Genomic DNA, 131,711 nt, shown 5'->3' with positions numbered 1-131,711 from the left:
AAAGGAGTTGATTGCCCTTTTTAGCAGGTTTACCCATGTTTAAAGAAAGCTATGCATACCCGCTCAATGCGGTGTAAAATATGTATTATTAGAGCCAAACAGAAGCCCTGTCCTATCAGCTCCACCCAAAGTTGCCCCGAGCGGTGAGACCTGGATTTCAGGCGATGTCAGCTCCACTTCATGACTTAATTATGTGTAAATATGTGTCAAAACTGTTTCTTTTTATTACAGAGCTGCTGCAGTTGAGGTTAACTCACTTCTGCCTCATCAGTTGGCCTCAGTGTAACCTTTTGAAGTTAGGATTTACATGCACTTTGAATTATGAAAATTGCTGTGAATACTGAACAAGATATGTATTGAGCCTAGTTCTAGACTTAGTTTACAAAGACTGAATTGATGAGTCCCAAACGAGGCTCCAACCACTGACATTGTATTGAGAGAACACACATGCTTAGATCTACTGTAGCTTTAGAATTGAGTGATAATAATGTTTGTGCTGATGCAACATGTAAGATAACGGTAAAGTCGTAGACTCTCCCCAGTGTGTCCCTGTCTTTAAAGTGTCCCTTTTTTAGAGTAGATGTTATGCAAGTTGAGAACTTTCAGTTTGACTGAGCAGCATGCAAACCTCTGTGGAAGCTCAGGAGACTCTGACGCTACGGTGCACAACTGAAGTTATGTCCCTTACACCTGCTGACAACTTACGGCAGTTAGTAACTTAAATTGTGCAGAAACGTACAAGGAATATTCATCATCTTGTGCTATTTTCTAAAACTATCTGTAATGTCTGTCTGCTGGCTTTCAGACATTTGACTTGATATCAATCACCACAAACTAGCCATATTCATCTATATATAACTGGAAACACTGGATAGTGAAATCCAATCTGTTTCTTTTGCAGCATTCACTACAGGGATAAATCCTATGTTATTAAATATCCTTTCAGGAAAGGATTGAACACATAGTGAGTGTTATTTGATCAAAAGCCCTCCAATCCCAAATGGTTTTACCAGCTGGTGGCAAGCACCTTCGGCCAAGTTTCAGTCAAGAAAATCTATTGAATATTCACGTTACAAATATTAGCAACTGGTTTAAATAAGGAAGCTATTTGACCAAAGCTTAAAATCACAGAGAGCTGTTTGCCTTCTCTTTTAAAGTGATTGTGATGTTTAATTTTGGTGCCCCCTAGAGATAGATTAAAAAAGACCCATTTGGAAACTGTGTAAAGCTCCGGATCTCAACTGGGCACACAAAATGAACTGACTATTATTAGCACACACAGTTTAATAATAATAATATATAGCACCTTTAAAAACAAAGTCAGTAAAAGGTGCTTTGCAAAGAAGACAAATAAAAACAAGAATATAAAAGACAAAAGGCAAAATAAAACATTCAAGCGTAATGCAAAAGAAAAGGATGAAAGAAACAAAGTAATAACAAGCACATGAGTTCAGTGCACAGTGGCTTTAATCAGTCTGTCTCCTCGTCAATATTGATCCACAGAGCAGAGATAAGCTGTCAGTCAGACTGACTGTTATTCAACACCTCTACCACTTCCCCAATTCGCTCAACCATCGTACGACTACTAGGAAATAAAAGCTTCACTAGTCAGCGTCTCAGCTTCAGCCTCGTGCCTCAGCCAACAGGCTTCACTGCCTTAAAGAAACAGAATGTGTGTGTGTGTAGGACATTGATAATCGTTCACTTAATATCCTGAATCTGTGCGTATTCAGAGGATTGTAGATTGTCCTGCAGATTGTGGAATTCTGCTCTAAGTGGGATGATCGCTCCGCTCACATTTTCATTGTGGCTGAAAAGACTTTCAACATTGCCTCCGGCTGCTGAGTGGATGGGATCGCATTTAGACACAATGGAGAGGGCTGCTGATCAACAGGGCACTTCGCTGTGAATCTCTTATCACACAGCAACACACGTCTTCTCTGCAGCTGCTCAAGTAGTTTTTCCCTCCAGGTGTGTGTGTGTGGTAATACGATATGTGACACTCTGTGAAATATGTACTCATGGGACATAAATGCAGGGTCAAAGGTCATGTGTGCCTTTTATTGCACAGACTCCTCCCTCTTAAGAGTGTAAATGTGTCTACAGTTTTTTTTTTATGTATATGACAATGTGCATGCAGCCAAGCCATGTAAAATATGTTTTACCTGTAAATAATGTACATACATATTTAATGAAGGATACGACATTCCTTCAAGAAAATAAATGCTGTAAGTTGAAAATGATTCTCTTATGGTCTTTTATTGTGGAGAATATATATATAAATGCAATAACCCTGCATCCAGATCAGATTTTAGTGCCTCTGCCAAGTTAGGTTATGTCTTCCTCTTGGTTTATTTGTCTGTTAGTAAATAGGATTACACAAAACAGAATTGGTCAGAGACGCAGATGTGACAGAAACCTGAAAGATTTTCACAATAACTAACTAGACATTGTATATATTCACTAAACAAAGATTGTAAAAATATAACCTCTGGCAATAAATATCATCAAAACTTATTTAAGTGCAGAAACCCTCTTGAAATATTTTCATAGGGATATAGGGATCTCTCCATTTTTGCTTGAGAATGTCACTGCCAAGGTTTGCACAGGCCACTGGTGCTCACTAAATGTTATATTTTGGTGTGGATCCAAATGGGAGTTGATATTTATTTATTTATAATTCTTTCTGTGATGCTCGATAGTTTTTCAGAAATTTTTGTTGATATCTCAGGGAATGATTTATGTTGAGGGGAATGATATTCATGCAGGAGTACAGTTTGGTGCAGATCCAAATAAAAATGTGAATTTAAATGTGGTTTCTTTTGGGGAATGTTGGCTCTTGGCAGAGGTGTGTACTCTGCAAAGATTCCACATATTTACTGTTCCAGCCTCTCATATTTGAATATGTGCTATTTTCCTTTGTAATATATATTGTAAACTAAATAATATATTACAAATATATTTTATATATATTTTTTGGTTTTCAAACAACATTAATGATTTTGAAAGTGTAATCTTGGCCTGTAGGAAAGTTTGATGGACATTTTCGTAGCCAAATAACTAACAAAGCGCATTCAGCGCATTAACTGATAATAAAATATATTTAGCCAGTGCAGTCCTTGTTTAACAAACAAAAGCCTTATTTGATTGTTTTACAGATTTTTTAAAACTATGATCGATTGGACTTTTCATATTGTTTACTGAGCTGTCTGCAGATAACAACACTTTTGATGTCCTCTGTCTGACATGAAGACAAAAGAAGTTGAGGATGAAAATGATCTTCTACCCTGCAGATGGACGAGGAGTTTATTGATCATTCGGGATAAACTAACAAACAGGTTGTAAGGGATGGGATGTAGACGTGGAGGGATGATTTTTCATCCAGATGCATTTCCTTCTACTTCAGGGCTGCACATGCAGACTCAAAACTCATACATCTTCATTTCCTTTGCAAACTCCGATCATTAACTTGTGTTGGGCTGCGCTTGTCCCGGCCCCGATGGGAAGCACAAGCAGTGTGATGTATGACGGCCATTAATGCCTCCAAGGATGCAAAAACTATTTGAAGATGCCAGTCACAAACCAATAAAAATCCATTACAAACCCTGTCACGTCCCAGCTGTATGTGCTCCATTGCTTCCTCCATATAATCCTGAAGTTTAATTTGAATGTCTTCATCGGTTTCATTACACCGGCACCGCAGTAAGTCTGTTCTTACTTGCTGATCCATCAGTCTCTGCCTTTCTGAATCAATCACCCTGTAACCAAAAAAAAATCTATTTGAAATTCAGCCAAGTTTCCCAAGAGAATAGTAAATGCTTTTATTTTCACTGGGCTTACTGGTGAGTAAACACAAATTACTTTTCATCTTGCGCCAAAATCAAGTCCAATTTTCCCGTCGGCCTCAGCTGTTTGACTTTCATGCTTAGTAGCAGAAGCTTGCGCGAATATGGTAAACATGAACTACTAAATATCAGGGTGTGTTAGCATTGTCATTGTGAGAATGTCAAACTGATATTAAAATCTCATAACGTCAGAGAGGGGTTAGCAAGGTCTAACTCTCACATTCAGGGACTTAAAGGCTGCTCTAACCACAGCTCCAGCACCGGGTCTCCACCTTTTGTCCATCTCTAACAGCTCAGTTCACAGAGCTCCACCTTTAAACCCAGTGACACTGCTTCCATAAGTTGATATGGATAATGAGTTGCTTAAACACATGATTGTGGAGTTTTGATTGACACTTCAACTCCCGGAGGACTGATTTAAATCAAACCCTATTCAAGACTATGACGTTGTTTCCTTTTGTGATGGTTCAGGGAGGAGACCCAACGCACACACTTGAGCACTCACTCCAGAGTGCAGTACATGAGACACATGCACAAAACATAGAATCTAAAGCATTCCTGCAGAGGCGGTCAGACCTCTCAGGTCAGCCATCTTGGAACATAATCAGGTTAGGCATTATTTAAGTCATACACAATTTTGATGGAATGAAAATGTGTATAAGTAATTAATTCCCTGACACTCACTCCCACACAGCAAATTAGGTTGGGCCCAGATGTGGCCTACATACCCAGTGGAATGTTGGAGCTCCTGTTTGCCAGATCTGGGCCACAAGTAAGCCAAAGCAATACCACATGTATTATACAAATGTGTAGTGTGCTGTTTGGATCATATTCATCATTTACCACAGGGGCCACTTTAGCCTCACGTCCAGGTTACTCCTTGCATGGAGCAATGCATGTTTGCCATAAAAGGCCCACATTTGTTTTGGGATATTTGGATATTTGCTACTTTGCAAGCAGGCCACTTCGGGCTCACATTCATTTGGCCCGGGCCACAAGAAGACCAGGAATGCAGTATCATCGCCTGAAGTGGCCCACATCCGTATGCTCTCTTAATTGGAAGTGAAGTTATTTGAAGCTACTTTAATCCCTACTTTGAACAACAAATGAAATGTGTCAATGTGTATGTGACTGGTGACACTTGAAGTGATGAAATCAAAGATGCTCAGCTGTACAGAGCATTTGACTGTCTGTCAGCTCATTGTTTGGATTTTCCAGCTTGATGCTGTTAGACTCACCGTTCTCATGAGGGTTACCACACAGGCATCTGTTTTTAAAAACTCTAATAAATCAAATCTGCCAAGCTTCAAAAGCTTACAGTCAGTTAGCAACTGGTGAACATAGTGTAGTTGTTAGGCAACTAAAAAGGTAGATATTTTCTTCAGGAGTAAGTGGAGAGTTGATTGATAAAAAACTTGAAAGGATTTAGATCATGGGTAGGGAACCTTTTCCTTTCAACAGCCATTTAAATTTTAAATTTTTATTACATCTCTCAAGGGCCATACTAAATCATTAAACAGAGATCACACTGACCTCTCTAGTGCGATGGCTTGTGAAACATTTGATGTCAGATGGTAGTGATGACTATTTGAGTGACTGAGTTAACCTTTGCAGGATTTCTGCATGTTTCCATGTAGTGACGCTCAAGATGGACCTTTATCATCAATCCCCTTAAACTTGACACCCTGGCTTATCCTTTACCTCCTCAGGATGAAACTAGAATGTCACTCTATAGTACCTCAGGCTGAACAGTCCTCTTATGAAACAAAATTTAAATTCTCTAGATCTGGAGTTATAGTTGGATCTGCACCAAATTAAAGACACTGATAAATATCAGTCCTCTTAACATGTGATTTTCTTCATCGAGATCCAGGAATTATTCTGTGACAAATCAAGGAAAATGAAAAACACACTATCTTGAATGTTAAGAAAAGTAGAAAGAAATTCCAGGATCTGCCCCCTGATCTAGATTTCTCCTGGAACATTCATCATCCGCAACACTGTATAGCTGTGCATGAGTTTCCTTTACCCTGTCTGTGATCTGACAGGCATACAGCCAGAAGGCACCACAGTTAATGACATGTTAGTGTACTATTTTGTTACAGAAATTAAAAAAAATTAAAGATTTTCTTGTATTGTATTTCTTATAAGAACTATCTTTTTTCATTGCCTATTTTTTCTATTTTAATATATTTTGTTTTGCTGTCAGATTAAATAATCTCACAGGCCGTATACATGAGGTTCCCCATCCCTAATTTCGATGGATAGATGAAGGACAATTATTGGAAGTACTTCAGCTAAAACGAGATGCTTCTGCCGAGAGCAGAAGCCTGTAGAAAAAATCTAAAAAAGAACATGGACATTCAGGAAGGGCAGACTACTCAAGATGATTTAAATAATAGAGTATACAGAAAACATCTACGCTTATGTAACATACAATGCATTCATGTTTATGCAGGATATGGTGGAAACGTGTAGAGAGCAAAACTAAACCGTCTTGAAAGAAGATGTGGTGAAAAGTGGAACATTGGTAATACAACCTTTATGACACTCGAGGTTATCCCTTACATAAATTCACCCTTAGAGGAAGAGAGATAAAGAAGAAGCGCTGTGAGAGACGGAGACACATTCAGAGCCCTGGAAAATGACTTCATGCAACACCAGCTCAAAGAGGATTTTAATGCTCAGGAAAGTAATAAACATCACCAAAAAATCCCCCCTGTTCCTCAGATGTACATAATGAGCATCAGCAAGACGGCTGAACAAAGCCACGGACTATCAACCAAATGGCACGGTCTTATCCCATTGTACTCGCTCTCTTTGAATCCGGTTTTAGACATCACACACACTACACGCTACCAGGCTTAACCACATCAGAGGGACACACAGTCCTTCATGAACATGGCTGCATAATTGAAAATTCTGTGTGTGTGTGTGTGTGTGCCTGCGTGTGTGTGTGTGCGCGTGCAGGTTGACAGCATTCATTAATGTTTATAACATGTTGAATGTTTCATTCATTTAAAGATGGGTCACAGTGGGGTTCAGTGAGCTATCCACAGAGCTGTTATCATGTTTAGACTCTATTGAAACGCAAAGTGCAACACATGCAGTTGTCCACTGTAAAGTCAAAGATGAGAAGAGGCAGTTACTTCTTTCTCTTCCTTCACTGAATAACTTCACATGCTCAAGAGCAATATTCTTTCATATGAAAACCCAGAATGTATTCACAATTCCGTGTGTAGGAGGTCGGTGGTTCAATTCCCAATCCGCATTTTCAGGCATGATACTGAGCTCCTAATTACCCCTGATGGCTGTGCTGGTAGTGTATGAGTGTATGATAGAGAGAATGCTGCACAAAGGTACACTTGGACATCAACACTAGAAAAGCTCTATAGAAATACAGACAGTTAACCATTTAGTAATGGAAAATGAATCCAACTCTAGAGGTCAGGTTTTGAGATTATTGGCCATCATGGATTATTCTTTTTTTTAAAGATTTGTCTTTTAATGACATCTCTCTGTATAGGCCTATATTCAGCACTGTTCTGTTTGTCAGTTCAGCCATGCTGGCTAATTGTCTTGGATGAAAGCTTCCACCTTTTTTGCTGCATGAGGAATCAGAAAATGAGTCACTTCCTTTGCAAAGGACTAAATGTTCCTTTATAAAGTACTTTCTCACAGGTGCATACAATTGCAGATGATTTATGGAAACAAGTTAAATGACAATGAAATATATGGTTTAGCAACGCATTCACTTATTTACACGATTACAATTAAATGTCCTCTTTTACAGAAGTCTCTCTAAATCTCCACACAGTGCCCGTTCCTTTTTCTCACTTTGTCTTCTTCGTTGATTCTTTTCTCTTTGCGAGCTCTTTCATCGTCCTCCAAGGCAGGAAGTTGTAGGAGACCAGAGCTGTGAGAAGGTACGTGGCCATGCCCGTGTATCCTCCCAGCACCAGACACAGTGGCTGCCCCAGCACGAACAGACAGAACACGTTCATCGACGCCCGGTCGTCCAGCTCCACCCGGTCGTCCTGCGTCGCTTTCATCACTCCGAAAAAATACATCAGAGCCACCGCTGGGTAGAAAGCCAGCTCCGCCATCTTGCCAAAGACGAGGCCGCTCCCTGCACACACCGTAAAGCCTTGGGATTTAACATGTGCACGCGTGTTGGACAGTGGATTGTGAGAGATCCACTGAAGTCATGATTGAGGGAATTTTCAGAAACACGCTCACCCAAATCAGATTCACACTCAGTCCCACACAGAAATCCCTCTGAAGTGTGAAGTCGGCTCCAACCAGGAAAACAGACTTGGACCTTTGATCCGTCATCACCACAGTCCTGTCAAACATTATCCACCCAGCGCTTCCTTATCAGGACACAGTTAGTCCCTTCAAAACACAAAGTGGTGTCTTTTAATGAGTCATTTCATATACTCTACCTAACAACACCCATTTAACTGTGTGTCCTATAGTTACCAAAGACAGCATTCCTTATTATAACCTTAATTTTGTCTGGATATGGGTGAGTTTGCCAATGTCATTTAACAAAAATTAAAGCCGGCAATAAAAAAAAGGAAAAAAGGCCCTTATCTGTGGCCTTGACAGGACTGTAATAAAGATTACCAATCATTTCATTGGGACTGAATGAAATGATTGGTTGGCATACCTGTCTATCTCTGACCAACATGCCTGCCTGTGTGCACACTATCACACACTAGCACACACTGATGGTACAATACTCTGGGGCAATTTGGGGTTCAGTATATTTGCCCATAGGAGCCAAGGATTGAACCACCAACCTTCTAGTACTGAATGACCTGCTCAGCTTAATGTTTTGGTCTGAAACAAGGGAAGAAAACTTTCTGTTTCACACTAGAGGTTGGAGACATTAGCATCAGTGGGAGGATCAACGGGTGCAGGCGTTCATCGAGCAGTAGGTATCCAGAGAGTTGCACAGCTGATTTATTCATCAATGCTTTACTTTGAGCAAGACACACAAATATAAAAAAGTTTACAAAACACAATGCAGTATAATTGCATCTTTTTAATAATGGAAGATCTTCTTTATTGTTCAGTCATACATTCACTGTTTTGCTTGGGGTTAGTGTTCCAGTGACATTTGCCTTTTTATATCATACGCACTGTCTGCAGCAACCAATTCTAACTGCTTATTTGCTTTCTTCTTGGGTTTAGAGTTAGATGAGGAAATCGATTTTCCACTCTCCGGTCGGGGGACGATTAGCCTGACATGAACTAAAGACAGGAAGCAAATGGAAGCTGGGAGCGAGGCTCTGCTAAAGAAGCTGCTCACCAGCACCTCTACACTGCACTTAACTTAACTCATTATATGTATCAGAGTACATGCTGGAACTCAAAACAATACAGTGTTATTATTGTCTGTTACATACTTGACCAGGAGTCACTGCCCTCAGCCAAGTAAGACGTGTTTTTGTGTTTTATTTCAGGGACTGCAGATAAACACTTAAATCTGACAATTTACATGTTGAATTTATAAATGCATGTGAATTGTCTAAATACATAAACCTGAATATTAGAACAATCAGGTAACTCATTACAGGTTTCTTGAAGAGAATTGTACTTTCTTGATTCTTGTTGTTCTGGGTTTGTACCCTCATGGTTGAATGCACTTATTGTAAGTCACTCTTCACACCTCTTTTGGTCGAACTTAGTTTTGGTTTGTAGGTCTGGACTCTGGTGCAAGGCACCTTTCGAATCTTTTGTTATTTCAGACTAAACTGAAAAGTCTGAAAGTCCGGACTAAACATTTTTTTTAGACTTTGGACAGAGCCAGACAATCTGTTTGCCCTTTCCTCCAGGATTTATGCTAAGCTAATATATCCATCTCCATGGCTATAGCTTCAGCAAATAGACAAAAGAGTTTTACTAGTCTTCTTACCCAGCTCTCTGTGAGAAAACAAACACGTCTATTTCGTCAAAAATGTTTAATTACTGTTGAATGTGAATAATAGAGGTGCAATTTCAATCACAAAAAAGCCTCAAAGACTTAAATCAAATCCTGCATAATATTATTTTAGCATCATGTGTTATAAGTGTCTTTAAGTGTATTTCTAAACGAAAACTGTGAGCATGAAGCTGAATGTTAGCAGTCTAGACTGGCTGTCTACAACTTTTATCACAAATGTAACAGTAGTATTGTTTTTACTTACAAAACGTCTGATCATTAAATTAAAATGCCAGTGAATTAAACACATTTAGAAAAACGCATTACTTTGTTTTATTTAATTAAGGTCTTAAACATCGTCTCAGTGGGTTTTCAGAGGCAGAAATAATTTAATAATGTCATGTGTAATTGAGTCATCAGCCAGAGTGGTGACATTGAGCAGCAGAGAGCAGAATGTTCCCTCAGGCTGTTTTTAAACAGTCTCTGGTGGAAACTCTGCCTGCAGGGATTTCTTAACTTATCACTGGTTTCATTTTCACTTCATTTTAATTTTTTTCCTGAACAGCTTATCCTGAAGAAATGCTTCTTGAGCAGAAGGAAAACTGCGACGCTGAGCCTCCAGGCAGCCTCGGAGGAGGACTCTGTGGTGAACTTTCACCTCAGCCCCAAAACGAAGGCACCAAAGAAACTTTTGGATTAAATTAGAAATGCAGCGCCTCTTCTCAACCTGCCTGTTCTCTTGTCCTGTGTATACGCTCCAGAGCTACTGCAGAATTATTCCTTGTCATTAATGAGTCCTCCTCAAACAGTGCATCAATATGCTGTCCCTTTTGTATTGCTTGTGTTCTGGACATTGTGTGCAGAGTAAGATTAGAAAACTGTGCATTCATCCATCCTAACTGGTTTATCTGCATTAAAACCGTTAAAACCTTTTTTTAGTGTTTGCCGTCTAGGCTCGGATTTCATCACTTCCCTGGAAATTGTAACATAGACATGATGGGAGTAATATCCACCTGTAGGCCCCTGTCTGAGCCTACAGGTGGATGCTAGGGTGGTGGAGGGGCTGAAGCGACTACTGAGACAGGTGCGGGTTGAGCAAAGGGTGTGATGGGGATTTTTCTCTGCTTAAATAGACCACCTTATAAGGTGGGTGTGTATTATAGATGATTGTGGAGAGTGAGGCATGTCATAGGATGTGTGTCACATGATTGGAGAGGCACATCTCGATTCTGGGCCTGAACTTGCTCGCAAAGATTTACTTCACTGTTGTTATTTTTTCATAGATTGCATGTTCACACAATAAAATCTCTGTTATTCAGCTCAATATGAAGTATTGTAGCAACAAAACAAAACGCTGAAGACTTATTGCTGAAGAGTAAGTGATTCTATGAATGTTGCACCTGAGACAGTACGATACTGTGAATTAAAATGAAATTGATAAGATATGTGAGGTATGCGTTCCCCATAAAGACAATTTCAGACGAAGGCAGCTGCAAGTCATGATGACCAAAGACATTTATAAAGAAATGACCGTGTCTCTATTATAGATCAGCTCATTGAAAAGTGTTTATTTTTATTATCATATAAGATGTAGCTCCAGTTTTTTTAATCCACTCTGCTGCAGTCTGAGGGGAAGCTGGGCCGTGAGCCAGCCGATCATCAGGCTGCTGTGGTCCACTATGAACACTCTGTGTGTGAGTGTCTGTCCATGGGTCCTTCTCTTTGTTGGTCAATCTGAGACCAATCCCGACGGTGTCTCTGTGATGTTTGCCACCTCAGGAGGGGTTTGATTCTGGATGGAATCCTGGGGCCACTGAGCAGGATTACACACTGGGAGGGAACATGTGGCCGTTTTGAATTGGGGTTTATCAGAACACTGGCTTCTCTTCGGGGTACGTGAGATGCCCGGTGAGAAACACAAAGCCTCAGTGGCCATTAAAACCCAGCTCGGTCATAAAGCTTAGTTGTGTTTTTGCCTAAGCTGTACCAAACTTGTCTTATACTGTAAGAATAAAAAACTCCCTGAGAGTCACTGCATTAGGAAATCTGCTCCATGTGGCTTTTCTCTGAGCACACTGCTGTTAGTCAGGCTTTCTGTGGAGAGTCGTTTGTGGTGATAACAGTATTTTGTTCTGGGAGCTTTCAGCCCATCGTCTACCTTTTGAAGGATGTTTTTGATTCCCAAATCTCTGTGTCCTACAAATGAAACTGTGGATTTACTGTTTGAGTTTTGGGTAAAATTTCTGGACGAAATCTTATAAACACAAGAAGAGAGAGAGTGTTTGAGAAAAAAGAAATTCTTGAATTTTTTTCTTCTCACTCCTAAAACCAGTCTGTTTTAATGCATTCTCTCTTAGGTCCTTCTTTTCAATAAAAAAGTTGTTACAGTTTTCATTTAAACATTAACATACCACATTACAATACTGTTACATTGCATTCTGGTTTTTGGGCATTATTGAAGAAATTAGCATTTTCTTCTTGTATGCTGTTTCTTTCTCTCTATAGGCTCATTAATGACTAAAATACCTTTGCTCCTTGTGAAATAGTGACACATAAATTTGATATTTTAGATGAATACTAAAACGAATAAGCTTTTTAATTGATCTGCATTCATATGCAAATAGCTGTTGATAGAGATGAGCCAAAATATCGTGTTGACCTTCAAAAAGTATCACTGTTTCTGGGGAGAAATGTTCGACACTTGCAATAAAAGAAACTTTTCAGATTGTAAACAGTGCGCGTTGAACATAAGACAGATTCCTGGCCCAGATTTCCTCTGTCTACACCGGCCGTTGCCCCCAGAGGCTAATTTCCCATCAGACAATAGTGGATGGGCTTTCGTTTGGCCATATTGATAATACGATGGAAATAATCTACATTTGGTCTTTTACAAATGAGAATAACAAAAGGTTCTTCACTAAACCCCAAATTGCATGGGCACCATTAGTGAATATGATTTACTTTTTCTGAATGTTTCTCCTTAAAAAATAAAATACGACTTCCTAAACAGTAGAAGGAGAAGGAAACTGCACCCCCATCAGCCGCGGATCCTTTTGATTACCTCCACCAGCAGCTGCAATATTAAGTTTAACAAAGGCATAGTGAGCCGAGAGTAATTGTGAAGGAAACTGCTTTTTAAAAGTGCATCATTGGCTTTCTGTAAATACCAATACTGTTCCTAATTATGTCACTCGATTACTACTACTTTCCGTAGCCTATGTCAAAACATTTTGATTAGTGGATTTAAAATAAAATACACCTGTGTATCGATTTTTGTGAAGACCGGTCAATGTGAACACGTTCCAGGGGTCTCGGGGGGCACCATTGAGCCATTTTGTGACGCCCATTGAAAATTCCTCCAAAGTACGTACATTTTCACCACTTTCTTACTTTCTGCAAATTTTGGGCATTGGTAAAGTCCTCAAAATAGGGCCTCACCTGACCTTTGGTCAGTGTTCGGGCCCTAATAATAACAAGATGTCTTTGGCTGTCCCAGCTGCAACTCCACTCAGTGCGGCTACTTCTGCTGAACCAATGACTTCTGCAGCCCTATCTGCCCTATGAAGAAACGAGGAATCAATAACTTCATCTCATATCTGCTCATTTGTGGGTTAAGTCTAATTCATGTGTTTGTGTGTGCTTGTTTGTGTGTGTGGTCCTTTCACATTATCTGGACTTGTCTTTCTCATGAGGACAAAAAACAAGTCCTCGCAATAATTAATTGAATTGTTTTAAGGTTAAGTTAAATTTAGATTTAGGGTGTGGTTAGTAATAACAATGGTTGAAGTTCGAGAATGTCTCCAGGAAATTCATTCCAGTAAAAGGTATGTCCTCGGATGTAACAATAACTGGGTGTGTGTGGGTGTGTGTGCGTACGTGTGTGCGTAGGTGTGTGAAAACCAACACTTTTGTCTTAGTTATGTTGTGAGTATTTGAAGAAGGCTACATTTGTCTATTTGTGAAATTGATTATGTATTTTCTTTCTTCTTCTTATAATTATTATTATTAATAATAATAATAATAATAATAATAATAATAATAATAATAATAATAATTAAATAGTGTTTCCTCACATTGTGACTGTGGCAGCTAATCCAGTCAACCTAACACACCATAAGTGACAGAAAACAAAAATAATGAAAAGCCTTTGAAGCAAATTCTTCTACTGACATTTTTGCCTCAGGACGGACTTCAGAGGATGAGATAATAGATCTTATTCCAGGTCCCTCTCAAAATTAACAAGATTATATGGTTATTAAAGAGATTTGCAAACTTTCAAAGTTTAAAATCTAATTTACAACCAGAATTGCTCAACCCTGGAAATTACCAACTATAAAATACAATTTCTAAAATTTCTAGGACTGCAAAGCAGCACTGGGCGGGCCCGAGCACATGCATTTTGAAGAGTTGCGTGCGTTTTGCCTGAAAAAAATAAATAATGACTGAGGAAATTTGGACACATAGAGCTGTTCAGGCTTTGACTCTGATCATGCGACAGAAGTTTGGTGGTGATAGGACAGGATAATAGACCTGGAGACATTGTGACATTAAATGGTCAAACAGACATTTCAATTCGCAAAGGTCTTGTTCTACAGAGACTTAATGTGACTCCAGGTCAAGATGGCTGCTGTGAATTAGTTCAGGCTCAGATTCAAAATTTTTATTTTGGCTGTTGACCTCAAAATCGTGTCAGTGAGGAAGTTGCTTAGAAAAATAAACGTGTTGTTCTCTTTAGTGTGTTGTTCTGTATTGTTGATGTTCTTTAGCAACATTACCACACCTCCTGTTGTTGAATTGTTGGCACACCCTCTTTATTTATATCTCTGGCCTTTAGTCAAAAGTATGTTCTTCTTCAGGTAGGTCACACAGCTTCTCCCACAGATGCTTCAGATGTTTGTTTGGGTGGGAACTGTTTCTGTGTGAGGACGCCAACAACGCCTAAACAATGGGAAATAATCAATTTAACTTTTGGAGACTGAATTGGAAGTCTTCCTCATCTGAATGCCGAAGTGTCCTTGGGCAAGATACTGAACCCCGAATTGCCCCTGATAGAAAAGTGCTGCCCATAGATGCACCTTCATTTTACCCCTTGCTCCTATATTCACTCATGCGGAAAAAGTATTACAGCAGGATGAACAATAACCTGCAAAACCTCAGCTGCTGCCGATTTAATTATTCGAAACTACAAAACAGTACCTTAAAATAAAATTAAGGTTTGTGGTGTTTTTTCAAAACTGCTTCATGTTTCATATACTGTCTTTAATGTTCTTTTATCTCCTTTCCTGCACAGGTTGACAGCAGACTAGTTGCTGCTGTGAGGACACTGGCAAAATAAAAAAACACTGGATTTACAGACAGCATGGATGGAGAGGGGGAGGGGGGACCCTGGTCCAGAACCTCTGTGTCAAGTGAGTGTTTTTCTTCTTGTAAAGTCAAGCAAACGACAACAAAGAGACAAAAAACGACCAAAAAGGCTGAAAGATACGCAAAGTACTTTAAAGTGATGCAAATAGGACACAACCAGAAAGAGACAAAACAAGTATGAATATACAAATAAGACACTTCAGGGACGGGTTGATAAATATGATTCAAGGTTCGTGAGAAGCTGCCACAACTTTTTTATTATTATCCTTATGTAAGATTCACAAATAGATTCAACATGATTTTCTTGCTAAACCAGTCTTGGCAATTAGAGCGCTTCTAACATAGCCAATAAAAGAGCGTCATTAAATTCATCTCTAAATACTTGTGCCCTTTCAACACAGGAGATCACACCTTGACCTCACATTCACTAGTTATGTCAGAAAAATATGACAGAACTAAAATAGTTAGAGGATAACTTCAGTGACAGCACAGAGTCGACACTCATAACACAAGCCGGACATTAGACTGGAAGGTCACTGGTTCGAGGACTGACACAAACATACATGGATGTGGACCAGACCTGGATCTGTTTAAGTCCAAGAGACTCTCCCTACCCCCACTGTCTAAGTGCCCTTGGACCAATAAAGGAATCTTGAATGTGAATTTAGGGACACTGGTATGTTAATCACAGTTTGAACTTTTAATGGTCGATAAAGTGAGTAGGTGGATCCAAACAAAAAACAGAATTAATTGAAAAATAAATCAAACTAAAAATGTGAAATATGGCCAAAATGGCCACTAAATGCAAAATAGCAGGCTTCTTTTGGCGTTTTTCCAATTGCACTTGAGACTTTTTTGTTTGTCTGGTCATGATACACATGTGTATCGATTTTTGTGAAGATCGGTCAATGTGAACACGTTCCGGGGGTCTCCGGGGGCAATGTTGAGCCATTTTGCGACGCCCATTGAAAATTCCTCCAGAATGCGTAAATTTTCACAACTAACTTTCTGCAAATTTTGGAAAGAATTTGAGCATGGTAAAGCCCTCAAAAAGCCAATTCATTTGCCTTAATAATAATAATAATAATAATGAAAATTTCTATGGCTGCAAAGCCCAAGCACATACATTTTGAAGCATTGCATCCTTTTTGCCTGAAAAAAATAAATAATGACTGAGGAAATATATACACATAGAGCTGTTCAGGCTTGGACTCTGATCATGAGACAGAAGTTTGGTGGTGATAGGACAATGCACAGTGGAGTTATGCCAACATCATCTCCTTTGGCGAAGGATGAACCTTCGCCGTTGACACGGTTTGAAGAAAAGGCCCAGTTCTGAGAGAGAAAGAGACGTGACCTTTGCAAGACAGAAAGTTTCCTTTGATCTAGGAAGACTGACACTGCAGGAGTGGAGTTGTTTGTTTACGGCTCAGCATCAAAGGATTCATGGTCCATGTATCAAACTTTGACGCCACGCCACGTTCACACCGAGTGACGAAAAATCTATCCCTCGGTCAGTTTTTATCTCCATCTTGTTGTGATGACACTCATCTCAATTTGATGTTGATCCGATGAAAGCCCTGGTACAAGTACATCAAGTCAAAATGTGGAATATGGCCAAAATGGCCATATTCCACATCAATATGTGGAATATGTGGAATATATGGTCATGATACACCTGTATATTGATTTTTGTGAAGACCGGTCAATGTGAACACGTTCCAGGGGTCTCGGGGGGCACCGTTGAGCCATTTTGCGATGCCCATTGAAAATTCCTCCAGAATACATACATTTTTTCCACTTTCTAACTTTCTGCAAATTTTGGAAAGAATTTGAGCATGGTAAAGCCCTCAAACAGCCAATTAATTTGCCTGAATAATAATAATAAATACATGGTATGGTTATGAAGATATCCTGAGGAGCAAATAAATAATGTGTATAAAGAACATCCACGTATCCTTTCCGTACCTTAACATTCTCGTCGGGCGGCGGCTGCTGCTCCATCTGGAATTACATTAAAAAAACTGGGAAAAACACGCAAACCCGGGAACCGCTTTAGCTTAGGGATAGCAGGCTAGCAACATAAGCAAACTAGCCCTTAGCTAAAGCTCCTAATTCAAACTGTGACCGAATTCGCCCGGACAGATATATTCACAGGTTGCTTTTGTTTGTCCGGTTCTTTCTCCTCATTCAATTACCCCCCCGCCCCCAAGAACCTTTTAACGCACTAGAATAAGCTAACTCACATGTGGCGAACACCATTGCTGCCATTAGCTTGGTGGCCATTTGCCTCACACACACGAAATACATGTATTTATAGAACATTTCCTTGCAAAAATAATCTGACAGTATATTGGAAAATTGCTTGCATGTTCATTATATTGCACAAAATGATACGCATATTGGTAATGCCTGCTCCTCAAATGCTGTTCCGTGGCCACGACACTAGCCCCGGAGTAGGTCCACCTTGGAAAATATGACTTTACCAGCCAGACGGGCAGAAAAGTCCTGGATGTGCAGGACAGGATAATGATCGGGTGTCGTTGAGTCATTGAGCCGGCAGGAATCGCAGCACGGGCGCCATCCACAGCCTTGCTTTGCCACAATATGCAGTGAAGACCATGGGCTACATGAACGCTGAATAATTCCAAGGCGCTCCCTGTTCTCAAGCTTAGCCTTAGCAATAACCAGCTTTACCGGGTCACGGCGCCGGCTACGGGCAATTGCGTTTGGCCCGCAGCTCGAGAAGGTTGTCCTTTGAGGTAAAGAGACTCTGTATGTCTGGGAAAAAAAGATTACATGTACTACACATTTCCCTGGTGTCTTCTATTTTTTTCAAAGCGAGTCATCTCCTCTATAAAACGGTCCAGCTCTGTCTGAAGGTCTTTGAGCTTGGACTGCTGCTCTTTCTCCTGGAATTACACACAAAACCAGTGAAATCGCTAGTGCCTGTTATAAGAGAAGAAGCTTCAACAAGTTTAAAGAGAGAACTATATCCCCAAATCAGTTTTCAGTGTATTATTACACCCTTATTACAAATTATATTTCATTATAGACAGCCAAGGAGACTGTACAAGCAACTATAAATCATCTATAAATAATTAAAAAACACAATCACACACAACACAAAATAGGTTACTCTAACCAAAACAATGAGGGATGGACTACAGTGAGATACGGGAGGCGACAAGGTTGTCCCCGTCAGCGGAACATTCGCACCCGTCTGTGCAAATATTTTCATCACAGATTGGAAAGAAAAAGGCCACTCCATTATTTTAGATATTAAGATTACATTTGGGGGATTTAGACCCACCCTAAGGAGGAGTTTGATTAATGTAATGAACACACACAATGCTTCCATCACTCTGAAGTACACTTCAAATGAACAGTCTGTGGACTTTCTGGACACCACGGTATTCAAGGTACCGACATTCACACAATCGCATAAATTGGACATCAGTGTTTATTAACTAATAAATTCACAGCTGGTGAGTTTACGCAGAATATCTAAACGTAATTCAGATTTCACAGCAGCAGTCAAAATACTGTTTAGTGCTCTACGAAATAGGGAATTTTCAAGATCTATCACTTTTTAGAAGACTATAAAGAACAAAAACCACAACTACATAGAGAAATTATTCATCTTATTACAACATTCTCTACTATAAGTGGAGTAATGCATCACAAGAAACACAAAATACTCCTTTAGTCAAACACTTCATATTACATGGACCACAATCACTTAGAGTAGCAGGCCTCCAATACAATTTGTCTTGGACCGATATTAAACGAAAGAAAATGGAGAGAAGATGGACCTTCCTTCTAAACACGAAAGAACCAATTGGTTATTCAGATATTCTGTACAACACATTCTCCAAATTACACTAATAAAGAAGAATAAATACACAACTAAATATATATATTGATTTACTCACAAGAACAAGAAAGAAACTCATAAATCACAAAGACTATTGAAAAAAAGACATTTGGAGGATGTTGCGAAGTAGTAATAACAACATGGATCACGAAAAGACTGCATGGATATACACAACTCAAATAAACACTAAGGAAATAAATAATATGTAAGTTAAAACAATAAGAGTTTATTTATACGAAATTCATTTAAAAATAAAACTCTGATGACTTAGGGTCGGGATAAAGTAGAAGGGGAAGAGTAAACTCACTTCTCCAGGGCTGGATTGTTCTCCAGGTGGCCACGGATGGCTTTTCGCATCATGGTGTTTTGCCCATCAGCACCACAGCCTTGCTGCGAAGGGACAAGCGGATGGTCTGCATCTGCTTGGACCCCACATTGTCTGCCCCCACGATGAAGCATTTTGGATAGTCATCCAGAAGTTGCTACAAATCGAGGTCACAGCACGTCAGCAATGAAATCTAAACAAGACATTTGCATAAACAGTTTCAGATCGTACTTACGATGATTTTAAGGAAGTAGTTGGACTTCCACGTGGCCCTGTCTTCCCTGGGCATCTTTGCAGTGCTTCTAAGGATCGCTAACAGCTGGTTTAAAGACAAGGAAGTATCTGTAGAAAGGGAAATGAGAATTAGTCAGAATCTCAAGGGTAAGGGTAACATGAGACGATACACTGTGTATTACAGATCCTGACACGCAGTCGGCAGCTCACGTTAGCAGGCTATTAGCTAGCTAACAATGCTACAACAGGCCGCACTCGGTTAAGTCGCACATCCGCACTCTAACTAGACACATAACACACTTCAATATGTGCCTTACATGTTAGTGTAATGAGTATAATAATCAAAGATTACATTACATTACATTACATTTCATTTAGCTGACGCTTTTATCCAAAGCGACTTACAATAAGTGCATTCAACCCCGAGGGTACAAACCAAGAACAACAAGAATCAAGACAGTACAATTTCTTCAAAATAAAGCAAAACTACAAAGTGCTATAAGTAAGTGCCATTTCAAAAAGTGGTTAGTTTTTATTTATTTATTTTTTTTTAATTCAAGGTACAGTCGGAAGAGGTGTGTTTTTAGATTTCGGCGGAAGATGTGTAAACTTTCAGATGTCCGGATGTCGAGTGGGAGCTCATTCCACCATTTAGGAGCTAGGACAGCAAACAGTCGTGATTTTGATGAGTGTTTAGCTCGCAGTGAAGGAGCAACGAGCCGTTTAGCTGAAGCAGAGCGGAGTGAACGTGCTGGTGTGTAATGTTTGACCATGTCCTGGATGCAAACTGGACCTGATCTGTTTACAGCATGGTATGCGAGTACTAGTGTTTTGAACCGGATGTGGGCAGCCACTGGTAGCCAGTGTAGGGAGCGGAGGAGCGGAGTAGTGCGAGTGAATTTAGGTTGGTTAAAAATCAGTTGAGCTGCTGCATTCTGGATGAGCTGCAGAGGTCGGATGGCAGTAGCAGGTAGACCTGCCAGGAGGGAGTTACAGTAGTCGAGGCGTGAGATGACCAGGGCCTGGACCAGAACCTGCAGCGCCTTCTGAGTGAGAAGGGGGCGTATCCTCCGGATGTTGTAAAGCATGAATCTACAGGACCGCGTTGTTGCAGTAATGTTGATGATGTAATTGAAGTAAAGATAAATATTTTCGCTATACAAGACTACGAGGTAGGCCTTACCGAGCTCGAGGGTCGCGTGGAAGTAAGAGAAAGATGATGGACGCCGGGCCCATATATATACAAAATGAGTGACCAATCACAGTGGAGCTGTGGGCGGCAGCTTCACAACTATTGAATGGTTTCAGTGTCAATCAAAAGCGAGGCAAGGCTGCACCGGATGTGAGGAAATAGGAGGACAGTCAGGATAATAAGCGAATCAGATGGCAAGGTGGTAGTTTGGACTGAAGCAATAGAGGGGGGGTGACTTTAGCGTCACACTCTGAATTCACCTTCTACATATTATTTCCCTTACTTATTTTTCTACTTTTAATCTAGCTCAGATTTTACCAACTATTATTATAAGTAAAAGTACATCAAAGTAAAAATGTGGAATATGGCCAAAATGGCCACTAAATGCAAAATAGCAGGCTTCCTGTTGTTTTTTTCCAATTGCACCGAAATACTTTTTTGTTTGTCTGGTCATGATACACCTGTATATCGATTTTTGTGAAGACCGGTCAATGTGAACACATTCCAGGGGTCTCGGGGGGCACCGTTGAGCCATTTTGCGACGCCCATTGAAAATTCCTTCAGAATACGTAAATTTTCACCACTTTCTAACTTTCTGCAAATTTTGGTAAGAAGTTGAGCATGGTAGAGCCCTCAAAAAGCCAATTCGTTTGCCTGAATAATAATAAAAATAAATAATAATAATAGATAGATAGATAGATTACTTTATTCATCCCCGAAGGGAAATTAAGTCGTCATAGCAGCCGGTATATTTGAATACAATAAAATACAATACAATAGAATAAAATAAAAATATTGAGGTAGAAAGAATAAAAACAGAAACACACGATAAATATGTAGATAAGGTGCAGTGGCAAGATGATGGTAATAGTACTGATGATATGATGGTAATGTTATTGTTAGACAGTATATAAAAATAGTAGAGGATATATAGTATATAATATAACATAATATATATTTATATATGAAAGTAATTATACCAATATAATAGCAGTATTTAGTAATAATGGCAGCAACAGTATATATAATAATAATAGTAAATATAATAATAACTAACTTTCTGCAAATTTTGGTAAGAAGTTGAGCATGTTAAAGCCCTCAAAAAGCCAATTAATTTGCCTGAATAATAATAATAATAATAAATACAGATATAATCTGACATTATGTGTTATCAAAGGCACGATGACACCGAAGACAAGTACAAAAATAAAATTTCTAGGGCTGCAAAGCAGCACTGGGCGGGCCCGAGCACATGCATTTTGAAGCGTTGCATGCGTTTTGCCTGAAAATAATAATAAAAACAAAGATTCCTTTGATATTTGACCGGCTCAGCATCAAAGGATTCATGGTCGATGTAAGTACAGAACATTGTGTTTTAATGGCCAGAACATCGTGTTTTCATGGCGTGTAATCAAACTTTGACGCCACGCCATGGTCACACCGTGTGACTAAAAAAAAATGTGTCAGTCAGTTTTTATCTCCATCTTGTTGTGATGACACTCATCTCAATTTGACGTTGATCCGATGAAAACCCTGGTACAAGTACATCAAAGTAAAAATGTGGAATATGGCCAAAATGGCCACTAAATGCAAGATAGCAGGCTTCCTGTTGTGTTTTTCCAATTGCACCTAAAGACTTTTTTGTTTGTCAGGTCATGATACACCTGTATATCGATTTTTGTGAAGACCGGTCAATGTGAACACGTTCCAGGGGTCTCAGGGGCACCGTTGAGCCATTTTGCGACGCCCATTGAAAAGTCCTTCAGAATACGTAAATTTTCACCACTTTCTAACTTTCTGCAAATTTTGGTAAGAAGTTGAGCATGTTAAAGCCCTCAAAAAGCCAATAAATTTGCCTGAAGAAGAAGAAGAAGAAGAAGAAGAAGAAGAAGAAGAAGAAGAAGAAGAAGAAGAAGAAGAAGAAGAAGAAGAAGAAGAAGAAGAAGAAGAAGAAGAAGAAGAAGAAGAAGAAAAAAAAAAAAAATTCTTACAATAACAATAGGGTCCTCCCTGACCTTTGATCAGTGCTCGGGCCCTAATAATCCTTACAATTTCAATAGGGCCTCACCTGACCTTTGATCAGTGCTCGGGCCCTAATAATCCTTACAATTTCAATAGGGCCTCACCTGTCAGGTCAGTGCTCGGGTCCTAATTAAGTATTTCCAACTTACTGGAAAACCATCACATATATTGCCCTGTCACCTGCCTGACGGGACATTTGTCTCTTTTTGCATAATTGCTTCCAGAAAGGCGATATTTTTGGACAGCATGACGCAAGTAAACACAAACACAGTAATTAGTGCTTAAAAAAACTGCAGGAAGCCAAGAGAAAAGGACAGAGAAGGAGGAAAAGGGACATTTGAATCCCCTATGGTGTTATTAATGTCACCGGCTGCACAAAGCATTGACCACCTCCAGGTCCATTGCAATCAGATGGCAATAGCATTTAAAGGAGATATCCAGTGTTTTGCAGGCCTTTATTATTGATCACTCACACAAAAATCTAAGCTAAGCTTAGATGTTCAGAATAAAGCCTGACAGTTTGTGTTTCTTGGGAACTTCCACCAGATTTGGGGTATTTTACCGTTCTCTACATCTCCTCCCAACAATGTTGTTAGTGTTTGTTTAAATAATTTCTCTGTGTTCATTATTTAGAATTTTCACCTGATGATCAGAGTTTTGTTTGTTGTAAAAACGATTTGTGATTGAGTGCTCAAATGTAAAATGTCGTTAACCCTGATGGATAAAATAGCACTTAAACCATTAGGGTTAAAAGCACAGAAAAGCACAAGGAAAAAGAACACTACAAAGAAATCATAATCAAAGGGCAAAATATTACTTCATTAGTCCCCCTACACTGCTCTTATACTTGATACTGTATGTGGAATATGTGTAAAACACTTTTTATTGCATACTTATATTTTTATACTGCAGGTACTCAAGGTAAAATAGCTCCTCTGGGTCTTCTTCCTCTCTTTCCTGTGTTTATTCTTTTTCATCCTCTGGCCCTGATCCTGATAACCCACTCCCTGGAACATCTGCAATAACGTGCTCACCCACACTAAACAGCAAGCTCCTAAAATACATGAATCATCCCGGAAAGGACATGGGCGTGCATGTAGATGTGTGTGTGTGTGTCTTTATCTCTGTTTATTGGTTGTTCAGTGACATATGAGAAAATAATTTGTTTTTATATGGGCCTGTTGGTGTGTAAGAATTTGAGCGTCTCAGCGAAAGATTGTGTTAGTGAGCGTGTGTGTGTGTGTGTGTGTGTGTGTGTGTGTGTGTGTGTGTTTGTGTGTGTGTGTGTGTGTGTGTGTGTGTTTGTGTGTGTCTGTAATCATGAGCTGCAGGGCTGTGTGGGCAGAAGCATCCTGTGCCCGGATAAATTGATTTCCAGAATCCAGATGCTAGGTGTGCGCTGCATGCCGGCGCACACTGCATCCATTTATGAACGGAGGTAAAATGGTTTATAGCTGTGTGTGTGATGTGTATGAGGGAGAGTGAGTGAGAGGGAAAGAGAGAGACAGGGAATATGACAGACAATGTCCAGTGATACTGGAAAAACGGATGTCTCTGTTTCCAAGCATTTCATTTGTGTCTACGTGCTATTAGGTCCCTTGTTTATCCATAAAAATGAACGGGAGTAAGAGAACACACACATACACACACATACACAAACACAAACACAAACACACACACACACACACACACACACACACACACACACACACACACAAACATTCCAGTGCTGACATGTGTAAGCATCCCACACACACACACACACACACACACACACACACACACACACACACACACACACACACACACACACACACACACACACACACACACACACACAAACTTTGGGAATCATACTTATCCAAAAATGACAAACCCATCCCCTTCTTGGCAGGCAGCTGCACCAGTTTAGCATATTTATTACAATGGGGTTTACAGAGCAGGTCTTAGCTGCATACAACAGGCTAATGATGGATGGTGGCCATTAAATCTGCATGTAACCCCCTCCCTGTAATTAATATTGATTTTAAATCAGCCTGCATGAATACATTTTAATTGGTAACTGCGTTTCTGTTTCTTAAAATGTCATGTGCATTCTCATTTCACGACACAAAACCACCCGATTCCAGACAATGGGAAGGAAACATTTACAGGTTTTTACATATTTACAACTTCAACTCCAGATCCATTTGGATTTAATACATGTGGTAGAATGTGCAATTACAGCTAAGTGAGTATAAATGGCTCTGGGAGTCTATTTAAACTTGTCTGCACCATTACAGAGCTGAATGGGTTGTTCTGGGCGCTGTCCAGTGCTGTAGTGCTGAAATCCTCTCATTTACTCTCAAAGTCCAGAGTAGCCGTTTCCAACCCTTTTTGGCTTGTGACCCACTGAAACAAAGCTGTATTCACCAGAGACCTTCTTGTCACAGACTCAGAGAATAGTCCAGGCAACTTTTCCCAGTCACATAAACTTGAAGAAAAAGTTTTTAGAATTGCGATGAAGCAAAATCTACTAATAATCTTTGAAAAAAAGGACAACTACAATAAAGTTTGGTTTTACAGTATATATTTCAAATATGTTATTTCATACTTTTATATCATGTCAACCATCTACATGCACCTTAAATCTATTTAAATAAATTACAAACTGGTGACACACAATTTAAGTGCTTTTTAAGTAAGGATACAATTTTTTATCAACTAATAATTCCACACTCCAAATTAAGTCTTAAAATGATATAGCATCCGTGCGTAAATCCCCTTCCACGAGACACACACACACAGAGAGAGAGAGAGAGAGAGAGAGAGAGAGAGAGAGAGAGAGAGAGAGAGAGAGAGAGAGAGAGAGAGAGAGAGAGAGAGAGAGAGAGAGAGAGAGAGAGAGAGAGAGAGAGAGAACCGGGGCAGCAGGGTTGCCAGCACTTGAGAGTATAAGTCCGTGCAGTGGGAGGAGAGTGGGTGGGTTTGATCGTATCTTCTGCTGAAGGCGCACACTGAAGACAAAGCACAGAGCTCAGCCCTCCTCTCCATGTGATGTTCAGCTGAAGGCGCAACATCTTACAAACTGACTCTGTTATTCAGATTTATCTTCATTATATTTACGCTGCATGGGCCGTTAAAGACATCTCCCCTCTGCCTCTCTGCGGGTGTTCACTACCTCAGTGCCTCCCTCCTCACACAGCTTCAACATTTGTGAAGTGGCTGCCTCACCCGGTCGGACCAGAGACCGTCTGGTCTCTGATCTGCTCTGCGGAGACTCGACGCGCTCCGTCGGCGCCAGGCTGTGCGCCTCTCGGATCCGACCCGAGCCGCTGCGCGCTCTCGCCACGGAAATGATGGAGGGGGACGTTATCGACAAGCTGGAGGACATGGCATCGGTGTACGACTTCGATCCGATCACCGGCAACATCCCCGCCACCAAAGTAGAAATCACCGTCTCCTGCAGGTGAGTTGTGTGAGCGCATGAGGAGCTGAGGCAGCGCACCGGGCAGTCAGCAAAGTTCTGTGCGAAGGCTGCGTGCGTGGTGGCAAAGTTGTGGCAGCGCCCCACCCTGTGTGTGGGGTGTTGTGTCAGTGAGAGCGTGATCTAGAATAAACTAAATTTATCAAATAAATGCAAAAAGCATATAATGTAGAAGAAAAGCAGCAAATTTTAGTGATTTCTCTTCATCAAGAAAGTTGTTGAATCAAATTTTCCCAGCAAAATAGAAAGCTTTAGGTTTATTTATGTGCATGATGTGCAGATTCTTACATTGATGCATGTGTGCAGGCGTTTTCTATTGATTCTTGTCAAATATAAATGAAAAAAAAGGCGTGTGTGCACTTTGCAATACGAACTCTTATTAATGGATAAGATCAAACTCATCTATATGGTGAGTCAACGTACATTTAAACCTGAGTGGTTTTTGTGGTGATGTGCATGCTGCTGCTATATGTGAAGCACAATGTAGTGTAACCAGTGTCTGCTCTCAGCACTTTCACAGCACTGAGAGCCTCCTCCCTTCCTCTGCTGAATTCTTTACAAAGTGCTGCATGTTAAAGATTCAAAGGTTTGCATCATATTTACACAGTGGGCTGCGTCCCTGGCCTCAATCTTAGTCTCATTCTTTATTATTTTTTCTGCACAAAGGTTCAATAGTTTTTTTTCATTCAAAGAAATCTGCCTTCACCCAATCAATGTCACCACAGAACAGTCACTCCTCTTACCATTGGGGAAGGTTTTGAAGTCAAGGCTTTTCGCATCTCTCCCCCACACACACACACACACACACAAACATTCCAGTGCTGGCATGTGTAAGCATCCCATACACACACAAACGCACACACACACACACACACACACACACACACACACACACATAAACACGTCACTCTGCTCTTTGATGCTGGGTTTTAGGTTGGTGAGCCATCGGAGCAGCTATAACAAGCTGGGTGTGCATTATTGATGGGCTTTCTGACGTTCAGAGAAGCTCGCTGCCACATCTCTCAGATAAATGTTTGATAAAAAAAGGGAAAGGAACCCTGGTAAGAAACGACTGTGTTTCAATTCACTGCATAAACTGCTCGTGTGGGATATGGTGGGCGACAGTGGAGAATCAGTTTAGGTGGAGTGAGGATGGTAATGATGAGCAAAGTGTTGTCCTCAGAACCCTGCATTGTTTGGGATTTTTGCGTTGTCATTTTTATCCAGCTTGTAACGATGAGGAGATTGGGATTATATGCCTCAGTGACATGCAATTAAACACTATTCAGGTAGATGATGAGTCCTATTCTGCGAACACCCAGCATTAATGCAAATTTGTCATCTGACAATGTGTGTGTATCTATCTGTGTGTGTGTGTGTGTGTGTGTGTGTGTGTGTGTGTGTGTGTGTGTGTGTCTGTGTGTCTGTGTGTGTGTGTGTTTGTGCTGAAAAAGTTATTACAATTGCAGATGCCTCCAACCAGAAAGGAGGGGAGTTTAAAGACGGAAACATTGATCACAGGGGAAGGGTCGATGCTTTTCCCTTCTGCTTCTCTGTAGCTTGTGTGTGTGTGTGTGTGTGTGTGTGTGTGTGTGTGTGTGTGTGTGTGTGTGTGTGTGTGTGTGTGTGTGTGTGAGAGAGAGGGAGAGAGAGTGTGCATGAGTTAGGATAGGGAGAAAGAGAGCAAGAGAGGCTGTGAGTCTGTCTTGTAAAAGTATACATTTCGTGAGATTCGCACTTTCAGCTAAATGCAACTGATTATAATTGGATAAGTATGTGACACGCTCTGAACAAGCTTACTGGTAAGAGGGTGTGTTTACTGGAATCATGCTTGACATAGGTTCGCAGCCTGATGAGCCACAAAGACTCCTTAAGTGTGCAAAAGGTTGCTTTAATAACCCTTTACCACAAAACTCATAAATTCACTTAAGTTCCTGTTGTGTTTTAATAAATGTTTAATACTAGGCCACTGGGTCAGTCCCTCCCCAAGCAGAATAAATCAACAGTTAAGTCTGTCTGTCAAATTCAAACACTTCTATTAGCAGTTGAAGGATTCCCAAATCCTCTCAATCCTTTGTACAGATGTTGTGTGAGTCACGTCCCTATTCAAGATAAAGAGGTTCCCCATTGAGATTTCTTTGCTTTTCCTCCCTTTGTCCCCAATGCAGAGCGCATGCACCCTCGAAAAACCTTCAAATCATGGTGATAGCTGTTCCCTCCGGGCTAATACCCCTTATTACAGAATACAACCCCCGTGCTTCTGACAACATGTTATTATCAGAAGAGGGGTGGGTGGGAGCTGGGTCAGTAAAATAGGGGGGAAATGATAGGAATTGGTTTATCTTTGAGTCAGCGAGGGCGACTGAGCGATGCAGTGGCAGGATGTTGCAACCAGTGTTTATCGAAGAATATATTCATATGGAGTTACTCAGAATTTCAGGATTTGTCTCCCCTTCAGTTCCAACATGGGAGGTCACAGATAAGCCTCACAGAGTTTGAGCTGCCTGACCTCAACCATACTGTCTAATATATGAGCAAGCAACAAGAACAAGTCCTTGGGATACGTAATTAACTATGTTCATATTTGTCTTCACCTTAACACTGTTTGTTGCTTGGTTTGTATCTTTGTTTTGAAGTATGCAGCATCGCTCAGGGAAGAACCCATTTAATTTTGGTACAGATTGATTGAATACAAGTGGACTGTTGGGCCTTGGCGGTGGTATGCACTCTACTGAGTGCTCGTTCTTTGCAGCACAATGGTTTTGTTGGAAAGCTTGGCCTTCGGGAGATGTGTCAGAAATAGAAAATCGGGGAAACTGTTTGAAACAAGAGCAAGAAAAGGATTTGCTTTTTTATTTTTAGTCCAAAATCCAACCTGTGGTTTTTCTTAAACTGCTGTTCGTACTCCCACAGGGCTTGTCATTCAATGGTCTTGATCCTGGAAGAGAAATGAAGAAGGGAGGGTATGACTGGCATGTGGACAGGAAAGCGGAGGTGTTAATCCTACAGAAACAATCCCCCCAACCGCGGCATTCCGTTTAAGCGCTTTGTTCAATCCCTCCATTATCATTCAGGAGCGAGTCGAAGTCCGCTCTCCTATTTCTGCCCCTAGTCAATTCAAACAATATAAAGAAGTACTTATGTGTCTAATGTGGTCACCTTCTCCATTCAGCTGCGGCGAGAGTGTCTGGCTTGTGAATTGAAGACTATGGGTCAATGGAGGAGCCCCAGCTGCTGAGAGTGATATTGATAAGCAATCAAATTACCTGGCATTACTGCTTCCTGTGTTTTCTGTAAGCCTGCATAGCCAGTTTCAGAAATCCACAGGCTTTCCCTCAACTACATTTCTACCTCAGTTTCTGTAGTCAGGATTACACTTTCATCCATGACCGCACCTCGCCCCAGTCTGTGCATTTCCTGCTTTATCGTTACATTTGAGTCGCAGAGCAAAGCTTCTGGTTCCCTTAAAAAGAAATCATCTCCGAAGAAAACCAGAAGGACATTTAACAACAGTCGCCATTGTGGTGACATCTTTTTTCAGAATCCAAAAAGACTTCTCCAGCCATCTGGATGTGAATACATTCTGTCTTCTGCATGATGAACAAGCTGTCCAGCTGTTTTTCATTTTGCGATTCCTTTCATATGTCATAGCTTTGTGCGAAACAACGAGAAAATTATCAAACATTATTTTCACATGAAAACTAGAGAAAGTAACAGTCAAATAAAGAGTTATCTCTTATAATAGATGATTATCATTAGCAAGGGAATAAATGTGGTTTTGAGTTGGATCTGATTTTGTGCACAGTTAGGTTCAGGAACATTACCATTAGTCCTGCAGACTGGGAAGTGTAATGTCTCTGCAGAACACAGACCGTGTTCGACACGTGTCCTCAGCTAAATTGAATGAGGTTCATTATTTGTTTTACTGCCCTTTGTATGAGGACATAAGCGATGTTTTTTTTAGTAAAATGTCCTTATTTCTGATTTCTTTTGGCTGGATGATCTTGTGCTTCCGGAAGGAAAGTTTTGTTTTGGCAGATATTACTTGCAAGGCTTGGGAAAGAGGGGCGAAGTTTTTTCGTGCAAGATTAAACTGTAAAATAATTGATGAGCGCTGCAACTCTTCTTTTGGTGTTTTATAAACCCCCAAGGGATGGATGTTTCTGTATGCATGACACAACAATAAAAGAATCAGTCAATCAATCAATCAATCAATCATTCAATAAAAAGGGAGGAAATGCCATAATATGCAAGCTTTTTGTTACAAGGCGAGAGCTGGAAGTGACCAGCAGGGCTCCATACTTGGAACATATCCAGATTGCGTTTGGATGGGGTTCACTTCAAGCAATTATGTGGCACTTCTGGCCTTTTTGTGGCCAAGACTAAATGGATGTGAGCCCAAAATGGTCCACTTGGGAAACAGCCTTTTTTGTAGGCCTTTTTATAATCTCGATGTGGGATTGGCCCAAATAGCACAACATTTATTTGGGCCACCTTTGGCACCTTTGGTTGATATGTGGTATTACTGTGGCTTACTATGGCCCCAGATGGCAAACAGGAGCGAACCGCCCAAGTCCCATCATTCCATGCTATATGTGTGTTAGTGTTATAGTGTGGGTCAAATCTGGGCCAAAGCAATTTTGCTACCATGGTAGCAGTCTTTAGACCAGGTCAATAATAAATCTGACAGGTATTTGGGTGGGAGCTCTTCTAAGGACTTATATATATATGAGCAACAGAGTTTTAAAATCAATAAGAAAATGTCTAGGGGGTCAGTGAAGGGAGGCGAGCACAGAGGTGACGTGGTCAAGCACCTGATCGCACAAAGGTTACAGAGTGATCACATGAGAGACGCGATTCAACTTTGAGTGGATTGTCCTTTTTTTCATACCTCATCTTAGAAATAAGATGAAGATTAAAAAGTCTAGTTGAAAACATATAAAAGAAATAGATCTAACAGTGGTGACATGGGTGTGTCCGCAGTGCAGATATTGCTGTTAGGATTGAATTCCTCATCTGAATGTCTGGATGCTCTGCATTTGCAGACAGATTTGTGCTCAGCGGACTCCTGGTTGCACCATCTGATACAGCTTCCTCTCCAGATCCGGGAGAGATACGACAGCATCTCACCCAGTGTAGAAAAGCCTGAGGGAGATCCGACGCCAACACTTATCTGAGGCTTCCGTCCGTCTCACTCTGTCACATTACGTCTGGGTGCGAGCCCGTTTTGGGGATGTTATGTTCAGCACCACATGCTTCATCACAGCTAATAACCCGTAACCAGAATGTGTTGGATAAAACACAAGCTCTGCTTTGCAAACCACAACATAATGATCCTCCAGATGACCCACCCAACTCAGAAAGAATGATAAACCTCTCTCTGTCTCTCTGCTGACAGTAATTCTGTCACACAACACAATGGGCACGCCGCCTGATATTTCACATCCTTACTGACTTTCCTTGGGTAGGGGAAATTAGGTGTGGAGAGAGATGGAGGCAGGAAGGGAGGGTGCACGGTGAGGGAGCAGATAAACAAAGACAGACTGAGATGAGAAACATATTGAGGTGGTCATGCTCGTTAGTGCACAGCGACTAGAGGCCATGGAAGTGAGTTCATTAAGAACTGCAAATGCGAGCTTCAAGAGAAAGTCGGAATCTACAGACGGAGAGATTTAGTTTAACTATCTCCAGCAGCTCAGAGGCTGCAGGTGTGTCTAAGTCATTAATGTGATGCAACAATCTTAAGTAATGTGAGCAGGGCAGCAAACCAGAGGAAATAAGGAGAATGAGACTTTCAAAATAAACCCAGGTTGCCCAGGGATAGCTCTAATGATGATTGATTTTTTTTGGCCACATGGGGGCAGCGAAAACAAGTTGTGAACACTGCGGATCATCACTTTTTAATTTGCTACAGCGGCCTTGTTTAGCGAATAGTGGCTTACATTTGCAGAAGTTATGCAACAACATGGTCATTCATTTAGGAATGTAAATCAAACATTCACTCTCTTTCAGCTCTGCTCCAATTTGTTTGGCACTTTAGCTGCCAAGTGTTTTTCACCAGTTAGTGTCTAAGTCCATCTGTTTTCTGTTCAGTGGAGGGTGTACAGTGGGTTTTACAGATTTGAGTTGAAAACAGCTGCTTGCTGTAGCAAGACAAAATGATGCTACGAGAAAAACCCACTGTAGAACTCTGTCCAGTCAAGAGGACACAAGCTGCAGACCAGGAAGTTCTCCACCAGGAACGACTTACTTTACGTGGTCATTTAATACATTTTTTTATTATAGTTTTTTCTTTTAGGATCCTTACATATCTGGTGAGCTATAACCACACAAACCCAATACATTCGATAGAGATTCAAACTACCTGGAAGTATAGTTAATCTCCTAAAAACACAAAGATGGCAGAGATATTGGAACTATTTATAACTATAGTAAAACGTGATTAAAGAACTGCTCTTTTATGTGAAAACCATTAAAGAGAAGAATTTAGAAATCAATCTTCACCCGAGCTTTATAGGGGACATCAGAGAAAATATTGGGTTTACCTTTATCTGAATATCTGGCCTGCAAATGCAATAACTTCAGAAGATTTCAAAGCCAATATGGCAGATGATTTCCAATTTAAAGTCCCACTCCAGTAGCTTATTACACCCCCATTCTTTTGTTTCACAAATGATATTTTCTGAAGGTTTGTCATGCAAATCTTCCCCTCATGACCTTAAAATGGTTTAAATGTAACTCTACACCTTCCTTCCTAATTTCAGACTGGGATATGTGAATATGCTAATATGGCCCCCGTGAGCTAGAGTGGGAAACCTGACCCGAGTCCTCTGGTTCTTGTCAGTTCTGGGTCACATCAGCTGGACTATCAACTTGATTTATTTTTGCCCATAATGGGGGGAATCATTTGGCTCAGGTCTGGTTTGGACACAGACTGCCTGTGTCCCGTTCAGGTCAGCTCATTTAGCTTTTTAACAAGCTCGGTTGAGTTCAGACAGAAAATTGCGCTCCGAGCCACAATTTGACCAGACTGGATTCGTAGTAGGTTTGTGACATCAAAAACCCTGGTGGTCTCTATCGTTTTTTTTTTTTTCAGAGATACTCAACCATGGTAGTTATTTTGCCCAGAATTATGTCTTTTATCACATAAAAGACACAAGGGGGACATGTCAATATCTTTAAAATGTTTGATTTTCACCAGAGGGGGACTTTAAAGGAATGACACTTTTGTGTGACCTTGGCCACAAGCCTTTGCTGAAGGAACAAAACTCAAACTAATGCTACACGTTCATATTTTTGTGGTTTATTTCTAGTATTTTCTTGTGAAAAAAAAGGGTTTTAGCTGCTTTAAAGGAAGTTAAACTTCCCACTACAAAACAACTTGACAATAAAACACTACAACTTGTTATTCTTAAAAGAAATGTGAAAAAAAAAAAAAAATATCCAATGGCAATACTACTGATAGTATATAAGAGAGGTATTAGCAGTGTCATCAGTGTAAACGTGCAGCAACAGCACAGGTCCACGGGTCTCAATCCCTGAGAATTGGAATTAATTCCAGCATGGTGCAGCATGTGTGTTTGTGTGTGAAGTCAGCTGTGAGTAAGTTTGGGAGCAGACGGGCAAAAGTTAGCTCCAAAGACCACGGCACATCTGCACCACTGAAGACTTCTCTCTCGCTCTGACCTTCTCCCACACAGAGCCGGCCTCTTGGGGGCCATTACATAAACTCTGGTGGTGGCAGCTCACCACCTTTCTGTTTCAACTCTTCTGCCTCGTTGGCAGGTCTGTTTGGCCGATGACCAGGAGACAGCTTTGTGGGCACTGGTGTGTATGTGTGTGTGTGTGTGTGTGTGTGTGCAGTCAGCTACACCAGTGTGGTGCATTTTTGAGACAAATAAAAATACTTTATGAAGCTTAGAAGTTATTAAAAATGCATGTGTTGCCGTTTCTGCTTAGAATTTTTTTTTTCTCTACAGGAAGCATGTTGTATGTTGGCGTGTCAGTGCTGAGCATTTACAGCATGAAGCACGCTCTCCTCCTGACCTGGCAGAACCAGTCAATTCTCTTCTACCCTTTTACCTGCTCACATCTTGGATGAGTGCACACAGAAAACATACTTTCTCAGCACATTTATTATCTTCCACAGCTCACTGCTGCTTTTTGCCTGAATATAAATTCCTTTATTTCCCTTGCAGTCCATGCACTGATAGACAGACTGTGACTAATGCTTTCTCTAAATCAATAAAGTGGACTCTGGGCATGTTGAAAAGATTAAATGTGCACATGTCAAGCACTCAATTCCGCCTTTCAAAAGCAATATTTTCCTTTTGTGAAATATTTTCCTTCCTTTTTTTTCTGTGGCTACCATGATACTATGCTGAGTTTTATCCGTCACTCCTCACCAACAACACATAATCCTCCACACCCCCGAAAGCAGCACTGTTCAGTCGTCAGCATCTACCCACAGCGATGACTATAATCAGCTCTGTCAGCTCTGCAGCTGAGAACGAACTGTCTCATTCCTGTAGCCATCAGACTTTTCCATCGCTCATTCTGGTATCAAGCTGTTGTCTCATTTAGTTCTTACGCCCGGCAAGGCTGCGGTCGACACCCACTGAACGTAAGTGATGTTAAGTCCAGAGGAAGAAGGGCAACGCTGGCAACAAGTGTTAATGATGGCTCGCTGTCACGCTGTCTGCTGCGGCTGAGAGGCTGGAGAGGAGCTTTGATCTCTGCTCTCTGGCTGACAGGCCGAGTGGCTGATTGGCAACAGCAGAGGAGTCATGGGGAGACAAAGTCAAATTTACCAGTGAAGAAATGCGGCGATGGAGGACGACCTGAACATGCCCTCTCTCTTTCGCCCCTGTCCTCAATAGCTGAAAGGACAGTGAACAGATCAGAAGGCGAGGAATTAATTATCGGTTTCATCTTTGGACAGAGGGCTGTGGCTGCTGTGTGGGGCCATGAAATATAAACTTTGCTTCGAAGCCAAGTCGGGTGAAGTGTTAGCGTCCACATGCCTCCATGCTGCTCCTGTGGTGTCATCCAAGTGTCTGTAAGCCTCAACATTTATATTCGACTCGAAACAAGGTCATTTACACAAAGTTTGAATTGTTAAGGGCCCAAAGAAGTGCATTGTCGAAAAAAAGTGTGATTTGGACACGTAAAACATTGACTATTAATCAAATCTATATAAACAGACCTCCTTGCAATCAGTGGGGGTGTGGCTGCACAGGCAGTCTGTGGAAGCGAGTTGCATCCTTCTTCTTCTACGTCCTCAGATAAACTACATTCGATTATTCAATTTTTTTTTATTTCACCAAATCGAAATGAATCAGGCCTTCAAAGGTGTTGATCTCCGTCATGTCAATAACATTCATACAATCACAATACGTCATTGCTCTTTTCAAGCCCCCACCATCAGGAGTGTAAGAGCCACCTAAGAGTGATTGACATTAAACAACAATGATCTGGTTCTCCTTTTATTAAAGAAAAAAAAAAAAAAAAAACTTAAAAAAGAAAAAATCCCTAAATCTGAAGATTAGAGGAGAACTTCAAAATGCGAGATTATTAACAACCCATATTCTGGTTGGTTAGATGTTTACGTGTCGGAAGCTAAAACCTTGAAAAATCTACCCGAAAAGCCTCAACATCACTCGCTAAATATGAGAATGTGAGAAATCCTGGGTCACCTGAATCCTTTGTCTGACCGGGGTCTGACGTCATTTCTGCAGCTACTTCACAAGCATTTAAAAAAAGTAACAGTGGACTGAGGAACTGCTGTCAGACTAAAGAGTTATTTTTATTTAATTGCATAATTGGATTCATTTGACAGAACAAAGATAAGAGGTCACATCTCTGCAGGCACTCAACAAAACAGAGTACGCCGCAATTACACTTTTCTCTTAAAGGATGAGCAGATGAACAATGAACTGGCAGATTGGAGTTCGCGTCTCTGAATTAACACCAACCAGCTTCCTCATTGTTTGGTTTGCTGTTGTGAAGATTTCACTGCATGTTTCATTTGCATGTGCAAAAAATACATAAACTGTAATGTGAAAAAAATATAAAATATTCTAAATCTCAAAGCTCTATACTTTGTTCTGCATTAACTCACTGTTAGTTGCATATAAAAAACCCTGTCCAGCAGTGGTTGATCACTGGTTGATCATTGTTTCAAGTGTTGAATCTCTCCAAAGTCATCTCGAAACATACACCTGCCAGACATTACCTCTCTTTTCTCAAATATGAAGCATACAGTGCATTAAAACTGAGCATCAGAACCTCCTGATAAACAAGACAGGTGGATGATCGGTCATTTATCTGTGCGAGCTAAACCATTGTGCAGCATTGGAAGCATCTGTCTGCAGCATATGTGAAGCAGTAAAGGGAGCTTAATAGCTTTCAGTCAGAGCTATTCAGGAGAGTGTGTCGCAGGTGTGGACATCCACCATCACCTGGCAATTAGAGCGACAGGTCTTTTCCAGCATCCCCAGGACCCCAGGTCCACGAGGGCGGATGCATCCTGATCGAATGCTGAGATCTAATTTGTTCTGAACGGCTGTGAACACAGGTAATTGGAAACTTCCAGCCGCTGGTGGAGCAACAGCAAGAATGTTTATGAGTAAAAAGACTTTCGAGATAAAGTCTTGTTTTAGGAACACACATCTGTTTCCCCCAAAAAATATCTCGTATTCCAAAATTCACAACATTCTTATTTGCTCAATTGTTTCCTGCATGATGATATTGTGAATCTGTGGTACTTCAAATCATAAATAATATCCGGTGTGTTTCTTTCCTTTTGATGGAGGCAATGAGCGGAAACATCAGGCTCGCTGCACCAAAGCCTCCGAGCTCTTTACCAATAAATCCGTCATGTATCCAATTTAACCACATCAAAGTCGCACAATGATCATTTGAGGAATCACTGGAGCAGCTGTAACTTTATTTGTCTGCATTTAAGTTGAAATGACACCAGATTTTTAAAACTTCCCCTGTAGAACTGTTCAATAAATTCAATACTTTTTATTCTTCAACTGAGAGTGAGAGATGAATGCCACCACTGTTTACAATGACAGTTTCACCGACTGCGGGCCAGTCCGCATCTTGTACTGAGTGACGCGTGATTGAGTTCACTCGTCACAGTGGATGTGATATCCTTTGCTTATTCCGAGCTCATGGTGCTATTTCAGCTTTGGCTCGGAGCCTCTGAGCCACAGGATGGGCCAACTGGGCGAGATGGTCCTGTGTGGTGCGGCAAAGCTGGAAATGAAGAGTGTGTGGGTGATGTGACTGGATTTGATTATGGAGCTACCGACACCCTGAGGGGAAACGGATAATGGATGAGTGAAAAAATGTTGATTTGTGTGTGTGTGTGTGTGTGTGTGTGTGTGTGTGTGTGTGTCAGTGCACAGCTGGTTCTCCTGGCTGGCTTCATAAGGCTGTGATTGCATTTATGATGGTTGAGGACAATTATTGTTGTGGATTTGAATTCAAACAAATGACTATAACGTTACCTGTATATATATTTTTCTGTCAAGTACCAAAACAAATCTTATCCTTGAAATCCCTTTTAATGTGTTTCTTTTTCGCAGTACCAGGAAGTCATTATGAATCTTTCAAATACCACTTGTCTTTATTTAGAGCCTCTGTGGTTTATAGTAATATTGCAGCTATAATTGGAAAGATTGCCATAAGGCTTTTTACATACATTCATGGTTCAAATGGTGGATTAACAAGTGGGAAAAGCAGGCAACTGATCAGGGTCCACAGATACCAAGTCAGATTTACATATAAGATGGATGAGAGAACATCAACAATTATTTTAAACATTTATATGGATAATAATACAGTGTCAATAACATATGCACCTGAGCAATGGAAGAGGAGTTATGTTTTTCTATACACACTTTTAGTCTTTATAAAGACAAACTTATCATCATACAATCCCTTCAAATAGGTGATTAGATTTGAGCAGCATATCAATGATCATTTTACTAGTTTTAGCAGATGAACAAAAATATGTAATAAGATATCAGACACTTTCAGAAGACACTCAAGATAAGACAGTGTATGCTAACTGCTTGGTCCTATGAATACTGTCCAATACTGTCCAACTTATTCAAATAAATTAGGTAAAAGTAGCCCTGCACTGATTTGTGAGTCAGTCTGAATTCGCCAGCCTGACCACTGACACTGCTGTGCATGTTCACACTTCTCTCACACAGGGAAAAAAATATTCTTAACTGATAATGTTGCTGTGTTACAAGAGGACACTGACAACGCCCGAGCACACAAGACGGTAACAGCTGCACCGAGCAGCAGCAGCAGCAGAAAGTTCTTCACTTCATTAAAAGTAAAGTGAAGAATATCCCACATCTGTTTATATTAGATTGGATTCCCACACATGTTGCTCAGAGCAGTCAGCAGCTCCTCTGGCTGCAGCGTCTCAGCCTCTTCTCTCATGCAGTCAGGTGCATTTTACAAAATGTATGTCAAATGTATGTCTAACATTATTTAATCGAATCACTATCAAGTTATTTTCTTTATTCGCATCAACTCAAAATGACAGACAACTCTTTATTAAATCTGACTCTTAGGTTGAACTTATGTCATGAATTTAAATTAACATCTAATATGTTATTCAATTAAATGAAGTGAGTATTTTAGGCAAATCTAGTTTTGCTATAAAAAAAACTGAGTTTCTATGGTTACAGAGACATACTGTCACAAACTTTCTCAACTTAACCCACTTACATGTGTTCGAACAACATTTTTCATTTTTGCATTATAGAGGGTTGCCAAGCCACTCTTGTCTCTTAAATCTCACTGCAGATGAATAAAATAAAATCAAACTTCATTTATGTTATGCCTTTCATACAAAGTTGCAATACAATGTGCTAAACAGCATAATCAAAATACAGCAAAATCATTGGAAATTTAAAAATCATGCGTTGGTGTAATTCACCTCTTATTAATCAGACAGAACTTTGGATTAATATCTGAATTTAGCTGCTAAAGTGTCAGACGATGAAGTGCTTGTTTGACCTTGATGAGGGCTCACTCGCCTGCAGCCTTTATATCACCAATTTGGGCCACATATTTTCTTTATGTCCTCTCATCATTCATCTAGTTTTGTCCTGTCGTTGATATGCACTTGGTTTTAGTAGCACCCCAGACTAACTCTAGACTTAATCCAAGAGGTTTGGTGGTGTAGAAATACGGGAAAACTAAGCCCGTGTCCATGTATCAAAGCACATAAAAAAAAAAAACTTTATTAGTCGAATAATAAGGCAGCCAATAAAAAAGAAATAACAACGACAGTGATAAATGAGAGGAAGTTATTCAGGGCAAATGAAAGTTTTTTGATACATCATAGCTTTCATAAAACTGTGCTGCATTACCCAGCACTCATCTCGCGTTCTCTTATAAACATATTACCTGCTAGTTTCCCCACTGCTTTCTTTATGTCTCCTCTCCTCTCCTCTCCTCTCCTCCCCCCTCCTCACCTCCCCTCCTCATTCCTCATTAACTCCCCCGTCACCATCCACTTGTTCCTTTCATTTCGTCTCACCAGCGATGCTTTTTCATCCAAGAGATGGGAGGAGTGCCTCCATTCTACAATCAATCCTTCCATAAATGTCCTTGAGAAAAACACCTAGCCTCTTTCTCCTTTTTCTTAAGTGACGAATTATCACTGCTCAATGAAAATCTCTTATTTTCAAAATACCAATATTGCAGCAGTTTTTTTTAATCTTCTCAACAAAGTATTTATTATCAAAAGGAACCTGAATAAAGCTCAGTTAACTGCTTTAGGAAAATCAGCAATAGACACAATAAACTTCCTGAAAGAAGAACTACTCTATTGACCTGCATTCGACGGCACAGGGGAGCCTAATACCATGCAGTGGTTCCTTATTGTTTGTGCTGTATGTATAGAAACCAATAATGAAACTCGGTATATACCTGCAAAACACATTTAGCTAAATGTGTTTTGCTCTGTCTCAGTTGGTCTTTTCTATTCTCACCTACTCACTGACTCTGCAGGTGAAAGATATCCAGTTCACTTCTTCCCCCAGTTGAGTTGTGCTTCGTTGGGTGTGAGCAAGAGGTGAAGCACAGAGCCTGGGCTCTATGTATACAGTATATTCTACACCCACAAACTGTCCTCCTCGAACCGGAGAAAGACGCCCTCGATGTCGACCTTTGACCCTTGATGCACATATCATGCATTCCATTGTCTTCTCCGAATGTACATTTCAAGGGAATACTGTGTTGGAAACAGTATTCAAATGGATGGTATAATGTGGTCCTATTGTTTCTTGGCTGCATGCACAACAGTTTCTATAAGACTCTTCCAGCACCAGCCATGGTTGCTTTACAAGACACGATTTCCAAATAGGCATGTCATGTCCCAGCGATGCATAATAGATACAATACAGTGTGTATAAATACCTCAGTCAAGTAAAAAATGGATGAGCTCCCAAAGTTTTACTTATGAGCCCCTGGCTGCTTTTTAATGCTGACGTACTCTTTCCCAAGTAAAGAATCTCATCAGCAGAATTTGCATGTCTTGAAACGCCTCTTCAGAAAGAACCAGTCATCCCCAGATATTTATCATCCTTTTCTCAGCTCGCACTCAGAGAGCTGAGGAGCCTCCTGCAGGTTAGAGGGAATGAGCTAATTATTGTGGTTTGTGTCAGATCTCAAATAAATATGGTCGGTGTGTCTGTCTTACTGGCGCGTGCTGCTTCTGTCTCCCGGTGCGAGAGTAACTCCGTTACACTCTCGTCTATTTCTGATCTAATCTCCGAGGACTTTATCTCCCTCGCTCTCTCTTTCCAACTCCCTCTCTGACACACTTTTTGTTTTTTCTTCCGCTCTTCTTTTCTTCCATTTGATTGTGTCTTACAACCCGGCTCTCTTGATTTCTCAAATCCCCTTGTGCACAGCGGCGGCATACACACCCAAATCCTGCCTCTGCGGGTCTCAGATCTTTTCATAACCTCATTTACATAAGGGAAGTTGTGTTTCAGGAAGTTAGTTTGAAACCCCTTTAGTGTTGCCTCTCCCTTTGAGATGTATTATGTAACACCTAATGCAAATATGGTGACACATTTCAAATATTTAATGTTGTAGCCGTAGTTGTTATAATGCCCTGGTGAAAAGCTGACTCGCATCCTTACAGGGATGTTCAGACGAACTCTCATCTAATTGAAAAAAACTTTTTTTCATCATCCTAGTGACATTTTGGAGCAGTCTTTTTTCATTTATCTAACATGTCTCTCTTTGCTCTGCAAAAAGCATTGACATCAAATTATCAGAGACTTCTCTCAAGCTTTATTCCTGTTCAGCGGTTTGAATGTTAATATAAAAGGATTTTATTTTACAGTAATTACCATTCCTGCAAACCTGCAAAAATACTCTCCTAAAAACCATCTGCTGAGTGAATAAACTTTCCTTCGACTTTCCATGCAAGTTTTGTTGTATTGTAGAGGAGCGCTTCGTTTTGGTTGAGGTTTGTTTCCACATGTAGGGCAGAGCCGTTGGTGTCTTGGGGCTGGTGTGTGGGAAGGCATATGCTGTTGGGGCTGTTTTTGGTACGGGGTAATAAAGCAGTCACTTTGATGAGGTTTTGTTTCAGCAGACCTAGTTTTTAATACACTCAGGTTGAGCGCCTGCTTGCTGCTGGGTTGGTGTTTGAAGCTTCAGATAATGCAGCATTTCGTCCCCACCCATCTCCTATGTCTATACTGTACAGTGAGCTATATGTATGGCTGAGTCTACATTGTGAGTTGACATAGGGAATAAATTGGTACTTTAATGCACTCTGAATTCTTCATAAAAGCCATTATTTAGAAAAATAGCTGGAGGCTTGTGGAGCAAAAACAAATAAAGGTCAGTCAGTAACACAGGCCTGAAAAATAAAGTAATGTTCACTTCCACAGCACTTTATCATTATTGTGTATATACATTATTATTACAGACATCAGATCTGTTATGCTAATCAGTTTCTATCCACCTGAATACGTACATACTCTTATTCATTCCAATCATTCCCTCTTTGCCTGTGACCAAACTCAGTACTAAAGGCCATCTTGTGCATTTGGAGCCAGAGGATATGGATCCCTGGTGTCATAGTCCCATTGACACATGCGCTCGACCACGCCCATGACCCAGAGGTTAACACTGGGAATAAGGGAGAGATCCTGCCTAACCACAACATTCTGTCTCACAAAGTTACTGTAGCAGTTTATTGTGGAAATGATCTTGATATTTAACTACATCACCATAGCAACATAGTTTGCCCATCCATTATCTTCTGAAGAATTTTAAGTTTCCTCAGCAGTTATCTTTCCAAAGAGATAACACCACCACTCTGAGAAAACCTTGAGGGCCAAACTGCAATATTTCACTACACCTCAAGCTGAAAATGTTGTCCTCCCTTGAGATATAAAGAAAATATACTTTATTCGATTCAGATTGAGACACTTGTTATACCCAAAAGAAAACATGATTTATTGTGAGTGGCAGTTTCAATATTCTCTCCATTAGAAGTAATTAGATTAGATGTGTTCTTTTAGAGATAGAGTGTGTGTACTGCTGGTCACAGTCAAGAACTGGGTAACAGAATCATTGCTGCACAACAAGGATCACATTCTTCAGAAAATCTAATAAAACATTGAAAAAAAGTAAAAAGTACAAATATTTGTTTTACTTTCAATAACTGTGCATGAATCAAAATGTTGTTCTTACAAATTTACATTATTTCTTTTTAGATTTGATCGCTGCAATAAGTGTGGACTGGCAAAAAGCGAATTAAACCGGCTGTGGTCTAAAAATACATGTGTTGACTGAGTGAATGTTGGGAAATAAAGAGCAGCGGCACAGGGATGAAAGCAATTCGAGGCTCCGTTTAACATAAGAGATAATGGAGAGACCATTAAGAGGGATAACGCACAGCCGCCAGATAAACAGGAGGTGGAAATGACAGAGACAGAGAGGAGGCAGTGGCGGGTGACATATTTGGGATGATTAATTTTGGCCCGGAAAAAAGCTGAACTAAATTAGGAAACAGAGCATATTGATATAATTGGTTGAGTGCTTGCATGTTCAGGTGGTAATGTTTGCACATAGAGTCCGCATTGACTAAACACACACAGACACACACCCACACACACAATCTGAAAGATAGAAATGTCAAATGTGCAATTGAGAACATTGCTGTTGTTCTATTGAGTGAGGTAACTAAAATGAACCAGGACACTCAAGTGTTCAACCTCAGTGGCATGACTCATTCCAAAGATGCACATGCAGGTTTGGAGGGATCCGGAATAATGTTCAAATTCTCGAAAGTGGGATATTGACTCCCTGAGTGAATCCCGTACAGCCCACAGCCTCATCTTTTTGCAGCTTTACTTTGTGTCATCCAAGAAATCTTTAATTTGCGTCTCCAGCGTGGTGACATACAGGTGGGTGGCTGGTTTTAAAAATGTCTCTGACATTTACCTGTTTGCTTATAAGTGGGTTTTCAAAAGACCCAAGTCAGGCTTGACAGTCGCTCTTTTTGCTCTCTTCTAATTTGTTTGATGAGAAGTGCCGAGCTGGCAGCTCCGAATATAAAAATATAAGCGAGAAAAGGTCAGCTCTCACACTTTCTTTATTAGAATTAATGTGTAATTTTTAGATGACGCGAGAAAAATAGCAACCAACTCTGCAGTTACTGTTTTCTTTATAAAAGAAAGAGGAAAATCAATCTTCCATGTCCTGTGTTCTGGAGAAACTTCCTGCAAGTACATCAGCTCTCACTCATATGTAGCAGTAATAAATGAAACAGTACAAAGAGAGAATTCTCAAAATAACAATGTCCACTTCAATTAGCAATCATTGTTCTATATGACGTTGTGTCCAAGATGTGGTCTCTTAAAGGGCATTTTTTCCTTGGGTCATTATGATTTCCACATTCTAAGACAAATTGCCATCAACTTAATAATTGCAATACGAAAGTGAAGTTCAGATACTGATGTAGCTTAAATTAAATTAATTTCACCAAGTACTGTCAAATCTCACAGCGACCCTACTTGTTTCAAGACTCACCTCTTCTGCTGAGCCGTGACATTTAGCCTGCAAATGTCAAGGGCAGATGGGATATGGTGTTCCTTACAAGCACATAGAAAAAGCTGCAAATTATCAAATATAAAGATAGCGACACGACACACTGTTGAAAATTGCTTTTTCTTCTCGAAATATCAAAATGAAGTATTCGTACTTTGGGGACAATGTCATATGTTTGAGTTTTTTTGTTTGGTTTGCAAAAACATCAGCTCAGGTGAAGGTTGGTACATCTGAAGGCTAGCACCTCCCTCACATTGTGAAGCTGTACATACAATAGAAGATAATTGTGCTACTTTGAACTTCAAAAAGCAAACAACCTCATACTAGTAGAAAAAGAGCTAGACATGTCAGATTGCAGGTTGTCTGTTATTTACTTTACTTACTGATTGAGTTCAGGGAGTTTTGACAAATCTGGACTTGAGTCTTTATACCTGGCAACATTGTTCTCATAGATTTTGGCTGCACAGCAATCTACAACATTTATGATGTGCAATGTGGCCCGAGATGCTTGCTGACTCACATTAAAACAACAAAAATGGAGCAGAAATAAATTGGGCTTTCTGTGTTATATCTGCTAATTCTACCTTTGAGGGCTGTACTTGTGGGTTGGTGAATGGAAAGGGTCCAACGTTGTATTTGAATAAAGACTTAGTAAATAAAACTGAACAAAGCACCCGTAAAAAATACATTCTTGGTACATTTCTGCTCATAAACTCGACAAACTGAAAGATGCAATTGCAAATCCCATTTGCTCTGCCGGAGCTGTGGCAGTGCAATATTTCTGTTTCAGGGCAACATTACTTTTAAAGTCAATGTGCAAGTCACTGCACTCATTTGTTAATTTAATTGTCCTGCTTTCAAACCAGCAATCCAATCATTCTTTTCAATTTAGATCAAACTCATTCGAAAAACACTTCTGCCTGGAGCCGAGGACACTTCAATCACAAGGATTTCAACAATAACAGAACTTGAGCTAGTGCTGTCTGTAACCTGTAAAATACAATGAAAAATACAAAATCTCACTACTGCATGTTTTTCTATTTTTATTAGTGTCTTGTCTTGTTTTTATGATTGCTATAGAAGAGAGACAGAGAGAGAGTGGAACATGGGACAAGAGAATAGATTAAAATAGATTGAGTCTGATGAAAGAACACGGCTCAAGATGTATGTCAGTAGAAACTGCGGAAGAAAATGAAACAAGAAAAGAAACAGAAAGGAGAATCAGAGAAGCCAGCAGACTTTGGTGTCTTGAATCAGGGCTCTCATGTCACTGAAAAAAAAAACAAACACAGGAAAGGTAATTGTGTTTGTTGCACAGTAGCCCCTGGCAGGTTTTCTGAAAATGTCAAGGATGCATGATGGAAGTGTAACACGCACACACACCAAACACAGGTGTCGGTCAGGAGAACAACAGATTTATTGAAAGCGCATTAAAATATTGTCACAGCCCAGGAAGAGAGAAAGAAAGACTGGGTGGGTAAGTCAAGAGGAAAATACAAGAAAGTCAGAAAGAGAAGAAAATCATATTGGAAGGAATTCACAACCTACACACAACCTCATGTGTGATGTCAGTCAGTCAGACAGAGCCAGAGACAGAACATAATTTACATGTGAGCTGAGCCAAGAATCTGAGAGGCTGGAAAGCTCTTTTGGCGTCGGTTTGCGTTAGCTGAGCTCTCATCCACCATATTTTAAATACTGTCAAATGGTAAAATGGTAAAATGGTAGGATAGACCCATGTACACTTGTTTAAACAATACTGCTTGGGCCAGAATGTTTAAATACAAACTGCACCTTATGAAACAACTTACAGATACTATTTCAGACGGTATTCAATGAAAAGTATGAATGAGTCATATAGTTAAAGTCTTCCCCCTTCAGCGTGTCCTTCTTTTCCTGTATGAGCATGTTTCACAGATTGACAGAGTCTGCAGGGCGAAGTGGGACGGGGCGAAGGAAGAGCAGCTAGTGTGAAAGAGATCGTTGATAATGACCTCTTTGGTTTTTTTCCTCCTCACATTACCCAGCCCTACAATGTTCTACCCCCAGCCTTTCATGGAAATCAATACTGCAGCCATCACTCAAACTTCAGGCTCAGAAGATTCCTCCGAAAGTGATCTGTCATATAGGTCACCTACTGAAATGATGGCTGCTGACAATAACTGTCAGAATTGATAGTAGCTTAAAAATCAGTTTGGGAATTAATGATCATATTCCCTAAACAGAGAAATCCACCTTATCATGTAGAGATCAAATCTGACAGAATAAGCTTATACTTCAGTTGTTTTTTTTGCTTTGGTATAAAAAATGTGAGGTTGAACATGTCATCACAAAGCAGGAGGTGTGGCAGGTTTTTAGAGGCTAGAGAGAGATTCAGTAAACACACAGACATGCTTGTAATCAGGCTGCCATTGTTTGAGAGATGAACAATTTTCTGCACTAATATGTCTCCTATAACCAACTGAGGAGCCAAGTGGGACTATGGATTTAAACATCTGTATCAACAGCGCAACGTCTTCATCATAGCACTGTATTCTAGCTAACCCTTTTCCTTTACTGGACTTTATAAAGGTTACGAGTATAAAACTGTGAAGAAACAATACAAGGGTTGCATTGTGGAATATACAGGACTGGGTATAACAATGTTTGTCTTCATCCTTCATTTTTTTATAAAAACTCTTGTTTGGGTGCACTTGTTAGGGTGAGTCAACAAAATCTTTCTTATTAGTATCTTGTTTTTGTTGCCCTCCAACAAAGTGTAGCACCACCTGTGCACCAATTATTGAGCACAGAGGGAGAATCATCTTGGATGCCATTTAGAAAAACACAAGAACAAGTGCAGTTTCTTGGGGACTTTAATATAAAGTCTCTGCGTACCCATGAAACACATCCTAGCCGAGCCGACCACTGTAAGTGCATGATGGACATCTTTCATATCTCCGGTCCAAACTTTGTTGGGTTCTCCGTTTTATTTTGAAAATTCACTACATGTATCTTGCGTTAATTTGACTTCCTGTGTCATTGTAATCACATGCTTACACCTGTGTGTGCACCCTGCCTGTAAACTTCCCATGTGCTCCCTTGTGTCCAACAAACTGCCCGGCGACCCAGAGCCTCCACTGCCCAGCTAGTCCGAACCCCCACTAGGACGTTATTGTGTGCAATTCTAATAACCAATATCATTTTCTTTATTTGAAAAGGCATCTTACTTTAACCCCAACTATGACATTTCCTTGAAACAAAATATCCCTGAAACTAAACATTCAATGACTGTAAGCTGACTTCAGAACAAAACTACTATTATAGACCGATGTTCTCTGTGTAAAGACAGGGTTTTTGTTCCTCCTTTTGTGCTGAATGTAGGATTGCACCTAAGTTAAATTTCCATCTATTAGTGATTTATTTTTTCCCGAGCAACTTGCGAGGTGTCATGCAAGCCTTTGATGGTATGTGCCATGGTGAAAAATCTCTGGAAGAGAGAGAGAGGGGGCTCCACAGTCACTTCAAAGAGTCAAGCTTTGCATGTTTCATGTGAATCTGTGATCAGTGGAGGGAAGGTTGGAGGTTGACAGAGGAAGAAAAATAAATGTAATGCGACAAAAACACAACCTATTAACTTCGTCCTAAATGGTGGAACGAGCTGCCCAATGACATCAGGACAACAGAAAGTCTATGCATGTTCCACCGCAGACTAAAGACACATGTCTTTCGACTATACCTTGGATAAAAGAGTATATATATATTTTTAAAAATTAAATAATAGTAGCACTTAGGAGCACTGAAATGGCACTTACATACAGCACTTTGTAGTTTGGCTTTCTTGAAGAAAATTGTACTTTACCCTCCCCACCCTGGTTAAATGCACTTATTATAAGTCGCTTTGGATAAAAGCAGCAGCTAAATGAAATATATTAATGTTATAATATAGTTACACAATCTTAAACCAGAGTTCTGTGAATATAACAAAATAAAAGTCTGAAAAAGAATCTTAAACAGCTCTGGTGCGTTCAGCATGAAGGCAAGAATTTGATCTTTGAGATTGCGTTTGAACTGTGCAACATATGTATGGACTAAAGTCAAAGTGAAAATTAAATTATTGAGTTTCAAAGTGCAATCACTCCAGGATTTTCTTGGTCTCCTCAGGTCTCTATGATAGTGAAATGTCATCATGTCTAACAATTGTTTCTCTCTTTATTTCCCAGAAAACTGCTGGATAAAGACACATTTTCCAAGTCAGATCCATGTGAGTATGTTGTAGAGGCTGCATGTGTCCTAGTCTGTGCTCTTCTGTCATCTCTCGTCATCTCTCGCCTGATGCTGAACGTTTTTTTCGTTTTTTGTGGATTTTTGTTTTTCTGGCCATGTTGCGCTGCGATTTGGGAAATCTATGTTTTGCTCAGAGGGCTGTGCATGTTTGTTCACTCAACTGAGGCCCTTACACTGATTTCCCATTTGCAATCTTCCTGCTATTCTCTGATCTCTCTCGCTCACTACCCTCTCATTTTCAGATTTTCTGGCAATTCTTTCTCTTTTTTGTAAAACTTTATCTCTGTGTTTCCTGTATTTTTTCACAGTATGCGTGCTCTATACTCAAGGTGTGGAAACCAAACAGTGGAGAGAGGTGAGTGCCCTCTACACGTGCACGCGCACACACACACCCGCACACAGCTACAACGAACACATGGTGAGCACAGCCAGAACTTAATTGGATGTCCTTTCATCTTTTTTTATGCTGTTGCAACTGTGTGAGTGTGAGTGTGTGTGTGTGTGTGTGTGTGTGTGTGTGTGTGTGTGTGTGTGTGTGTGTGTGTGTGTGTGTGTGTGTGTGTGTGTGTGTGTGTGTGTGTTTGTGTGTGTGTGTGTGTGCGTGTGTGTGTGAATGTGTGTGTGTGAATGTATGTGTGTATGGCTGAGCCTCTATTAAGACAAATTTTCACTGCGAACATGCAGTTGTTGGCTTTAAGACTTCATTAAAGCTGTTCAACTATCAGTTGTCTGGAAATGCCAGGAAATATTCACTAATTAGAGACTTCAACCAACAAAGGAAACCCCCCACAGTGTAATGATCAATACCTAGGCTTTTTGGAGCCTAAACGGCTCACAGGGGAGGCAATCCACCAGCTCTTACTGTGCCTTGTTTGGTTTAGTCCATGAAGTCGAAAACTGTCCATGTTCTCTGTCAATAATCTGACCATACTGTTGGTTCATCCATTAGATTTCTCTGAAGGTAAAATAAGCCTTAAATGATTTCATGGGACTTAAGGAACTAATTAAAATACTATAATAGAAGAAATCTATATCGTTTCTTAACATTAATGTCTTTTCCAACTGTGAGTAGTCGTTAAAACAACTTAAAGTGGGTTGGGAGTTAGGGGTTAGGTTTTTAATTAGTTAACATGCCCCCCCTTGTGCCTTTTTATATGACAGGAGACATATTTTGAGAGAAATAAGTATTCAACCTCATGGCTGAGTTTCTCCACCTTAGGGGAACCTTCACACATATGCAAATGCAGGTGAATAATGCAGGTCAAAGTTCACCAAAGCTGAACTTCATGCAGAGCCGATTTGCCTCGCCACAGGTAGGGAATGTTTTATTCGCCTCCTTGCTCGCACAGATTACACGTGAACAGGAGGTGAAGGGTAGCAAATGTTGGTGGGGGGACGGGAAGCGGGGGTAGGGCCATATCAGCATATTGATGTCTATGAAATGAGGAAGGAATGTGTAGTTACATTTAAGCCAAACTTTTCATGACTGACCTTTTGAATATGTAATTTTGAATTAAAATGAACAAATCTTTCCCCATGAGTCATTGCAAATGTGGTCAAACAAGGCACATAATGAAAACCTTTACTCAACCTTCACCTTTAAAGAATACTATTGACGAAAAGACTGTTTTTCTTATTGTCAACAAACTCTTTTATAGACCAAAACCAACCTCTATTATAGAAAAGCCACTTGTAGGTCCCACGATGTAGAATGTGAGACTTCCACGTCTAATTTGGCTCTAAGGCCGGTCTAAGAGATAAATGGATGCCGCGGAAGCATCAAAGCGGTCAATGAAACACAGAAACAAATGCCCACAGCTCGTATTCAGAGACGGAGCTTTTAAAAGAGCCATCATAGAATTGCCCTCCGGGGACAAATCAAGTTATTTTGAATTGAATTGAATCAGCGCTCGTTTGATGTGACAGTCACCACCCACAGCCATGTCCCCAGCACAGCCTCAGTGTTAGATCTCTTGGTTTGTGTAGTCTGCATTTTACTTGATTTTAGTGTCCATGTGGGTGATTGTGTGGATAACTGGAGCTTTGAATACAAACACAAACACAGTCATATGAACACAAACATTTGAAACATCAAACAAGATTCAACACAAACTAGAAAATATCTCACTCTGGGGCTGTGCTGGGGAAATGCATATACTCTGTACATATGCATGAGTAGATGCAGCTTCCCATAACAGAATGGAGACATATCTGGTGTCAGCCCTTATTTTTGGTGCAAAATGTCAGTGCAGGAGAGTCGCCACACATGTTATTTTTAAAGACCTGGTTCACTTTGAATGTGTAGTTGATCATAACTTAATGTAAATCATTATATAGTCATAGTTATATAGATGACCCTCATCTGTTACTTGTGTGTCATTACTACAAAACAGATGACTATGTGGGCTTATATTAAAATGTATCAGAGGGACCACAGTGACTCTGTTGTGATTGGGTTTGTGAGAAACTGTGCATATGTGTATGCGCCTCCTGCCTAGGCGTATGCATATGTAAAGATGATGGTATATATATATAAATACCACTATATATTATGACACCCAATGGTGTGAAGGCAGGCTGTTATTCAAATCAGCATAATGAGTGTCTCACATTTATTCTAAAGCCAATTTTCAATAATTTCCCGCCATATCGACAGATTTCCTTCTAACAAATCATTTAAACTGTCCTCCTCCATCATATTGTTGAGGGGGGATGGATATTGATCTGGCTCCAGGTGACACTGTGGGAGCAGGCCATGCAAAGCCGAGCAGGTGACTCACCAGGGACCTTGAGATTTCAAACAATTTCTTGACAGGAGCACTTAGCACTGCGGTCACGCCTGGGTCACATTAGATGCTGTTTTCCACTTCCTGCCCTTTTTTTGTTGTGGAGGCCATCTTGTCTGTCATGAATGTGTGTAGTTCGTTTTTTTGTCTTTTTTATAATCTGTGTAAGATCATAAACCTTAGTCATAAGTGTGCTCTTCCTCTCCTTGTTATGTGCGCTCACTCTCCCCTGTAAAGTAAAGTGCTGTTTTTCTTCACTTGGTTGGAAAATACTTTGAGGCTGATTTTATGCTTGTGTTGCTTGGATGTTTACTTTCTTTTTTCTAGAAGCCATTTTCCTCCAGTTCTCTAAGTGTGAAAGCTGTTGCATAACCACAGTAAAGTGCCGAAAACATGTGTCAGTCTTTTGTTCTTGTACTTGAACAACTTTTCTCAGCGTCATGTTTAATACTTGATTTCTATATCAGGAAATAACCCACAGTAAAGACTAGGGTGAAAGGGATATAGGGAATTTAACAGGAACTATGTAATTACTGAAATTCCTTGCCATCTTAAACTGGTGCTTTGTAATATGTAATGGACAGAAACTGATTAAAAAATCCTCAACACTCACCATTTTAATTAAAAAGAGTAGCACTAATGAAACCAGGGGAGAAATCGTAACAAAGCCCTGTAATCTTGGAAGTCGGTTACAGCTAATTATTAGCCCGCTTAAAAATAGTAGAGTACAATTTTATCTATATTACCCAATTTCACAATTCACAAGTTTGCCTCAAGGAACTTAATCTTTAGAGCCTTACAACATTGTCCGTCTCCACACCCTCAAATGAGACGAGGTAAAATAACCAAAAGATACAGATTAAGTTTGTAACTGTAGGTTGGTGTAAGAAACATTTGGCAGTCACATCTCAGCATTGAGGATTTTTGTGTGAAGTCCACACCAAATAACAAGTGTGAAGTCCAGGCCAACGGACTAAAAAAAGAATAAGTCATGGTCTGGATCAAAATGAACCATGTTTCAGTTCATTTGCAGTATGAAAGTTTGGACTTTCTGACCAATTGCAGGAAGTCGAGACAGCATCAAACAATAAAAGAAGAAAACAAAATTACCCAGACTCACAGGATCGCCTGTAATCTGACCTCCGACGATAAATGTTTGAACGCAGAGATCGTTCATTTGGTGCATTCCCAAGTGTCTAGTACACTTGGGAGTGTCTCAACACCATAATCCTATCAGAGTGGCAACTTTCTCCATTCAAATAGAAAACAAGTTGACAATGTGCAGACGGCAAAAAAACAACAGTGTTGACAACAGTTGACAATAGTCTTTAGTCTTTTCCCCAAATTTGAATGAGAACTGATCAAATGTATCAAAGACATGAACCCTGGTTTTTAAGACCTTGATCCAGACTTTCTTTCATGGGTCCGTCATTCACCGAGCTGTGTATCAGATAACATTATAATTTGATATCAAATCATAATGTGAGGGATTATTATGGCCTCAGAGCCCAACGCTGGTCCTGGGGACTTAAAACAGACCTCATTCATTTCACCTCCATCTTTAATTGCAGCACAAAGCCGTAGCTCACAGCCAAGGTAAATTTAAAAAAAATACATTTAGGAAAACTGCCACATGACTAGTGCACTGCTGTGGTACAAGAGTGCAGTATTGTTATGAGGAGAGAAAATGGTGAAAAGCTGTGATGAGATATATGATGCTTTAGAGAATGAGAGAGGAAGAGGGCTAATTTACAGTGGCTTGAGGGAGTTTTGACATGGTTGACCTTTTCCCTCTTTCTTCCAATCTTCTTTTAAGTGCATGCTGCTCTCTCTCTCTCTCTATCTCTCTCTCTCTCTCTCTCTCTCTCTCTCTCTCTCTCTCTCTCTCTCTCTCTCTCTCTCTCTCTCTCTCTGGTGCATGAATTTGGTTTCTATGTATCATACATAATGTGTTCACAATCACAACTCTGGCTCAAAGCTCTACCAAACTTTGGGAATAATTGTCCCATGAAGCCACACAACTTGTGTGTGTAAGATAGAGGATTCCAGCTGGTTGTGCGGCTTTCTCTCCTCCAGCAACCCCCACAGTAACCTTAATGCTCTATCAGTCCTGGGGGATATTCAGTGTTCATGTGTGTTTCTCTCTTTTTTTCTCTCATGAAAGCGCCCCACTACTTTTCAATAAAAAAAAAATAACATACTACAAATTCACACAACCATCATATACCTCTCTGTGAGAACACTAGACTCCACCGAGCTCATTATATCGGCACTATGTCACCGTCTACTGAACATGGTGCAAGGAGGATAACACTCCATGTTAACCAGAGAACGATACAGGACACTCAGATGACACAAATCCCCGGCTCTGGTTCACTGATTCTCCAGGGAAGAAGATAATTAAATCTTTTGTCAGGTTTGGAACAAAAAAACCCACAAAGGTAATGAAGGATTAGACTTGTGTGTTGTCATCACTCCCCTATACTCCAGCTTTTATATAACGCCCTGCGCTCCCTGTGTGTGTGTGTGTGTGTGTGTGTGTGTGTGTGTGTGTGTGTGTGTGTGTGTGTGCGTGTGCGTGTGCGTGTGTGTGTATGTGTGTGTGTGTGTGTGTGTGTGTGTGTGTGTGTGTGTGTGTGTGTGTGTGTGTGTGTGTGTGTGTGTAAGTGATTTATTCTGTCTGCGGTTTAAGGATTGGTTCACATTTCAGTATGAGACTCTACTGGTCTCTCTTGTATCTGTTATACGCCTGAAGGGTTCAATTTTTCCATATGTTCAGTGTGTGTGTAGTGGTGTGTGTGTGTGTTCATGTGTGTGTGTTCATGTGTGTGTGCATGTTGAGGGTGGAGGTCAGAGACTTGATGCCAGCTTCTCATTAGCCAGCTCCAGCATCCCAGCAGTATCTAATGAACTCTGCAGCACAGTATTGTCTCTTCCACTCAGCAGGGAAATCACATTATGGAGCTCATCTTTGGCTTCACCCGCCGGGTACTCACAGCTTCATCAACACCTCAGAGTCTTCTCGAAAGCCTGGGTGCATGGCACACAAGCTAACACCAGTGTCTTTATCACCCTGGCTGGGGGTAAATTGAAGAATACAATTTAAATTCTGAGTAAAAGAAGTCTCAGAGAACATGTTCAGATCAGCGAGGTGTTCAACACCATGTAACAGTATGGAAGAGCATCAAGGTTTTGTTTATGTAGCTTTTCTGCACAGATTGAAAAGGTGGGGTTTACTCACACATCCACCTACAGTATCTGCCATACAAATTATGGAAAAACAAGATGGACGCTTGAAATTGGCCTCTGTAGCACTTTATAGTTACACTTAGTATAGAGTGTAGTTTATTAGTATAATATCTGTATCTACCGCACTGGGAGCTATGTTTCTGTGTTACACCAGACCACAATCTTTCCATAACATTAATTTAACTAAGGGCTGTCTGAGTCTAAACAGATATACATTTAAATACCCATGGATTACATGGGAAGGGCAAATAAACCAATCCTGCCTAATTATTGTTTTTATTGTCACTGTTTTTACCATGTTAAGTACCTTTAGGTACCTTTTTAAAAGCACTCTACAAATAAAATGCATTATTTTCATTATATGCCACATATCAAATGTTGACCTTCTCTATTTATTCTCGACCTACTGTCATCTGAAGCCATTCTTTATGCTTGTGTGAAACCAATCTTAATTAGCATCCCTGTACAATAAAAAAGTATAGGATTGAAATCATCTCTATTGAGTTAGATGGAGTATTTGATTAAACAGGGTAATTCCAGGAGGGTTTGAATAATTGATGTATATACTGTATCACACATTTTAAACTCTTGATCAGCTTTTCATACAGTGTATGCATGTGCTGCTGCTGCTGCTGCTGCTGCTGCTGCTGCTGCTGCTGCTGCTGCTGCTGCTGCTGCTGCTGCTGCTGGGTCTCTGCCAGCCTTTTCTCTGGCACATTTCCCTGCATTTGGCACTGTGGGAGCTACAATCCCGCTAATTAGGAGGCCTTAATCACTGCCTTTCTCTTCCTCTCCCTTCCCACTCTTTTCCCACTCCCACTCCCCCGCCTCCCCGCCGTACTCCCCCCTTTCTCTCCCAGCCCTCCACGTAAGATTGGCCCTCTATTTTTTTCACTTCCCCTGCTCTATAGTGTATACCTTCTAAGCCATTTCCCCCCCTTGCTCTTTTCTCTCTCTCTCCGAGTCCACCCATGTTGATTCTTTGAACACATTGTTCTCATCGTGTCTCTCATCTCTCTGTGGGGTTGATGAGTGAGTTATCCTGCTGTAATTAATGTGGGATGGCAGCGAGGATCAAGGAGGAAACACACCTTTCTCTGCACAGCAGCGTGTGAATGTTAATCAGACCTCTGTAACTGTATGTGTTATAAGAGAGCGAATGAAAAAGAGAAAAAACAGACAACTACACACTGCATGTATTTATCTAAAACTGTTTTTGTTATCTTGCTTTTGCTCCCATCATTCCTCTCTGCTCTCCATCTCATTTCTCCCTCCTTCTACAGTTTGGCAGAACGGAGACGATCGACAACACTCTAAATCCAGACTTTGTCAGAAAGTACATCCTGGACTACTTTTTCGAGGAGAAGCAGAACCTTCGCTTTGACTTGTGAGTTGATTTTCTTTGATGTCAGATCATCATAGTATTTTCTCTCCTGCCCTCTGATCTCATTCACTATGATGAGATTTCCTCCTGCTCTGTTCTGTGCTGATCGGCAGCTCCACCGCTACAGTAAGCATATGCTGCGTTCTATTGTATTATAACACAGTTGTATTATAGTCTGTGTTCTAGTACAAGTCAAAAAACCAAGGTGGGTGTCGTCAGGAAAACCTTTGTCTTGCTTGTTGTCTTGCTAGCAATAGCAGTTATGCATACAGTAAGTATGTATGTAGCACATACAAGCACCATAACAACAGGATCACTCAGAAATTCTGACCTCCCAGTTCAAGTGGAACAAATTCTCGACAAGCCTTTCTTATAAAATAATTTGAAAGTGTTCAAAGCTGTAAAGTAGCTGAATTATCTGATCCTAAACACAAATTGTCACAATTAGAACCAAGCGATGACACACACTCATAAATATCATCTGCCTAAACATGCCTGATTTAAAAAATAAAAAAGACCCATGAATTATTTTTGGAGATACCAACGAAAACATCATGAAAGCCCTATCTTGCATTGTTGAAAACATTGGAAAGAAAATCATAGATATACCCTCTGATCCTTTGTTTCCTGACTCACACCACATTCTTCCACTGTCTCTGGTGGTAATCTCTCCAGTAGTTTTTGCTCAATCCAATACTCACAGTGAAACAAAACAAATAACATAACCTACTTGGCCGCTGTTACAAAGTTGCATTCAAATATTTCAGCACCAAGGACAGCGCACAGCACTAGGCACTGATACACAGATACTCATGCTCACTGCTTGCACTGTCGCAGCCTCTTCCCCAAGGTAACTCCACACATGGAGAGAGCGCTTCTGTTTCCTCCTTTGTAAAATCAAAGACTTGTTCCTCAGTGAGGATTTCTCAGTCCTCTCAAAATATGTTAACGTCATCCTTATAGCTATATTGCATTGACCAACTTAAATTAGAAACACTACGAATATTTTCTTCAGCTCTCTCTCCTGGATGCAGTAATTTCCTTTGGACTTTACACAAGCAAACATGGCCTCAAAACACTTTCAGCAGATTGACTCTTAGTGCCGATAACCTCCGTAACTGCACCATAAAATAATATGAACTCAGGCCCGGCTGTTCTCATGTGATCTTTCTTATCAGTTAATAAATGACCTTGAATAAACACAAATGCTTCACTTTGTGCAGAGTTAACACTTTCTCGTGTGTCTTTATTTAGAATACCACCCACTTCCTGTCATGTTCAGACTGATTCATTTTGCGATTACCACGATCAAATATATAATTTAATCTCATTACATTGCTCCGTTTCCATCACTTTCATTTCTTTATTTTCACATGCAAATCAGTGCAGGTTCAACTGTAACTTTATTTTAGAAAAGAATAATTATTGCATATTTTCTTTGATTCTGTTTCTCCTCTGTTGTTATTCCCCCCAGTTCATACTCTGCTCCATTTCCCTGCCCTAGATGTTTGAGTTACAGTCATGAAATTTTAAAAACAAACAAAAGCCTCTGAAAAGTGTATCGTAGTGAGGGTATTTCCTTTCTGCTCCCGCTGATGACAACTCCCCAGGTTCAGTTTTAAATCTCTCATTTAAGAGTGCAACAATCACTTAGACAAGAGTCTCCTTAACTGTTTTTGAATTAAAAGGTCTTTGCTGCTTTCCTTTTGTTTCCTCCCAGGTATGACATGGACTCCAAAAGTCCAGACCTCTCCAAACACGTGAGTGTACACAGTTATTTCCACCTTAAACCACAGATAAAAGGAAGCCAGTCTGGAGTCAGATCTGAATTAGTGGTTTCACTGACTGTGATAATGGAAAAGAAAAACTCCAACATGATTTGAGATTGGCCAGACCCTTTTATCAGTGGTCTAATGTGAGATTCTGTATGTTGTATTTATGTTGCTTGCTGCACGATTTTACCTTGATGAAATAAAGCAAACCCTTTTTATTGCCTGATCACAGAAGTGTCCAAATACTTTTTGTTTTCATTTTTAGACTTAGACTCATCAATGTTGTATGTAATATAAATAGAATTAGTAGTAGTAGTGGCACTGCATTAAGGCATTGTGCAATAAGTTGCTGTATAGTCAACCATGTAGAAACACACAATGCTTTTAACCATTAGTTTCCTCTTCATGCTGTATTAGATTGAACCCAATTTTATTGTTTCACTAGTTAGTTCTTTCCCTCAAGGCTGGAAACTATGGTGACCAAAAGCATTGCCGATAGTTTGTTATGAAAATAATCCGTTCTGGTGATTATTTGACGAACACGTATTTGGACGAGCTGGGTTTGCATTTTTTCATCAATTCTGTGCTTTGGGTTCCCTTTCTGGCAGAGCATGTGTTGTCTTCGCACTCTCATGTTCTCAACTTCAGCAGTGTTAGGAGTGCTAGGTTTTCAGTACAGTGTTGTGTTCTTGGTATATGATGTGCTCTGTTGTTGTCATTGTTATTGTTGTTGCTGCTGCTGCCCAACCTTTCTGGAAGCCTGCAGAACTCAACGTAGGTCCCAGCCTCTCTCTCACTTCTGACACTGCATGGCTGCTGTCTCACGTTAATGATCCTTCTCTCAGGAGGAGGGATGATGTCACTGATCAGAAAATAGCAACTAAGAGACAGGCCAAGCTTTTCTGTGCAGCTCTCAACTATCATTTCAGTAGGAGGTAGTAGGAGGACTAAGTTTGAAACTAGCTAATGCCCCATCTTAAAGAAAGTGGGGAAAAAATCCTGGCTCTGCATCAAAATATAACAGATGCTTCCTTGGGTCATGTCCCAGCCGTTCATAAAATGTCATAGTAATTGAATTAGTCGTTGTTGAGTTATCCTGCTGAAAGTCAGACAGAAGGACAAACAATCAGCAAGAAAACATAATGTCCTTGGCGAGACCTCCTTTAGCTTTTGTCGCATGCACTTGGTCCATGATGGAAATGGTGAGATTTTCCAGGCTCTTGTGTGTAACATGGAGTGGAGTTAGTGGAAATCACACATCAGACACTCACTGAAACGAAAGACACAATAGCCCCATGTTGAATTATTTAGCGCCTGCTGCCTGCCAAAGCTACTTTTGGTTTGGATTGTCCCACATCCTGGCTGAGATTAGTTCAAAAAGAACTAGATCAACACCAAACCTGATTTGCATCAGTTCTGGGTGATACAGAACGATGGTCCACAGTAAAAATCTGGATCATAGATGAAGTGTCTTTCTTTTAAAATGTGTACATTCATGTCCCAAAGGTTGTGAATCATCTTTTGTTATTTTTTCACAATTCTTTAAATCCCTCCATCTTATCACATTTCTGTTTTCCGCCTCAATTCAAACATTCGACTTCAGTTCAACAAACTTGAGTCACAGCAAAACTAGATTAGATTGCTCAGCAGTTCACACTCATTGTGTTTCAAAAAAGAAAAAAGGAGAAAAAGAGATAAGAGCATGATTGCTGTCTAGACGTTGAGTGTTTATGTTTCAGATGCAGCATGCAAGCGCAAAAGAAATGGTGTCTTGTAACACCACTACAATCAATCATCTTTTTCATCAAAGATGTTGCACCAGAAACCACGATTTCTTTTGGCTTCATGTGAGGATGCACAGACTAAATCTATGGAGCATCCGCCAACAAACGTCTTTGGAAGAAACAAATACTTGTAGTGATCGATTGCACAGTTCCTAGTATAGATAGAGTGGAAGGGATATTTGTGAGTTCATTTTTCCAGCCTGACCATAGTCTAACATTGAATTGTTCTCTGTCTACTCTACATTTGCCTTCTTTCTTTCCATCCCTCCTTCTTTCCTTCCAGGACTTTTTGGGTCAACTGTTCTGTACTCTCGGGGAGATTGTTGGATCACCGGCCAGTCGACTAGAGAAACCACTGGGGTAAGTAAGAGCCTCAGCTAATTTCTGCACCGCCCAAAATACCTCTGACTCCAAAAGTGATTGAGGAACACCATTGTGTGCAAAGAGCCGAGCTGAGAGGGGAGAAAATTGCTTTGGAACCAAATAAAATGACCATTTCCAGGTATAATTAATTTGTTCTGATACTTGAATGGAAATGGACAGAAGTAGGTGTTAATTTGTTTGGTAGAGGATGAAAGAGAGGACACAACACAGAGAAGCTAATTTGGGGGAACAGAGAGAGTGTTAGTGTTGAGGAGGAAAAAGAGGAACGGGTGATTTAGAAAAGGAAAAAGAGAAAATACATTGATGGGCAGGAGACTCCTCCTGTTTCTTATTATTGTCCTTCTAGAAAAGGGTAAAGTGCAGAGCAAAATTACCCCAATTACTGCTCGTCTCAAAGGCTTGTGTGCTCACATAATTTCATATTCCAATCTTTCTACAGGGTCTTACAACTCTAAAATGTAATCATTTGAAATGTAGGCCTTTAAAAAGTCTTAAATATGTTATTTAATACCACTTCTATCATGCTTTAGTTTGAGGTCAGGTAGATTGTGATTTTTGAATATGGGCTATAATATAACTCTATTAAAGGATTTTTTGTATTCACCTTATTTAGCTGTTGAGCCCAAAAAAAGGCTCATGGATAACTACAGGACATCAAGGTTTCCAGATGCTTTATGAACCTCCTCATGCATCTCGTACAACCTCAACTGCACTATGTGTGAAAACCAGCTTATCACATGCTAAGAAAAACAGCCTTATTTTCATTTGTCTGACAGTGACTTATTGGCTATTGCAATGTTGATCTATCTTAAGAAATAGGAGAACATTCTCAGGGTCTTAGTTTTTGAGAAAGTTTCTGAAACACTGATATTTGTGGTTAGTAAAACATTTAGCAGTAGCAGTGGGATTGTACGAAAACACACACTTTTTCATTCTGTTGTTGGGTTGCAACACGTTTCCTCTTCCTAGCTTTTCCTCAGTATTTACTATTTGCTGACAACACTCATATTAACAGTGAGTTAACAGACACCTGCATCACATCTATTTTTGGCCATTAGTGAGTTAGGTGCTCTTTAGACAGAAAGACATCATAGATGAACATAGATTTGTCTGTTCAGATTATAACAGACAATTTAGACGTCCCTCTCTTTTCTGACATGTCTCCTTGGATGTTATCCCAATGATGCCTGGTCCATTGATGGTTCATACTCCAGAGACTTTAGAAGTGCAAATGTAAGTGCACTCTCAGCCTCTATAAGGAGACCATGGACCTTGATAAGGTTCTGACAAGTTTATTATCAAATCATTCCTGTCTGAGCTGAGCTTTTATACAGCATTTTTTTAATTTGAGACACTCTGCAGCTGAAAGATAATACAGCTACCTGCCAAATGTATTATTTTGACAGCCTTTCATCTTTGCAAAGTCAAGCTCCCTGCAAGGTGGGCACATATTTGAATTTTAATTTCTGCTCTTATTTATTTCACGTTTTTTTTTTTTTTTGTACAATTCCTTCCTTTAAATCAGCCACTCAACTCCGTGTAATGTAATTTAATTTCATGGCTGCTCATGGCACTTGATAAAGTCGAGTGTGATTAAGTTCAGGACTACAGGTTTAGGTGAAGTGGACTAATATGAAGTATAATAATGAAGTTATACTGGAAAGCCAAGGCAGCAGCTTTGCTTTATCCTGCATTGATTTCCTGGAGACCCTACTCTAACCTTAACCATTGTTACTACTTGCAATTCCATAACCCTTACCCTTAACCAAACTTGACCTTACCTAAAATGACCTTAAAACGTGTCCTCATGTGTTTGTGTAAACAGGTTTAGGTCCCCAGAACATGAATAATACATGGAACACACACACACACACACACTAACACACACACACACACACACACACACACACACACACACACACACACACACACACACACACACACACACACACACACACACACACACACACACACACACACACACACACATACACACACACACACACACTTGCAGAGTGATGCATTGCGAGAGTGATTCATATTCCATTGCTTGGAAATGTCAAGACATTTGTCTAAACTGTTCTCAGCCAATAGGAGAATGTGTTAGATTATTTGTTTGTTTTTAATCTCTCTCTGTCCTGTGCTTTTCATTTCACCTGCAGTTTACTCAAGATAGAAATAATAGTAAAACAGAATTCATCTTCAAAGTAAGCCAGGTGGTCTTTGGCAGCAATAAGTGGTTGATCTGATCTCTCTCTCTGACATCCCCCTACCCAAATGTATGCGTAATGTCACACATGTACAACTACATCTGTTTCCTAAAGTAGAAAGTGCAGTACATCAGAGAGATTAAGAATGAAATGAATCGCAAATATCAATGTAATACAGTTTTCTCTTAACCTCCAAGCATTTATTGTGCATGCACGCACAAACACACACATACACATACACACTCTCTCTACAGGATATACACATTTGCTGATCTGATTTAAATCCTGCACCTTGCACCATTACATGGAACATGAATGTACAAGTGTGTGTATTTTTGTCTTGTCTCTTGGTCTCTATTTTGTTCATGGCTAATTGTTTATGGCTTTAATCTTTCTGAAATGAGTGCTTGTTTAATTATGCAGCGGCATTCATTACAGGGAAAAGGGTGAAGAGAGGAAGGGAGAAGGAGAAAAGGTGACATCAATGACCAGAGAGCGGCCACATTGTCTCTGAAGTATCAGAGAAGAAACAAATCAGTATAGACGACATTCAATGAAAATGTTTAGCTTGAATGCATCAAATTTATGGGGCTGACCACTTAAGCTGAGCCGCACACATGAATGATTAATTCGTGCCTTTCATCCAAACCTCCATGCTGGTTGACTCTCAGCTACCTTTTAGATTTAGTTTTGTGGCAAGGCAGATTTGATAGGGGTGTATTGTTTATTGTGAGGCACCAAATTAACACTGACTGGTAATGACTGCGTCAGACTGTGAGACCTGTAGTTAGTCTATTGTTTACTGCACCATATTATTTACAGTCAGAGGTTATGGCTCATTTGGAAGCTCGAGTAACCACAGCCCCTACAAGTCTCCATGCACAAATTCAGCACTGGATCAGATTTTAGAGGGACTTTATGAATAGTTTGATCAAGGTGAGAACGTTACGCAGCAGTCGAAAAAAAATCTAGTCAAGTAGGATTAGATGATATCATGGATGTAGTGTAGATAATGTGATTCGTTTTTGTTTTGAATAATTTCATGGAAGCTTATTGTGCTGAGCAGCTAAAGCGCCCATCCATCCTGAGGAAAAGTTGTAGTTCAGGCTCGTCTGATGGACACTGTGAAAAAAATAGCTAAGAAAATGTTCATTACAACGCCCATGTAGAAATATAAGAAGTTTACTTTTAAAGTAAATCTCACTTTTAATTACAGGTTAGGTTATCTTTTTTGACCCCAATTAAAAGATAAATCAGGTTCAAACTCTGGATTACTAACAGTATTATTCAATTTAGGTTTTCAAGTGTCAGGCTCTGTTTGGTGTATGCTGCTTAGTGGAACTCTGGAGGTGAACAGAGTCATATAATACACCGGTGTTTATTCTTCTATGTCAAGTTAAAAGTGATGTTTTATCAAACCCACAATGCTAACTAGACAGTATTGTCTCGTTATAAAAGGATGCATCTTTTTAAATTTTAATTCATCGTGTGTGTGTGAGAGAAAGAGAGAGAGAATGAAACAGAAAATTGGAGCGCTTCCGCCAAACAAGACATTTGTTTCATCCTAACATCAAAGGCTCCAGCTCTTTTATGATTGCTTCAAATTTTACACTGCTCTCTTGCCACCGGCCTAAAATGCATATTTTATTAAAGAGATTAAAACTCTTGTCATTTATATTTACATAGAAAAAGATTTGAACAGAAAGTACAGTGACTACATGTCACTTTGCTATTTTTATTCAAATGTGGGGCAAAAAGTGAGTGTTACATATTCAAAACGATTTTTCCTATATGCAATATTATTCCTCTATTTATTGTGGTGTTCAGGATATGATTTATTTACATCCACAGCACAGTATAAAAAACTGCACACATTCATATGCCGAAAAGTCTGCACATCGCATGCATACTTGATATGTAACCAGGAGATTTTATTTAATACTCATTTTGATCAAATAAGCAGTCACACTGTACATCTTTTTAACATATGCCAGTCAAAGCCACATTCAGAAATTTTCATTTGCATGCTTAATTACATTTAACTTTTTATTCATGCTATTTTTAGTGTGTGCCTTCGGAAAGTCCAATTAATCTACTTTCCTAACCCCTATTCGTTGATCCCCGGTGGAATAAGTTATGAGGTTAAGGGAAGATGTGAATTAGAAGCCGTAAGGAGAAGCACTGGGTGGGGAAAGTCTGACCCCACTTAAACTCTGTGTTTAAAAAAAATGAATATTGATAACAGAAGATATGCACAAAATGTACGGTACTCTGTGCTGTAGGCTGTGCGCTGACAGTTCCATTTCAAAATAAAACGACACGTCCTTAGAAAATATGTTTTAAGTTTATACAGATGAAACATTTAATTACCACTTACTCACAGGAAATAACAACCAAACAGATGTAATTAAAAATAAAGTAAACACGACTGAATGTTAAAATGATGAATGAAGAATTTGAGGAATGTACATGGAAACAATTATTGGTTCCATTCCACAGTCAGGGGGAAGAAAACACTTTTAATATTCGTGTTTAATAGTGATGATGATATTGTGAACTATAAGTTCATAATGTTTATTGTGACCAGTTCTGGATCATGTCATGAGAAAAAACAGCTGTTCTGTTTTTATATTTACGTGGGTGTGTCCAGGTGCAACTATGAGGTTTAAATGTTGCCTCTTTACTTAGGATGGTCCGATGTTTCCTATGCTAAGGGAGATAAGTTAGGAAGCATTGAAGCTGCTTTCCTATTCCTTTAGAGAATTTGAACAGCTCTTAATATGGCGGATGTTGAAATAGTTCAGGGTTATTTCCCTCAGTTAGAAAGGTTCCTAAGCAAAATGGACTAATAGATCGCAGCCAGTGTTTACAGCTGTCCACCATTTTATTTGCTCATTCAGTTTGTTTTTATTCGACAAGTCTATAAACTGGAACAGCAGCCACATTTTAATATGCAAACAGCTTATTAAAAGTGCATCCATCTTTGGCTTGGTTTGTGTGGAAGTTAACAAATGCTAGGACTGACATTCAACATAACCACGTATTGTTCTGTACAAAAACACTCAACAGTATCCACCGAGTTATATATATATATATATATATATATATATGTGTGTGTTTTGGACACACACATATATCGTTGGAGCCATAATAACTTAAGAGGTTTCAGAGTTAAAGTCATTGTGAACACGTCACAGTGGGGAACTTAGCATTTTCATAAAAGCTGCTCACCGTGGATCAGCATGGGCTCAGTAGCTGTAGCCTCTTAGTCCCTGAAGACGTGAAACCGTATAAAATCACTCTAAGCAGGTGCTGTCACAAATAGTTAGTGATTATTGAACTCAGTTAAGTCATATTATGATCTCTCTGAAATGGTAAAAACCATTGACTATACTACATTTTACATTAGAATTCAACATTATATATAGCACATCAACACAACGCCCGGGGAACCATACGACGCAATCTATTCATCAGTTACAAAAACACTATAGTATATATTTGATAGCATGAAATAAAAAGATTAATGATTGAAAAATGTATACACGGCAAAACCCTTTATTGTGTCACGATGACAAGTCAAGCCAACAAAACCTATTTAGTCTCCACCAAAAAGATAGAGAAACCTTGGTTGGCCCGCCCAAAGAATTTTTTTCTGTTGCTTTTAATTTATTCATTTTATTTTGAGAGTGTGCACACACTCTCTCTCTCCAGGCAGTCGTTATACCTGAGTAGCCTGCACAGCATCCTGTGCTGGAGCTGGCCATAATCACCACAGTTTGCAGTGCCCACAGTGAAGCTCCACTGCAGCAGATGGCTGTTTATGACTCACTCTGAGCCAAACTGATGGTAGAAGAGAAGCCGGAGGAGAATTATTCCCTCACCACGTCACCGAGACTCAAACATTCACGCTGCGTGTTTACCTTTCGCTAACCTTCAGCCTGCTACACCCACTCCAGTAAACTGTCATTGTAGTTTTTTACTTCATCTTTAAAAGAAGTGATTGTTGGCTATTCAGACTACTAAACACAAGAATGAGTCATGCACTGTAACCTTTAGGTCGATGCATGATCACTGTGTTGGATGATTTAGATGGAAGACGGAAGTGCCCAGATGTGAAGCACCATGGTATTATAGGTCATGGAAGAGCTATGGATGCAGTGACTGTGAATTAGAGCTACAAATAGAGAAAGGAGAGGGAGAGAAAACACTCGTTCACAGAGAAGACATTAGAGCGATATGAGGAGGAGTATGTCTGAGTGCACTTGGCCCTTTATTGCCTGGATATTCCCTGGATGTCAGGGCAGATTACTGGAGCAGAGCAGCGAAATGAAGGCAACTTATTTTTAATGTGACTAGATGCATGTGTGCAGAGGCGGGGCGCCCAGCTGGTACGAAGCCCAATACCACAACCTCTCTGTGTCCAACTGTCGGGCCCAAGGGCCCTGAACGATGTGACAGCTCCTGTAGGATATTTGCCTCCATAGGAAGTTTTGAGACTGGATATTATTCTATATTGTACTGGGACTGTGGCTGCCATTATATGATTGAAGATTAGAGTTGGCTCAGTTTTTTTTTTGCTGTCAGAGATTTGAGATGAGTTGTGTTCTGCCTCATTTCAAGGGGAAGGTCGCAAAAGACCGTTTTCATTTGGATCAGATGACAAGAGATCACCAATTATATCTACTGGTTTTGTTGTTATTTGTTGTTGTTGTCATGAATTATGTTTCATTTTGTTGAATGTGACTTTTGCATGTCGCACCGACTCAACCAGCAGATATCAGCGTTTTCCCTCATGTCCAATTAAGAACTTTATTCATGGATCTGAGAGTTTTGCTCATAATGAACATCTCCGCCTCTGCCACATGAGCCCACTCGGAACTGGATAATAAAAACTTAGGTTGGTTCCTCATTGCCTCCACTAGTTGTGGCCCAAGTATCAGAGGTGGATATCTCAAATCCATGACACAGAAAACCAATCTGTATAGTTCTTTGTGCTGGAAGTACTCACTCGTTCAGAAGTTGCAGTCTGAACAACAAAACCCTGCATCAAATACACCTTCCTAATTGCCTTTGATGTAAAGCTACACATAAAATAATGGACAGTAGATTTAAGTGCCAGGTCTCAGCTTTGACTTCAAGTACCTTTATATCCATAAAGAGAGACCTGTGTTGGAGATATAGTGGAGTCCTTGTAGCAGGAAGTGCCCAAAGCTTCACTGTAGATCTCTGCATTAATCCTGATGCTTTTAACCGCGTTCAAATTGGTAATGAAGACCAGTTTGCCGACATCCTGTTGGACATATGGTGCAGTGACTAGGTGGTGACTTTGGCTCATGAATCAGTCATTTCTCCATATTTTCCTCTTTCCATCATTTTGATGGACGTGTTCCAGAACCGTGCGTTTTTTTTTCCTGTGTGCTTTTGCTGTTTTTTCGTTCTGTTTTTTTAAACGTTGCATCTGGTGGTGAATCCTCTGAGGTTCTGGTCATGAAGTCTCTTTGTAATCGTTGAACTAGACCCAAATACGCCCACTGTATTTTGTAGAAAGCTTTCTTGACTTACTGTGTAGTCCAGAGGGCTTTTGTTCACCATGCAAAGATATGCTTTGTCTGCTATTTTGTAGTTCTCCTGTTAACACCTGCTTCTTTTAGAATGTACCAACTGTCGGTCCTGGCACAGAGGTCTTTGATAGAGTTGTGCTTTTGTTTGAGCCTCATTTTTATCTTCTTTACTTGCATGGTCACCGATTCACTCCTCATATTAGCAAAAGACTGATCTAAGTTGTAACTCTCAATCTCCTCTGAGCCACATTTCAGCTATTTTCCACTGACACCACACACAGCTGCCCAGGAAACATTAAGGTCCTAGTGTCCAATTACTTTTGAACCCTTGAATTCTGTGTGCTATGGGTTAAATGGCTTATATCTCACACAAAGTTTGTGCAATATTGATGTATTGACTCAGATTAAGCTGAGATGTGGCACTTTTATCTGGTATCCATTAGCTTATTTAAAATTGATGATGCTGAAGCCATGAGCCAGAGGAACAAAACACGTTTAAGTTAGCAAATATGTGCAGTCTAGACTTTATGTCTATAGCACAGCAGTGAATGCTAAAATGATCAAGCACTTTCTTTGCAGGTACTGAAAGGTAAGGTCATCTGTGTGCATGCAACCAGTGCATTTTCCTTGTTTACAGCAATTCATGCTTGAAATGTCAAGGCTCTTCTACTGAGGACTGGATAATAAAACCTTTACTATACAGATCTATACAAATAAATTAGTTAAGGGCCTAGAAGACCACCAGTGCAAGTGCAATAAAGAGAAATGCCCTCAAGCCTCCATATATGAGATATCTTCAGTTCTTATTAAACGTTGTCCAACCTAAACTTCTGCAAAAAAGTAGAAAGTATGGCTGATTCTCTTCTAGGTTTCACAACATTTTTCGTACAACAATCCCACATTCCATCAAAATCTTCTTCCCTGAGCATTTGTAAAAAAAGGTTGAATCCTTGAAATTGCAAGATAACAACAGAGGAATCTTTCAGGTATTCTGAGAGGTAAACTGTGGGCTGCTCAGGCACATTGTGAAAAGCTGCTGAGAAACCACACTGGGAGCAGAGGCTGGAAACATGGCCTTAAGCATGTTTAAGTTCTCCAAAGCATATTTCTAAATGTGTCTGATGTTTTTAAGCTCAGGTGAAAGTGAAGACTGTCTAGTATCAATCATGTAATATTGAAATAACAAATTAAATAGGCACTCCATTTTAATTTCTTGTTATTTTTTAACAATCTGCATTTTAACACGCAAGACCTCAAGTGAGCATATTTAAGCTTTTTTTATTGTAATGCATCTGACTTAGTCTCTAAACTTCTCAGACCTAATTTTAACTCAGAGTTTGTGCCTGAGATCGTCTCCGACCAGTCACGGTAATGGATTCCACTGGCTTCGTTCCCAGTTTATTACAATTGATTTATTCCTTGTTGCAGGGCACAGTGCAGACTGTAAGATTCACTTCAGACACACAAGAAGCAGCTATGAGTTCTTGCATAGCACTGCTGAGTTAGTCACAGAGCTGCTGCAGCTTGAGAGTGCCTTGCTAAAGAGCACCTGGGTGATGGATGTTCTCCAGACTTCTCCTGTACGTTTGTTGAAGTGAACACTTTGATGCTCCCTTCAGGTCAGGCGTGTCAGTCTGTCTCTTTCTTTATACTCATCCTCTCCCATCTTCTGCTCCTCATCTCAGCTCTCTCAGTTCCCCCGTCCGCTCATCTGTCATGAAACCACACATTTCTTTCTGTTGGTATGGTTACCATCTATTTCTAACCCAGAGTTTGACTATATGCCGTGCTTCACTGCACCTCATCATTACCTATCTAGGATATGCAGATGCAATAGAACACGGGCCATAAAGAAATCTGTAACGGCTCCAGTTGGCGTCGTCTCAGTGTGACATTTTTACGAGATTAGGCTCTTGTGTATTTTTGGCTGCTCTTGTTGTGGTTCCAAAAAGTGGGCTTGCAGCTTTGTGAATGCTGCATTTTACATTATTGTCTGTCTTTCTGGTTGAAGCGATTTGTTTAAAGAAGTTGCAGTTTCACAATTTCAAAGTGCAGGTTGCTGTAGGGTCCATGCGTAAAAAAATAATAGCAACAGGAACTGATCATGGAGAGTAAAATGTTGTATAAGAAGTTTAAACGGAGTGTATTTATGATATAAGTGTTCACTATGTGGGGAGAGAGTTGTGAGCTCAGTGTAACTGTGAACAAACTGTTCAACGGGTTTGACCTGAGTGAAAAGTCCATCTGACCCAACATTTGAAGAAATTGAGCAGACAAAGACAGAAATATTAAAGGGATAGTTCACCCAAAAATTCACTCAATATCTATTCACCACTATGCCGATGTAGGGGTGGGTGAAGTGTTTGAGTCCACAACACACACACACACGCACGCGCGCGCACGCACACACACACACACACACACACACACACACACACACACACACACACACACACACACACACACACACACACTCACACACACACACACACACACACACACTCACACACACACACACACATCACAGACAAATAAATTAGATCTGTGAACTTCAGTTGAATGTGGCTATTCATAGTGTCTGACCACAATCTGAACACACATATGCCTCTTTCTTTTACTCTGTCCTGTATCTTTACACACACACACACACACACACACACACACACACACACACACACACACACACACACACACACACACACACACACGACTTGATCCTGTGGCAGTGCTTCGCTCGCTCTCTGGGGAAGCCTTCATTGGTGCCCTGGTTCTTAGGCACGAGAGTAATGTCTGTTCTGGGAATAACTGCACTGAAAAGTAAGTTTCTTTCAAGACAAATATCTGACAGGAAAGATGAGATAGAAGACTCCCTTCTTTGGGGGGATTTCGGTGGTCACAAAAGAGTAATGGCCAAGAGCGTAATTACTACTCGAAGGCTCCTTTTCCACATGAGTACCTAACATCCTCGTCTCGGCACGCTCTATCCGTCTCTTTTTAAGGTCTCGGCAGATGGGAACCTGCTGGGTATTTTTTTTCTGAGGCTGCAGCTGTCTCTCTGCCTCTGGGAGGAGTGTAGTGAATATGCTGGATCAGATCTTTGATGAGGTGAAAGGGGCTACAGAGACCTCCTTGCAATTGGGTCACAGAGTTAGATTCAAGGCAGATTTGGTAGAAAGATCTTTTCAGCGTCAGTCTCTGCACTGGTTTGTACAAGTTCTGAAAGTAGAATGTGTATGGCTTTTTAAACTCAAAAGGATAATGCTGCGGCCTTTAGCATGTCAAGATACAGAAGTAAACAAGTGATTATGTACAATACAAAGCAAAGGAAAACATGATTTACTAATAAAATTACTAACTAAGCTGACAGGCTTGGCAACAGTAACTACCAGAGGCTCATTTATCTTTTGTTAAAAAGCAGTGTGAATTATTATTTGTTGAAATCAGAGGCCACCATAGCTTCAAGTTGCCCATGAGTGGATGGCTACCATAGACTTTATATATGTTTAAGTATAAACCACCTCCATTTTTTACAGATGGTGGTACATGGTGCATGTTACCATACATGGTCCAAACACAAAAGATTTGTGTGCAGGATATTTCGGATTCCGGCTGGTGGGAGGAAATGGAGATGAGTCATACATTTTTATATACACTCTACAAAGACTACTAGTTGCTGTATAATTCTTTTTAATCACTGAAGTGAAAACAAGGTAGAAAGATAGGATGAAATGGAACAGTTGAAAGAGGGAGGAAATATTTTCCAGTTCTCCATCTAGCTCCTGCATTCCAGCTGACAGAGGAGTCTTTGATGCTGTGATGAGAAGTGACGGCCGTACTGCCCTGGGCATTTCGTGTTCGAGGGGCTAGGTGAAGTGAGACGAATGGTTCAGGGGTGCCAAGCTCCATGGAAATGTACGCTCTGGTGAGTGGTGTACCCCGAAGGATCATCACCAGCTGGAGCCAGGAACCTCTCTGATGGCAAAGGCTGAAAGGAAAAGGGGAAATGTTTGAACAATGCTCTGTGAAGCTTCATGTCTCAGATCACATGGCATAAGCTTATGTAGTAGAGGTTAATAATTATTTAATGATTGCAGAAGAAAACATTGAGGAGAAAATATAATAATACAGCCCATCATTAAAACCTAGTCCACAGATGGTGTTGGTGTTAGAGTCTCAGCAGTCCAGGCTCAGGCGTTGTTCACGTAGGCAACTGAACTTGCTTGAGTTTGTAAAAGATGTTTCACCTCTCAGGCTTCCTGAGCTCTACCTGAAAAATGTGTTTTATGCAGTAAAATGCAAATAATTACTCAGACCTGTTCATTGGGGAAACAAAACACACAGCATATGAGAGAGCATTCCTCAAGGAAGGCAAGGAATCAGCAATTCACTTACACCTCAAGGACAAGGGACACTTTTTCCAGGGAAGATAGATGGTTTGAAAGACGAGTGACAGAAGCAATATTTGCCAATCTGGAAAAAATTCAACAGAGGAGGTGGTTTAAGACACCGACTGTCAGCCAAATACAGTGCTGTCCTGAGTTCTCTCCTCCATCTCAACCCCCATCTATGCCCTGTCTCATGTAACCCTGAGAGGTACTGCCAGCCATTCACAGCTTGACTCAGGGGACCCCAATTACCCACAAGTTTACTGGGGGGTTTAATGACCTTGCATTTTAACTCTAGATAGGTCACTTCAATGGAACTGGAACCTGGAACTTCCCACCAGTCAATTAGAACTGAAGAAGCCATTTGGATGAGAAGTGAAATATCTTTAACAATCTCAACCAAGTCCAGTTGTCTATATACACATGAACAACTACTGAAGAAATGTGGTGAGCTTAGTTTTCTGCAGCTTTCTTTGGCACTAGTAAATAGTATATGCATTAGGTAATAGAGCATTGGTGAATGTAAAATATTAGATTTTGCCCTGTGACACTGTAATTTTATAATGACGATACTATTATTAGGTTTAGTCACCTGTAATTATCTTATTTCATGTTTTCATTTCAGTTGTTATGTTAAATGGGGTCTCAACTTTTTGCGATTGGTCCAAAAGTATGAACTATTCCAAAAGTATTATCATACTGCAAATGATCTGAACCATGGTTCAGTTTGATCTGAACTGAGACCACCTCCTTTGGTTGAACCATATTTTGGTCCATCTAACACTATCCATACATTTTGGTTCAGAGTAACATGAAAAGTTAGAAGGTCAGAACCAAACAAAGTAGATTTGAAAGTGTTTAAAACACATATATTGTTGGAGGGGATTTCTGTTCAGTTATCAGAACAGCAGTCATTTGATCTTCCCTCTCGATGATTGCAGGTTATATTATAGTCTACATTCCAAAACAGTTGTGAATGTGCATATTTGAGTGTTTTCGGAACATGTAGAATTCAGTAAGGCTCACTGTTTGTGTCTGATGACCCTGCACTGCCAGCATGTAGCTGTCGCATTGAAATGAATAATGGGCTTTCATTACACAGCAGGATTGTCAGTCTGAACACGGCTGGACTGTTTGATTCTGAAGCAGCTTGGTTAACCCCACCATCAGATGCATTCTCAGCCGATGGTAAACAGTGTCCTGTACGGCAGCTCAATGTGAAGAGATGTTTTCTGTCTGCATGAGAGCTCATCCAGTATTGATACCCCTGGGTCTGATATCTTCGAGCAAAACTCCATTTCCTCTTCCTGCAGGAAGCAATTGATCACCTCTCAGTCTCTCTAAGCCATCTGTTAGGAAAACAATTTTTCTGTCATTGTCGATTCAATTGCATCCATCAATCAACTTGACGGATGAGGTTTCCTGTACTTAATTGACTAATTCAGGGATGCTGTTTCATCAGGTTACAGTGCACTCTGAACATAGATCTGCGAACTGAATCTGGTTGGGGATTAGCAGACTGATGGAAATACACACAGCACTCTACCAATGTACTAAGCACAGCCTGTTTATACATTTGGAGACAGCTATTTTGGCAAATAACATCGATTTTCGTCTGAAAACGAATTGGAGGACTCAGCAGCATTGATGTCAAACAAAGCATTATAGAGATTGGCTGCCATTGTACGAGCTAATTGCCTGGAGTGTAATTTGCTCCCCAACAGACAGAGGGAGGGTGTTTCTTTTTTTCATTTCATCATGTGTTAGTGGGCATAAACAAAGGAGAACTTTGGGGAAAGTCATAGAAAACCCATTTAATGAAATTTCTCAAATGTTACCATTTCTTTATGTGCTTCGAGACCTGGATCACACGGTACAGAGCACAAACAGAACATAGAATAATGATGAAGTAATGGTACACGCTAAGGGTTAGATAAAACGGTTGTTATTAAAGGCAGGGTATACTTTAAAAAGGCACCTATTTACATACACGCTGGCTTATCTAACCTGCTTAATGTGCTCGTCTTTCAATTTTATCCTCTTTTCATCAGATGCTCCCTCGCGTTGCGTTTTTTCCCCCAGATGCTTACTTTGAGAGCCTCTGCTCTGGCAGATGTAACGAATTTTGGAGGGAAATTAAATCTTAACATGAAACTGAATAATAAGACCCATCAATCAAGTGCCAACACCCCTAATTAATGCATATAACTGTCTCTTACTGCCTTTATTAAGATTGAGCCTGTCTTTACACGGCGGCGTTTCCTTTGAATGCAGCTTGAGCTTCATTTGGTATATGATGAATGCCGGGTCACTCTCCCTGCTGCAGGCGAAAGCAGACTAGAGCAACTGCAGAAGCCATTTCAGTTAATTTCCTCGCTTTTTCTCAGGGACGGCTCACTCTTTCGCTCTTCTATTTGATTAATGGCACCCTCTCTCCAGTGGTCGTTGTAATAAAGTCAAATGAGGTCTCGAACGGCCGAGGCTTTGTAGAATCAGCAGTGGGTAATTGAGGTTGAGGATGGCTCAGGTGGGGCTTCACTCTGTCCTCACGGCAGAGAAATACTGTTTCACTCTTCTCTTCGGCAGAGTTAGTGAAGTCAGTAATTTAGTTAGAGAGGCCTTGCTTTGCTGCACATTGTTGTATGTTTGGATGCTTGTGCTTGTGCTCTCTTTTAAAGGTTACAAAGCTGCTGGCGTGGAAGAAATACGCCTCGCCTCTGAGCGCACCCAAGTGTGCTCAGTTTGTCTGCTGAATAATACAGAAGCAGAGGAGCGATAATTCAAAATCTGTCAAATGTATCGTCTTTTAGAAGAAATGATTTTCCTTTGTCTGAGACACACGATTGGCTTTTCACATTGAAATCTGTCACAGCAATACTCAGATAACTCCTGCCTGAAACCTGGTTATCTGCAGTATCTTCTTTCACCAGACAAGATTCTTCTCGGTTGTGTGAGAATACTTAGCCTTTATTCAGCATTGTGATAGCGAATAGGCCTTGGCTCGCATCCAGTTCATTCTTAAAATACAGCACTCAAGTAACACTGCTCCACACACTCAATATGACCCATAGAGATAGACTGAGGAAAGGAAGTCCTTGGAGAAGCAGGTCTGACATTACAACCTGTTTGATTGTTCTATTGTGTATCAGAATCTCTCATAGTCATCTCCCTACTAATTCCACAACGTCTGTCTGTCTGTATGTGTAACGTATATATCTCGCGAACTCTTCACACTTGGTATGTGTATTTGTATTGGTCATGGGAAGAGTTTAGTGGGATTTTGACTTCTGTTACATTCAAAATAGGAATCAACAAGTGACCAGCACTCTGTAGCAGGTGTGTGTGTGTGTGTGCGCACGGGCAGCGTGCCTTAACTGTAAGTCTGTTGAATCTTCTACATCCACAGATAAATTACAGCAGTGGCTACTGGGTCAAACCAAGGGTCAACATCACTAGCATATCATTCAGTGCAGTCATGGAAACACTTCCTGCTTGGCAATGTCAAAGTTTAAATACAACTTTAATATGTTTGCTGAAATGATTTTATGCGGAGGAGAATCACAGACCACTTAAAAGGCCGGCATGCAATGTATGAAAAAACAACAGCAGTTCATTTAAAACCACACACGTTATGTATGCAGCACCCTGTGTTGTGGTGGTTCTGAAGGGACAGCTCCTATACTGTATAGTAAGCTCATACATCTTTGAACAACCTGCAATGTCCTTTGCAGCTGTCAAGTTTCTTAACTAAAATCTGAATAGACTGTGGAGAAATACTCTATCACGCAGAAATGAATGTGTTAATTCTTTCATCGCTTCTTCAGAATAAATTAGCAATTAGCAATCACTAACTTCAAGTGTAGCTGCATGTGTAGTTCCACTTGACATGAGCAGCAACAGATCATCCAACGCCCATTTTAATTGCAATGAAAATACATAAACAAAACACATTCAATATATGTAAGGAAACAGTAGGTTTGTTTTTCTCGTAGAGATAAAAAACCTAAACTTTGTTTTAGAATGTCCAACAGTTACAAGAAGCATACTGTTAAAAAAGTATAGTTAATGAGACAGACACAGCAGGAACTCTGTCCCTTCTTTTTTGGAAAAAAATGCAATTGAAATCAGACTGGAATGGAACTGTGTATAGTATAATGGTTATCACCATGATCTATTCATTTCCTGGATGTTACTAAATCCTAATAAAACCAGAACACATACACTTCAAATCCTCACTTAACAATTCCTGCTGGGCTCACTCTTCTGAATGAAAGATGAGCTGAATTCACTAAGCCAAAGACTCATTGTCCTTTCTACTCTAATGGGCCTCTCTTCTGTAACAGTGTGCAATAAGAGCCAACACCACAGGAACAGTAAATTAATTTCCGATGCCTACATTTAGGGAGTTTTTCATTTTCTGCCAGTTATCTACATGCAGCAGTTACTGTATTTTTACAGTTGGGGAAATAAGCTTGTTCCTCTATGGTTAAGAGAAATGTTGTATGCACACAGGATGCAAGTTCTTGGACTACTTTCCAACTTCCACACACTTACTCCTGCATCTTTTGGACAGAAATCACAAGTTGCAGATTCAAACAATATGGATGTAATTATAATGGTAATTTGTACAGATACTGGACAAATAAGACCTGGTGTCGGTGATCATAAATACCCCCCTATACTTCTTGAAAACAAAGGCTATCTGCTACAGCACCATCAGAAATTATACTGATAATATAAGTTAAAGAAATTATACACATCCCAAGATGTCATGTTACATAAATGCACCATTACATGAAATAGAAGTACTCCAGAGGTCGTCTTTTGGCACGTTCTCGCAAACAACACCCCAAAACGTATTCCACCGGTGTCTCTGAGACTTTGAGAACTTTACAGTTTACTGCTCGGCTGCACAGCACAAGTTTTATGTCATCCTGCAGGCTCAGTACATTCTGCACACAGATGGGGTTTGATTCATAAGATTGTTTATACAGAATCTGACATGACAGCGTTCAGACCTGCATGTGATCCTGAAACATTCAGATGATAAAAGCTGTGTCGAGTCAACTGCACGGTAGCATCGTAAAGAATTTATTTATTTTATATTACAACTCTGACGGAACAAAAGGATAACAGTGAAATAACTCTCCTGTGCATGTTATTGGTTTTGATCTCATATGCACACTCACCATGGTTTTAGTTGTTATTGTGTTGCATCTCACTGGTGTTTGCTGCTAATGCCATGTTGCTTAATATTTTTTCTAAACATAAAATGAGGAACAAAATTACCATCATGTTTAGCCAAAATAAACAACATCTCCATAAACCGGCATTGCCTATAAATTGCTGAGGTTTATTCTGACAACAGCAGGTGAAATTCAACTCTCCAGACTTGAGGCCACAATTTCAGCTCCATTTATACTCCCCAAACATACTGAAGAGCATTTGGTCCGTTTTAATGACAGCCAATAATCACCACCTCAGATAGGCTCCCTGAAGCACTCCCCCATGGAGCTTTTGCTCTCCTGCCTCCCACTTGACGAAGTCGTAGTGTGCAGCTTGTGGCCTGAGGATCAGTAAAAGCCACCAGGAGGCTAAACGCTCTGCCTGCTTTTATTCTTGATCACCATTTTAGACAAAAGATGCAGAAAGGAATGGATTAGCTGACCCGTGGGTGGGAACATGAGCAATGAGCCAAACTGAACACTGGTGCAGCTTGAAGGCAATTCACTCACAAAAGCGAGATTTGATCAGTGCATCATTCATTGGACATGTCCCCTCTAGAGTATTTCACAGCAGATGTTGTCTACAGTGTAAAATTGGTGGTTGTCTTCCCTGTCTAGTCCTCATGCTTGTCTGGATTTGTACAGGTTCTTATTTGTATGCGACGACAGCACAAAACATGTGCGCGAGTTGGAACAGCAGTTCATTAATTTCATCTGTTCCATGTTATCTGCTGATCTAAACTAGACTAACAGTTATTGTGACTCACTGAGATTCTACTATCCAGCGGAGGAAAGATCTGTTCCTTGATTAAGCGAATAATGTCTCTCGCTCTGTCTGCCTGTGTCATTGATGATAGGCTACACAGGGACATGATTAGTATGTGACTGAGTCACCCTGCTCCCTTTCCTAGCCATTATCCTTCAGGTGCAAATGAGCACAAGGCTTCTACTGGAAGCTAATTACAGCCTGTAAAACTTCAGCAGTGGGCTGCAGGTGATGACAGCTGCCTGTCGCCTGTGCTTGAATTCATCATTTTTAACAATGAGGCCCACGAGGGCAATTTCAATTGGAGACAGTATTCATTTAACTGATGGGTATCAGGATGTAAAGCAAGACTTCATGTTGAAAGCACATTTTTTTGTAAGATAAGGTTAAGGTGGAGGTAAAGTATCAGTCCAATTCTACCTCAAAAAATCACTTTGAATCTGTTAGGAGATGACGATGCACTGAAGGACGAACACGCTTGGACAGTTTTCAATGGCACAGCTTTGATATAAGGAATGTGAAGGTCTGGCTCTGGACTGAGTTCATAAGATGGTTCTCTGGTGTGTGAAGATAAAATCTAGGCCATAGCTGATTCTGTCACAGGCTGATTTTCCTCATCAACCAAGTGCAACAGCGGAACTAAGACATATTCTCAGACTTAACCAAGGAAATAGGGCTTCATTATGTCTGAGCTGAGCATTGAACTGGCCTCAAGTGGACATGCTGGGATGAAACCGTTATTAAATTATGCATAAACTATGTTAAATATGTACCTAACTTTAAGTGAACTGTCTGAGTGTGGTTCGCCTAAAATCTGCGTTGCGGTTCCCTGAACTTTTGCAATATGAACACAAAGTGCTACAGGTTTGCCATGGCATTGAAATGAACCTGATCTGATGTACATCACTGCAGTGACAGAACAAAATCAATACAAGTTAATAAACACCATAACTAATCAGAGGTTATTATGACACGTATAGTAATTGATGAAAAGCCGCCCTGTGCAAAAACATAGATAGTTGAGGAATCGATGCATCTCAATGCATCGAGAATTGAATCATGAAAAGGTGAATCGTGAACAAATGATTGACAGGTGTATTGTAATCACATTGTGGACAGGTAATTCATAATCGTCCAGTAGGAATGTTTTTTTGTGTTGATAGGCTTTTTCCATCCCTGTGGGCTTATTTAACTTACTACTACATGAATGTGGATAAGAGAAGTGTGGCAGCAGCCATCTTGTTCCGAGTGAAAACAACCCATAATCCAAATGAGTAAAGATCTGTGTGACTGTGAACTAGGTATTGTATGAAGAGAAAGAGAGCTCAGGCCCCTTCAGAGCAAAAGTGGACCAGACAGAGAACAGAGGCCACCTTCAAATGAACTGTCGATGTGACTGAGTCCCTTTCATGTTGTTCCAATTTGAGAGGACTACGTTCAGTTCATTTGAAGAGAACATATGTTAATACACCCTTAAACTCAAATATGCCATTTAATCCTCAATCAAAAATACACTCAAGGGAGTTCCGTTTGTTTTTGTGACTTTAATGTTTAGTTAATTGTAAGTGTCTATATGTATGTCTCTCAATCCTTGACATATGTTTAAAAATTTAAATAAGCTATTAATTAATCTGAAAGGATTGTTCTCCCTTTTATGGCAAAACTCACTGATTTTGAAGTTTCTCAAGATAACAATTAATTTGGGAATAAAACCTCACCAAAGGTATGAGACATCGACATAGAGAACAGCCACAGCAGTGTCATGTGTCATATTTAACGTAGACCACATCTGTGAGCAAGTGTGGCAGCTCTGGCAATCATTCAAATACATAGCACTGCTGCTGTTTCAGAAAGGTTAATGTACTATCTGTCAGTTTTCCATTAACCAGATATTTAGGATTCAAAGTTACATTTGCTGCCGTGCAGTTTTGAATTCCATGTCCTTTAAAGGCTCCGACCTTTCTTCCACCTTCCTCCTCAGTTTAAACCTCTCATTTTTCTATGTTTATTACTGGTGAATTTACCAGACTCCCAGTCAAGCTGTTGCTAACAGCAAATCAATGAGGAGCTATTCTTTACAGTAGATTCTGTTGGTGGAGTGCTCTTCTGGAACACCTCCAACACGGTCTCACTCTCAGGAAGTCTCATCATGTACGATGGCTCTTGGCACTGGACACAGGCTTTTGTCCTTCAAGCTCCTTGGGTGCGTCCGTGCTTGTACTTGAACGGTTCGTTTAGGAAGGGTTACACATATATTCAGTCACATGTCATTGTCATCTAGAACTGTGAGAATGTTAGACTATGCTTATATGTGAAATGCTCCATACAAATTACTTTTACTACTTTTAAATTTTTTCATTATAATAACATTGCAACTTATTTCATTACAACAAGAATGTTCTTAAAATATAAATTGTGGCTCAGTATAGTGTCAAATAGTAAATACTTACATTACTGTTATATGTTGTTTCAGACTGATACAGTTGCCGACATCACTACAGTTCCATGGATATAAAAAACGTATTGACAACCTCTATAAGATGAAAAAAGAAAACAACCAGCCTGGTTTTGTACCCCAGCCAGTAATTACACTGGCTCAATCCTCCATGCTTCTTGCCTTGTCCTTCTCTTATCCCCCTGAGCAAAATTAACCCAGCTCTTCTTTATTCACAGCAGGTTAGTTTGCTTTAGACTGTGAGTCCCTGAAGTTTTCTGTAACTACACGCTCCGAACGGTGTGAATAAGAATTGTGTGTAAAGTGTGTGGTTGTATTAGTGTGTGCACCAATATGTAAGTGTCTTGTCTATATATATATATGTGATAATAGAAGTGTGTGTGTCTGTGTGTGCTCTGTTTATATACAGCTATCCTCTTTTAAACATCAGAGGTTCAAAAACACTGCTGTGTGTACCCTGTGTCTCTTTGATGCATTGTGTTAATAGGTGGGTTCAATTATGCAGCACGGCTTCGACTCCTCTGTGTTTCTAATAAAAAGACAGAGGAAGTGATTTTTTTTTCATGTGTCCTGAGAATCAGTGCAGTTCAAAGAAAATAACTCACTGCCAGGATGAAGCATATTAAATTATGATTTAATCTTTTCAGTAATGAGGGAACAGTATCTTGTGTGACATCTACAGGGGGTCTCACCACAGGAACTGAGACATTTTAAATATCAAGTTTCAGTCAGAGTCTGTCTGTCTGTCTGTCTGTCTGTCTGTCTGTCTGTCTGTCTGTCTGTCTGTCTGTCTGTCTGTCTGTCTGTCTGTCTGTCTGTCTGTCTGTCTGTCTGTCTGTCTGTCTGTCTGTCTGTCTGTCTGTCTGTCTGTCTGTCTGTCTGTCTGTCTGTCTGTCTGTCTGTCTGTCTGTCTGTCTGTCTGTCTGTCTGTCTGTCTGTCTGTCTGTCTGTCTGTCTGTCTGTCTGTCTCTCTGTCTGTCTGACTGTCTGAGATTGAGATAATCTTCATTACCTTCTTCTCATAGGTTTTATAAGAAACAATAACAGATGGGATTTTTTTTGCATGCACAGACATGCGATAAGGATTTTAGATCATCACCAATTGATTTGTTTTCCTTTCTGTGATTTATGCAGGCGGAGAATTATGAACAGTGTGTTCACAAGATATGACTGTTGAGAATCTTTATTATTGCAATAAAGAGATCCATGCAATGTGTGGGCCTCTTATGGGATATGGGATATGGGATGTGGGCCAAATCTGGGCGAAAACAATTTTACTATGTGGGAAAGATCTTAAAGATTGCTGCTTACACATGACTGTCACGACACGATGTGACCCCATAGATTCTCTGAGCAGGCGGCTTATTCGACCCGTATCAAAGTATAGGGACTTACAACTTATTCAATTCAATCAAATTGTATTTGTACATCACAACATATGTTATCTCCAGGCACATTAAGGTTGAGACCTCACAGCACTTGGCAAACGTGTGCTTCATTAAGTAGAACAAACTGATTAATGGATGGAAGCCTGTTCCTGGCTGTGCACTGTGTCGTTTTATTGTGTCTACAGCTGCTTTCTTCTGCTGTTACATTTTACAGCAACAAATTGTCGGCACACTGACGATTTATTTTTGTGACCCAAACTCTTGCCTGTTGATTTCAGCTTTTTGATGGTCTCAGGATGTGAGCTTATTTCTAGAAACATCCCAGAGAGAATTGATTCAGTTACAGGAGGTCAGGGAAGGAACGAGCAGAGAAGAATTGTAGATATGGAGTCACTCTCCTTTAAAAGCTGTTTATTTCTGCAAGTGGATGTTAGGGTGCCAAGTGTCTTTGAGTATGTGTGAGATTGTGTGAGAGTGGGAGTAAGATTTTAGGTGGAAAAACACTCTTAGCTCCCTGCATCACTATGCCACGAGGATGGTCTCCCCACCTGAAGATCAATGGGAGTCTTTCACTGTGTGGATGAAAGGTTCCCATCTACCTCTTAAAACACCAAATACACCTTCTGCACAAAGGGCAGAAAGCACTTACACACACAGCTGGAGGGCACTTTATCCAGGCTTTTGACCTTAGCATTTTATGTGTTGAATCTGCCAAGTCGAGTCCATCAGTCTTAAGTGGAAATTGATGGAAAATTGCAACCACTGCTATAGGTATTTAAGTTATAACATAAACTTTCTTAACTGTCACTAGCATTCAACATCTAGACAGAGTCCAAGTACATAGTCATTTCTTTTGGCTCTCATTCACTTGAGTGTTTCCGATGAAATGTTCTTTTGTACTAACAAAACAAGTGCCTGGGTTATATTTGTTGGAAACATTTATATAATCCAACACATTTATATTCTGCAGTGGCATTGACATGAGGTGATTAACTGTATGATCTGGATGCAACTGCATCTCCTAACAACAATTTTTTTTCTTTCACCGACAATGTTAATGGAATGCATCCGATGATGTTGATGAAATGTGTGAAGTGGCACCTGAATAAATTCATTCACAGTGGCTGTGCTGTATTCGACAGCTGCACAATGTAGGTGATTTCCCTGCAGGAAAACTGACCTTGACAGGCGGCTGATGTTATAGGGTGATTATTTTTCCATAGTGAGAAGAAGAAGATGGTTGCAAATTGTTTTTGTTTGTGTCTAAATTCTAGTAATATTTGCAACATAACCTCAGAAAACATCACAGTCCGCAGGGGAGACAGTAACTGGCCTGAGACATATGTCTGAGACGGACAAAATTGAGCAGAATTCAATGAAAAAAATAGAGCCAGATGTTAAGAAATATAGAGGCTTATCATCAGAGGACACAGGTCTCTGATAGTTTGCTATTTTCACTAATATAAGCAGAGGCAAGAGTTTTTATAGATGAAAAAGGAGCTTTTCAACTCAAACTAATTGGGAGCTGGTGGAGTGAGGAGAGATGGACTAACACAAGCCCTTTTCTTCAGGATTGTAACAGCCTGGGTGTCTCATTCTGAACAGGCTGGACAGAAGAAAAAGCTCTGATTGAAACCAAAATATAAAGAGTTGCATTGATGAAGGTGGATAGATATGAAAGTGTTGATAACCTGATTCTCCAAATCAGACACACACACACACATACGAAGGCTTATTGCATTCTCTTGAAAAAATAAATAAAGCTCTGGGTTTTTCCGAGATAAAAATCCAGTTTTTTCGAAAAAAAAATTTCCCATGCTTTTATTTTGAAAGTGACGTATAGCGTCCATAGACGTAGCGTCAAATAAACCTGAAAACATCAGTTGAAAGTCTCGTGGGATATGCTACAGATAGGTAGAGGATAGTTTTTATTTTTGTCCCGTTAGTGGCTTTATTATAGAAGATTGATGTGTAGTTCCTGTTATAAGCAGGTTTGTGGTTGGGACTCTTGTTTTGAAAGGGGTTCTAACGGAAAGGGTTTCTATCGATAGAGAAAAGTGTGAAGGAAAATAAACAAGTGTGATGTCCCGATTCAATAACCATCTCACTGTCCTCTTTCGGCTGAGGCCTCCTGACAGTATGATAGAACAAACCGCTCGGCTACATTAGTCTGTTGCAGGGTCAGGCTGATGCAGCAGCAACCATACTCCATGCATGTGAGAGCTTCAGGCAGGATTAAACAAGGCTTTTTATTTTTTATAAGTGAATGCAATATGCTTCCGTACACACATGACCCTGAGTTTACAAATAATTAAGTTAATTGAAGCTCAATTTAACTGAATAATACAGGTTTATTTTTTGTTTTTTAAATTTAAAAAGCAAACCTAACACCAGGTTCTTGATAATGCTCATTGATGTCAGTGTCGCAGTTAAGTAAATCTACACATTGAGTACATTTACACTGTTGACCAACAGAGGTCTTGACAGTGTTGACCTTTAAGAGAACAAAGAGCCACATTGTTGCACCATCAACCTTTTAATTAAACCCTCCTCTGTCTGAGTAATGTTCCAGGAAAGAGGTGTTATTTGTCACTAGAAGTATTTAGCTTGACTGGACTTTGAATGTATTGGACCAAGTTTCGCAAATTCATTAGTGGAAAGTCTGTCCGAGAGTATGTCCATAGAAACTGTTCGCTGGCACTGTAATAATGATTTTTATAGCTGTTCCACTTCTATACTTTTTCCACTTACAACTTCTCATTTCATCATGTGTGAATTCCATTTCCTTGGCGTTACAATTCAATTCCACTGGTCACCTTGAGCCGACTGGAGGACTGAAGAGATGTCTTATTTGACTGGCTGCCGGCACTTTAGATATCTGATCACAGGCACACTTGCACTGTAAACAGATACATACACACATGTCCACTGCTCGAAACACAATCATATCACAAAAAGACACGTTTGATTGCATTATAATAAATAGTGGATAATAAAAACTGGTGCTGATTGTGAATTGTCAAGGCTGCCCCACAACTAAAGGACTTTGTGTCACTGATTGATCAGTGGAGATTCAAGAAAATAGATTTCCTTTACATTTCCGTAAGGCTTTTGTTGTTTTCTTTCTCTCCTCCACAGAGGGATACAAGGGAAGAAATGTGGCTCCATCATCCTGTCTGCAGAGGAGCTGAGCAATTGTCGAGTGAGTGATCTCTCCTACCAAACACACATTAGCAGGCAAACATTTGTCAGCAAAGCCAGGTTAATAAATGAAAGTGCTATCTATCTATCTATCTATCTATCTATCTATCTATCTATCTATCTATCTATCTATCTATCTATCTATCTATCTATCTATCTATCTATCTATCTATCTATCTATCTATCTATCTATCTATCTATCTATCTATCTATCTATCTATCTATCTATCTATCTATCTATCTATCTATCTATCTATCTATCTATCTATCTATCTATCTATCTATCTATCTATCTATCTATCTATCTATCTATCTATCTATCTATCTATCTATCTATCTATCTATCTATCTATCTATCTATCTATCTATCTATCTATCTATCTATCTATCTATCTATCTATCTATCTATCTATCTATCTATCTATCTATCTATCTATCTATCTATCTATCTATCTATCTATCTATCTATCTATCTATCTATCTATCTATCTATCTATCTATCTATCTATCTATCTATCTATCTATCTATCTATCTATCTATCTATCTATCTATCTATCTATCTATCTATCTATCTATCTATCTATCTATCTATCTATCTATCTATCTATCTATCTATCTATCTATCTATCTATCTACCTCATCTATGTCATCTCTATCTATCTATCTATCTATTATATCTGTCTGTCTATCAGTCTATCTGTCACACTTACACCATTAGACACACACACACACACACACACACACACACACACACACACACACACACACACACACACACACACACACACACACACACACACACACATACACACCTTTAAGAACACACTGATGCAGTGGCTCTCACTTTGCAGAGTGACCCACTGTCTAATGAAATGGCCCATGAACAGGATGGGGTGAGGGCTAATGGTCCCCTCAACCAGGACTGAGGCGTGACGCTGTGAATGCTAAACTGGACTTCCAGCGCGTCGATAAGAACAGGATATTGAAAAGCAGGAGTACAACGGAGCAAATGGTACAGAGATAGGGAGACAGAGGAGGAGAAAAAAGGGAGTAAAAGAGATGGCACCATGAGACAGAGAGCAAACAAGCAGTGATAAGATGGAGAGAAAAAGATTTGTGTGAGTGTGTGTAGGAGAGAGAGAGTGTGAATCAATACAGGATCATTTAATGCTCTGCATGTACCAGCTCTTATTGTCGCTATAAAATCCGCTTGGCTAATGACAGTGTGAGACCAAGTCTTGATTAATTCAAACACTGCCCTGCCTGACCTTGTCTCCTACAGCCTCTGGGGACACATGCGTGCATGTGCACACCCCCTTTACCTTTGTCACACAAAAACACCCACATTAAAAGTGGCTAAGCCTGGTTCAAGCTGCAAAAAGCCTTGTTGCATTTGATTTCACCACCTGGACTCTAGGCTTGAAAGATACAGAGAGCAGCTAAAGTGAATATATCCACTTTTTCATCAATCCATGGCTCACATGACAACTTGTGTGATAAAAGTTGTTGCTTGCAGTGAATAAGCTCTAAATATGTTTGGAAGGACTCTGGGAAGAGGTTCAGAATCCCTCTGTACAAACACAACCGGTACAACGCTCATTCATCCCTTTGTCAGATAAACTAATTTATGTGAATGTGGAGGACAGACAGAATCATGGTTGAAGCAGCTGACTTGAGCAGGCTCCCAGGGATAACCAAACAATTTGTATTTGCACAAACAAATGTTTGGCGCGTGTCCTATTTAAAGTTTTTATTGTGTGTTTTTTGCATTGAGGCAGCAACTCCCTGTACCCAAAAAAAGATTCTCCCAAGGAAGACAAAGCCACACAGTTTTACTCTTCAACGTGTCTGAGTAATCTTTAAATTGTTTTCATTTCTCGATAAGACCATTACAAAGACGAATGTGTGAAAGTCTGCTGCACCATCCAACACATTGAAAAACATGCAGCTACTTCACAAGCTCTATAAATTCTTAATTTTAGCTTAACTTCTTTAGAGTGAGAGGAAGTATTTATATATATTTATGATCCTCGTGTTGATCCCAGCTTCGTTATCCATAATTTAACCCTGGCATGGGAACAACACTGATTAAAATATAATCTAAAACACGGTTCTCTGGGTTTTTCAAACCTACTGTGCAACACAAACAACCCTATTAAAGCTTTATTTATTATTTTGTAAATTGTGAGACTAGAAAAGTTGATAATCTACTTTTGGTTCTACAAAATGTAAGTCTTAGGAAAGACATGTATTGCTCATATTCCTCTTTGATAAGTTAAAATACAGAAATTTAAATTAATCTAATAGCGATCAAATGAGGAGCAGCTAAAGATGATAAACTATTTTTTTTAAATCTTCCTACTCTCCCCTGACCCAGCTGACCACGCCCAGTACACTGCAGGCTAACACGCCTGTTCAGGAGAATTGACATTATGAGAATTCAGTTATTTGCACTTTTGTTAAAGATAAGAATCTCTTGATTACTCACATCTCCACCTGTATCACCTCTTTAATCTGTATGAAGTCTAAATGAGAATTTTACGATATTAGAGGGAGTTATATGTGCGAGTGCATCTGGGTGGGTATATATAATACCCCGTATAAAGGTTGGATTGTTAGTTTCAGAAAGGCCGTGTTCAGTCCTGGTATTAACACCAGTCTCAGGTGATCCAATCACAAGTGGACTGCTCTAAGTTCAGATGTGAATGCAACCAAGACCCATGTGGTCCCATCCCTCAGACCACATTTGAAGTTGATAAGGGTCACATTGTCACCTTCTTTTAACAGTGTGACCTTAAATGCCTCCTAGGCCACATTAAAGGACCTCCTATTTAGCTGGCATCTTCAGGATCTCTTGGAACAGAGACATATTTGAACACATATAGCAGTGTCTCCAATACATGTACAAATATTTGTGGCCAACAGCACAAAATAATTGTGCGCTGTGATTTCTTAAAAACACAGCCCACTCCTTCTCAACCAACTCATCTACTTTTTCCTTTTTAATTGCTTGAGTGTTTTAATTAAAAAGGAAACATTATTCAATGTATTTTGAATAATTATTAATGAAAGAATAATGCTTCACCTTGCAAAGTGGGAACTTCGTCTGATCATTATTAGCACCGGATACAAATTAGGTGCCTGCTCAACAGGAGGCAAACAATTACAGCTAATTATAAAACCCTCTCATACTTTCATGGATGAAACTTCATGACGCTCCTGACTGTCAGCTCCTGCCCTCATTATTGAATTCAAACTGCATTACTGTCTCCGACAGGACCATGGTCACAGTCAGGGGCAAGAAAGAAACGTAATGATGCATGACTAAATACGTTTTATTTTTCTAACAGTGCAACAGGATGTGTGAGTCGTGCAGAGTGGGCGCAGAACCACCTCAGGTTCCTCACATCTCTCTGTGCTCTCTCGCTCTCTCTGGGAAATAAAGTTCCTCCATATGAACTCGCTGATGCAATAATCCCCCCTCCCCCGCCCCCCAAGAGGATTTTCATTCCCCTTTATTTGTTCAAATTTAATCACTGGGCTGTTTTGAAGCGTGTGTTTGGCCATAAACAGCTAATGGGAATGTAGAGAGAGGGAGTGAAAGGAAGCGAGAGAACTCAAAGCCTATGAGAAGCTCCGCTTTCTGTCCTCTTTCCTTTTTACCTCCCTGGTTTGTGCACTTATGTTGTCGGGAAAACCACAGATTTTTCGCTCTAGATGAAATATTTTCATTTTGAGCAGGATTGTTGCCTCATCTCAAATGACGGATGTGTAAGCACATCAGCTTGAGTCGTGCTAATGGGGTAATCATGACTCTGAACCCTTTGAGAAGAAATGTGTTTTGAAGTAATTTGGGTTCTTCACCAAAGTTTGGCACAATGACAAATTACCATGTGAAACAAATACACAGTGTACGGTATATTCCATTGAATTTATTAAAACTCATTCGGCCTCTATATTTCTCTTCACACTGTGCAGTGAATCTGAGAAGCATCATTCACCACATTCTCTATGGATCAAACTGTAAGTCGTCATCTATTGAACAGAGAACAAGGGGGAAACAAAATGTGAAATATAGAATATAACAGATTCAAGCAAGAAAAGAGCAGAGGAAGGAGTAAAGTAATGATAAGGATCATGTATACGTCTACACGTGTTTGTGTGTGTCCACTGAACAAACAAAACTACAAGTCAAACAGCAGGGAGTCATCTTTCATTGTTTACCATGTTAAATCCTACTGTCCCGTCTCCTTTACTCTGAGAGACAAAAACACATGTGCTCAGATGTTAATGATAATTCCTGCCAGAATGACTGTTCTGAAAATACACTGGTTTGGCCTTAATGATAGAAAGCACATTTACTAGCTTTGCTCTTATCATTTAACCATTTTCTCTGTCACAAGTGGAACTCTTACTCAACCTAACACACACACACACACACACACACACAAACACACACAAACACACAAAGGTGTGTATCCATGGCTTCAGAGCACATAAATTACGTTATTTCCTGGAACCTAAATTTATCCATAACTACTACATGTCTAATCCTAACCTAACCATGACCGCAAAACATGTCTTCACTGTAAGATTTAAGTATTTACATTATGAGGACTTCTGTCCCCATATGGTGACCATAAAAGAGATTTAGGTCCCCACAACATGAGTGATACCTGGACTACAAATGCACTGCTCCTCCCTTCTCTAATGCCACTAACGTTTACAACATAATTACTCCCCTGAGGTTGTGGGGGTGTGTCTACCTATAGCCTGTCACCCCCCCCCCCCCCTCCCTGTTAAAATATTAATGCCTGGATCTCTCCATATAAGCGGCTGTTGATCACAGACCTTTGCAAGAATCTGTGTTCATGCCACAGAGCTTTAATGAGGCGGGAGCTGATGCATATTTAATATCTCCAGCCCATTCCTTCACCATAAATAGCTTTAATGTGCTTATTAGTACCGCAGAGATTTTTATGGTGTGTCCCTCCTCCTCCTAACTCAAAAAACGGCAATGATGCCTTATTTTGCCACCATTAATGTCTATTGAGCTGAGGAAAACTAGAAGAAACTGTCTGCAGACAACAAAGGAACGTCATGCTACACTGATGACATTCGTGATGGATCAGTTGCTTTGCTCCCGTTTTTTTTTTTTTTTTATATTCTTTTTATTGGTTTTTAACCATTTTATAGAACAAACATTAGAAAAACAGAACAGACAACAAAACAAACAGAACAACAACAAAAATCCCACCCCAAACTAACAATGAGCACTGCAGTATATATCCTTACACACATATATACATATATTTATATACACACATACACATACCCATACATACATACATACATATATATATATATATATATACACACATACATACATACATACACACATACATCCGTGTATACACAAACATACATACATACACAATCAGCAGGATGACAGGAGATAGACAAGGGAATAGCGTATATAAAATAAAAAGAATGAAACAAATAAAATAAAAGAGCAGTTAGTCCTCCCCTTCCAGAAAAAGAATATGAGTTATGGCTTTTGTAAGAATGAATGCACCGGTTCCCAGATCTTCCAAAACCTGACTGATTTGTGATTGAGGTCGTGGGTCAACTTCTCAATGGGGAAAAGAGCAGAAATCTGCGATATCCACATGTCGACTGTAGGGACCTGAGGGGTTGACCACCTCAGCAAAATACATTTTTTAGCCAAAAATAAAAGAATTATCAACAAAGAATTAGTGTCCGCATCAAAGAGATTGTCTGGGGTATGACTGAGGAGACAGAAAGAGGAAGTCAGCAAGAATATTTTACCCGTGACCTCCTGAATTACAGAGTGTACCCCCTTCCAGAAAGTCTGTATAAGGTCGCATGACCAAAACAAGTGAATAAATGTACCTTTATGTACTTTACATTTATAACAAAGGTTAGAGGTGTCAGGGAACATTCTCTGGAGGCGAACAGGTGTGTAATAGGTTCTAAAAAAAAATTTAAAGTTCTGTTCATGTATGGAGATTGAGGTACATTTGGGGAAAACCCCACTACAGATCTTGTCCCAGTCTATAGGGTTAAACGTCACCTCCAGGTCGCGCTCCCATACCGGCTTCAAAGAGTCATAACCTGAAGATTCAAAATAAAAAAGTGAAACATAAATCTTTGATATCAGTTTTTTGGGAGACTTAGCCAGAATTATTGTGTTTTCCAACTCTGACAGTCCCATGCGAATCTTGCCTGTCCTCAGAAGGGACCCTATGAAGTGACGAATTTGGAGATACTTATAAAAGTCTTTGTGAGGAATATTAAAATCAGCCCTGATTTGCTCAAATGGTTTAACAGAGTCGGAGTCCAACAGGTCCATAAAGTTAGATAGGCCCTTAGATGCCCACTCCATCAGACCAATACTCCTAATCTGTGCTGGTAAATCTGGATTCAGAGCCAGGGGAGATCGGAGAGAGAGGACAGGAGGGATATTCTGGTATTTCCTCACGTCTCGCCAGACTAGTAGTGTGTTATAAACAATTATGTTATTCTTGAGATGATTTAAATGATCTATATTATTGATGAATGGAAGGGAAGTAAGTTTTCTGGGATAACAAGATTGAGATTCAAGACCCAACCATAAGGAATCTTTCCTATTCAAAAACCACTCTGACATCATTTTAAGTTGTGTTGACCAATAGTATAGTTGTAGAGAAGGCAATGACAAGCCTCCGAGATCCTTTGGCTTAGTAAGAGTAGAGAACTTAACTCTTGGATGTTTATCGTTCCAGATATAGCGAGATACATGAGAATTCAGAGACTTAAAAAATGCAGAGGTCAGATAGCACGGGAGATTTTGAAATAAATAGTTCAATCGAGGAAGAATATTCATTTTTATAGTGTTGATTCTCCCGAGGAAAGAAGTTGGTATCGAGGCCCATTTTGTCAGATCGTTCTTAACCCTTTGAATTAGAGGTGAGTAATTAGTTTCAAACAGATTATTTAAATCAGGGGTGACAAAGATACCTAAATATTTAAAACCCCTCCTGGACACTTGGAAAGGAGATTGTATAGACATATCCTGGGGGATATCAAAGGGTGTAACAACCGACTTCCCCAGGTTAATCTTATAACCCGACAGGGCACTGAATGTGGCTATAGATTTCAAAACTGCCGGAATTGATTTCTCAGGTTTATAAATATATAAAAGGACATCATCTGCAAATAAGGAAATAATGTGGTTTTCCTCACCCACCCCAATCCCAAATATATCAGGGTTAGTTCTGATGGCCTCGGCCAGAGGTTCAATAAACAGTATAAACAGTAAAGGTGACAGGGGGCACCCCTGTCTGCAACCCCTGCGCACCGGGAAGCCATCAGACATCAAACCATTTGTATTAACTGTGGTTATTGGGTCTGTATAGAAGGTTTTAATCATGTTAATGAAATTAGAGCCCAGGCCGAATTTTGCTAACACCGGAAACAGAAAAGACCATTCAACCCGGTCGAAAGCCTTTTCGGCATCAAGGGAGACTATAAGTGCTGGATTTTTGTGTGCGTTAAGATATTGAACAATATTAAGAACGCGACGTACATTGTCTGTGCCATATCTTGATTTTACAAACCCCGCTTGATCTGGGTTTATTATTTTCGGAAGGATGTTTTCCAATCTCCGAGCCAGTACCTTTGCCATAATTTTGTAGTCCGCATTGAGGAGACTAATAGGCCTAAATGATGAACAATCTAAAGGGTTTTTATCTTTTTTTAGAAGTAAACTAATGGAAGCGTATCTCCAGGAGGGGGGCATGCCATCTCTCAAGATACCATTAACGGCAGGCATAAAAATTGTGCGGATCTCTGGCCAGAATTTCTTAAAAAATTCCAGTGGAAACCCGTCGGGGCCTGGACACTTCCCATTTGGCATAGACTGAATTGCAGCCCAGACCTCCTCTGGAGTGAATGCAGCGTCTAGGCTGTAGCGATCCTCCTCTGCAATAGTAGGTAAAGGGACATTGTTCAAATATGAAGCAATGTCAGCCTCGTCAGCCTTATCTGTACTATACAGGGATTTATAAAAATCCCGGAAAGTACTATTGACAATCGTTGGATCATGTGTGACATCCCCATTCTGTGTTCTTATCATATTAATTGAGCGATCATTATTTTGATTTTTCAGTTGGTGGGCAAGCAGGCGACTGGACTTATTGCCAAATTCATAATATTTCTGTTTAGTGTAAAGTAACAGTTTCTGAACATGGCGAGTATGATCCAAGTTAAGTGCAGTCTTAACAGCGACTAGCGCCTTTAAGTTTGCTAGAGTAGGTGACTGTTTATGTATCTGCTCCAGCCTAGTCAATTCTTTTTCAAGATTCTTTCTGTTTTCCTCTAAAACCTTTTTCTGATGAGAGCTGTAGGATATAAGGTAACCACGTAAAGTGGCTTTAGCTGCATCCCAAATCGTGGCAGAGGACACTGGAGAGCTTTTATTGTCGAGCCAGAATTGTGATAAGTTGTTCCGGACAAAAACGCAAAAAGAGTCACTATTTAAAAATGACGAATTGAATCTCCAAATGGGAGTTCTAGGAATGTTAAATAATGGGTTAATGCATAGATGTACCGGAGCGTGGTCTGATAAGACAATAGAATCTATACAGCAAGTCTGGACAGAGTGTAAAAAGTCTTTGGGAATAAAAAAATAGTCTAGTCTAGAATACGAATTATGGGGATTTGAATAAAACGTGTAGTCTCTCCTTTTAGGATTTAAATGTCGCCATATATCTATCAATCCGGTATCTGTGCATAAGTTTTTAAGGACAGCAGATGCTCTCGGGTTAGACTTGTTTGCAGGAGAGGATTTATCCAGAGAGATGTTCATTATACAATTCAAATCGCCGGCTAGGAAGCCCAAGCCCTTGCAGTGATGGTTAAACATCAAAATCATTTGCGACATAAACTGGGGTGAATCAATATTTGGTGCATAAATATTGAGAATAGTTATATGTTGTCCAAGAATCGAACCCTTAATCAAAATAAATCTCCCCTCTGAGTCCTTTTCTTCATGTTCCAAGATGAAGGGAAGGTTCTTATTTATAAGAATGGCTGTACCTTTTTTATTCTGTGAATGGGAGGAAAAGTAAACTTTGCCTACCCAGTCCCTCTTAAGTTTCAAATGTTCTGTATCAGATAGCCTGGTTTCCTGAAGTAATGCTATATCACATTTTTGTTTTTTCAAATATGTTAAAATCTTCTTCCTTTTAATTACATGGCCCAGTCCCTGGACATTCCAAGTTATAAGTTTAAGTGAACTAGACATGAGATCCGCAAAGCCGGAAAGTGATTAAATAACAGGTGCTGAGTGCGGGGGAATGAGTCAAAATGCAGGCAGTTGTATGAGAAAATAAACCTAGACTCCAATCATCCATTGCTCCCGTTTTTAATGTAATTGTTGACATTGCTCCCGTTTTTAATGTAATTGTTGATTGTGAGATTGGTGTATGTGGGTTGTCTCATTTTTGTCATTTTGATATAAAACTGATTTGCTTTGATCTCAGCATCAACTGTCAATCATGATGTTTTCATGATGTTTGTATCAACATACACTAAGTGTGATAATAACTAACCTACCATGATTTGACTGTCCTATCTACTAACATGGGGGATTTATGACTTACACTGCGGCCGGCCACCAGGGGTTGATCAAGATGGTTTGGCTTTACTTTTGGAGACCGGTCATGTCTTCCATCTTTATAAACAGGCTATGATGTCATATTTTATTTTACTTTACATGTCATTTTGCCAAGAGTAATCAACAAAATAAGCATTTGTTATATATACTGTATATATGCTCATTGCTGTAATGAGCCTCCATATGTTGCATATACTAGCAGGTACATTCACGGTCCGACTGTCTTCAGAATTTGAGTCAGTGAAGGTGTTGTGGTCTTACGACTCTGTCAAAGTCAAAAACAACCGGAGCCTGTGGCTGTTTCTTTAATAATTTTTATTAGGAGAGTTATAAGTGCTGCCACCCGGTGCAGCCTAAACTGGAAGACTGAGCACTGCGTTCATGTGCAGCGAGTACATTGTCACAGTTAGTTACTTGTTGAATTAGGTACTTGTTGAAACAGAAGGCCCCAGGGATCAGATTTAATCTGTTGCTACAGATAAAAGTCAGTGAGCAGCATGGGAGCTGATACTCCTCTAAAGAAGTGTTTTAAAAGGAATGACACAGTGGGAAGACGAGCTCTCTTCTTTTTTGTACAGGGGGTTTGTGTCAAATGACATGTGGTGTGTGTGTGTCCTCAGGGTGAGGGGGGGATTAGAGATAAAGTTCCTCTCGCAGCTGGAGTGGAGTGGACGTGTTCATGAGTGTGTCGGGGGGGGGGGGGGAGTGTGTGCTCCCTGGCTGTGTGTGATAAAGAGAGAGGACACTGTGGTAGGACGCACACGGGCATTAAAATGGGAAGCGGCATATGTGCGCAGAAACACTCCTGCTCTCCCTCTAGCACACTTGCAGCCCCTCACACGTTCTTGTGCTGATTTGCCGCTCGGCACCCAGCCAGACACGAGGTGCAAGCTGCAACATTAAAAAGCTATTAAGCTATCATTAGTGGCGCCATGGCTGCCCAGTGTAAGGCCTCGGGCTCCGGCAACATCGGCAATCTACTGTTATAGCATCTGAATGTACTGTAATGAACCCACTGTGTTTCAGAGATTAGCTACAGCCCCTGTGCCTGAGATAAGTCAGGTCCCGACTGCCGCCACATAGTGAGAGCCAAGAGCAGGGATAGTAAACAAGTAGTGCGAGCCTCAACGGCACACAAGTGATTTATTTTTTGGGGTTTGGCAAAAGCTCCATGTTTCATGATAAACAACTGGTGGACAAAATGCACCATCAGGCTTATTTGTTAGAGAGAGCACCAGAAGAAGAGTTGTTTTGTAGTGAAAATAAATCTCCCAGCATCTGCTGCTGGTCTCTGATTTATCTGATGTGTGTGTTTGGCTTTTTATAGTGTTTGTTAGTTTATCTTTCAAATCCGCAATGGCCTTCACTCACACACACACACACACACACAGACACACACAGTAAAATTATCATAAAGAGAGACCACTGAGAACTTTATTAACTGATTAATCGTTGCCAAGATAATTAAAATAGCACAATTCAACTCAAGTCGTTAAATATGAATATTGAAGCTGCTGTTCCTGAGTAATATCTTAAGATAAGTTTTCCAGATCCTATTTGATGAGGTCATTTCTGAGTAAGCAAGTTGGTGCTCAAAGGAAAGCTTGTGCAGATATATGTGTTACTCCTCTACTCATGTGAGAAACATCAAGCTTTAAGTTCCAAAAACGGATGGAACAAATATGAGGTTGTAGAAACAATAAATTAAATTTAAATTTGTTTTTCTTATAACAGCTTAATGCATTAGCCACTACCTGCGTAACACACCCACATCCATTGAAATGACATATCTTTTTTGTGGCCCTAGTGACACATTTAAAGAGTCCTTGGTGCTCTTGAAAGACGCTATATAAATTCAAGTTATTATGAAGATATTATTACCTCATCCATAAACATCAACATCGACAATTTGGCTGAGTTCAACTCATATAATTCCATGCTGGTTCACTAGGTCTTCTTTTATCGTTTTGATTAAGAAACCCCTGGAGGCCAATGTTATGCACTACATGTTTAATCGGTTATCATAATGTTCATGTTTTGCGACATTAAAATCTTTTCACTACAAGCCTCATTCAACCATTCTATCAAACATCATTCACGCACGGCAAAGCTGTCAGAGGCAATTTGGGGTTCAGTGTCTTGCCCAAGGACACTTCAGCCTGTGGACAGGAGCAGCCAGGGATCAAACCAGTGACCTTTTGTTTAATGGTCGACCTGCTCTGCAGGCCACAGTCGCCCATATTACACCACATATACAGTTATACTACAAAACAAACCCAGGTTTGAGCCAACAGGAGATAACATAACCCAACATGTTTCTTTGTTAATGCTAAATCAGTAAAACCTCTGATTTAAAGGTTCAGTGAGTTTAGTGACATCTAGCTGTGAAGTTGCATGTTGCAGCTGAACACCCCTCACCTCACCCTCCCCTTCCAAACATGAAGGAGAACCTGTGGTAGACTTCAGTTGTCATAAAAAGGAAAGTGTTTAGTTTGTCCAATTTGGACTACTTTAAAAGCAGGGCGGCCTCCGTAGAGAGGACCTGCTTCAGATGTAAATATAATGTATTTATAAAGTTTCCCATTCTAAGGTAAAGAAAACAAGAATTTGTACAATTTAGATGAAACACACTATAGTGAAAACATCACTAGGGTTATTTTATATACAATTTCTGCCAATAGATCCCTTTCATCTAAATCGTACATACTGGACCTTTTACTTTTTCTTTTTTTTGTGTAACATCTTAACGTGAAAAGAATCCAAAGGTCCGGAAATGTTCCTACATTAAGCACATGATCGTGTTTTTTGACTACATCAAGAGAAGAAACAGCCTTTGACATACATGAGAGAAACACAAAGCCCAAAGCAGACAGTGTAATTTGTGTTTGATGTTTCTCTGAGGCTGAAATGCTCTCGAAGCATCAGATGCTCCCCAGATGCTGTGACGGGTATCACAAGAAGTTAGTTTGACGACCATTACTCATCCTAGAATTAGACTTGGTAAGCAGCTGGCAGTAATGTTAGCAGGACTGCTGGTGGGTGGATATGCAACAATGGTTATGTTCTTGCATACTTGAACAGAACACATACACACAAACATACTCACACACACACATACTACTGGTGGAACATTAGGTTGTTTTTATAGATAACGCTATTGAGTGCACTGGCTGCCGGCCAGTAGTTCATAGAGAGCATATTTGGAGGTGATAATCACACAGCACAACACACTCTGAAACAACAGACAGCAACATCCTTACACGGATGTGCAAAGTGCATTTTCCCAAAATATATTAAAATAATTTTCTATGATATTATTCATGAAATAGTGTCTTCTGAGCCCTCTGTAACCTTTTTTTCAACTGCACCTTTTGCAGTGTGTGTGTGTTTGTGGAAATAAAGCACTGAACATTGAGTCCTCTTAACCTCCTGCTAAAACCCATTTCAGCTCATCTCTAGCGGATATATTGAGACTCATATTGGCTTTGATGTGACAGGTTGACGTTAAAAGATCACCCAACACTGATCCGCTGAACACAACATTATCGTATCTCCTACTGAATCTTTTTCATTAAACTGCAGAGTTAATACAGAAAACGTTGTGTAAGAAGGGAAAATTAGGACACATACATATTATGATCTATTCTGAAATTATGAAAAAAAGTTATGGTACCCTTCCCTACTCCCAAATTCATGTCTAATTCCTCTTACCTCATTTCCATATTCCCCTGCAGGATAGCGGCACTATGCAGTTCTGTGCCAACAAGCTGGACAAGAAGGATTTCTTTGGCAAGTCAGACCCCTTCATGGTCTTTTACAGAAGCAACGAGGATGGAACGTGAGTCCTTGATGTAGTTTGGTTTTCCTAGAACAAGCGTTTTCGTATAACAATTGTTTTAAACAGCAGATGTTTTGCAGGAGAAGTTCAGGGGACAGGTGTTGAGACACGTGAAAAGAAATCTGCAATGCATGTGTTTCCTGTGGGTGTTTCAGCAAATCACAATGTGTTTCATCAGTCACGTGTCTTGAAAATGATGACATCACATTTACGCAAACATTTCTCATCCAGCTTCAAAGGGAGAAGCTGTCAAATATCGCATTTAGTCTTGGAGGTATTTATATGCATTGGTTGCATCAGGTCTATCCCCACCCATCCTTCCGAGTGCCACAGGGGGAGCTGGAGCCAATCCAAGCTGAGCTATAGGTGGAGTACACTGGCCAGGTTGCCAGTGTTTGTCGGGGCATACAGAGACAAACAACCATTCACTCATACACCTTGGGTCAATGTAGCCCCAATCTGCACGTAGGGAAGCTGGACTAGCCGGAAAACATGTAAACTCCACATTTTATTTGAACCCGGCACCTTGTTGCTGTGAGGCGATAGTGCTAACCACCTCCCCATTGTACACTACAATAAAAATAATAAAGATGGAAATCACTGATGAAACATCAGAGGACATATAGTGTGGTAGAGAGAAACCTGAATTTGTGCATTGGGAGAGGAGTGGTTACTGAGGCATGCACAACTTAAGAGGCTGCACCGAGTCAAGCATCAGTGGTCAGTGCGACCACAACTCCCGTGACTATACACTATTACATAAATGACTCCGGGAGATTGAAAAGACAGGCAGTTAACGCAAGAAGCATAAAAGCAAGAAAAAAACACAATCTGCATTTCCCATCTGGAAAAACCCTGTCTGTTTCTGAGGCGGTTCACTCAGGGAAGAATAACTCTCTCCCATCCCCTCACACTTTCTCGTGCGCTATGCAGCCTCCCAAGGGGCTCTGCAATTGTGGCAGCGTCAGCCCAATCTAGCTGGCGATACTTCAGCAAGTGCTTTGTTAGCCATCTTGTAGCTTTTCTCATTATTTTTATTCATACATAAGAGGGTAGGAAATGGATCCCCACAGAAGTGTGAGAACTATGTGTTGCTTGTGCCAGAGGGAGGGGGTACAAATTAAAAAGCTGTGAGGCTAAAAGACTTGCAGTGTTCTAAAAGGCTTGTAGGCACTTAGTGGAGCGCAAGTAATCCGAGGCTTTGAATTCAAAAACAGTGATACGCATTGTTGCTTTTGGAAGGGATATCTGGGGGTATTTGATAGGAATTCGTGAGGCTTTGCTCTGAGACACATTTCAGATAACACAGAAATCCATTTGCATGTGATTGTCGCACTTGTGGTCAAGGGGAAGGATTTTAAAGCCAGACTGAAATATGAAATTGCTCTCTGTGGTCTAACTCACAAATAGCTGGGATACAGGCCAAGCGGAAAACAAAGCTGGGTACAGCCCTATTTCAGGTATCTCTCCTGTCACTTCAGGATCCCACATAGTCTTTTTCCATCTCTTCACATACATCCCCCTCCCTTCATTTGAATATTAATCTCTTTCTTTCCTGGCTTAGAATATTGACAAATAATACTTTCTCTTCCCTAACGTTTCTCCCCCTCCTCCTCCTCCTCCTTTAGGTTTACGATCTGCCATAAGACAGAGGTGGTGAAGAACACATTAAATCCAGTGTGGCAGCCTTTCACTATCCCGGTACGAGCCCTCTGCAATGGAGACTATGACAGGTACAATGCAACCCCCCCACCACAACCATCACCACCCGGTTCTTTGCACTCTCTGATCACGACAGCTGCTGTTTATCCTTTCGCTGCTGCACTTGACTCAATGCAGTATATCTCCCACTGGTGCTGTTGACATTCTCTACCTTGATGGATTTCTGCTGGGATCAATCAATTGACTGCTTTCATGGCTCTAATCAGAATGTCTCTGACTGACGAACTGCATACTGATGACAGCCATTACTACAACCAGAGGGTCGAAGGGTTAAACCAGTAGAAATCAATAGCAGCTCAACACGCTGCAGTGTTAGATGACCACTTATTCCCATTGGCACATTAATACAAAACCACCGTGTTCTTGGGACATCCCTTCTTATAGATTTATTATTTTCTCAGGAAAGCAGAGGTCAGGAACAATGATCCTCTACAAATCTCCACCCAACTCCTTGTGCTGCTTCTGTGATCAGCGCTATTCCCTTTAAAAGAAATAGCCATATAAATGTACTATTTTAACACAATCTAAGCAACTGTACTGAGCAAAAACGTTCTGTACACGTTGAGGCTGTGTGTATGAATGGGGCTGCATGGCGCTGTGCATACCAATCTTTTGGTGATTAAATGAACTAGTGCACTGCCCGTTCTAAACCTGCTCATTATGAATGGGCTGTTTACTTCTCCTGTGGTAATGCTGTTGGGAGTTTTCTTTCTGCAACAGCAGTAATTGAGCTGCGCAAAATTAAGATCAACTGCAGAATCCTGATACCGCACCACCGCTGCTGCACAAAGACCTTTTCACCTTTTGTTCAAGGTTCGGTGAAACTCAACTCGTTACAGAACAACAAACTGGAGAATCAGTGGTTGTTGCCTTTTGTTTGAACCACTGTTGTCAAGATCCTCCACTTTGCTTTTCATGGGTTCCAGCCCCTGCTGCTGGTCACCTGCTTTTTCAAAGTTTATTGATACTGAATGTATATCATCAGGGGGACCGACAGAATGGCTGCATGGGGACATTGCTCATGTTAAAGCAGTATATGATGAATTACTTTAATATTAACTTAAAAATTAAAAATTATACGGTGAATTTTCTCCGTCCATCATTGCTTAGTTTTTTTTATGCATTTGGTCGAGCAACAACAACAGGCCAATAATTAATGTAGACATGTTGTGTCAAAGGGGAGAGGAATTCATTTCTCTCCCAGCTTATCTGCTCGCCTCTAATTTAAAAGACAGTGCTGAGACGAAAACAAGCTAAATCATGAAGGAGCGCCGCGTGAAGATGAAACAGGAGTGACAGACACATTACTTTTTGTGGGGGGCGGGGATATTTCATGTGGCGTACTGTATCCTCTCACTCTCACTCTCTCTCTCTCTCACTCTCTCTCGCTCTGCCTCTAATTACTGAGAACGTTCAGAACCTGTCTGAAAACTGAGATAAATCAGAGAGAAAGACAGAGACACAGCTACAAATGGGGTTGCCTCAAAAACGTTCTGATACTTTGGAAATTTTAGGTGAAACTGTGTGAACCGACCAATCACACATGAGCCTAAGAAGGGGTCACTGCCCTGTCAGATCCAATCATACACGAGGGACTGAGCGGGACTTCAAAGGCAAATCATAGACTTCCCCGGTGCCATGCAAAAATGCCTGCACGCACACACACACACATGCACAGGAAGGATGAGCATAATGAAATGTGACAAGGCACTAGCTGAAACAGCCTGAAATGCTGCAAGACCTGAAATATCACCAAGACGGTGCTATAAACAGATTTATACTAGTGCACGGTTGACGAATAAACTTTTTGTGTCATTGTTGTGTTTTTTTTTATGAGGTGGAAGTCAGAATATCAGTTTCTCCTTTTAATTAGAGACGCAGTCATACATTTTTTTTTTCAACCTCTACAATGGTGCATTATCACCCAGGACCTCGTAAATTACTGTTTACATTCATCAGAGCTTCCAGTGATTAAAAAAGTGATAATATGGTGCCCATAAAATATGAATAAGCTGAATAAGATAAATATATATGTTCGAATGAAACGGGGAGCTTTTCAGTTTGTCGATAAATGGAGTGTTAGCAAACTATTTGAATAGAGGTCGCCAGTTTCGACTGACTACGATATTGCAGAGTTCTTGTTAAGGGCTAAACCAACATGCCCCACCCCCCTCCAAACCGAGTGGATGCTCACTGATCCCCGTCTTATTGTGACGCGCTCATCACGATCATGTTGAGTCTGTGAGGGTGCCTGTCAAATGCACATCGAAGAAATGGGCCAAGAGGCATCAATGGAAAGCTCGATTGTCTATGTGGAGATGAATATAAATATCTGAGCCTTTATGCCACCTCAAAATATTTTATGAACATTTCTTAAAGGTATTCACAGTGGCAACTTATGCACAGAATAAATAATATAATACCACAGGAATGATTGGTATAGGTGAAATGACAATTTTCGCTTTTAAAGGCTTAATTTAGTTTATGACACAGAACGTTTGAACCAAATCTAAATGCCCCCCTTGGACAAGTTGCCAGTGTATTGCAGGGTCAACATACAGAGACAAACAACCATTCACACCTAACAATCAGTTAAGAGTCTTCATTTAATCTAACCTAAATCTGCATATCTTTGGACTGAGGGAGGAAGGTGGAGTCCCTAAGGTTCAGACCCGACTGTTTCCCAGTCCAACACCATTAGATAACTGTAGAAGAAGAGGATGCAACAAGTTTGTCACTAGTGGGAGCTTCAATAGAAGTATAGTCACCATTTCACCCACTCAGGCTGTTTTCATTACACTTTGTCACATTTCATCTTTAATTAATACAGACACTTTTTATGCTGTGATGAGTTTTTCAAATGTGTTGTTTTGCATTCAGTATTTTTTATGTGCAAATTAATAATGCAGAAAAAAATATGTTGTTTCAAACAACATATTGGATGTTTGAATGAACTGCCAAATCAAATATCAAATAGGATGTGCTAAATTATTTGACCCTGAATGGTAAGAATAGCTAGCCTGGGTGCCAGACAAACCTAGCCCCGCCCACAACATTTTTTGGTCGGGAAGTTCGGTCTGGAGTCGCTCCGTTGGTGAGAAATTATCTCCGAACAGAAGCTTTTCAGACCAATCAAATTGTCAGGGCGGGCTTTATATGATGATGGACATATGATCAACAGTTACGTAATCAACTACGTCATCAAAGAGCGCTTGGGTTGACTTTGTTTTCCACAAACATGCCTGCCGCTGGAGAGCTGAGATGTGTAGATGCTGCCATTGCGTCTGCCATCGACAGCACATTAATTTTGAAAGAGGAACAGAGAAACGCGATCAAGGCATTTGTAGATCGAAAATATGTTTTTGCCGTCCTTCCTACGGGATTCATATGTCACATACTACGTTGCTCTGATTGATTGTAGGTCTATCCAATTGAGCGAAGAGGCATTTTTTTCCTGGTGCGGTTGAAACACGCCCCATAATCACAGCCCAATGGAGCGGTCTCAGACTCATATTCTGACTAGAATCATGAGTATGACAACGTCAGGCTAAAGAATAGCTACACAATGCACATAACTTGTTTTTGGCTCTAGTACCTTTATTAGTTGGAGGCATTGCCTGTGGCTCCCTCATACTCATTATCTGGTTGGCACTAGCTCTCATTTCAAGTCCAGCACATGTTGGAGAGGGCAGTGAGTCACCTCTCTCTGTTGAGAGCACCTGCCTGCACAAGTGTGTCAGTGGACGACTGCTGATGATTTCCTTTGCTCTAATTACATCAGCACTTAAGTTTGGACATGTTCCACGGGTTTGATGCATCAAAGAGGGAAAGGAGTAGCTGGAACAAGTTCATAGGTGTAATAAGTGAGATCCGTTTGAGACTATTTTCATTTTGTTCTTTTTTTATACACACAGCACCTCGGAAGAGCACACACCTTGGCCAAGGCCCAACAGTCCCCTGGAATTTAATCAGGCTGCACTAAGTTGAACACACTCATAAATGTCAGTCCCATAAATATGCCTCATTCTTTCATCTAGTTCCATGAATTATTCCAAGTGAAATTGGTGTTTATTAGGTAGCAGCATTACACAAACACTACCAAACGCAGATGAAAACAAAACCTACATATTTACTATTTATTTTGTATATCTTTATACCTGTGTGTGTGTGTATATATATACTATATTTTAATCATATCTGTTGGTTAAAAGCTTTTTAAGTATCTTACAATCACAGAGCAGGATTGAAACATGACAGCCTTCCTATGTCGGCTGGCGTCGGGGTGGCAGTTTGATTAGGCAGGCTGTCCTTCAATAGAACAAGCTCTAGTTGAATCCCTGGTGAGTAACCAAGGTATCCGTGAACAAATCCATCTCTCCATATGAACATTCACTCTCCTTAGGGAGGAACAGACTACATTGTGGCAAAAAAAAGAAGCAGAGAGTAGGAAAAATAATAGGCGAGGAGGTGAGAAGCAGAGAGGAGAAATATAGGAGAGAAGAAAAGAGAAGGCAAGTACACTTACAGTGTGACAGAAGGAAAAATAAACAGAAATCCAATATGTCAAAGGGCCGGTTCCAAATGAGTAAGTCCAGGAGAGGAGCATGGCAGAGTGTGAATTGAAGAGAGAAATAAAAGGCTCTGTCAAGTTGTTGCACTGGATCTCCTGCTAAACAATCAATGTGTTTGAATTATCCACATTTTCTATGCATAAATATTTCACACCCTGTATGTGTTTCCTCCCTATAAGTGCATATGTTTTAAAAGTGAATATATATATATATATATAGCTTTAATGTTAATTAAAACCATCTTATTAATTAGTTTGTTTTTTTAACATGGCCCAACTCAACATTTTGTCTATTTTAATCCCCGTCAAATAATCAGAGCTGAAGAACTGCTCCCCGTTAAATGCAGACCTCCTCAATTATATGTGCCTCCATTACTGAAGCTGATTGGTGTTCATTACCTTTGAATAGCAGCCAGAGTTATCTTTTGGCAGATTAGTTTTGGAGTGTAAATTGTTCTGATAGTTCAAGGGGCCTTTTGAGGATCTGAGCGTCTGACTCTTTAGGATACAGATTTAAAAAATGAAATGATGGTAGATGCTCTAAGGTGACATGATGTCTGCTAAAAGGTTCTTTATTTCAGCAGCATTGCCTTGACTAAAACTGCTGCACTTACACCTGTGGCACTAAAATGCTTTTCTGAATACAAATCGGACTGGAGAGGGATGGCTTCCTCTCGGATTTTGTCCTCCTCCTTTTCTGCCATCTCTTCCTGTATTGTTCTTTACCTATATCCCTCTCTTTTTTCACGCTGGATGAGGAGCATCATGTTTCTACCACCTAGGTGACAAGCACATTTTCCCTCGCTCAGAGCCTTGAAGATAACCTCAAAAGAACAAATTGTCACCGCAGAACGACAGGTTCCAGGTGGCAGGGAGGAAGTTGGGCTTATTTCAGGCATCTTTCAATTCCTCAGTGACAGGAACGAGTGTCTGATGTGCCGCTTGCTGCTATTTCCTTTGGATCTGGGCTCGTGACAGTTCTTGTGTAAGATGAAGTTGGAAGAGAGGGGGAGACACAGGGTTGAGATCAATGTGACTCAGGTATGAAAGTGCCAACAAAAAAGTTTTTTCCTCTCGCTCCCCACACTCTGCAGAGACCTTGCTTCTGCTGCATTTTATAGTCAAGATGATTTCCGTTTTTGCTAAGACTGGTTTGAATCTACGTGAAACGGGCTGAACTGTCATAATGAAAGGTTCTGGCATATTAAAAACTAGCCTACATCAGCAAGCTGTGCCCAGGGCGCCACTGCACTAAATCCCAGTTGTATTACGTTACTAATAAGCAGACAACACAATCTACATAATAAGCCTAAGGATCTGTGTGGAGAAGGTTCAATAAGAGGAGAGGCAGAGGGAAGATGTTGTTTGCTACAAAGTTCAGATGTTTTCTGTTGTGACAAGGAGAGAGAGGACGCAGAGTGCTCGAGTAATAGCTTGTCTCAATTGCCGTTGTATCGTTGTGGAGAATACTGGTTAATTATTCCTGAAGGGGCCATGTGATAGGAGCCTGACAAATCAAGGAAGGCTGTTGTTACCGAAAAGACCCAATCCGCAAGCAGTCATCAGTGTCTGTGTCTCCAAAGTGTGCCATGAGTATTTAGCCATTAAACTCCAAGGTTTCTGTGGAGTTCCTTGTCAGACACCTGTTACTGCCGTCTGTCCTTGTTCTTTCCAAGCTTTAACGAAGCTAATGAAGCTGTTGCTAATTATAGCACCTATTCAGACATGCACTGAATTACTTAAATGCTCTGATAACCACAGGTTTGTCATGTGAAGGAACCCTGGGTAAATGTTTCTAAAACTTTGCTTTTTATTGTCTATTGATTAGCACAACACTGCACGTGATCTGCTCTTATATAGAGTAAGTTAATATCATAGAAGGTTTAGAGGCAAACTGTGAAGCACGATTTGACCACTTGTTTTATCTTTGTTATGCAAAGTCAGAGGCTGCATTATTGTTCGGATTGTCATGCGCCGCATTGCATCTAGTGAACATGTTCGATTAATTTCTTAGAACATAGCAATACTCCCATTGAACCCAGGACCATGATGCTCACACAAATGTGGTTAAAGGCAAGAATGTCGGTAACCTCTTTTTTGTTTTATACTATCCATGCCTATGGTGGTGGCAAAAACTTAGCAAAAAAGGCAGTAAAGCAGCCGTGTTTAAAGTGTTTTGTTAAATCAACTTTGCAAAGGTTTTATGATAGAGAAAATACACCATTAGCATTTGTAAGACCTCAAGGACACACACACACACAATCAGTGTTGGGGAGTAACGGAATACATGTAACGGCGTTACGTATTTAGAATACAAATTATGAGTAACTGTATTCTGTTACAGTTACAAATTAAATAGATGGTATTCAGAATACAGTTACATTGTTGAAATCAGTGGATTACATCACGGTGCTTCTCTGTTTCACGAGTTTAATCACTGTCTCGTAAATCCACCGGAGGCAGAGCCCCCAGGAAGCAGCTGGAGACCAGGGCTGCCGTAAGAGCGCCCGGACCCCGGCGGCGTGAAGAAGCCTCACCGCTACCGGCCCGGGACCGTTACAGGCCCGGGACCATGGCTCTGAGAGAGTTCCGTCACTACCAGAAATCTACGGAGCTGCTGATCCGCAAGCTGCCCTTCCAGCGCCTGGTGAGAGAAGACCGACCTGCGCTTCCAGAGCTCCGCTGTCATGGCTCTGCAGGAGAGCAGCGAGGCACGCCGGGTTCACACCGGACGCTGAAGCGCCGGGCAGCGCTAATAATATCACCCGTTGACCCAGTAGTATAAAAGCATATAGTCAGTTATTGCTCCAACATTAACTGCAACAGCGTCCCAATTTAATTTCATCCATCTTCAAGAACTTCTCCGCTGTTTGCTCCGTTCCATGTCGGGTTTCGAGGGTAAATTACGTATTCTCCGCCCCCCCCCCCCCCCCCCCCCTCTCTTTTTATCTTTATGACTGCTTGTGTGTCTGTATGGAGGGGGGCATTTAATAATGTGATCTGTCAAATTGGTCAATTTAAAACTCCAGGACAACAGAAGGGGAATACAAACTATGGAATGCATGCTTTATCATTTATATCATATAAAATATGTCATCAATATCGTTTAAAATCATTTTTCAGTGTGTTTCCTGGAGCGATACGCTCGCGTGAAGCGCAAAAAATAGACCCGACGCCGAAACGATCGCTGCACGGCGCGAGGCCGCCTTGGCGCAGGGGGGGGTTCAACCCGCACAGAGGTGGGAGTGGAGGGGAGCCGGACATCCAGTGGGCCCGCAGCATCGGTGGAGAGAGAGTTTAAACTGCTGCTGCTCCCCTGACTATAACAACGCCGCAATCATACACTTAAAAAATGCAATACAAACCGGAAGTATTCCAAGTATTCAGAATACGTTACTCAGATTAGTTAATGTAATGGAATACGTTACAGATTACATTTTTGGGCATGTATTCTGTATTCTGTAACGAAATACGTTTTGAAAGTATCCTTCCCAACACTGCACACAATGTAGTTTAGTGAGAAACATGCAAATATACCCAACTCTTGTTTGTTCATAGAGAAAAACTCCAGGGGGCATTTGTTATTGCTATTGCTTGAAGCAGCAGAGGACAGAACATTAGCAAGCAACACCTATTGGTTGTTCATTATTACTTTACATCTGTTTCTGTGCATACTTGAGTTTCCACTCTGGCTGTCACAGTCTCATAGGCAATAAGGAACTGTAAGTGAGAGGTGGACTGAAATAGCAAATTACTTTCTCTCCATCTTGTTAAGATTAGTTCCTTTTGATGGTCATTGCATATAGTTATCATGTGTGGTTGTTGCTTTTCATTTCAGAACAATCAAGGTGGAGGTGTATGACTGGGATCGGGATGGCAGGTGAGTCTGAAATCCAGCCATCACTGCTGGTACTGACATGAGGAAACGTACAATAACAATAACATCAACAATTGACTCAAAATTTATATGATTGGAGGAAAAACTTTTCGATATTTTCACCGAAGAAACATTTCCTGTCACAAAGTTCCATCTTGTTCTGTTTTTTGTGTGCCTTATACTTGTTTTTCTTAATCACTGGTGTTTCTCCGCCTTTATATCATCTCCCAGCCATGACTTCATCGGGGATTACACGACCAGCTACCGAGAGCTAGCTCGAGGGCAGAGCCAGTTCAATGTGTACGAGGTGAGTAATTCCACTGATGCCCTGGTTCAAACCTGTGTCTGTTGGTTCCCTGAACATCGGGTGGCTTGGTTCCTATTTCTGACACAAGTGACGTTTCTGTCTTTGACGCCGCTGTTTCCCATTTCTCTTGTGCATTCCTTCACATCGGTATCCTACACTCCTCCAACAAACAAGTGCATTTTTATAAAATGAATCACTCCATTTCTGCAAGTTTCTTAACCTCCCCTAAGCAGTTGTTTCCTCACCCGTGTTTTCCAAAAATCTCAAATTTGTTTCCCAACAATAATCACGCGGCTGCTTAAACATATACAAATGGCGGTATTAGCAACAGAAGTAACCAGGATTAACAGTAGAGCAACCCAAGGATTTAAAATTTTTGCTATTTCTCAATATTTCCCATTACTATGTCTCTTGATGGCCAACAATACGGCTCTGAATGCAACCAGTACTTTTTAATTTTCTCATTCTAGCCTAAATAATTTATAAATGTAATAAATGTGTTATATTTTAGCAAAATTATCCCATATGTTGTCCAGAAAAAAACATGTGTTTTGTAAATCTTGGAAATGTGGGCTAGACTGTTCCCACATTTGAAACTCTAAATATAACTCTAGAGGAGGACATCTCACTACTGTCAAGCCTCTGCGGTTGCATGACCTTTGACTGAAAGACAAATACCTGTCTTTTAGATGTCAGCTCCATTGTTCACCACTCTTGAGTCCTTTCTTCTTCCCAGTGAAACTGAAAGGCCCTTTAGTTTTTGCACCAACAAATTGTTGAGTGTGTCAGACAAATTGCCATCTCTCCATGTTAAATTAGGGGCTGTCACTTTCATGCCTACCAGCCATAGAGAATGGAGGTAATGAGCTGAGACGTCTTTGGTCTCTGGATTGACATTTCTCTCTTTTTCTTGAGCCGACACAATGCTGGTGAAGTGAATTAGTCCTGCACCTTAAGCTTGTCTCACCCATCAAGTCTTGTCTGACATTCATTTCCTAGCCCCCCCCCCCCCCCCTATAGTGAACCCATAAATAGAATTTCTTTCTAAATTAAGTGTTTTAAACAATCTTAAGTGAGTTTTTTCCATCATAACTCTGTTATACAGACATATAGCCCTTTCTTCCCTAATAGATTTTCCATCAGTTAAATGGATAAACCCATTGTTCAGCCTTCACTATTCGTCTGCTGTATTTCTCCTCCTATTTCCCATAAACATCTTCATCACATTGGATTATATTGAATTAAAGAGTGTGAATGTGTGTAAAGTGGGTGAGATAAGACAAGGAATTGGAAGTTATAAATGTAAAAAGATATATACTTCTTTGCCGAATTCTGCAAAAAGAAATTAGAATGGAGCTTAAAGAACAGGGTAAACATGGTTGGATGGGTTAGAGGTTGGGTGTGTCATAGCTTAAATAAAAATCTTTGCACATAAAAACCATAGTGTAGTACATAGTCTAACGCACATAATCATCATCATGCATAATACTTACCTTAATATGTGAATGTATGTTAATAGTAGTTTGTCTTTCTGAATTTTAGGTAATAAATACCAAGAAGAAAATGAAGAAAAAGAAATATGCCAACTCTGGAACAGTGAGTATGTCTCCAGAAGCTCATGAGGACTAACACTGTCTCTTTTCTGCTCCACATTTACCTCTACTCTGTTTAACTAATTTCCTCTTTAATGACTTAAAGATTAAACAATTAATGAAATCATTTAGAAGCCAAAAAATAATCATTTTCTTTGTAGTTTTCAAATTCAGCAACAATGACATTAACGATTTTGAAAGGAATTGTACGTAGAGGAATGAGGTAAAGAAATAAAGCAGCAGTGAAATGTGTAAGTTAGACAGAATGAAGGATGAAGAGTCTGCAGACCCTGAAGGAAACAAAGTCTGAGATACCACAGTTGGTGACACAAACAACCGATTGAGACGCAAACTTTCACACAACTTACCCCAGGAGTGTGGACCTGCCAGTAATGCATAAACATGTCTCATCCTCTCTTCAACTTTGTTCTGTGGCAATGTAAATAGATCACTCATCAGAAAGCAGCCGACTCACATCTTTTTTCAGAGAGAGAGCGTCAAGTGCTGAACCAATTTGAGATGTTAAAGTTTATTTGTGTCCCAGAGGAAAAACATCAGGATCCCTATGTTTAATCAAATCTCTCCTTGTCTTTCATTTCAGGTGACCCTGCTCTCGTTCTCTGTGGAGTCCGAGTTTACATTCTTAGATTACATTAAAGGAGGGTGAGTGGACATGATCGTCTGTAGAGCTAAAGAAACCATAACTGGCCTCTTTACTTACTTTTGTGATGCAATTAAAAAATAATACGGTTAATGAGGTTCCCTTTTCAATAGTATATCAATGGAATTTCTGGGACGGAAAGAAATTGTTTTGTCAAATAGGGGAGTAAAGGATATTGGATTTGGATTTTATGTTCACATTTACCTGTGCGGGATGATAAAGATTGTGGCCAGGTAGTGCACACTAATGGTGGGTGATCTTCCCAAACCAAATAATATGACGACCTTCTTACCACACTATCCCGATCCCTGACCTGAATCACTGCCTTTATTCCTACTTTTGGAACATCCTGTTGGTAATACTCAGACTTAAAACAAAAGTGTAATGCTACTTATCTAAGGATTGGAAAGCGCAGATGATACATGTGTACATCTGCATGTAATAATAATAATATTAATAATAATAATTTTAATAATTTTGATAATAATAATTTGGCCACACAGCACATCTTTTTATTGAGCAATCATTCTCATGGTTTGTAACTGAAGCCTGGATCCACACTGTTAGGGTATAGACTGAGCAGAGTTGGTCAAATATCACAATCTCTAGGATTTGTTTGAGTAGCTTGTTTTCCTCTTCAGGATTGATTAGATGTCTTTATCAGAATCCTGCTGATGGAACTATTCTGCTGTGTCTGGAAACAACACGATGAATCAGTGGAACCAAACCTGATGTAAAGAATTTTAATGTTCATTCAGATTCATTTTAAAGGCCAAACCTACTGTACTAGAATATCACTGAAATTATGAAAAAGGAAATAAACCGATTTAATAATATAGTGGCACAAGTAAATTGTTCCACTGCAACTTTCTTAAACTGATTAATAGTGTATGTTCTTAGAGGGAAATGTCTGCTGAATACATTTAAAACAAGCTCTCTGAAGGTAAAGTGTCTTCAAAGGGGATATGAGTCCTGTGACCTGGGTTTAGTTTCAGAGCAGGAGGTTGTGAATATCAAGTGACTCTCAGGTGATGTGTGGCTTCCAGGCGAGATGGGCAGTGCTGTGATCTGCACTGTCCCATTACAGCGGATAGGCTGTCAGGGGTTTTATGGGCTGTGGCAGAGCTGACAAGTGTGACAGATTCCACTGACAGTTAGGGGCTTTGGTTGATCGATGGTACAATGAGCTTAAGGTTTAGTGGCCTCACTTCAAAAATATCATCCTCATCAGTTTGGCCCCACTTGCTGAATGACACATCAGAAACCTGCTTCTTACAAGCGTGGAGCCTTTTGCTATTTAGAAAATGGTCAAGAAAGTGTGTCACAATAACAGCCCGAGCTCTTTGCTGTTTGATGGTCGTCTCTATGCTCGCTGTTAAAGCTGAAACATTGAGCATTAGAGGGTTTTCATCTTGATAAGAAGTGAGCTTTTATTTTCTTATCTAGCTTCCTGGCACCTGCCCTGATCAGCAAATCGTGACGTGTGTTCTTATAAACTATCGTATCATACTGCACCTCACCGTACCTTATCATGTTGTGCCATACTATTATAATACCAGATTGCATCGTATCATACTGCACCCCAGTGTTGCATACTGTATCATATTTTACTGTATCCTATCATATCATAATCATAATGTGTCATATGAAACGATGTTGTGTCGTATCCTAATTGAAAACCGCTGTAATCAGAAGAGGATAAGAATGAATTGAATTGAACCAAACATTTTATTTGTTGGAGTATAAGGACTGGGGCCATGTCTCTACACTGCCACTGGCTCAGTGCTCTCACATTAGGTTAATAACCTGAACATTATCTTTTACTGGCGTTTATCCTATTGATTTGAAGTAGGATTAAGTGGTGTTGAATAAAAAAAAACTAAAGCTGAGGCTTCATCCAAGTGACAAGAGTCTGAGATACACAGACACACACACACACACAAAGTAGATGGGGAATCCACACCTAAAACCTTTATTCCAAATGTCACTTTTACTGTCACAAAAATCACTTTTACCATTTCCTATAGCACACATTAGCAGTTTTCAAACCTCTGTTCCATGGTTTCCCATGAGATCTAATACTTTCCACAGGACTCATGAATTAATCAAATGTAGTATAATTAATAGTGAGGTTAGCAGGGTCAGGCTGTGGCATATTCTCCGACCCCAACCCAAACCTAAAGGTTAATGAGAATCTTTAATTTGTTAATTTTATTATTATTCTCTAGACTCTCTCTGGTGGCTCTCGTGAGAGGCTGTGCTTTGGGCCCCTGAGGGCCTCGTCTCACTGTCATTAATTAACAAGAAGAACGGAGTGCTTCATCAGCAGGGAAAATTGGATTATGATTTGCTCTTAAGTGCTCCATGAGTCTAATTGCTTGTTACCAAGCTCAGGCTCTTCAGCACCTCTTGCTACACCTCCTGGTGGAGCCGAAGATTATCTGAGGAGTATAATTGTTTAAATCTGATCTAACAACTGAGCGCCTGCTGTCTTGTTGCAGATGAAGACAAAAAATTGAAATGAGATATTAAATCTTGATTTGTTTGTATCTTTATCCTCATAAGAAATAATTCCCATATTTCATATATCGCGTTGCTCATCTTTAGTGATTAACCTAACCTCACGTTTTGTTGGTGTGAGAAAGTGTGTGTTTGTGTGTGTGTGCGATAGCCTGCAAGACCACTGGAATTTAATGAAGCTTGGCATGTTATTTGTTTTCTATCGTTGAAGTTTTTTTCCATGTCCTCTCCATCCTTCTTCTAGGACGCAGATCAATTTCACTGTGGCCATCGATTTCACAGCATCTAATGGTGAGTGATAGTTACAGCAATGTGTGTGTGTGTGTGTGTGTGTGTGTGTGTGTGTGTGTGTGTGTGTGTGTGTGTGTGTGTGTGTGTGTGTGTGTGTGTGTGTGTGTGTGTGTGTGTGTGTGTGTGTGTGTGTGTGTGTGAGTGTGTGTGTGTGTGTGTGTGTGTGTAGGTGTGTGTGTGTGTGTGCGTGTGTTTGTGGATGGTTGGTAAGAACAGATAGGAGTGCCCTGACTGTGGCGTGTCTGATTTAAAAATCAATCACACCCACAAACACACACTGATGGAAGAGGGCACATTTACAAACACAATACATCCTAAATAAAGGTTATATTACTTGCCTACTTGTTATTGAACACTTAATTTAAGATAAAGACTTTTTAGTGTGGGAAGGGACTGAACCCAAATCTAATACGCTAACTAACGCCATTAATTACCCCTGACTGCAGTCCTCGGAAAGATGTTTCTACAATGAGGAGTTCTTCAGTGTGAATCACATCTATTAGAGGAAATTCAAACTTTACCATTTCCCAAATGAACATTAGTTAAACCCCTACTCCACTCAGCAGATATCCAATCACTGCTCTGGACCTGTAACTATAGCAGCTCTGTCAATCTTTAGATTTCCAAACACACTGAAGAATTTAGTTTTTATTCAGTTATTTATTTTTAGCCTTTCTAAACAGAAAACAAATCTAATAGATTAATGTTCTGGGGTTTTGGTCTGACAGCTGTGCCAGCGTCATTAAATAATGAATCTGAAAAAAAAACAATGGAGCTGAAAGACAAGGGAGGCGTGGAGAAATTGTGAGAGGAAAGACGCCCCACTGTTCTGGGAGTTGTCCCCATAATTATCATTGCGAAGAAAACTATACAATTTTCTATTGTTAAAGAAAATGCATTGAAAGCACTTGTGCTAATTAAAGATGCAATATAAAGCGTTTTCAAGTTTTGAAAGACCGAACCCCCTGTCATTTGCCTCACACTACTTTGCCAGGGTCAATTTTGTTTGTTTAGTACCACCAAGATGCTTGGTGTGGTTAAGCGAAACATACCATATACATTCAGTTTTCAACATGAGCTGTTGGGCAAGGAGACATCAAATCTGCTGTAACACTGTAACCTCTTCATACGATCACTCGTAATACATCTGGCCAGATCTGAGACCTGACCTGGCAAACTGCAATAACAGCAATACTATCTGTATCACATCCACAATCTCCAATCTTCGTTTTTGATATAGAAAAACAATCACCATCGTCATTTTTATCATAGAGAGGATATCTGTGAAGATCAAAGTCTCTGACTATCATTCTCAGTGCTCTCTTCATTTGTCATTGTGAGATTTTCTGGATCTTTCCTCCCACTGTTTCTGATGGATTGACCCTGTGATACAAACAGCTAAATTAAAAGTTATGATTCATCATCTCCGGGGTTAGAAATTGACAACTGTGATCAGTGGCTGCAGCAAATAATAATAACTTATTTAATGTAATTTTATTGCTAAGAGTAAAAGACCAACACATTGTATTGTTGGAGTCTTATCTTGGTACCCTCTACTCAGCTTTGACCTAATGATTGACTGATGGATCAACAGGTAACCCCTCTCAGTCTACATCACTGCATTACATGAACCCATACCAGCTGAACGCCTACGCCATGGCCTTGAAGGCTGTCGGGGAGATCATCCAGGACTACGACAGCGACAAGATGTTCCCCGCTCTGGGATTTGGAGCCAAACTGCCCCCTGATGGACGGGTGTCCCACGAGTTCCCCCTGGTGAAGTCACCTTTAATTCATCTGTTAATGGATTTTTATCAGGGTTTATTTGTGCGTTTTATGTGTAACTGAAAAAATTGTGTGTCCAATTTATTGTCTCTATTCTAATTCTAGGATTTTGTGCATGACCTTGTTAAATGACGTCAGATTAAACCAGAAGACTTTGGTTAGGATCTTTTTGCTGCTTTGTTTGATAAATGGTTTTACCCAGACACTGTTATTGATTTACTGTCTGTGTTCCTCCTCTCCAGAACGGAAACATGGAAAATCCCTACTGCAATGGTATCGAAGGCATCTTAGAGGCGTACCACCAGAGTTTAAAGACAGTGCAGCTCTACGGGCCCACGAACTTTGCTCCTGTGGTGAACCATGTGGCCGGGTGAGACACTAATGCAACCTGGTGAATAGGGTCAACTTTTTTGGCCCCATTAAAGTCATATTCGCTGTTTACTAGTAAATGTGCAGAAGTATTTTCAGCTTTATTTTCTTTACAGCAGTCAGGAATCTGTAGGGGTTGCAGCAACTTTCTGGTTTTGTTTGCACACCTCTGTAGCTGTTGGATAATAAACTTTTTAACTCCCAAAAGACAAAATGGCGTCATCCCAACCTCTCTTTTATAATTCATGGGGCCGTTACCATGGTTACCCCGCAGCTCACTAAAGGAGGCAGTGACAGTGCAAAACAACATAAAATCAGTCCTATAACCTCACAATATGGCGTAAACAAGCCATGTTGAATTATGTTATTTTAGTGTCCGCTACAAATCCACCTCCTCTCATACTTCGATTTGTCAAATTTATAAAAGTCATACACACAATGATAAAACAGTAAGAGTCAGGTGAAAATGTTTGCTTCTCATGGTACTCTCATTATGATTTATGCATAATTCATATTTCTATTGAATACTAAAAACACTGGGATAATGATGCTGAAACCTGCACTAATCCTCACCCATTTATTTTAAAGTGTATAGAAAAGGAGCCGGTATTAACTGCTTTTTCAAAAGACCGGCAGACGGGGATATAAATTGATCTATTTATCGTCAACATCAACACTTTAGAAATAATCCGTTTTTGTGCCAACACAGTGTTTGCATTGGCATTGTGATCGTGATCTTCTAAAAGCCTCATGGTATCAAGGATCAAATTAAACACAGCATTTGTCCTTGCTATTATTTTGTGCCCCCGCTTTTCTGACCCAGTGCGCAGACAATATTTGTCCTGTCAGCTGCAATAAACAGGATGTGACATGCTTGGATATGAATTTAGACTTTTAGTTGACAGCTATTGAAAGAGCAGCGAACAGGCCTATAACCAATATACTGACATATCGTTCGCAGTCAACCCAAAAAACCATCCAAACTGTCACATGATGTGAGGAGTTTCTTTCCCACCCCCACCTGTCATTGTCACTGCTCCCCTCAGCGTCTCATTTGTTGAGCCAAAGCCAAACAATTCTCCATCTGATTACTCCAAGGCTTTGTTATAATTAAAAAATGTTATTCTGATAAGATGGAGTCACACAGTTTAAACTGTGGCAGGGAGCCACTGCAGGAATAACACTCCGTTTCTATTTAGCATGTGAATAGGTATAAGTCACGTTAGAGGAGACTTCAATAAAGGTGTTAATCTGTGAATCAAAGTGTGTTAACCAGCTTTGTTTTAACTCGATTGTTTGGTCTTATTATCAGTAGGTTCTCATGAGGCATTTAATGAGTGTGAGCTCCAGTACAGCAATGACAAAGAACATTTTTATTGGATTTGCATGTGATGAGACTGCATGATAAGTAATGTATTGTCATAGATTTAGTTTCTGCATGAGTGTATAGAAATTAGATTTGTTTTAGTCATAGAAATGAAACACCACCCCTACATTTCTGAGCGTGCTTGTGTGTGTGTCTCTAGGTATGCGGCAGCAGTGCAGGACGGCTCTCAATACCATGTGCTCCTCATCATCACAGACGGTGTCATCTCCGACATGGCTCAGACCAAAGAGGCCATTGTGAATGTAAGAATGGGAAAGGGGAGAGGGCTAGAAAGAGGGAAATACCTTTGAAGTGAATGGTGCTCTGAAGCTGAGTACATACACTGACTGAATACAGCCTCTGTCCAGAGGTGACATCCCTGCTGGTTGCCTGGCAACCTTAATGGCATCAACCTTCAAAAGTTACTGCTTCAAACCTAGAACTAGTTTCTTGAGTTTGGCATTTTGACACTTTTCATATGAATTATACATATCATCATATAAAAGAACAATCAACAGAAGACCAACTGGAGTTTTCTATATCAATATATTTTTCAGCATTTTATTTTCATTGAATCAATTAACTCAAAGCACAGGTAGTGCTGTTTTCTTATTGTGAATCAAAGTCTCTCAAACCGGTTCACATGTGTTTTCAAAGTCATATTAAACTTTATTGTCAATTCTGCTATGTGCAGGAAATACACAGGATTGAAATGGTGTTTCTATCTGATCCCTGGTGTTTGCATCAACATTGTAGTGAACATAGTTATGAACTTTAGTGTTTGGAAAGTTATTCCTGCCTCAGTAAATAAAAAAACAATATTGTGCTTTCTTTCTCAGAGCTTTTCCCCAAACTTGTCCTAACTATTTTTTTCTTGCGGCTTTGAATATCAAGGAGTGGGCCTCCTTTCTTTTCCCTGGTCTATTCCTCTTTTCTCCTCCTCAGCCCGCTACAGGCACAGAACTCCCAGCAGACTGGATTTAAAGGGAATTTGCGACTGTTAGTCAAAACATTAGAACAGCCACACCTTCCTTTTAAGATCTTGCCTGCTGCTCTATCTCTCTGCTGCCACTCTGACTGACGTTTACTGCCTGCGCTGCTTTTCCCTGCTACGCTCCACAGATCCTGGGCGTGGGAGGACCCAGTGCTGAGGTTATATAAGTCTTTCCTCAAACTTATTCATTCTGAAAGATATCTTAAACATAGGGTGTACAAATCTGTGCCGACATCTGGAGAGGGTTTACATTAGTGCATACAAGGGGATTGTTATGTGCATTTGTTAAACTGTTGGTATGAGTGGGAAAGTCAAGATAGGAAGCATCTGCTGAACTGGAAAAAATCAGTGTCATAAAATAAACCCACCTAAAATGACCAAGTTTGAGTTTAAATAAAATGGACTCATACTTTGACTTATTAGTTTTGCTCTATGTCCAATCCATTAACATGGAGTAGGTGGGATTTTATGGCTATTGCTGAAGCCAGCCCCCAGTTTGGTTTCCCTGTTGGGGAGCAGTCATGTCGTCCATCTTTATATACAGTCTATGAGTAATACATATAGCAATAATGTTTGCCAGTGAACTGGGGAAAATCCACAGAGGTTTTACCAGCCTCCTCATTGTGGCTGTCATTTGGGGGGTTGGGCTTGACTGCCATCTATCAAATTGGTCTCCCACCTACTAACACAGACCTGTGTGGTAGAACAGAGGTGGGGGGGGGGGGGTTTCAGTCATAACAGAATCTGCTATTCTACTGTCAATAATTCAGCATCCCCCTCCTCTGCTCACAGCCCGGGTCTATCCACCGCCTCGCTCTCTGTGGTGCTATGAGACTCTCTCACTCACAATACAAAGACGTTTGCTGTCTCTCTCCATCTCTTCCTTTCTCTGAGATCTAAATCTCTTTGTCTCCATCTGCTCTCTCCACAGTCCTCTGCTGCCTCTGATTTTTCTCTCCTTTTCATCTTCCACTTGTTATCTGTCAGCGGTTTGGTGTCTTCTCTTTGTCAGTAGCAGGACCCATCAAATACGCACTTCACAATTCTTCCCATTGTATTGGATGCTGAACTTTGTTGTATAAGAGGTAATGAAATACCCGTTGATGTGAAACCAAATTTTGGGAAGTGTCATATCTGTAATAGCGTGCGTGCATTTGGTTTTCTACAGACTTTGTTTGTGTCGTTGTTGATTGCATGTAATAAAGTTCAGCATATTGTACAATGATTGACAGTTTACCACTCCCCATACCTTTCATAAATGTTACTATATCTGTTACGAACTGTAGTTGACTGTGATGGCAGCACACAGCTTACCATTAGAATCATCTGATGACTGACTGATATCACACAGTGGGCTTAAACTGTCACTGGCAAAGTTATTAACAGCTACCTAATTAAACTAATGTTAGCATTGTGAGTTGGTTGAAAATACTGTTTCCATTTTGAAACAAGATTCCTGTAAAAGTACTTAGAAATATGCACGTATGCATTCAGGGTATGCTCAAAGTTGAAGTAAGAGTCACACACACAGGCTAAAAACGATGAGCAAGTGTAATATATGTTGTAGCTTAAGTTTGAGGATATGGTTGAAGACTAGAACACCTAAATGTGTATGCTGTACCTGGGATGGTGGTGAGAGTTAGCAGAAAACTTTACTCTTTACTATTATTATTATTATTAGTAGTAGTAGTAGTAGTATTATTAGTATTATTAGTATTATTATTATTATTATTATTATTATTATTATTATTATTATTATTATGTTATAATATTCTTATCTATATGAATTAACAATATGCACTTTGTTTTTAATGTTAGAACAATGTGGTTTGTTATCCTGTGTTTTCTTATTTATTATTAAGAGTGACGCTGGGTCTGAACCCAACGTCCCCCCCTCTGTCCCTTTTGCCTGGGGCCCCCAAAGTCCCTTCAATTGCTCCAGCTGGTCGCCTGGAACCATTTCAATCTCGTGTAACGCAGCAAAGCAGCCCACATGAACATATGAATGGTTAAACTTCCGTCAGCATTAGACACTCCGTTAGCTCTGTTAGATTCTCAACTACTATGCAGTTCATTTTAATGACATCATGAATGCAATAGTATTATTCATTCAGGTTTACTCACTTTTACACAGCAGAGACACACAGAGGAGACAAAAAAGAGCAGGATTTATAGTTTTATTGGCGTCAAAATTCTTAGGAGTATATTATTTCCAGTGTTTCACAAGAGAATAAATAATTTAGAGATGCTTTAAAGAGGTTTGGAGACGAGTGACACTACAAACCCTAAAGTCTGTAGCTCCCATATTGTTTTGCTTGGAGTTCTGAAATTGCATAGAGGGGTGATGACAAAATTTAGAGGGTATATGATGATGTCCATATCTCTTGCAGGTTGCGTGTGGATGAGTCACATCTTCAAACACACATCCATAAGATATACTTAATGTCACTTATGCAGGTACACCTACCTATCAGAGCATGTACATGCATGACAATTGGGTTCAAGCAGCTCATCCAGAGCAGGTTGCTGGAGTAATGAGTGTTGATTGACACTAGTTTTGTTGTCTCATTAGACTGGATCTCAGCTGTCTGTTAGGTTGACAGGAGGATGGCAAAAGTAGGGCATGGTGGATTGCCAGGTTATTTTTGGTGGCATTTGATGCTCTGATGTGTGGGTATGTCTCCGGATATGCACACGCACACATGTGTCTACAAGTGTGTGTGTGTGCGTGCATGCGCGCGGGAGGACATGCACTGACAGGAGCTGTGTTGAACACTGATAATCGCGCTGATGTGCTGCTGCTCTTATCCCTGTGGCAATAAGAGGTTGCCTGATTTGCCAGAGTACATTTGTCTTGTGCCAGAGATAAAGCTGCACTTGTTATGTGGTCTTTGTGGAAGTAGTGACTGCAGGAAACTCATTAAACATAATAGAAGCTTCTGCATTGAGCATTTATGTTGCCGTCTATCTGGGAGTTTCAACAACAGGCATGAACGTGGGCTGATAGAGAGCAATGGAGTCTCTGTCACTCAAGCAGAATTAAAAGGAAAATCACTTTAGCATTGCCAGTCAACCCCTTTTCAATCATAAGTAGAATTTTCTAATAAATCTGGATTTGCAGAAGTTAACAATTCGCATTAAATGGAAAACCTTGCACAGCATCAATGTTCTGCTACCAGCAAGACTCTAGTGATGCCATTGTTGGTATATTAGTAAGTCCAGCCAATGTGTCAACCACTGGATTAAGTTTTTTGCACACATTTGTCACGGTTTGGATGGAAAGATGGACCCAGATGCAGAGATAGTTAAATAAAAGGGTTATTTAATAAAAGAAGTTCTTTAACAAACAAAACCTAAACACTAACACTAAACAGGTAACAAACAAAACAAAAGGAGTAGCAAACTGGAAAGACAACAGGAGGAACAAAACACAAGTAAGCTTACACTAGGTTCAGGAGACCAGGACAGCAACCAGAAACACCGCAGGAAAAACAGGACAGACAACACCGCAGGAAAAACAGACAATCCGACCGAGGACAAAGGGAAGACAGAGGCTTAAATACACAGGGAAGGGAGGGGCAATTGAACACAGGTGTAACACATGAGGGCAGAGGAAGACAATCACCGACAGGAAGTGAAGACAGAAACAATACACAAGGAACAGACTACAAAATAAAACAGGAAACAGAAACAGAGTGCAACCATGAAAACTCAAACAAACAACAGAGATCTACAAAACAGAAAATACTTTTACAATTAACTTAAACATGCACTAAAGTGCGAGATCCTGACAGTACCCCCCCTCAAGGGCCGGATACCAGACGGCCCAAAAAAAACAAAACAAGAACCGAGACGGGTGGGAGGAGGGGGAAACCGGAGGAGGGAATCCGGGACATGAACAGAGTCCTGGGCAGAGTTCAGGGGCTCAGGAGGGCGGCGCCGTGGCCGCTCAAGGGCAAAGTTATGTTGCTCGGGGGGGCGGCGCTGTGGCCGCTCAAAGGCAAAGTTCTGTGGCTCGGGGGGGCGGCGCCGTGGCCGCTCAAGGGCAAAGTTCTGTGGCTCGGGGGGGCGGCGCCGTGGCCGCTCAAAGACAGAGTTCTGTGGCCCCGGACTTGGTGATAGAACCGGAGTTGCAGCAGCTCGGACCTCTGACGCCGGAACCGCTGTGACGTCTCTGGGGAACCTCCGGCGCTGAAGAGGGGCTAGCACCGGCGCTGTGAGGACCTCAGACGCCGGAACCAGAGTGGCGTCTGCCGGGACCCTCCCGCGTGAGACGGGGACTGGAGCAGGCACGGCGAGGACCTCAGACGCCAGAACCAGAGTGGCGTCCGCCGGGTCCCTCCGGCGTGGGACGGGGACTGGAGCAGGAACTGGAGCAGGCACGGCGAGGACCTCAGACGCCGGAACCAGAGTGGCGTCTGCCGGGACCCTCCGGCGTGGGACGGGGACTGGAGCAGGGACTGGAGCAGGCACGGCGAGGACCTCAGACGCCGGAACCAGAGTGGCGTCTGCCGGGACCCTCCGGCGTGGGACGGGGGCTGGAGCAAGGACAGGAGCAGGCACCGCGAGGACCTCCGACGCCAGAACCAGGATGACGTCTGCCGGGACCCTCCGGCGTGGAACTGGGACAGGAGCGAGGACAGGAGCAGGCACCGCGAGGACCTCCGACGCCGGAAACAGAGTGGCGTCTGCCGGGACCCTCCGGCGCGGGACTGGAACAGGAGCAGGCACCGCGAGGACCTCCGACGCCGGAAACAGAGTGGCGTCTGCCCGGACCCTCCGGCGTGGGACTGGGACAGGAGCGAGGACAGGAGCAGGCACCGCGAGGACCTCAGACGCCGGAAACAGAGTGTCGTCTGCCGGGACCCTCCGGCGTGGGACTGGGACAGGAGCGAGGACAGGAGCAGGCACCGCGAGGACCTCAGACGCCAGAAACAGAGTGTCGTCTGCCGGGATCCTCCGGCGTGGGACTGGGACAGGAGCGAGGACAGGAGCAGGCACCGCGAGGACCTCAGACGCCAGAAACAGAGTGGCGTCTGCCGGGACCCTCCGGCGTGGGACTGGGAAAGGAGCGAGGACAGGAGCAGGCACCGCGAGGACCTCCGACGCCAGAAGCAGAGTGGCGTCTGCCGGGATCCTCCCGCGCGGAACAGGAGCAGGGACTGGAGGTGGCTGGCGCCCAGTTGAGGCCGGAGACGGCTGGCGCCCAGTTGAGGCCGGAGACGGCTGGGGCCCAGTTGAGGCCGGAGGCGGCTGGGGCCCAGTTGAGGCCGGAGGCGGCTGGGGCCCAGTTGAGGCCGGAGGCGGCTGGGACCCAGTTGAGGCCGGAGGCGGCTGGGACCCAGTTGAGGCCGGAGACGGCTGGGGCCCAGTTGAGGCCGGAGGCGGCTGGGACCCAGTTGAGGCCGGAGGCGGCTGGGACCCAGTTGAGGCCGGAGGCGGCTGGGACCCAGTTGAGGCCGGAGGCGGCTGGGACCCAGTTGAGGCCGGAGGCGGCTGGGACCCAGTTGAGGCCGGAGGCGGCTGGGACCCAGTTGAGGCCGGAGGCGGCTGGGACCCAGTTGAGGCCGGAGGCGGCTGGGACCCAGTTGAGGCCGGAGGCGGCTGGGACCCAGTTGAGGCCGGAGGCGGCTGGGACCCAGTTGAGGCCGGAGGCGGCTGGGACCCAGTTGAGGCCGGAGGTGGCTGGGACCCAGTTGAGGCCGGAGGTGGCTGGGACCCAGTTGAGGCCGGAGGTGGCTGGGACCCAGTTGAGGCCGGAGGTGGCTGGGACCCAGTTGAGGCCGGAGGTGGCTGGGACCCAGTTGAGGCCGGAGACGGCTGGGACCCAGTTGAGGCTGGAGGTGGCTGGGACCTGTGAGCCTGCTGCTGGAGAGTGAGGCTTCTGCTATGGATGCCCCCTCTCCAACGTCCACCAACCACAGCAGAACCCTTCTTGAAACTGCGGGGACCACCAACCGCAGAGCTCCTCCACAGGCTGCGGGGTCCACCACGGGCCAGACGGGTTCCCTCGAAGGGGTTAGTGGATGGTGCTGGAGGGCTGCGCAGTGTCCTCAACCGCTCCTGCACCTCCAGGAGGTAGGGGACGTAATGGCTGACCCAGGGACGATCTTTCAGCCAGGCCTCCAACACCAAGATCGCCTCCAGGGTCTCAGCAGTGTCTGAACCTCCCCCCTCCAGCTCAGACACCAAACAATCAAAATAATAAACTCTTTCACACCAAAAACTAATCTCTGCTGGGTCCATATTATGGTCGGATTGTACTGTCACGGTTTGGATGGAAAGATGGACCCAGATGCAGAGATAGTTAAATAAAAGGGTTATTTAATAAAAGAAGTTCTTTAACAAACAAAACCTAAACACTAACACTAAACAGGTAACAAACAAAACAAAAGGAGTAGCAAACTGGAAAGACAACAGGAGGAACAAAACACAAGTAAGCTTACACTAGGTTCAGGAGACCAGGACAGCAACCAGAAACACCGCAGGAAAAACAGGACAGACAACACCGCAGGAAAAACAGACAATCCGACCGAGGACAAAGGGAAGACAGAGGCTTAAATACACAGGGAAGGGAGGGGCAATTGAACACAGGTGTAACACATGAGGGCAGAGGAAGACAATCACCGACAGGAAGTGAAGACAGAAACAATACACAAGGAACAGACTACAAAATAAAACAGGAAACAGAAACAGAGTGCAACCATGAAAACTCAAACAAACAACAGAGATCTACAAAACAGAAAATACTTTTACAATTAACTTAAACATGCACTAAAGTGCGAGATCCTGACAACATTATTGGTGGTTTAATTCAAATGAAGTCAGTGAAAGGTCATAGTGTGATATTTTGGTCCCAAACTGTATCCAACTGATTTTGTGATCACCTTATTTTTTCCTCTTGTGTCAATTTTGTGTGAAATATCTCAATAAATGTAAAGTTTGGTCATCCCTCATATTTTCATCTAATGTCATCAGGTCGAAATTTTATATATATGTCCATTTAACCAAATAATTGTAAAACCGATAACTTTCCCTTTGGACTCATCTATATTAGTGTTGTTTTACACTAATTAGCAGATGATAGCATGCAAAATTGAAATGAGATGAGGACATTATATCTGTATATCTATATCTGATGTATAGCTGGTATACATCAGCACAATATGAGCCTATAAGCATGGAAACATTACCATTTAACTAGTTATCCTCACAGAGCTGCTAGCATGACCTCAGGTTACAGTACAGAATAATTTGTTTGGAAAATACATTGAGGAACATATAATCGTTAGGGCTGAGCGATATGACTTCAAATCAAAATCACGGTTATTTAAAACTTTTAACCTCGGTTAGTATTGATGAACGATAATTTGATATCTATGTGTGTGTGTTTGTGTGTGTGTGTGTATGTGTGTGTGTGTGTGTGTGTTTTTGTGTTCGTCTCTGTTGCTCTTCACACATTTATTTTTCTTATTAATTATCATGATGTTGGGCCATGATTCCGGATCATTCTGGTCACTTGAACCCTGCAACACTTTAAATGTTGGGCTTGTTTAAATATTTTTCTCATCAATTCTAGAGCAAATAAAACAAAGACAAAGTAGACTTCAGTAATGTTCTGATCTTAATAACTTCTGATTAGTGACGGTGTTTACTGTTTATTGTAAATGTGTAAAGTGATGGTAGGTCAGCTGGGGGGTGAGGAGGGAGGACATTGTGCAGGGTAACATAGCACGGTACAAGGTAGCGGGGATAGTATAAATCGACATGTGCAGGATTAAGTCGGTTAGAGATCATAAATGTCAGTTTCGATATATTTTCTGTTAATTGCCCGGCCCTAATCCTCACAATGCAATTCCATCAAAACGTTATATGCTATATTATCAAAAATATGTCCCAGCCCCCACAGGTTTTATATATGTTGGTACCTTCTGCAGTTCCCATTGATTGATTCTATAGATACTCTCGCCTACTGTCTCTAAACAAGGGCGAACAGCTGTGTTATCTGACTTGAGGTGTGGCCAGGAGGGGCTTGGCCGGTGACAGAGGACGGTCGCTGTACTGACTGAAGCTGGCACCTCCTCCTCCACTGCCTCCTCTCCTGGCTCACAAATGCCGTCGTCCATGTCCGTAAGCAGCCGACTGCACTCCATGATGTAAACATGATTTCTCTGTGTAGCTGGGAATTCTAAAGATAAATCTGACTACAACTTGTGAAACTTGTTTATATCAGTAATAAACTTGTCAAAAAGGCTTTACTGCTGATGTTGGCTCTGCCCTGTTGGCTCAGACTCTCGGAGGTTTCATCAGTCAGTTTTATCTCCACTCTCCAGTCAGAGGGCAACGTGTCGTCCCTAGATACAAGCTAGGGCAGCATCCACACGGTTGCTAATTGGATTCAGGAACATAAAACATCTGGGAAATGAAAAGCTGAGACAAAAACTGGTTTCTTCTGAAAATTTCAATTCGCTTTCCTGCCTTTTGATTTTTTTATGTCCTGCCTCAATCTCACAATCGTGTCTCTCTCACTGGAGGGAAAAGGTCATTCAGCTAGTTAAAGGGTGATACGGAACGTTAGTGTGGTTGTTAAATTACGTGGGTGAGCAAGTAACTGCAGCAATGTCTGATTAACAATAATGAGCACAGCTTTTCTCTACTTGCTGAATGATAGGCGTGTGTGTATGTGTGTGTGTGTTCACTTCTACTTTGATTTGTGTGCAGGCTGCCAAGCTTCCCATGTCCATCATCATAGTTGGAGTGGGTCAGGCTGAGTTTGATGGTAAATACTTTGCTCATCACCTACACAATGTAATTTTACAAAAATATTCTCAAACTTTTTATACCATCTACATTAATAAAGTTAGTTAAGCATCAGCGAATAATTGACATTTTAATTAATACACACAGTCAGTCCTCTGGTACTAATTCAGAAAAGCCTCCAAGAGGAAATTTCTGAACAAACTCACATGAGAGAGGAGGTAGGGGAATGTGTAGGTGGATGTAGAAACAAATGGCTGAGGTTAATTGCTGGGTTTGCAGTCTTCAGTGGGGATAATTCTTAATTGCACCGAGACTACAATAAAGGATTTATTAGTTGATTATGCTGGCAATAAAGACACACTGCAACTGCACAGCTCAACATCCTCCCTTTTAGTAATGCTATTGCTGAAGGCATTATTATGATATAAACAACATTTTTACATCAGTAGTAAATCTGTGTTGTCTCTTTGCTAAAAGTATTAAAAAAATATGCCTGTATGTGAATGTGTTTTCTGTGTCTGTGTGTGTGAACTTGTCTTCCAGCTATGGTGGAGCTGGATGGTGATGACATCAGGATCTCGTCCCGAGGGAAACCGGCAGAAAGAGACATTGTTCAGGTGACTGGCTGCCTTTCACAACTCTGACTGTAGATACAGGGAGACCTAAGCAAGTGTGGGGTCAAAGATCCCGAATGTTTTGATCATTTTCTACTACATGTGTAAGGGTTTGGGTGGGAGCTAAATAATACAATTTTGATTTGATGTGACAAATAATCAAAAGATGGAAAACTCCAAAGCACCGGATTAGTAAGGATGAGATCTAATACTGATCCTTGAGCTAATTTTTCTTCCTCACTCACTCCCAAGGGAAGCCTGAGCACAGGCTTAGTGACAGATCAGCATCCTAAAGCTGGCAGGATCTGGGAAATGTTGAGTAAAATCAGGGCTTCAACATGAGCCTTTTGGAATTCTGCATTTAGTTTCATAAATCATACTGATCCATCCACCAAGTAGGTTATGTTTTTGTCTGTTTGTGACTGTATCGATCACCATGAAACCTGGTGGATGAATGCGGTATTGGTCAGGAGAGAACCCGTAACATTTTTGGTGCAGATTTAGATCAGGAATTGTTTTATTACTTTCTTTAAGCTTTGCATTTTTCAAATTTGTATAGATATCTACAAGAATGATCCAAAGGTCTGTTTAGGGGACTCAATTTGTGCAATTTGATGCAGATTCCATTCAAAATCTGGATCTAGTGAAATTAAATGTGGTTTTATTAGGGAATGGTTGAGCCTTGCAGGTATGCACCTTCCACTGGTGGATATGGGAAACCATATAATGTCAAAAATATGTTTGTGTCACAGTTTCTTTTCTGTTTCCTCAGTTTGTTCCCTTCAGGGATTATATGGACCGGACAGGTAACCATGTGTTAAGCATGGCGCGGCTCGCCAAAGACGTGCTAGCAGAGATCCCCGACCAGTTTATCTCCTACATGAAGAGCAGAGGGATCAAACCCAACCCGGCACCGCCCCCGTACACACCACCTGGACACACACACCACCACACACAGATATAAAACACCGGCCCCTGGCTTCTCCCTAAGGACTGACAGCATGCAGCAGCCACTCAGAGTCCAGTGGAAACTCTCTACCTTCTGTTTTTTGGTGCAAACAGGTGTCAACACTCCAGGAAATTGGGTGTTGAGTTTTGTGCCGTATCCTCAGAGTAATTGAGCAGCATTTTTTTATTCATTTTTTTCTGTGATAATTTTATTTGGCTGGTTTCTCTTGAGGAGAGGCTGCAGTCTTTACAGGACTCGTCGGTCAGATACTTTTATTCCACACCGAGGCAGTGACTGTTTCACGTCTAATTTGGCAGCGGGTTGGTTCAAAAAGGTCATGTTGTGGTTAAAACTCGTGCCTGTCTGTGGTTGTTTCTCTAAGTATATCAGGACATGTGAACTTTGACCTCAGCCTCGCTCGTCAGTCAGTTGTGTGCCTAATACAGTGACATTTTTAGGCACCTTTTCCCCTCCTGTAATTAGTTTTTATATTTGGGGGATTATCTCAGAGTCTGCTAATGCCTCGGTAATGTTGGAGGAAAAACAACAGGTGTGTAGTTTACAGCGTATTACGTTAATCAGGCTTTTCATACCATGATGTATCTCCTCCTCCTCCTCTCTTCTTTACTAAGTCAATGTTTATAAGAGCATGTTGTATGAGAATTTTATTCCCCATATCCAGTATATTTATTCTCGAATGTTATTCAGAGTGGCATGGACATATGATAGATCTGTTTTGAATGCCATAAACTTGATCAATTTTGAAGTGGTCAGCAATGATCCTAAAGTGATTGCATATACAAAGCACAAACTGTCTCACTAAGAATTATGATGATGCTATACCAGGTTTATCATATCTAATCATACTGAGTGCTGCTCGTCATTGTCTCTGCAAGTCACATATCTTTGTACTGCAGCTGCATCTCAACGAGAAATACAGTATAATATGAAGCAGGCATGTTTAGGGTTCTGGTCCAGTATTGACGTTCAGATCACAGAGGATGTTGCACAGAGTGTTATGTAATGAATAGACAACTTTAGGCTTTTAAACCTCTGAATTTTTGATGTAAATCATTTTGTAATGTATTGTAATTACAAAATGTATTAGCACCTAAGCAAAATACATCATACAAAGGGGAGCTAATAAAAAGTTGCAGAATATGAGAAAAGATTTAGTTGGTATTACCCAAAGCTGGATTATCAGCCAGGAAAAGTATCCAAGACAACCAGTGATTCACTCTGGGCATTAACTTACCTTGTTAGTCGATAAGGTGTCATTGGTTGGTAATAAGCATCACATCACACAATATATACAGAAATAGTAACTGTATGTCAAAATCTAGTTTACTTACCTTTATTTTTTCAGTTGATATTATACATCTCTGTTAAATCAAAATATCACAATCTAACTGACACAGGACCCTCCATACTACTTTTTGAACTAAAACGATCTCTGGCCACGTGAATGTTATGGCTCCTTATAAATTTTAATCCTGAATACACATATCACCTGACCATTCATATCCATTAGTATTGCACAAGTGTCAACATGAGCCTTTTGGTCATGTGATAGGAGCCTGACGAATCAGCAAAGGCTACGGAGTGACTAATAAGACCCAATCAGCAAGCGGCTGTTAGTGTCTATGTCATTGCTTCCAAACATCTGTTTCTGCCTGTCCAGACGAAACGGGACCAGCAGCGTTTCTGAACTTCTGGGCTTCAGCGACTCTAAAAGTCTGGAGTAGTGTGGACACCCGGGCGTAAACGTAGCAGAGTTGATGCATTTTCAAATGAAAAAGTATGGATGTAGCCACAGAGCAAACATTGGAACAGGATGGTATTACAATGTAGAGACACTGAATTGTTTTAGGAGGTTGTTTGTAATTGAGAGAGCCCTCAGTGCATTTTTTGCCCCATGGCTTAGCAGTGAGTTAACCTGGCCCTGATATAATGGAGCTAAATCTATGCCATAACTTAACAAACAAAAAAACGTGTTGCACAAAGTCCCCACCATTCACATAAACGATGCTGCACAAACAAAAAGCCTTCCACATTTCATACAAGTACTAAAAAGAAATCCAACAACTACAACAAAATAAATATATAAATATATAATTGAAAGAAATTATAGAATTATTTAATTTAAACACAGAAACACTGAAACCCAGTAACCTCCATATCACTGCCCTCAGCCGCCGTGCATCAGCAACCACATAACCTCTACTGTCGCTACACAAGTAAATCAGTACCATTACAGCCAGGGATCCTCCCCGGAGGGTTCATTTAACGCAGCTCTGTCTTTACCACAATGTTTTACAAGTCTCTGGTGGGAAACAGTCCACAAGTGGTCTCCAGCGGTCCAGGATTTATCTTCATTACATTCAGGCCGTGCATAATTCTTTCATGTGTGGACACATCAACATTCTGTCGGGGTAATGACTGAGCCTTTTGTGCAGAACTTGGTCTGTGGTTGCCTTTAATCTGTGACGTCGGTTCAGTGTGAAGAAACAAGAACAAACTGGCTTCTACGTAGCAAATCTACTCTTACGATTCAAGATGCATCAACAATCACTGTCAGTCCTGTGATGTGTTCCCTTACAAACATGCAGAAATGCATGCAAATTGG

The 131,711-nt window shown here is 40.7% G+C and overlaps 2 protein-coding genes across 3 annotated transcripts; one reads left to right on the top strand and one right to left on the bottom strand.

The window, feature by feature from the left end:
* Positions 1 to 19,318: 19,318 nt before the first annotated feature.
* On the bottom strand, positions 19,319 to 19,663 carry LOC133000529 (large ribosomal subunit protein uL10-like). Its single transcript, XM_061070475.1, is given in 3 exon segments — positions 19,319 to 19,380; positions 19,383 to 19,497; positions 19,576 to 19,663. Coding segments are annotated over 3 exon segments (231 nt in total). The 5' UTR covers positions 19,630 to 19,663.
* Positions 19,664 to 26,126: 6,463 nt separating this feature from the next.
* Positions 26,127 to 129,100, top strand: cpne5b (copine Vb). Of its 2 annotated transcripts, XM_061069733.1 has the most exons (21): positions 26,127 to 26,236; positions 48,574 to 48,614; positions 48,946 to 48,992; positions 55,956 to 56,059; positions 57,777 to 57,820; positions 58,897 to 58,910; positions 59,896 to 59,972; positions 85,128 to 85,191; positions 98,605 to 98,708; positions 100,337 to 100,441; positions 108,839 to 108,880; positions 109,109 to 109,184; positions 110,727 to 110,780; positions 111,378 to 111,439; positions 114,202 to 114,248; positions 115,843 to 116,024; positions 116,276 to 116,403; positions 117,929 to 118,031; positions 127,484 to 127,541; positions 128,066 to 128,139; positions 128,909 to 129,100. In XM_061069733.1, exons 1-21 carry the CDS (start codon positions 26,127 to 26,129, stop codon positions 129,098 to 129,100), a joined length of 1,728 nt encoding a protein of 575 aa, XP_060925716.1. The 2 variants fall into 2 exon arrangements, with proteins under 2 accessions (XP_060925716.1, XP_060925717.1); XM_061069734.1 differs by lacking the exon at positions 58,897 to 58,910 and having other exon boundaries at positions 57,777 to 57,816.
* The last annotated feature ends 2,611 nt before the right edge of the window (positions 129,101 to 131,711 follow it).

This window comes from Limanda limanda, chromosome 4, assembly GCF_963576545.1.
Source record: "Limanda limanda chromosome 4, fLimLim1.1, whole genome shotgun sequence".
Lineage (NCBI taxonomy): Eukaryota > Metazoa > Chordata > Actinopteri > Pleuronectiformes > Pleuronectidae > Limanda > Limanda limanda.
This window is presented reverse-complemented; position numbering and strand designations above follow the sequence as displayed.

Excerpts from the sequence above, each read along its gene's own strand:
- cpne5b (XM_061069733.1), top strand. The coding sequence starts at position 26,127 with ATGGAGGGGGACGTTATCGACAAGCTGGAGGACATGGCATCGGTGTAC. Across the intron at positions 59,973-85,127 it reads CGACTAGAGAAACCACTGGG|AGGGATACAAGGGAAGAAAT; the intron begins GTAAGTAAGAGC and ends TCTCCTCCACAG. Across the intron at positions 98,709-100,336 it reads AGAAGCAACGAGGATGGAAC|GTTTACGATCTGCCATAAGA; the intron begins GTGAGTCCTTGA and ends CTCCTCCTTTAG.